This window comes from Psittacula echo (assembly GCF_963264785.1).
Source record: "Psittacula echo genome assembly, chromosome: 2".
Classification (NCBI taxonomy): domain Eukaryota; kingdom Metazoa; phylum Chordata; class Aves; order Psittaciformes; family Psittacidae; genus Psittacula; species Psittacula echo.
Window position 1 is genome coordinate 111,991,110 of NC_137737.1, and position 121,896 is coordinate 112,113,005.

Genomic DNA, 121,896 nt, shown 5'->3' on the forward strand with positions numbered 1-121,896 from the left:
ACCCACATCTCCCCTATTCCTAATTCTTGGCAGGAGATTTAAGATTGCAAGATATTTGAACTGGTTGGGATTTGTTACCTTTTTGGCAGAATTCATCTGCAGGGCAACAGGCTGCATTCCTATTGCCTAATATTTCATCACAGTGATTATTTCAAATGTCCTGAGTCACATTGCTTTGTACAAATCCGAAGGCTACCTAAAACGAATTGCTGGAACAAAGGAAACCAGTGCCTTTAAAAGCCACAGACAAAAGCCTTTAAGTTACAGACAAACCTCCCCTAAGCTAGAACAGCTCAGGCACAGCTATACATGGAGAATTAAAAGAAGTGGCACAAATTTTGAGTTATCCAAAACATTCATTTGGAGATGCCCCATTCCTGGCAGTGTTCAAGGCTTTGAGCAACCTGGTCTAGTGAAAAGTGTGCCTGCCTATGTCAGGGGGCTGGAAATAGATGATCTTTAAGGTCCCTTCTGACCAAAACCGTTCTGTAATTCTATGATCTCAATCCAAACATCTACAAGTACTTATGCAAATACTACATTCATTTCTACTTACTTTTAAAAATAGCAATGGACAAGCAGATACACATTTAGAAATGTCAGCACTTTCTAGAGGTGATATTGGAAACAAATGCATCAACACTATGGACATACAGCCATTCTCTTGCCTTGTAACTCAAAATGCAGACACACACAGCAAAGTCCTCTTTTGAAAGCATCAGCCTAAGGTTTTTCACATTGTTTTTTGTCATCAAGATTCAATATAAGCACATAGTAAGAGAGCAACTCTGAAACTTCTCTTTCCTTGATCTTTGGGTCTTCTAGTTCCTGTCATGAGCAGGAACCCTTTCCACTACACCAGGTTGCACAAAGCCCTATTCAGCCTGGCCTTGAACACTGCCAGGGATGGGGCGGCCACAACTTCTCTGAGCAACCTGTGCCAGTGCCTCACCACCCTCATGGTGAAGAATTTCTTGCTAATATCTAATCTAAATCTACTGTCTTGCAGTTTAAAGCCATATGTTCAGACTCTTTTGAGTGCCTGTGCAGAGAAATATGCTCTAAATAGTGGATGAAATGAATGGTCAGTCTGTCTTTTCCAGAGTTACAGCAAGTCAGTATATCTTCAATCAGTTTACCTTTATGCATTCATTTCATTATAAAACAAACAGAGCAGTCATTTAAGATGTGCCTGATTTTAAATCGTGAAAACAATAGGAAGGCTGTAGCAAGTAAACTTCCAGTTGATGCTGAAATAGTGGGATCTTTCCAGCATATTATTAGTTTTCTAAAATATACTCTATCTTTTGCATCACCTAAAGTCACCACATTTACTAGACTGAGAAGTCTTAAAGTTTGCATAATCATTGTTCTGGTGAGATTTGTGAAAAGCTAAAAATTGAAAACAATGTAGCTAAAGCTTAGCTTCTTATGTCATAAGATCATAATTAACCTATTCCTCTCATTCCCCCCCCAAAAAAGATATAAATCATAAATATCCTGCAGAGAAATTCTTATGATTATGCACTCTTAATTTAATTTTTTCTTGTTCAAGTAAATGCATTTAAATCATCAGCATTAACTTTGCTAAAGCATCCTATAAAACATTTACATTAATCTTTCCCTTGCTGAACTGTAGCATAACCATAGGGGCTGTGTCTTCCTTCTATTGTATTTTTAAAAATATAGGCCTATTTTACTGAAACAAGTGTATAAAGAATGTACTTTGAGCTACTCTTTAATTTGGAAGATGCTCTTAGAAATGAATAGTGATAATAAGAGAAACAGCAAAAGAAACAAATCCTATGAACTTCTGAGGAAGACTGAACCAAATATTTCTGTATCCCATAAACCTTTTAAAAATAGGATGGAGAATATACAAAACTGGACCTGAAAAAGAGAAAGTTTATTTAATAATAGGAACAGTTTACCCAACATGATCCTAACTGTATGCATTCATCCTTCTAGGGAGCTGCTACCTGGAATCTTTCTTTTCACCCTATGGGTCTCTTGCTGAGGCCTCCTATGATACCAAATTTCATATCAAACGTGGTGGTATAAGACAATGTAAGGTACCTAACTGTTAGTGACCATGCGAGATTTATTAACTTCCTTCATGTGGACCTTCAGACTGATGCCTGCGCTTGTGACCTGGGAATCAGAGACAAATTAACATTGCACTGCAATCAGTAGTGCAGAATAATCCCACAAATCACCATGTGGGTGTTTCAATGAATTCACTTTTTTATTTCCTCTTTTCCATTTTTCCCAGAAAATTAATTCTTTTAGCCACAGAGAATGATAGTTCAAGAAAGTCAATGAAAGGACTACAACTACCATCTGAGACCAATTTCCAGTCCAATATAAGCACCAGCATGCCATTGTCACTTTAGTTCAAACACCTTTCAGCCTTCAAAATCTGAACTTAAACATCTCTATGTCAGTATCTGTACATCATGCTTTAAAATTTGTTATCCTTCTCCTCCCAGTCTTGGAATTTTGGTCTCCTAAAGTTTTATTGCTTTAAGGCAGCATGTACAGATTGTAACTGTATATTTTCTTCATCTGTCATTTCCTTTCCCTGCTTGTCCTCTGTATTATGTTGATTTTATGACTCAGTCTGAAGTTAATTGTTTATCTATTTTCCATCTGCTCAGCCAGAGAGAAGCCGGTGAGCCTGCTTTCAGGTACTTTGCGTTTGCAGGCTTTCTAATTCCACTTAACTCCTGGCTGATACCGGTGCAGATAATGAAAATGACCATCTGAGTCCATGAAGAATCTGAACTTGATAGGCAGTGAAGTTCTTGAAATATAAAGGCATATTCAAACAAAATCATATTGTGTCCATTTTTTTCCTGGGCATTGCTTGTATATTATTGTATATAATTCTACTGTGGGAGGTGATGTGGGTCTGAGAACATACATATCATAGGAGTGTGAGAACAATGCGTAATGTATCCCATATGCTACCATGGGTAGGAAAACCAACAGATTATCCAGAGTTTGCTATTTTTTTCCCCACAGAATATAATTGACTCCTATTCTTGTAAGTAGAAGATTTGCACATGATCATTAACGAAGTTAGAAAAAAACTCAGTATAAGAAATTGGGCCAAATTTTAGCTGTCCTTTAAGCCTAAGTAAACAGATTTGTTGAAGGGAAACAAAGTTCATTAGTGCTGCACAAGAACCACAAAACTGCTCTGCGTTAAGCACAGAAGCAGAAGATTCTTGATGTTGCATTCACATGAGACATTCTGATCAGCAGAACTGCATGGGTGATTTCTTCTCTGCTCCAAAAGCCTTGTCCAAGGAAAACAGAAGCCATGGCAGAGCATAACTTTCAGGGTCCAGATGGCTCCCTAGAAACTTACCCTACTTATTAAAACTGATCTGGGAGATTGCCTTCATCCTTACTTGGAGAGAGTCGAGGTCCTCAAAGGAAGGGACTTCGGACCTTCAGCTGAGGGTAAGGGCGACAGGGCATAAGCAGGTTCTATAGGTGTCATCTGTATACATGTGAGACGGAGACTACTTACCTTGCCATGTGCAAAATTTGAGTTACTGGCTACAGCTCAGTCTGTTCAGGTTCTCTGTTATGCCCTGCTGGCAGAAAATCAGTCCTCTAATTGAAAAGAAAGAACTTGGCTAAAGAACATAGGGATATGACTATATGATAAAATACCCAAATGACAAAATAATATTACAGCAGAGCTGAAAAGCTAGCACTATCACGTCTCCTAATGAAGGGTCTGATAATTAACATGGCTAAAACTAATTGTTATTAAAAAATAAAACAACAACCTTCCCCCCCCCCCCCATTTATGAGTTTTAACTCTTATAATTATAAATACCACTTCCATAGAGAATTGTGATTGTGTATTATATCTGTGTTATGGAAATCTGTAATTATACTTAAAAAACCCCAAACATAGCAAAGGTATTCCACATTGAATTTTTTGCACTTTCACAAGGGATTTGTTCTAAATTTACTATCTTCTCCAAGTTCCAAAACTAAAAATAAGTAAATCTTAATCTTCCTGAACTTAGTATGTTTGAATTCTTAGTTATGTTTGCCACCTGCTCCTCAGCTGGAATAAACTGATTTAACACCGGAGTCTCCTCAATTTATACTGCTGAAGGTCTTGCTTCTTAACACATTTAAGCATAAGGTTCTATTTAAAACTTAAGAACTTGATGAGACTATGGGCAGGCTAGAGTTGATGTTGAAGTAAACCTGAGGTGCTTTCTAAATTTGTGACAGTAACATTACCTAAAAATACAAAACCTTTGCTGGGCACAGATACCAGAGATTGATGTTTGACAGCCAGTCATCAGGACTGACCAAAGAGAGCACATGTTTCTTCACAAAGAATCAGCCATTATATGACCAAGACTTGTTTTCTTCTTTTTTGAACTTTAAGTCCATGAGCAACTCTATAAAAAAGTACAGAGAGCCAAGAACAAACAGGGAAACCATTAAGAAGCAAAAAAATAAGGTGGATGGATTTTAATATTGTCCATTAGGAAGTTTCTTCAAGTAGTCAATATGGTGGAAAATCATAGAATCATTTAAGTTGAAAAAAACCTTTAAGGTCATCAAGTCCAACTGTAAACCAAATACTGCCAACTCCACCACTAAACCACGTCCCTAACATCTCAAAATGCTGATCCATGTCTGCCAATGATTTACTAAAGGGACAAAGTAGTATCTGTCATTTATCCACTAACTTGTCCAGGACTGATAGCACGTAAACAGCAGCTGATGACCCAGAAACAAGAATGACTAGGATACCTCAGGCTTCGATGTGCCCCAAACTTTACACAAAGCCTAAAAAAGGTTTTCACTAGGAAAGTAATCTGTTGGTGCCCATGGCAGTGTCACCCGGGTGCCCTGGGAGGCTTGACACCTGAATTCCTACTAGCTGGGGATGACTGCACTGCCAAGTGTAACTTGCTTAAGGAGTCTTAAGGTAGCTATATCTTTAGCTGAATTCCCCAGAGCGCTCCTCTTGACTTACTCATTGGAAATGAATGGCAAAGAAGTTGTCTCACTTCCAGCACTGCCCTAGCCCCTAGGATACTCAGTGGGTAAACATACAAAGATCAAGACTGGAAGGAACTGGCATGACCTCTACACACTGGCTACTGATGAGGACTCATGTTTTTGCCTTGAAACAGCAATTTGCCTTCTCCTGAAAATGTTGTAAATCACCAAACATTCACCTTCCCTCCTCTTTTTGGCTTAGTACTTCTTTTCAACAAGAGGGTCTGAAGTACCAAAGCAGACATTTTTAAGGTTTTTTTCACAATTCTATCAAGTCAGGGGCACTCACAAGTAAGATGTTTGTAGCTAGAACATTTCAAGAGAGACCAAAAGATACAATAAATTGCACTTAACCTGTCATGGACTTGGAAAAGGCTCTAGTATATTTTGTTACCACTTGTGCAAGCATTCTTGAACATTCCATTGTTAAATGAACATCTTTTAAAATAGAAAGCACAAACACAAAAAATGACCTGTAATCACAGCAGTGTAAATGTCTACTAATGTAACGTGACCAGTTTACATCAAAATAATACAGATTCAGAAACATCTTGAATTGCCTACATTTACTCATAAATTGCTTGGCATCCATCAAACAACAATGTCTGCTCCTTCAGACAGGAAGAGGCAAGGAAAGCACACCTTATGAAGGCTGAAGAAAAAATGAGAGAATTTGCTGGGAGGACAAAGGAGCAGGTATCTGGAGAAGAGTGTTTTCCACAGAGAGCCACTGTCTTAAAAATGCTGATTACTGAGAGCTGCCAGCTAATAAAATCTTACCTGTGTTTCTGGAGCCTGTAGTTACAACAAAAGATGACATGAAGGGAAGATGAAGTATCATTCCATGGATTAGGGCTGGATACTGACCTTTCTACAGGATGAAGTTCTACATTAGATAGGGTGGGCAAAAGCTCAACGGAGTCATAAGTGCTTTGCTGTGTGTTCCGCTGGCTTTGGCTTTGGCTTAAAATAGATTAAAAACCAAAGAGATAAGGAGTTTAGAAATGTGGAGAGTTGCATTCAAGAAAAAAATCACACTCCTCCATTCTCCTCACTCTACTCTTCCTTCCTGTGGTCCTAAAACCCTGCGGAAGCTAGGCTAGACTCATGCCTGTGTGTGGTCACACCACAGCCTGCACAGTGCTGTCAGACTGGGATAGCACTGAAAACATTCAGTTTTACGTCTGCTAGTGACAGGCCTTGCTGTTGTTATCATCCTCACGTACACACCTGCTCCTGCCTACTTCCTCACATACATAATTCACTCTGGCTTGACGTAGCTCCAGGGTCCCTACATAAAATTCTCAGTTACTTAGATTTTTGATGCGAATCAAGTTGCTGAGTACCTGTGTTGGGAATGCCACTATAAACATTTTGTCCAACAGTTTGGAGTGAAAGGCAAAAGTTGTCATAAACATTTTCCCTAAAATCTGCCCACATCTTCAGGTATATCTAGGGATTTTTCAACCAAATCTCAAAGCTGGAAATTTTGTCTCCATTTCTAGAAAGCACACTGAACAAAAAAAGCTTGTTTGGCATAAATGTTTAATAAAAGAACAAAAGGGTCACATAGGAGGTCATCAAAATCTTTTTAAATCTAGATACACATTAAGCAAAATGTACATTATTTCATGAGGGAGGGAACAGGAAGATTTCTTCCTTTTTTTTTTTTCTATCTGATGGGCTGATTTTCTGAATGTGTGTGAAGTTTTTAGCTTTTAGGAAACCAGATCCAAGAACATGTCATTATTTTACTAAAGTATTAGGTTCGTGCTCACATAAGCTGTGTTTTCTCATGTGATGCTTCCCAATAAATTCACTGACAGTCCCTGTTTGAGAAAGGACATCTCTTGTGAGCAAGGGCTGCCTTGTGTGCTGTGCAACCTACCAAACAGCTCTCTTCTCTTTATAGTGAGATTGCAAAGGATCTCATGAAGCTGGATTCCTTACTTGAACTACCTTCAGAACTGCTCCAGAAAAAGCTTATCAGGTATTACTGCACACAAGCAGAGTCAAAGAAAATTTGGAGCAGATTCTAGTAGACACAGGATCTCAAATTCTTAGTTTACTGAGCCTTATTTTCTATACGTTCATGATATATTCTGTGAGTTTTGTTGGTTGTTTTTTTTTTAAAAAAAAAAAAAACGTTGTCAGAGGTATTTGGATCACCTGGTTTACGTTCTGCTTATCCTTATTCTAGGCTTACACTTCTCAGAAAATCCTTCCCATTGCGGAAACCAGGGTGAGAGGTGCAGAAGAATTCAAGTCTCAAAACATGGTGCTGCTTACAATCCCCACACATGCAGAGGCAGGGCTCCGTGCAAGAAGTGTGTCCAAGCACACTAAAGGTTATTTCTTTTGCATTTGAAGTATTCATAACAGAAGATGCCTTGTCATTAAAATCAACAATGAGTAGAGTTTGTAGGAATGTACAGGATAACTGGCGTAAATTAATTTCCCCAAATACTGTGCAAGACAATAACTTTCTTGCTGAAGATGAGAAAATCTTTAATGGCATGTTGGAAATAAACAGGAGCAGGAAGAGGTTGCTGACTGAATGTCCAGCTTGGAGATAATCTGATTACTCTTAGAGATATTGAGATGATTTTCTAATATTCATAACTGTAATCTTCATCAGTTTCTCTTAATATTGTACTTTATAATGGACTTCCCTTAAAGTACCCAAGCAGTTCTTTTCTACCAGGAACATGCTTTGCTCAGCTTTTATTCAATTTGATTTAATTCCTCTAACCAAAAAGAGGACAAAGAAACCATTCTGTGATGCTTTGATTCTATGATTTTACACTCAGCAAGCGAACCAATGGCAGGCCTTTGTAAGAGCTTGCTTGCTCTGGACTTAAAAGCTACTTACATCAGGTACTTTGAGATCTCCATTTGTAAAAAATTATATACTCCAGGATATACTTATGATTTTCAAGCAACAGGTTGAAAAGACCAGTGAATATCCTATCTGATAGTATGGCATTTTGTTTAATGGAACATCTGAAGATGGCATTGCTTCTCTGTATTCAGACTTCTCATAGTTAAATGAAGTACAAAGTATTGCAGGAAGCAATATGGTGGACACGGGCAGTAAGACGATTTATTTTCCACAATATCACAATTGGAAAAGGAGAATATTTTTCAGTTGATCTAGAAATTGAAAGCACTTAACGGTTAGAAAAGCCAAATCTGATATATTTGAATTGGCAGCATGGCACATTTATGAAAGCCAAGTATGGAGGACACAAAAATTGTCTCCCACAGATATGTCTCTGTGGTGTGCTAAAGCCATAGTGGCACAAAACCAAGGGTGATGAGATATTCTTGCAGATGAAAATCAATAGTTTGCGGCTGGTGCTTCCTGAAACAGTACACCAGGGATCTCCCTCACTAGTGCTGTGTGCCAGGTAGCAAAGCCCTCATAAAGTTATGAAATACTTTGCTACTCACATGAATCACTATTAAAATATTATAGGTATCTAACCATATCCATGTGCCTGAATCCTGCAAATCATATTGACAGAACTGAACACCTGATGTGCAAGCATATGGTGGGCTGGAAATGTGAATGGGTGTGAAACTTTGGAGAGCAATGCCATTAAGCAGTGCAACTCCTGGTAAGGATGACATAGTTCTTAGGCTTCCTTCTCCCTCCCCAACGTTCCCCCCAGCTTCTGTGTTATTCAAAGCCTATGCCAAATACCTTCACAAAACCAGGAGATTCATTGTCTGCCCTGTGTGAGCAGGAACACCCATCTCACAAGGAGCTGAGGGCAGTGGCTGAGCGTTGCAGCGGGGTGGCGTGGACTGCACGGTTTCCAGCAGCCTCAGAGCACTGAACAAGGTAAAAGGAGTTGCGATTCCTGCAGCACAGCTACGCAGGGTGCCTTTTCAAGGATTTGCTGATAGAAGCAGTGCATATGTACGTTGTGTAGAGATATCCTTGCACGAGGAGAAGGCTGGGAAACCTTAACTTCACTGCTCGTATGTGACATGACAGGATTACGAGGATGGGATGCTCTGAGGTTTCTTCACGGTCTGTCACCAATACGAACCCGCACACTTACCGAGGAAGGGGAGGATCATAAAGGTCCTGCTAAGCCGTGCCGTGACCGTGGGGGGTGTTACCTCTAGGCATGTCCGGGGAGCTGGGAGGCAGGGCACATCCCTGGGGCAACACCGCCGGCCCGGAGACCCTTCCTTTCCCTTCCTTGCCCTCACTCCCCGAGGGAGCGGCCCAGGGGCTGCCTCTCGCTCCGCCCCATCCCGCGCCCCGCAGTCAGGCAGCAGGCGGGGAGGCGCTGGCAGAGCGCGGGCAGCCCCTGCCTCCTCCTGCCGCCTCCCGTCCCGTCCCGTCCCGCCCGCCCACCGCCGCTGTCTGGCCGCCCCGGGGCGGTGGGGCAGCGCCCGGCGCAGGATGGCCGCGCCGCCGGGCTCCCCGCTTCTCTGGGCGCTCCTCCCGCCCCTCCTCGCCCTCTACTCCGCGCAGCCGGAGCCCCTTGGCTCCCGCGGGACGGGGCGCAGCCTCCACCCGCCGTACTTCAACCTGGCCGCCGCAGCCAGCATCTGGGCGACGGCCACCTGCGGAGAGGCGGCGGGCGGCGGCCGCACGGAGCTGTACTGCAAGCTGGTGGGGGGGCCGGCCGCCGCCCCCCTCGGGCAAGCCATCCAGGTAACCGGGCGGGATGGAGAGCGATCGCGGCACCGGGACACCCATTTCCTCGCACCCGGCTCCCCATCCCGACGCTGCGGAGGGGGTGTGTGTCCGGGTGTATGTCTCCTTTTGGGGGTCCTCCAGGGGTGCTGGTGTTACCGTGGGGTGCGTGTCTCGTTTTCTCATAAGGGAGAGGAGGGGAGCATGGGCCAGCGGGATCCCTCGCAGTGGAGCGCTGGGCAGGAATGGAGTCGGGCAGCGGCGCTTCTGCCCCGCATCTGCCCTCAGGTGTCCCGGCGCCCTCTTTTGCCCCTTACATCTCCTGTCCTCACTACTTCCCCTAACCCTTGTATTCCTGCTCCGGCTCCGCTGCTCCGGCCGCTCCCTGGGCTGCGTGAGCCGCTAGTCCCGCCTGGAGAGGAGAGGCTGAAGCCGAACTGTGTTTATGGCCCCAGCGCTTGACCGCAGTGAGCAACGTGATGCCTCTAGGAGTAAAGTAGCGAGCCTACGGGGCTATGGATGGGGACGTCCTGCAGTGGCAGCCTCTCCCTGGAGAGCGGGCATCTTTCCGGGGAGCGGAGGGAGAAGAGCTGCAGTTTTAGCCAGGTGGCTTGGGGGTATTTTGCAAGCACTGAGTGTGAGGTCCATTGCCTGTGCCTTGCACTGCTTGTGGGAGGAAGACAGAGATTCCTTGGGAATCTGACAGGGCATGCAAACACACAGGGCAGCGAGGATGTCAACGTTCTCTCATAGCAGAAGATCATTACGCATGCTTCGTGCCAGTCACAAGAGACAACAATAACCGGTAAAACTCCTGGCAAAGGGTTAATAGAAATACGTTTTTCCTTTGGTAGAAACTTGTATGAACATGTCTGTGAGAGGGTAAGAAGGAGCAACAAATGCACCAAACTCTGTGATGTACTTGATGGATGTTCAGTATCAGTTTGATCAGAACTTTGTTAAAGGGGGGACTTTCCTGAAGCCTCAGACCTTCCAAAATGATTTTATTTGTATTCTTTCTTGGTGGGAGGGGAAGAGAGCCAGAATGAAATGCAAATTGAAAGAGAATTCAAAAGCTTGAAGGTCCACTTTATGACTCATGGCAATACAGAAAGAATGCAAGTAAATTTTTAGCATCTTGCAAGAAGGATTAATCTTTTGAAGTCTTGTGAAGTGTTTGTACATTTTGGTATTGAAATAACCCCTAATATCTGCTTGAAGAAGAGGTTGCTATGGATAACAAAGTCTTCCTTCTCATTTTTTAATGGGGAGAGTTGCTGAAGAGAGGGGGGAGAGGACTAAGAAGGTGCAGCATATGTACTCCTTGTCATGTGCCAGAAGGGAGCATGGACTATCACACAGCCTGTCTTCGCAGTTCGTTAGCCACAGCCAGCAGTGTGCTTTGCCCTGAACTCCCCTCTGCCATGCCTCCATGCCTGACCATGGGATCTCAGTTTACTGTACATCTGTGTAGTGCCCTCCATCATAAAATGCTTGAAGTGGTTTGGAGGTGCTTACAAGCTGAGTAATGCACTGTTTTACTAATAGGAAGACTGGGTCACAGGTATTACAGGCTTAAACTAAAGCTACAAACAAAGGTTGTGATAATCAGAAAACTGCTTGTTTCTCTTTCTAACACACCTCTGAAATTTAGGCATCCATCCCAATTTTTAAAGTTGCCTGAAACAACCTTGCCTATTCAAGCAAGCCTAATGATCTCTCACCAACACACTATAGACCGCTACTGCAGTGAACTCTCATACCAAAGTGCCTTGGAATATCAGAAATCACAGTATAACAAAAATCAGCCGAAGCAAACATCTAATAAATATGTCAGGCAAGCAGAAAGAAGCCTCTTGTGTGATGCACATTGCATCAATGTTTTTTTGTAATTGTTTCGTTTATATTCTAACACTGGAAATTAGAGCTTGTTATATATAGGAAGTGGGTAAAAAGGGATGCGTGTGTTCCTCTTTTTAAATATTTGCCTTACAGGTCCTCGGTTAGAGGGCAGTTATGGTTCATGTCTGATTCAAGTTCCCAGGACTACTGATAGCTTAGCCTTGGCACAAGGAAACATGTTGTGCCTCTTACAGCATTTGTGTAAGCATGGATACAGCAGCATCTCTTTCCAGTTTTAATAAAGCCCCATTGAGATACATAACATGAATACTCCTGTGATTTACCAATAGCTGTTGTGGTTCAAGAAGGGTTGGAAAGGCTTTCAAAAGTTCAGGGAAATCCAGCTACAGAGCATGCGATAACAGCACAATGTAGGCATTCTCAAGCTACACCACCTCACAAGTCCAAAGACACTGTAGATAAAGAGAACTTCTTTCATGGGAAACGGGAGAGAAGTGCATTAAGCACAGAAGCTGAGCTTACATAGAAGGATTTAAAATCGTTGTAAGCATTCACATGTTGTTTCTTATGAGCCTGAGGGAAGGTCAGACACTTACATGAAGTGATAGGTGTAATATCCACTATATCAGGCCCGTTCAAGTTAAAGCAGCGCCATAAGCCTGGGTCAGTCATTTCTGGGGTCTCTACAAGGCTGGACTGTGGCTGTTGCTCTATGAATAAGGAAACTGGAAAGAAGGTGTGAAGGGGGATCATCATTCTGATAAAGGGAGCAGACAGTCCTGTTGCCAGTGCTATCCCAAATACTGAAAATAAGGCAAAGACAGGAAGAGAAGCCCCAGCTTTATTTCCACTGTTCTGCCATTGGCTTGTCTCATCTAACTTGTCATTTGGTGATGTATCTTTTAATGGAGCCTGTAGTACTCAGCAAATTCAGAAAGAGAGCTTAGAGGTCATTTAAAGCTCTTCTGCAAGGTGACCAGTGGGGTGGACAGTCCCTTCATGGGCAGCTCAACCTGTGAGGCTCTTGAGGCAGTGCTGGACATATGCTGTGGGAAGCAGCGTGTTTCCCTTGTTTAGCACATTGGCAGGTGGGACAATAACTTAATAAGAACAGTGTTGAGTGAAGAAATGCATGGCACTGTAGAATATTTCAGCAGCAGATAGATAAATGGCATGCCTGGTTTTGTCTGCCAATCTGTGTGCAGCGGTGTCCGGGTGTGAATTAAAGTTTAACTGCATTCCTGTCCTGCCCTGCCAGTGGGCACAGAACTGCTAGGTATTAAATAGTGAACAAATCCTTCATTGTTGTCATATTCTATAACTTACAGGTGAGATATTTTCATCCCTGGATGTCTCTGGTCTACACCAGCATATTTGAGCAAACTCCTTCATGTAGTTCCAGTTTTCTCCTTCAACTCAGGAGAACCAGGGGAAAGGAAGGTAACAAGGTCACCAGCAAATGCACACCTGCCTGCTGATGAACTGCAGCCAAAATCAAACTAAATCTAGAGGCCCAGTCTCCTGCAATGGAGACGCGTCCTGTAGAAGACGAGCTGAGCGTGGTGTGCTTGAGATACTTCCAGTGGGAAGCAGGAAAGGCTGCTCTGTCCAATAACTTCTTTTCTTTCATTTTTCATTTTGCTGCCTTGTTGGCAGCATTGCTGGAATGTACTTTAAATAACCGAAACTCCAGCTGTTGCAGTGGAATTCTTTGAATTACATACCCCAAAAGAAAAAGATGGTATCTTGAGTTCAGATCAAGTGCTCTGGTATGCTGAAATCACATAGGTGCATGTCAATGTAACCCTTGTATTTAATACGCACCATTGTTTGCTGTTCATTTAGCCTTTCTTTGAGGCTGCTTCCAGATCAGAGCTGAAACTGCTGTAGCAGCAACTGTTTCCTGTGTATTTCCATCCTGATCATTGTGGACGTGAATGTAAATCTAAAGACCGTGTTTCATGCACATTATAAAGCTATCTGGGGAAGCTTGAACTGTTGTAACGTATATATGTCAGAACTCCAAGTACACATTTGTCAGGAAAGATGATTTGATGTGGTGGTAACTGCAGTTACTGGTGCACAGATTGATTTCTCAGTGTATGGATTTTGCAGATAGTGACATAATGTTCTTTATCGTCACTGCAAAAATTGGCAACACTGCCTGTAGCTAGCATGGACTGATGTGGTGTCTGCCGCAGCAAACCGTGTCTGAATCCAGCCGTGTCCTGGCACATTGTAGTTTGCATGAAAGTCAGCCAAACCACGTTCTCTAACAGAGATGGAGGAGAATTGCATTATAACATGACCCCAGACATAGTTAACCAACCTATGTAGTTGAGGATTTAGTAAGTCTCTATACAGCTCTTTGAATTCTCAAGAGTTAGCCCTCAGCCAGGTTGACGCCTGCAGTGCTGGGTCAGTATAGCTAAGGGTAGCCATGTCTTCCTGGAAACATCATATTCCACGCTTTCCAAAAGAGCAGGATGAGGATGGACCACTGCTTGGTGCAGATGCTGAAATTATAACTACTGATGCAGAAATATTTGGTGAACATCTATGTTTTGTATTTGGAAGACACAAGATGGTGTATTTGTATCACATGAGAAGGATGAAGTAGTTTCCAAACTAGTAGTAGCTATGGCATATGTTAAACAAATTCTGCTAGAGATAAACATCTTAGATTCACCAAGCTTGCAAGACTGTACCCGGCAAGAATGTGAGAGCCCTAATGTTACTTCCCTATTAAAAGTGGACAAGTTACTTTCCAGTTACTTTCCAGTTACTTTCCATTGGTTAGTTTGACAGCAGTGACAAACAAAATAATGGCAGTTATATGGGATGCTGTTAATACTTGAAATGTAGGAATACACTTCATGCCAGGCCACATGGGTTGTAGAAACAACAGATTTGTCACATCTCTTTGATGAAAATATGCTTAGTTGATAAAGGGAATGGTGCAAATGTTGCCTTATTTAAAACACAGTCCAACACAGTGTCAGCACCTCACAGGCTGAATGGATTAAGGAACTGAGCAGCTGCAGTAATCATTAAAGGTGTACTGCCATTCAATTAAAATGCCTTTTTTTCCCGTTGGGGTTCTACGAAGATCTGTGCCTGGCGCAATTTAGCATTTTTATTGATCATTTCCACCCAGTGCCTGGATTAAGAAGTAAATGGAACACTAGAAAGATCCCTTAATAACTAGTAATGCTTCAGCACTTATGTTGGTAGACTGTAAAATGCAGTTTCTTGAAGTTAAAAATACTGCTTGTGGGGCAAGCCAGGGTACCAAATTAAAAGACAATTAAGTTTCCTGAGGTTTAGTCATCATAACTGTACAGAAGAGTACAAAAAACTTTACAGGCTACCAAAGAGAGATTATCAGGGCATCTCCAGAGTATGGCTTTGTTTGTGGATTGGAAATTGGGTAGTAACTTCTGCAAATGAAGATACAATGGGATACTTTAAAGGGAAACTTTAAGCGAACAGTCTATAGGGTCCATTGCATTTTCCGTAAGTACATATTACTCAGAAGTCTCTGATTCAGAGTGTATTATAATGGCATGAAAAAAACGAAAGAAGCATTGTAAAATTGTAGCACCAAACTTATAGACAGGTAACAGAGTATTTTGTATGGTTTTATTAATACCAGCCTATGTACATATGTGGATATTTCATGGTCTTTTAGGACAATTGAAGAAAATCTGTTTGATGATCTGAATCCAGTTTTAAGGAGCTTTGTATCATTAATTTCCTGCAGGCACCCCTGCAGATTAAATATAGGTAATTTCACCAAAATATCAATAAATTCATTAATGAAGATTTAGTATAGTTTACTTACAGAATATTCCAAAATTTTGGTTTTTAACATAAAAATCAGTGGGTTTCAGGGTACAAGTGTGTAATTTAATCATCAGGGGAATTGTTTATATATTAAAAATTACTCTATATAATAAGAAAACCAAAATAACTCAGTTTTTAGTCAATGTTCTAGTTCAGAATCTCAATTAACAACAGCATGCACCTGCAGCGCGTAAGTTTTCAGCTGAGACCATCTTTTTAACTTATTGTTTTACAGGGACAGTTTTGTGATTATTGCAATGCTGCTGATCCCAATAAAGCTCACCCTGTAACCAATGCGATTGATGGCACAGAGCGCTGGTGGCAAAGTCCTCCTCTTTCTATGGGCTTGAAGTACAATGAAGTCAATGTCACTTTAGATCTGGGACAGGTAAGTGCATGAGCTGTTGGGTAAGATTTGATCAAATCTTGCATTTATATGCAATTGGGAGAGATGTTTGAATTGATGATTTTAAATTCCAGCACCACAGCTTTTTTTGTCTGGTTTATGTTCTGTATTTTTTTGCTTCTTTAATTTAAGTTAACTTTAAGAAAATGATAATTTTCTTTCAGGGATTTTGATGATGTGGGATCTTGCCACTGGTATCACACAGATTTAGTGACTGTGTGTGTTCTTGCACAGGCACTGTAACTCTTTAACCTGAGGATACAAGAGACTGCTCAAATGATACTGGGGCTCTAGATTCCATTTCATATTCCTCTCTTCCATGGGCACAGAAAGAGCTTTCATGATCTCTTACCATACACACATTTTGAGAATAACGTTTGGAGTCTGCTTTTGCCTTAGGGGTCCTTCTGGTTTTTCTATCATCCAGCAAGATCTTCCAGATACACAGAAAGATACTGATAACATGGTCTAAAAGGAAAGGGACAGCAAAGACAGTGTAACATAGATTAATAATGTGACAGTAACATGAACACCCGTATTTCCTGTGCAGGCAATAGGCAAGTAGCTAACAGTAAATCCTCTGCATCTGTATTTTAAGTCATAGGGACGGATTCTCAGCTGTCATAATCGGGCTCTCATCCAGTGAAATTAGTTATGCTCTTCAGTTCACACCAGCTGAAAACATATGACTATAAATATATGCTGGGGACTGCAAAATATATGTGTACATATGCATATATGTTTTAGACAGCAGTAACTGTTAACTGATTATGTAGGACAGGGGTTTTTGAATAGGCATTCAATTGAGTTGACTGCAGGGGGAGGAATTACTAAAGAAAATGTTTCTCTGTGACACTCAGCTGGCATTATTTTGGGGAATACAGGTGCAAATCATTTTATATCTTCTGTTTTCATGGGATCTTAATGATCCTGTCACTCACATGGCTGGGATGATTCTCAGTTTGAGGATATGTCGTGGTTTAAGCCCAGGCCGTAAATCAGAACCACGCAGTCCACTTCCCCCCTCCCCCCTTAATTCAGAGTTTTTGGATCCAGTAAAGGAGCGGTGCAGAACGACCAGACAATTTGAGATGGAGAATATCAGTAGTTAAACTAAACTGCTGTGATTTTTGAATTTGCGTTTCTACTAATTAAATTAATAACATGCCTGTTTTCTTGGTTCCTTTTCTCCACTGTACCACAAAAGAAGGGAAAGCTATGTAGAAGTTAATGAATTTTTAGGCCACAATGTTCACATTAACTTAGCACAGAGTTTTTGGACCTTTCTCTGAGTTCTGTTGCTCTTTTTGTTACACTGTAGAGTTGAGTCATGTTGTATCCCCTTGTGCTTTGTGCTCCTGTGAAGTTTCTCAGTCATTCTTTCCCAGGAAACTGTAGGGAAGTGTGCTTTTCAGGCTGGACATAGTAGGGACACTGAATGCAGAGCAGGGTGTTATGAATAGACATGGGAAGGCAATCACCTAAGCAGACCTTACTTTCTGAGCTGCTTGCATCAATCACGGCATCTGTAAGATGCAGGATAGGTTGCAGGCTGTAATTTGTCTTGTGGTGTAGTTCAGCATATTTGTGACCAACACTTGTGCATCATCATCCACTTGTGTAGCACATTGCTCCATCCAAAACTTCTATTCCCACTGTGTACTTGTTAGCTACTTTGGAGAACCTACGGACAGACACCTTATCTTTTATATGTTGAGTAAACTTCTGGAAGACCTCCTTACTTCAGAGGAAGGATATGAACTGAGTGCCCTCTTCTCCTGGGGCTCCTTGGAGACCAACCACTATGTGCTAGAATTCTTGTAGTTATTAAATGGTTTCTTAGCGTGAGGCTGTGTGTTTCTCTGTACTCTGATACCACTTGAAAAGGCGACTCTGACCTCCACCTCCCTTACTTGGAAATGAGGGAAACCCAAGACAAAGGACAAAATTACTTAAGGTCCTGATATCAGGAAGGGATTATTTTAGTTGGTGGATGGATGAGAGTGTAGTAGGATTCCTATGTTATTGGTTTGAGTAGTTTTTTCCACTTCACAGACATTATCTCATATCTGTGTTCAGCCAGTTAAAGCTTAATCTTAGGATTTGTTTGAACTTGAGATTTACTTTTGACATTTTGCCTAGTATTTTCAAAGCCCAAATTCATACAGTAGTGTACAATACTAATAATGAAGAAGAAAGTTAAGTGCTGTGGCAGAGTAAGTCTATTCAAGTGAACTGATAAACACGGAGACCCCAATTCACCTTATTTCATTCCAGAGTCATAAAAATGAAGAGCTTAGTGTATGTTAGTCACGCAGACTTTCTCAGTAGTTGACAGAGGCAGACATTTTCAGAATGCAATTCCCCCTCAAGTGAGCTGAAATGGAGGTTTTGGCTTTTAAGGAAGAAGTGTTCTTAGTGTTAGAAGCATGCTTTGCAGAACCACAGGCTGTTATACAGAAAATATAGTAGGGATATAGTTTTCCTCTTCGAGCAGTCATCTTGTTCTTTATTTTGACGTAATGCACCTTCTTTCTGCAAACAAAATACGGAATTATTTTTGCATGTGCAAAACATGACAAAAAGTAAGGTGCATACGTGTGCAGGGAAACAATGAATTGTAAGTTGGTCATCAAATATTCACAATTAGCGGAAGCAGAACTTAGTGCAGTGTCAATAGCTTTTAATTTGCTGCATTCCTGCCATTACATCTTCAAGACTAAGAGCAGAGTCCCAGTGGAGCCTTTGCCATGGTGTGATGACAATATTTAATTGAATAGTTGCACTATGATGGAAGTTTGAGTGCTCACTACCATGGAGTTGGAACAGAACACCCACCTGCTGCTGCTTCTGTTACACAGGAGCTAGGGGTGAATTTGAAAGTCAAAATCCCTTTGGGATGTCAAATTTCTTCTAGAAAAATGCTTATTTTGCTGTACTTTGTAATATGAGAAAAAGAAAAAAACCTTAAAGCAAAAGGCCTGCTTTACTTCCCTGTCTGACTTTCTGTACTATATTTACATTTCTAATCAATCACAGTCCTGAATAATTATAGTGTTGATCCCTGAGGCAGTGCATATCCTATTAACAGACCTGCTTATACAGTGGCTATTCCCAACTTGTTTAAAATATTTGGATCAAATGAAGTCTCATTTATTCCTTTAATTGGTCCTGATTTTCCCAATGTAGTTTTTTAACAGATTTTAAACTTCTGAATGCAGAAGATCTGACTGAAGCTTATTGCCCTTCCCCTGACTCTTTGAATTGCCTAATTTTAGCAGGTGTTCTCTCATCTTTGGCTTGCTTAATGCTCAGCAGGTTTTACAGTAATACTCCCCCAGGTATTTTTCCGAACTCTGTCTTCAGAAGGAGATGAAGTTTCAGGATAGCATGATAGCCTATGATGAAAAAGAACTGTCTAACTGTTACACTTCAAAAAGTGTTGGTTTGTGTTTTTTTGATTGTGCTTTTATGGCAATAATATAGTGCTGAAAGATTCAGGCTCAGTGAAGCCTTGTGCATTAATATGTTGAATAGCTTTTATGTAGTGATATTAATAGTCACTGTTGTAAATTAAAGGGTTACAATGGAATGTAATGTCCAAATGAGTACTTTTATTGGAGAGGGGAGGAGGGAAACTCAACCATAAATCTAACATAAGTGTATTTGCCTGCAACCAGGGAAGGTTTAGATTGGATATTAGGAGAAATTTCTTTAAAGAGAGAATAATGAGGTATTGAGCAGGCTTCCTAGCCTGGTGGAATCGCCATTCCTGTAAGGGTTCAAAAATCATGTAGATGAGGCCCTTAGTGACATGGTTTATTGGTGGTCTTGGTAGTCCTGGGGTAATGGTTGGGCTTGATGATCTTAAAGGTCTTTTTCTTCTATGATTCTATGCCTTCATTTTGGCCACATTTTTCTTCAGATTCTTATCTAAAGCATATAGTCCAGGCTAACAATGGTGTCATTGAGCTTGTCTCATATTCCTTCAGCAGTGTGGAAGCACTGTGGAAATAGAATTCACTGCTACTATTTTGCTCATGCTTATGAGAAGGTATCACCTGTTATGAGAGACTGGACAAAACTGGTTGTGCCAGCACTTTGAGTAGCATCTGTGTAAAAGAACATAATAACTGTATGACAAGTTGAAGCAGATGTCATCTGCTTTTTTGGAGAGTAGGTAGAAGGTCATTGTTGTAGTGATTCCACAACATCACTATAGGCAGTGGGGCCCTGAAGAAGGCAAAGCCTTTTCTATATGCTTCCTTTGTTTCCTTTTGATATTTCTAAACCATTTGTCTTGATTGAATCTGTATCAACCAACACACAGAGTGTTATCTACACTTGTTAACATATATGTAAGGATGGGATTCCCAAAGACCTTAAAACATAGGGGAAGCAAGACTATTAATGGATAGTTGCTTGCCCAGTGCAAGGTTTGAACTGGGCAATACCCCTTGAACGATTCAGCTGTCCAAGAGCAAGAACATAAAGCACTGCCTTTAGGATTTTAGAACTACTATGCTTTCCTGGGAGGATACCAGTCTTCACACTGAATGGCCACACTGGATGACATGTAATGTCTGTATGGCCAATATCCGTACTCCGAAACTTGCCAGTCAAGTAGAGGAAGTTACTTAGAGAAAAAGCATCAGAAAGTCAGTAAAAACAAATCTTGCCACAGCCCGCAGAGTATTCATTTTTTTCTGACAATCAGCGTAGACACTTTCCATTGGTAATTCAAGTGCACTACTCCACCTGTGCAGTCATTGTGCATAGTTCTGGGCTCTGACCTGCTTCTGTCAACAGGATGTCTGCCACTTACTTTGCATGATACTGTTGTGTAGTAAGTTATTTTTCCATGTGTATTTGGCTATTTAGGTGGCTAATTTAGTATCACAAGAGGTGAACTCAGTGCTTGGCAGGCTGTGTTGAGTTGGCAGGGTAAATTCGAGCTACGGTACCCTTAACACACCCAAACAATCGATCATGTGCAAAACAGAGCTGTTCTGAAATGAAAGAGCGACACAGTGTTATTGCAGCTTTCCTAATATATTGGAACATGTTGGCAGATGAGGTAGCCAGCTGAGAATCTGGCCTATTATTTTAATGCAGATGAAACTGCAGAGGATAACCTTCTCATGTACACTAAAGAAAATGTATTTATTTGCCTTAGTTTTAGTATTCTGGAACTTTTATAGAGTTCAAAAAGCTGCTGATAAGATCTGTGTATATTCTGTTACCAGCTCTTCCATGTTGCCTATATCCTGATCAAGTTTGCAAATTCTCCTCGTCCAGATCTCTGGATCTTAGAAAGATCAGTGGACTTTGGAAGAACTTTCACTCCTTGGCAATATTTTGCTCGTGAGTATCAATCCTTGTGTCACTGCTCTTTTGTGGACAGGTTTATTTAATCATTCACCCAGAAGCAGCAAAATAGGACCTTGGGCTCGCTAAAGTTTTCAACTGCAGTGAAGACATGAATGTCAAATACATTTCTGTTGTCTTAGTTATCCACAATGAATTAGTGACAAGAGTGTAACTAAAATTCAATATGATATTTTGAAAGTAACTCAGATCATGAATACTTTTCAGTCTGTTAGGAATTCTTTTGTTTTATTTGTCTTGGGTTTTGGCTATGTCAGAACCTCAGTACCTTCATCCCATGGGACCCTTGAGTTCCTTGCAAAAATCAAAGTGAATTACAAATGCAAAATCTTGGAATACATGGTATAGCTTCTTTTTTGTGACGATATGGGAAAAATTATACCATATCTTGTCAAGCATCACTGAATTGCTTAGGATGAGAAATTATTTGTTTTTAGGAATTTCCATTTTTCTGTGCTGAGTGACACAATCACTGTTATTATTCAGTTATGGGGGAGAATTTGCCTCAATACACAGGGGATACTTCATCATTATTATAAATTAGAACGATAGCGTTTATTTTCACATGTAAAAATAATTTTGTTCTCGCTTGATTAGACTCCAAAGCAGATTGCTTGCAGCACTTCGGAAAGGAAGCCAATCTTCCGGTGAGGAGGGACAGTGACGTCCTTTGTACCACAGAGTACTCTCGCATTCTGCCTCTTGAAAATGGAGAGGTAAGTACTTTTAGGAAAACAATGTGTAATGGTGGAAGCAAACAGCATCGGTTTTAGCAGTTTGCTGTTTAATAAAAACCTAAACCAGAAGGAATGTTTCAGCTATGACAGCTTGAATCTACAGTAATAAGTCCGTAACCAAGCACTGAAGTAGCTGGTGAGATTTTTGGAAGGTGAGCTGGCTGCTCCTAGCTTTCACCATTCCCTGTGGCGGTAGGTGCTGCCGCCTGTATTGATTTTTATCATGATTTACACCTCACTTTAGCCATATGCGTTTGAAGGTGCTGACTGCATTTTCTGAATGTTTCCCATGTACACAGCAGAACTTACTGCACCACAATTGCTCATGGAAATAAAGACTATAGAAACAGATAATTGTCATTTGAGAATAAGTAGCTATTTAAGAAAAAAAATTATAAAATGCTGCATGTTTATAATATAATAGATGTTTAAAAAATGTTCTGATTTTAGCCACTGTTTTTTGAAATGGAGAACTGTGGCTTGTATTATCTAAATGAATTTTAAACTCCTGGCTATGGCTCCTGCTGACATTCTCCTTTTATGCTGACATAGTTAGAATCTAGATCTGAGCTCCTCAGGAGTTAACCAGAGTTTTGAGCAAATAGGACTGAGACTGTAGTTGCCTTTTAAAGTAGAATTTGTTTATTAAAATATCTGTAAATTCTTCCTAATAAAATATTGTAAAGAATAATTTCCGTAGAGGAACACTGCTGTTGCCAATGAAAGTCTCTAACTCAGTGCTGTACATGCATACTGGATTGCTAATTTAATACAGGGCCATGATTGCTAGGTTGCCTGCATCTGTTTCTTTAAAAAATGAAGAAGTACTGTCGCCCTTGTTTTGAGAGTCAGATAAACCTCCTTCCATGTGAGGGGATTTTCTAAAGCAACACTGTGTACTTTCTTCCAAAAGACCATTAATACGCTCCCAGGCACTGGACCTGGTAACAATAATATTTTCCAGGAACGTTTGTGCCTTAACCCAAAAATAAATGTGCTTTGGGAAAGAGCCAAAACCTGATGTTTTTACTCAGGCAAAACTCCCATTGACACTATCCACTGTTAATATAACTGCTTGCGACTATTCCTATTGTTTTTTTCCTATTAAAGCATGTACTTTTTGTGTGTTATACTTGTTTTCAAAACAGATAAAGGCACTTACTTTTTTTCTGACGTGCCATATGGATGATGAGAATTCAGGAGGGTCCAAGATTAACATCACTATTTTTCCCAGTATCCTGGGTTCAGTATGAAATGTGTAGTTGTTACTGCAAATATGTTCAGAAACAATAGTAAGTTTTTGGATTCTTTTATTGATTTTGCTCTGTGCTGCTGCTGACACATGCAGTCGATATATTTTAACAAAAATATGCTTACTTCTGTGTTAGATTGTAGTATCTTTGGTAAATGGCCGCCCTGGAGCAAAAAACTTCACTTATTCCCCTAGTCTTCGAGAATTCACAAAAGCAACAAACATCCGCCTTCATTTCCTCAGAACAAATACACTTCTTGGACACTTGATATCGAAAGCTCAACGAGACCCCACTGTAACCCGTAGAGTAAGTATTGTTTTCACTGAAATACACTCAACAATCATATTCAACAGGTTAGAGACGAAAAAATGACCTGAATGTTTTAAATGTGCAACATCCTAACAATCGAAATTCGCAGTGACCCACCTTTAAATCCCCATATTTTCTCCAGGTTTGTTTGAGACAAGAAGGTAACTGGATCAGCACAGATTTGTGAGGGGAAAGCAATGATTAATGATTTTGTAACAGTCTTCTTTCCCTCTTTTTGGATATGAAAGGAAGTTGGGTGCATTGTGGGAGCTATAAGGAGCCAAAGTGAAAATCTTTTAAACTATCTTATACAGAACTGAGGAACTAAATCTCTTCAGCATTATTTGACACTACTTTCCTTCATTTATTCAAAGAAAAGCTTTCAAGAAGCAGTACCTGAGTTTCCGAAGGAGCAGGAATCAAAGGGTGTGCTCAAAAGTTGCTGTCTTTCCACAAATCTTCCAAGATGTCTAGGTGTTTTCAGTGGCTTTAGGGCTGTCCAAGAGCTTGAAAGCCAAAGTCCCACTCCCATTCACTGGAGAAATTCAAGGAAACTCAGCTCCCTCAAGGGAACGCTGCATAGAAATTCATATACTTGGAGAGATTGCAGACTTTATATTGTATTGTTATTTTTAACCTTTTCATTTAAAATGAAGATTCAGTAACAATTGGAGGAAACCTGGGGTGAGGCACTGCACAAATGTGTGTGAGGGTTTCTGCATCAAAAACCATAAAGCTATTTCAGTTACTTGTTAGCACTCCCATTAAGTACCTTTATTGCTTTAAGTAAATTTTAAGATGTTGCTCACAGGAAGATGTAAATGCAATATTTAGCTTACTTGGCAAGCAGCACAGCTTTAGTGTGAGGAACTTCTGATGTTATCATAGTCATGAGATGTAGGATAGTTGAACAAAAATGTCAAGTGTTTTATTGAATTGTTAAAAAAAAAGTGCAAGGTTTCATTGTAGAGACCTTCCAAGACTAGGAAATAGTAAATACTCTTAAGGAGAATCTTTGTGTTAAACTTACTGTTGAAACTTGTGAAAACCAGTTCTGTTCTGCTATCCCCCACTTCCAAGTGGAAGCCTGTCTTCCCCTGTTACAGGTTTGAGTTCATGACACGCCGAATTACATAGATTACGTTTTATGTCTACACCGTGGCAATTTGGTTTATTAATCCCTTTGGCCTATTGCTGATTTAACTTACTACTGACCAGTGACTGTACAATTACTTTTAGTAGTAAAGTGTAGCTCTGCATAACTGTATGATACTATAAAATGAGTTGTGAAGACTGTTATACAAAAATCCACTGTCAAGTTGGTTGTCAAGAGTCACAGTGGTCATTTCTACCTGTGGTGAAAACACTGAAAGCTTTTACTTTTTACTGCGCATACCATTTTCATACCGTAAGTATATCAGAATAATGTGTTTTCATTATACACACATACACACATTGAGAAGTTCCGCAGTGAATCTTCTCACGCCTGTAAAATTCTGATAAGCAAGATTTAACAATCTGATGTTGATATTTCTGACATAATGCGAGTAAGCAAAAAGACTTATACGTACTTCTTGTGCTTGTTCCATAGTATTACTACAGTATAAAGGACATCAGTATTGGTGGTCGATGTGTTTGCCATGGCCATGCTGAAGTGTGTAATGCAAAGAGTGCTGAAAACCAATACCAGTAAGTAAAGTGAGCAAAGCATTAATTTGAGAAAAACAATACATGAATGTTTTCACATGACCTTTTCTATCATAGAATTATATAGTCTTACAGGGATTTTTCACTGTATTTTAAAAAAATCTAGACTCTGGTATTGATTGACAAGAAAATATGTCAAGAGCAACTGTAGATGAAATACAAGAATAAAAAGTCTTAGTTTTTTTTCTTTTAAATTGAAGTAAGAGTTTGGCAGGTTTGATGATTTCTTAGAAACCCTTAGTTATTTTTTGGAAAACATGGCTTGGTAGCACCTTACAGCAGCAGGAATTAGAAGCTCAACTCGAGATGAAAGTTCGCGAACTTTGTCGAGATATTCAGCATTATTGAATTATTGAGCTCAGTCAAGATCCAATGGCTCTTGATCGTTACTACAAAAAATAAAACCAAACTGAAAGAACTATTCCATTTCTCTGTGAAGTTTATGATCTCCATATTGTTGTCACAAGGAGTTAGATGAGTCTTCTTGTCTCATCTCCTACAGGGAAGTGACCGTGAATAATCAGGCTGTCTAAAACATATTTTAAATATCCATGATGGCATTGAAACAAGCTTTTATCAGGGCAATGCAATATTTTCAGTTGCGTTTTAATGAAGAGTAAGTGGGGAGATCGGTGTCTCTTTTCGAGATGTCTGTGCTAGAGAAAATAAAGTACAAAAAATGTGGAATCTAAGGGAATAGGATGGTTATACTCAAAAATTTTATTGCACTGTGGTCATTAGACCACACAGATAAGAGAGGAATGCTGGAAAAAGCCTCTCCAGTCTCAAGTTCTTTGTTCCTCCTGGGATGCAGTTACTATACATGATAGTAAGACCCAGACTATAATGACAGCCTGCCGTTTAAGTAGGCTATTCAGCTAAATTAAAAAAAACCAAACAACAAAACAAACCCGTACATTTTGTTGATGATTAGTACGGTCTGTTCTAAAAATAACAGTGTGAAGTTATGATCTTGGTTTATTAAAAGCACTAATAAAATCATTGTAAAGAAAGCATAAGCAAAAATGATGAAAACATGCATATAAAAGTGATAAATATTTTGATTTACTCTAGGTCAAAGCTTGAGCCTGAGAATGAATTTTAAAAAGGATACATCCTAAACTGCTATATATCACCTTGATTTAATATGCTAGAATAAAGATTCACAATCCAGTCTATTGAATGTTCTATAAATGTTCTTCATAAGTAATCTGTGCTGATAAACTCATAATCACATGGCTAAAGTAATGAATCATGAAGAATTTTAGGAAAATTCAAAAATGTTCTGGTATTACTGTTTGACCTCTTCACATGTGAGCTTATGTCCTGTCCTTTTCACACTCTGTGTAAGTCTTGGACTGTGATAAAACTAAGAAAAAAAGAAAAAATACAGCTTCAGTAAAATAAGAGCCTTTCCTTTCTGTAGGTTTCAGTGTGAATGTCAGCATAATACTTGTGGGGAAACCTGTGATCACTGCTGCCCTGGATATAACCAGAAACAGTGGCAACCTGCAACAGCTGGGAGCACAAACATATGTGAACGTGAGTAGCCTAAAAGATGCTGAGTTAAAAAGGACATTGACAAGAGGGTATGAGTTAGCTGTAGCACGTGTTCATGGAATGTAATTAGCACATTGCTTGTTTTAATGCCTTTTTTCTTTACTGAGAAAATTCTTTCCATATAGCAATAAGGAATAGGTGATGCAGTGAATATTACTTACGTTCTTCAATCTTATTAAATGGTGAAAATAGTAATTTGTGCGAGAATTACATGACAAAATTTGAAGCCTTCCTGCAGTACAGAGAGTCAGCATCTCTCCCCAGTCATAGCTGTCTGCTGACAGATTGTGTGGATCCCCCCAGCAGAGCAGAGACCATAGGCATCTTATATAACTTCAAAATTTGCCTCCCCATCACCCAGCCTCTTGGTGTTTAAATTGCAGAGAGATGCTCAAGGCTGCCAGTGCATACAGGTGCTTGAGCTGCCCTCCCTTTTCCTGCTGATGGTTGCCCCTTGGTGACCAAGGGGCACAAAGGTGTTCCTGCTGGGGAATTCTGGCAATTCCACACTTGCACTGTTTCCCATGCTTGTAGTTGGGAGTTTGGAGTGCTTTAGACCCACAGACTGAGTAGTCAAGCTGGTGAAGCCTATTATCATTCTCCCACTTCCCCCACGTTTCATACTTCTGTTCAAGAAAATAGTGCACAGACCCTCTTTTGGCGAAGGGATACCTACTGTTATACGTGGGTGTTTTGCATCCTTCTGGCCAGAAACCAGTGAGTGTGATACAGACAGTGTTGCCATCTCTGTGCACATCTTATTCTGAACAAGTATGTTGGCAGCCTGCGCTTTCCTTTGTGTCTGGCCTAATTTATTTCGTTGTCTGCCTTTCCTTAGAGTCGTGTAGCCAGTGGGTACAAACCGTTAAGAGAGGAACCTTATTTGAAAACCAAAGAGATTCACCTATATAATTAGTTCGAGGAATAAAGAGATGGCTTGTTTAATAAAACTGCAGTACTAAAACACTGAGTGCTGGCAGGGGCAGGGGCGGTGATTAAAATGTTCAATAGGAGATAGGCACGTTGGGACACATTTTTTGGACAAGATTTGAAACCTCATTTAAATTCTCCTCTTTGAAATGAAAACATTTTCTGCCAAGAAAGAGATAGACAAAGAGCATAAATAATGTCATGCTTTTAAAAGAATGAATTTATAGAAGATCAGCGACAAGATTTTGAGCCAAAATGACTTCGCTTCTAACTACCTCTGAAAAAATACCATTTTGAGTATGGATTGCTCCTAGCGGTTTGAGATGATTTGTTGAGAGCATTTGCCAGGTGCAGACCTCTTTTCCTGGCAGCCAGTAGTGAAGGAATTAAAGCAACCTTGTTAAGCTTCCCAGAAGCCTCAGGTCCCTTGGGAGAAACTGATTGAAAAAGGTTGGTGGGAGCCTGTAGGGATAAGCCCAACCTTTTGCTATGAGTTGCCCAGTACTGAATGCACCAGCAAATGACCCAAAGCGATGAGAAGATGCTTGATGAGGTAGGAGGGGTTTTTATTCTCCTGTGAGAGTAAATGATAGTACTGTAATCAGAGCAAATAATTTCCTGTCCCTCATAGAAGACATACTTGTGAGCTCACACACGGTTTGGCCCTAGAGGCAAGGAGCTTTTATTTTTTTATTTACCTTGTAAGTATATATTTTTTTTAAAATGTTCTCTTCTCATCTATTTGTGTGATGTTTTGTTTTCTTGAAGAAATACATGAATAAAAACCCCAAAGGTCTTCTTCACGAGCTATCACAACCTGGCCAGGGAACCCACTCTCAACTAGTGTTGCTTCTCTCAGCAGACCATAAGGGAACCTGGTGGGAGGCTACCACCTCAGTTGTGTTGTTGGTAGTTTCTAGGAAAATGTTTCCTTGTCCAAAGCTGTTCAGATATAAAGATGTAGAGGAGATACAGAGAATGATCCAGTTTCCCTTCTCTTGCCTGTCTGATCATGTAGCAAGGCATGGAGAATCAGTTGTCCCTGAGTCATGCTCCCAGTTGTGTCAGGTACTTGGAAGGATTACTTCCCATACATTTCCCTCCTGTGAAGAAAGTAGGGCCAGGGCCCTTCTTTTTTGAGGTGCTTTCAGGAATCCATTACCTTCCAGAGTATCTTCTCCCCTGGTCCAGATGAAGAGAGGATTTCCTTAAACATGAAGACATAGCTTTATGAAGTCAAAACTTCAGTAATTTCCTGGGAAGGTTGCCCTGGAGCAATGGAACAATTGAAAGCTTACTTAGCACCCAGATGCCCGGGGAAGCCTTTCTTGCTTCCTGCATTCTTTCAAAAAAAACCAATAAAAATTCCTCTTGTTTCTTTCCAGCAACAAAATAAGATCAGATCATTAAAAAAAAAATAAGATGTAGGATGAGTTTATGGCAAAACCATGGCTCTGCCCTTTGATTTATTCTGTTTGCTTGCTCCTATGGTTGACTCAGAATTACATTATAGCTCTGGAAGATTTCAGTGAAGACAGGCAGGTTTTTACATGACCAATGGGAAGAGATTCATTTTAACTAAGGTGAGATACACATAACTGATCTATAGAAAATTACATAAATTGTTTTCTGGGTAAATCCATCACCCTTTACTATAACTGTATTTGTAGGAACTAGTTGAAGTGTGGAGCTGTATTTCAGGTTAATTCTCTTCTGTGAGCAAGGCATGAACATTGGGCTGGCTCTGGGATTTATGTTGCTAGGTCATTTTGCCAAAGCTAAAACAGAGTATGAGGCCACTGGTGGATATATCAGTACGTATTTATTTCAGATGTTTTCCATGGATGAAGTTACTAGGCTGAGGCATCTGTGAGACTGATGTGTCTGCAAGCAAAGCCTCACAGTTATCTCTTAATCTCTTCTGAGCACTGCAATATTAACCTCTGTTAGAAAGAATTGTAAGTAGAGCAGAATGTGTATGACGTAGAGATGGATTCAGAGCCACCGTGAATTCAGCTGTAACTTTTATCTGGCTCAATAGAAGGGAAAAGTAAAGGAAAAGAGCTAACCATAAACCACCTAAAGTAAAAATTACCACAGCTGAGACTATAAACAACTATACCCAGGGGAAATGAGTTATCTCAGTCACCTAATTTTATCCTTTTCTAGATTATAATAATATATTATTATTGGTGGTGGTATCACTGTTCTTCATACCATACTTCTTTAAACCATGCTTCTTTCTGAATCCACAATTCTCAGGAAGTAAAATGTACTTAAAACTTCTTCACTCAGAAGACAACAGTTGGGCTAATGTATGGCCAAGGTTGCTGGTGTATCTGTGGCTGAGTGTAAGAGTTCTTTAGTCTAGTATTATTCAAATGTTTATAGCTTGTCTATAATTGTTTATTTAAATGACGATTTAGTGCACACAGCTTCAGCCAGGAATAGTTTTTAGGCATGTAAAAATAGAATAAGCATTTGAACACGTTTTTGATAATTTTTAAAAACTGCTGAGACCATTCTTCTGGAGCTTCCTGGTTCACGTTTATCCATAAACATAGTTGTGAGATGGTACAACTGTTGCCTCCTCTGATAAGCCTAGCAGCGTGTGTTCTGTTTGTGTCTTCATGATCTAACCATGTTTCTGGCATGAAAGTCTAGTTTTTGATAGGTAAATATGTGTGTTTGAACATACTCCAACATACCCGAGTGTATGTATACATAAAAAAATCTAAGCTTTTTAACCTCTGCTGCGTAACTGAATTTTAGCATTATAAAGAAAGCTGACTTGGAATAATACTTTTTCAGCGTGCAATTGCCATGGACATGCCACTGATTGTTACTATGATGCTAGTGTTGATCAGCGCAGAGAAAGCTTAAACATCCATGGGCATTATGAAGGAGGAGGAGTCTGCATTAACTGCCAGGTAATAAGGTCATTTTGGTCACTTTAAATAGATGGCATTTGAATGAGGGCTACTGAAGAGGGACTGTGTCCCCACCAATTGTTTGGAATCTGACCAATCTGGGTAGCTCCATTTCCCTGGTGGCGTTACTTGTATTCAAAGCAGGGAAAAAGTGTTTGAACATAATTTACATTATACAACATTTCTTGCTGATGTGTAAAAGACATATAAATTGTATTTATGCTCAGTCTTGTGTGATTGAAATAATGCAATATTATGCAATGCAAACAATGCAATAATTAAATCAACTACAAAAATTCCCTTTCCTGTGATACAAACTCTGCCATTTCCCTGCGTAACAGAAGGAAGTAAAACTCACCAAATAAAATCCCAGTTCAGGCCATCTGGTTCCTTACTGCAGCAAAACAGAGGGGTCTCCCTGATCCGCAGAACTAAAGGAGGGCATAGGCTATACAAAGAAGGAAGCTTATAGGTATTGAAAAAGCCCAGAATCAAGGTAGGAACCTCTGGAAATCATCTGGACTAGTGGTCCACTCAAACCAAGGCTTGATGCAAAGTTGTATCAGATTGCAATGATCTAGTGTCAGCCTTTCCCAGCAGTAGCTCAGATCTGAAGCTGCTGGAGGAGGCTCCCAGCAAAACTGGAAGCAGAACCCAAAACTGCTGCATGAACTGAGAGCATCAGCGGTGAATGGCAGCCCAAGCAGCATCCTGGGTGCTCATGAACTGCCCACCAGTCCCTCCATCAAATGCTGGGTCCCTGCTCAGCTCTCAATTGCAACATTCCCTAAGGAGGAGCTAAACAGCAAGTGGGAGCTGGGGAAAGCTGCTTTGTTTTGCTCCAGGGCAAAGCTTCTTCCTCCAGTTCTCTGCTCGTGAGAGCTTGCCAGGATGCCTCATGACAGTGATTTACTCGACTGGTGCATGCCATTGCAGCTGCACACTCCTGCCGCCCCATTGAAGGGGACAGCTTTGCTGCACAAGTTGAAATACACTCAGGACTGTGCTTACTGCGGAGTTACATGTTTTTGCTGTAGTTCAAGTTACTTACTTTTCTGTGTGCCTTAATCACATGTTTATGGAGACATATACTTTTCTAATGGAAGGTCCATTTTTTGCTGACCTGATTGATAAGGTTTTGGTTTATTTTGATGTTGCTGATCTTAGACATAAGGTATTCAAAAAAGTAATATATAGTATGAGGATAAAATCATGCTGCAGTTGCCTGAATGATATATATGCTATGATAAGAGAGTAGCATAAAAAGCGGCATCATGTCATAGGGAAAAGAGTTTTTTTCCCCTAGATATTTTTTTAAATAGCTCTTTTTTATAATGCTTCAAAGATAAAATACAGCTGTTTTGTGTAAGAACACCATGATTCAGAAATCTATAAAGAACAGGTGGTTAAATAACACCAAATGATGAATTGCAGCCGTATTCAATTTTCTTTTTTCCTGTGCTGATCCTTTCTTAGTTGTATATAGGAAAAGTGAAAAGGATGTTATTGTTTCTTAATTCTTCCAAGTTCCCTTTTTTATCTCATATTCCCCTTTTGTTTTATTTCACATAGCATAACACAGCTGGTATTAACTGTGAAAAGTGTGCAAAAGGTTACTATCGTCCTTATGGTGTTCCAGTGAGAGCTACTGACGGCTGCATATGTGAGTCCTTCTCTATTCAGTATCTTCTCATGATCATGGCTTGGGGTTTCTTTTGACTATAATCAAGGCATGGGATGCATTTTTTTTTTTGAGAGGAAAAATGAAAAAGTGGCCAAAAGATGTTGGAGAACAACTGCAAATGACTTTCTGTGTTGCTTTAGACCCTTTTAATGATATTCTTCACAACTTATGTGCCATACGAACCTAAAATTTCAGACCAGCAGCAGGACAATAGAAGGAAGTAAGCTAGAAAGGGCTGCTGAGGAGATAGGATCATGTAAGCCTGGGGTACTGCTATATACACCACAGCGAGAAGGCATAACCTCTAGGAAGCCACTCTCATCTCCTGCTCTCGCCACCTTGCTTCTCTTAGCTCTCTGATGTACATGTGAGGTATGCTTTGGCTCTTGGTCACTTGGAAAGTTTATTCTGTATCTCAAAAGGTCACAAGGATCACTACTCCTATTTTATGCAGCGCTGAACCTAATGACTAATATTTGATGCAATAGGATAATCACTAACACATTTCAAAGAGAAGAACTGAGTATAGTTGAGAGCTGAGGGCTGAATTACAAGCAGGCTGAAGGAGCCTTGTGACAGGTAGAAGGAAGTGATGGTTTATCATGTTTGGGTACTGAAATGAATGGGAAGTCAACAGAGCTGTGGTGTGCTGCAATGATGTTGCACGTGGTGTGTAAGGGAAGGCAGATGGAGCACGGTGCTTTGCCTAGACCGTAGAGAGGGATGAGCAGACCCCACAGAAGAGATAGTTGCTGCAGTTCTGTGGAGAAATAACATGCAGCTTTCTGAATTAAAAAAGCCTAATCACTCTAAGAGAATAACTTCTAAGGTGTATCACAAAGGTTGATTGGTGATATAAAGAACTTGGAAAATATGTAATGGCATGCAAATGTTAATTCTTTAGTGAGGCATTCACAACTGCAAATTTACTGTTATACCACCATTGTGCACTGCTGTAAAAGGCAAATTAATCCTTTTCTAGTGTGCCTAATTGCTGATACTTACTTAGCTTGCAGTTGTAACTCGGAGCACGCAGAGGGCTGTGAGGAAGGGTCTGGCCGCTGCTTCTGTAAACAGAACTTCCAGGGAGAAAACTGTGAACGCTGTGCTGATGGATTCTATGGTTATCCATTTTGTGTCCGTAAGTGTACAAATAAAAATGCCTCTTTTCCTGTATTTTACACCCGCATTAAAGAATTAACAGTTTTCATTATACTCGACTTCATTAAAACATCTGACACTTTAGCTTTCCATGTTTACCTGTTCTGATAAATCAACTGTCATAATACTGAAGAGAGTCTGTTTTATTTTACAAAATGATGGTTTCTTGGCAGTCAAATATATTGTACTGCATTCTCACAATTCTGAGTTCATTTAAGACATCATCGTCAGTGCTACAGCCTGCCTCTCAATAAGTCATGAACTCCAGTCCTAAAGCCCTGGACAAACTGTTTAAACATGTCTTTGGGTCTTTAGGTATAAAGACCACTTGGACTGGTATGTGAAACATGACTGTAGAGAGAGAGAGGGAAGAAAATGGTTCTGTGTTCTCCTTGACACCTCCTAGTATTTGAAACTCACATACTTGATAAAAAAGGCATATGGGTTTTTGGAGGACTTGAAATAAATTAAAATAATTCTAAAATGGCAGCTGTGTAATGTTGGAAAGGCTCTCCTGGCAAAGCATAAGGCTCGCAGCCACGGTCTCTTGTTTTTGCTGGACTACAGTTAGCTGCAGTTATATGGTTGAACAAAGGGTTCCAGTTTGTTTCAGATTTCATAAAAAGTGGTTGAAGGAAAGGTGTTTGTAAATCCAAAGTAAAGAAATATATTAGGAAAACAGATTTGACACAGAACTGAGAAGTGCTTCCAGTTAGTGAAAATGGAACTAGAATGCTATCTAATGCATTGAAAATTAGATTTTTACTTTATAATAAGTAGTGTATAGTAAATTAAATTGAAGTGTTGGGAATTCAGAAGATTAAATGCTTTCCCCATAAACAAATGATATATGCAATAACTAAGAAGAAAATGTAACATCAGGATTGTGTTTGCTGCATAAAATCTTGTGGCTCCATGAACAGAATCTAAAAGTGCATGTACCATACATGTCATGAATTCTGTCAGTTCAGGTAGCGAGTGGTAGTGTGACATAACAGGAGACTGGCCTCCAGCTGCAAGTAGAAAATGTGAAATGAATAGGGAGCTCCCTAGATAGCTCTCATAACAGTGTCTAGCATAAGGAAGAAGGAAAGCAAGCTAGTAGCTTTCCAAATGGTGTCTGGCCTTTCATACTGTTATTTCAAGAAGGAATGTTTGTACTTGAACTGAAAATCAGAAGCAAAATGCTTCTTATTCTGTTCCTAACCAAAAGAAAACTAAGCTGAAGTCGTTTACTAGAATCATGTGAGTATCATGCTCTCTGTAGTGGCAGGAGATGACTTCATTGTTTGTCATGATTTTTAATGAAATGAGTGTGTTTGTTTCAAATACATGTCGTTGTTTCTTTTGTTTTTAAGATACGCCTGTATATCCTTTTACTTCTCCAAATCCGAAAGATGCTATGGCTGGTGACATAATAGGCAAGTTCTTGGTGTTTTTCTCCACCCCCATTTCACTGTTTTTCCCAATGTTGCTATTTTCACTGTTTCAGTGGTGCCTGCTTTCATGGAGATTTATGTAGTAATTTCGCCACTGTTGGTATTTATTTGTCAGAGACCCTTTGTTCTTTCCAGAAGTTCATCATGTTGTCATGTTAAATTAAACAGTTTAGTGGGCTAGCTCCAAAAAGAGTTATGGATCAAAACAAATTTGACCAGCCTCAGGCAAACATCTGCAGAAGAGGCTGACCATCTTCTTGGGTGCTCTTCTGAATAGATCCATCAAGGCTTTCCGACACAACAACCACTGCTTTGCAGTGTCAATCTCTTTCTTTAGGCTAACTGGCCTTTGCGTCTAGACTGTTTGTCCTCTCACACCTGGAAAATTGTACATTGCCTTTGGCAGTGAAGACTTTGATTTTTAAGAGAGCTATGTATTTTATTTTAGCCCTCTGCAAAGCTGCCTGAAATCCATATGATGATTCCCTCAGTGGGATTATATTTTTTAGTATATGTTATCATACTGCAGAACAGAGACATCATCCCAGCTTAATCACGTACACACTGGTAATGCACTTCATGGTTAATAACTTTTAAAAACCTTGCAATCTTTTTCATATCCTAAAATCAGCATTCTTCCCCTTTATTTCTGTTAGCTCTAATAGACCTGGAGTTTATGCTGACAAATGAGAAAGTGTTTTCTTCTGTGAATGTAGCAAACACTTTGACATAAGCAGGCAGTATAAATCCATGTACATATTCACAAATCCCAACTGTTTTCTTGAAAGTGTCTGCAGTTGCTGTAAAAGCCCACAAAGCTTCAGTCTCCTGTACTATTTATCTCCTTCATACAGCATCCAGAATAATTGCTGGGGTAAGCCTCTGGGTGTGCTCTGTCATATATCCCCTTCTCTCACATATTTCTAAAAGGAAGAAGGAAAACTCTGATGGAAAAAAGAATAAAGAGGAGAAAACAGGTCTTGATCTATTTACATTTTCAACGAGTAGTATCTAGGTCTGAAGGCGTAAGAAAGGCAGCTGTTTTTAAGGGGAAGCTTCTGTTACTGTGGATGTGTACTGTGGAAGTTGTAAATTTGTGCTGGCAGACTAAATGCGGTTACAGGTTATTATTTTTTTAATGAGATTTACGTGTAAGGGTTGTACAAATAGTTTTGAGAGTTCAAGAGTAATAATTACTAGCACTGGTTTGTTTTTCTCTGCAAAAATACAAAGAGTTGCGTGATTTTATGCACTAACTATGTTCTTTTCTTCCTTTCCCTTTCCTGTTGTAACTAGAAGGTGGCTGCAAACCCGGGTATTTTGGCTCCCAGTGTCTGTGTAAGTGCTGTAGTCTCTTTGATGCTTGGAGCCTTTGCTCCAGTGTAAATGCCAGCCTTTGGCTTCCAAGTGAAATAGGAACTTTAAGATCATAAAGACACAGATGTTTTCTTTACAAATGTGCTCTTCATAGTGCCAGTGCCACGGCACAAGAGTGCTGGGCGGTGACTGTGATGGTGATACCGGACAGTGCAGATGTTGAACTGGACTTGGTTTTTTTCCTGTGGCACCTGTGCAGCTCGGTATTTTCATTACCCCTTCTGCTGGGGAAAGCCAAACGTTCCCTTTTGTTAAGTGTATCCAAAATACAGACACAAGTTTTATACTGAGGGGTGAAGTTCTTTTGCTATGGAGATGTGTTCTTCAGGGGCTCTCCCAAAATTCACAGGAGTCAAAGAAATAAAATGTGACGAGGAGAATTCCATCTAAAAATGCCCCTATTTCCTTGATGGCTGGCTATTGTGTGATGCAGCTGTCAGACTCCCATTTGGAAATGGATTTAGTAACATTGATGAAATTTAAAATACCTTTGAGAACATTTCTTTTACATATCTTTGCTTTTTTTTTGAAAAAAAAAAATTTGTGTTTAATTCGAGTTTGCAACCTCACTTTGATGCACTAAGTTGCTCTTTCTAACCGATACTAGAAAACTGATTGGTTTTAAACTTCATTAGCCATCTCTGTGCCTATTTAGGCATTTTATTAATGCCTTCCACCTGAGCTTGTGAATCCAAGCCTTATTCTTTTCATTTTATTCTTAAAAAGGATGGGACTAGTTTCAATAGTTGGCAGAATGGGCTTGATAAATCAGACTGAGTGGCGACATGTCAAGTGTAGTGCTCCAACGCTGATACTGAACTTAGCAGTTACTGTGAGACAGATTCGATTATTTTGTTCTTTCGTTAATGTCTCCCCTGATGCTGAATTATTATTGATGCAATCAATAAAAGCCATTACGAATCACAATAAATCTGATGGGAAGGTTTTGGCCTGGTTGAGGATCAGGGAGTTGCTTTTTAGTCTTTTTTTCAAGAAAGATAGAAGAAGAGAGCTTGTGCAGAGACTGCCTCTGAAATGTCTTTTTTCATTTGCAGCATGCGAATGTAACCCAGCAGGTACCCAGCCCAGAGTCTGTGATTTCCTTGGGAGGTGTCTTTGTCGCTCAGGGGTAGCTGGACTTCAATGTGATGGCTGTCAGCCTGGCCACCACTCCTTCCCTGCCTGTCAAGGTGAGGCTCCCGATTGCATGTACAGCATCAAACAGGCCTCCTAAAAGGCAGACAGGAGTGCTTTTCAAGTACTGTTTTTGCAGTGGCTGAAGTTCACAGATGTAAACAGGCAAGGCAGTCTAGTGCTCTATCGTAGAATCCTCATATATTCTAATTCTCCATTTAGAGGTGTGTTTCCACAGTAGGGGAGAATTATATAGTCTGTTTTCTCATAGGCTTTTTTTCCTTTTGCATGGTCAGATTGTTTGATAGAGCCTCAGTCAGCACAGCTGTCTTACTAGTAACCAAAGAATTTGGATGGTGTTCTCACATGGAGGCCTACAGCAACAGAGCACAAGTGACTGCTAAGGAACTGGCATAGCAGAGCTGTGAAGCACTCATCTACTTCTGCGAGGGTCTTGTTTGGTAAAATATGTGTTCTGTGAATCTGAAAATTAGAGTCTCCCATTTTGCCCTTCAGCATGATTTCTCATGATGATCATTTTAAGATCGTCTGAGAGACATTGAGCCAATTTCTGCCTTTGTAATCATGAAACATGAAAGATCTCTATGGGGTTTGATCCGTGTAAATGCCACCAAGGAGCAGTCTACTTTTTACAAGAGAGGGAAATCAATGGAGTATAACCTTGAATATCATAATGGTCTTGTGTGTGTATGAGGAATTCATTAAGTCCTATCTGGCCCCTGGATTTTGTCTGCTTTTGTGGTGACTAAAAGAGGCCCTTAATTCTTAGTGAATTTTACACTGAGAAAGAATATAGGATATTGCCGAGTTCTGGTATGTACTTTTCTGTACAGCTTAACAAGATTCATGTAGAGCATTATGATTTACTTTCTTCTATCTCACAATTTTTGGTTGTTGACCATAGCAAACCTTTTCCTTTTAGGCTTATATACTTGCTTGTCTCCTATGAATAGACAGCAAAATTCTTTATGCCCTTGCAAAGCTATATTATGTTGTGTTACCAAACACAGTGGATGGAGTAAAGAGAAGCCACATGACTGTCTCTTTATGGTCTGGAGTAGATTAACATTTTTTAATGAAAAACATAAACCCAGGATTCTGTTTTGGTACATGCTGTTCAGTGGGTTTAAAATATTCTACCCTTGTTTCTTTTCTTAGAGCTGAATGAGGTAGCAATCACAAAGCAAACCAAACCTGACTGAATATGCACCACAAGCTGAAAGAGACATAAAAGCTTGAAAGAGCATTCAAAAGCAAATCGTAAAAGACTGCTAAAAATAGTTGAAAACAGTCAGTGGGATTACTCAAAACTGCTGCCATTCGCAGCTTGTTCTGTAAAATAAGCTGCCATGGGTTTAAATTTAAACTAATGCAGCATGTTGGAAAGTGTGGTGGAAAGTGAGCAGCCCAGCCTGCTACTCCTGTTTGGAGTTATCATTTTCAGAAGGGAGGTAGATCTATAACTTTCTGGCTTCCTAGCAAGCCCTGAATCTTTCCAGGCATCCTTGATGTAAACAAAACAAAGTCAGATGTCCTTGACTGCAGAAGAAAAGAGGAACCAAAAGGGGGAAGCAGGAACATGAACATGGAACAGAAAGTGTTTGTTGTATACTTCTGTCAGTCAGCCATTTCTGTCAGTCATAAAATCCAAGTGATTTACTGCTTGTATGTGGGGCACCTGGGATTCCCGATGGGCTCCCATTCATGCACCCATAAACTCTGTGATGACCCTGTGTAAAGCCCAGCATTGTTCTAAAAAATGTCGGATCTTATCTGTGATAGACCTGTTAGCCTAAAATAGTGGTAACTCCAACAGAAATTTCTTATTATAGCCAGATAACAGCTTTTGTTGTAGTCTGACAATGTGCCTTGTGTATTATAAGCAGATTCCTGCAATGCAGTGCTTGCCAGCTCATAGAATTAAAATGTCAGCAGTTTTTACCTTGTGCATCATTTATTTGTGCATCATGAACTTGTGCTTGTGCCTCATTATTAATAAGCTTCTTGTTGGCCATGAGACAGCCTAGCTTTGTGGATGCCATTTCTCAGAAGTTATTTTTTTAGAGGTTATTTTTTTTTAGTACTTCTGTGATGTTGTTTCCACTGTAAAATGTATTTCTGTCACTTACACGTGTTTCGCAAGGCATCAAACTAAATCTCTAAACTGTACATTATAAAATTGCAGTAAGAGCCTGATTCTTAATAGTTGAGAAGGCAGTTACAGTACAAGCATCTATTTCAGGATATTTATTTTTGTTGGTAAAATTACAGTTCATTTGGTTTCCTCATTATTGCTTTACATTCAAAGGTAACTTCATGGCAAATTCTGCTTTAAATAACTACATAGACGTGTATCTGTAAGGATAATAATTATTCCTTTTCTCTGTGCAGAATGTAACTGTGATGCTGTTGGCTCAGTGGAGAATACATGTGGTCCTGGAGGTCAGTGTCTGTGCCACAGTAACTACGCTGGACTTAGATGTGACCAGTGCGCTCTGGGTTATTACAGCTATCCCAGCTGCTTGCGTGAGTAAAAGCCTTTTCTCCTTTTACTGTGTTTTCCTTTCTTATTTCTGCAATAGAGAAGAGAACAAATTTTTTCAAGTATTTTTCCATCTAAAACTACCTATGTAACCATGATGGTTTTATTCCATCCAAAGCCGGCAACAGCAACACTGAAGATCCAGGCAGTGGCCAGGTTTCTTGGCAGGTACATACTCCTAGCAGGAGTAGATAGTCCTCCCTAGCACATGACTGCTGTTCCTGTGTTGGATTAACGTGAGCCTGGCAGTGTTTGCCTTTGGTGCAGTTGGATCTCTCCTGAAATATTAAATCTAAAGTTTAAGCTGGACAATGGGCATTTACCTTCATGAGATGTCTCACTTGGCTTACAGAACATAAGCTGTGTTTCAACTGTTTTGGGCTTCTAACATTTGATACACTGTGCTGCAAACTCTTAAGTAAGTGCATTAGCATGTGCTCTTGACATGTGCCAACATTTCACAGTAAATCCTAGTCTAGAAGGGCTTGACTTTACAAATCTTACATGATATCAACAGTTTTTCCTGCCCAGTGGATCGGTAGATCAGGTAAAGACTGTGTTTATAGGTTTTTCACATAAAGAAGAGGGGAACCTGCAGGCTCTATCATTAAAATCAGCAAGCTACTTTATCATAATGAACAGGAATGCACTTTCCTAGAAATCAAAAGATTGTTAGTGCTGAAGAAGGGGTGTATCCAGAATTCTGATAAAACTAATCACCACAACCACAGCAAAAAATAATCCATCAGATTTGTTCTCTCTCTTTAGGAGACTGGCTACTACTTTGCTAAAATAATTGTCATTAACTAGTTCTCCTTTAGACTCTATCTGCCCAAAGATGAGTCCCCTGGCTTTAGCAGCATTGTTCTTTTTTGTGGCGTTATTCTTATTTACCCCATGTGTGTAAATGGGGTAGCTGAGACCTTACAGTGAGACCTGAAATGATAAGACTGTTGCATGGTGTATTTCAAAGCTTTTTCTGGCATCCTCTGCTCTCAGATCTAAGGTGTGAGGGCGTAGAATTTTGTATTCTAGATTTTGCCATCATATTTTTAACAGCAAGTCTAATTGCAGAATTTGCTCTGTGCTTTCTGTAAGAAAAGCAGAAATCCAAAGAAAGCAGAAATCCAAAACCAAACCTGCTCTTAGGATGGGACAAAGAATTTAAGGAGGAGACTTTTATTATAGTTCCAGATTATCTTACCTGTTTCAGCTAAGAACAAAGGAAGAGTCAATGTCAATGTGGTACATGTCACCTCAAACTCATAGGTTCCAAGCAGGGATGAGGACCCTGTAAGTTACAGGAGAATCTTGTGAGCTATTTATTGGAAAGAAAAAAGAACAAATAGACAAATAGAATTCAAAACCCCTGCAGTACTAAAGTTTTGGAAGGTTGTTGCTTGGTACCTACAGCGTGAACTTTCCCACCACTGCCTATGTTTGTTGTTCTGTAGCTTGTCAGTGCTCTCCTGACGGTTCCCAGCATGGCATGTGTGAGCCCACATCCGGGCAGTGCGAGTGTCTAATGGGCATCACGGGGCAACAGTGTGACAGATGCCTTTCTGCAGCTGACAGTTTCCCCTACTGTGAAGGTAACACTTCTGAGGGAAAAACTTTACTGCAGGGTTCTCCAGGGCAGTCTGTTGTGTGCAAAAGTTGATGGAAACTTCCTGAAGCATGGGGACGGAAGAAGGGATGCACCAGGAACACACATTAGACGAGCTTATCTGTCATTCTGCATATTATTTCATAAAGTAAATACTATAAGATTTAAGTGGTTTTAGATGATGGCACAGGAACTTTAAGAAAACATCTCTCTGTTCTGTAAGTTAGTGCACTATTTTTCCGAGCCTCTACTTCGCATATCAAACCGAATAGTTTAAACCAGGATAAATACACATCTGAAAAATCATTATTAAAAGTTTCTGTTGGTCTTGAAGCTTAAAGCATTTCAGTCCCTCCAAGGTAGCCATATTAAAAAACCCCTTCAAACTCACGCCTGCTACATTGTGCTTCTGCACTACTACATTTCACAGCTCTGTTTTCAAAAGATCCTTCAATGTGTTTTTTAATTTCATAAAGGTGCCAACAGTGAATGTGATCCTTTGGGCAGCATTGGTTCTCATTCCGTAAGTATTCTCCCATCACAACTAATAGTGTGTGTTGATAATTCATGTGCCTTTGCTGAACACATTCACTTCATTGCTCACGTCCTAAGGAGTGGAAATAGACTTTGTGTTTTGTTCTTTGATGATGGTAGCGCAATCAGCTGTTGAGGGTGGTTTTTTCATCTTTTATATATAGAGTATACGTACTGTGTATGTCCTCTTGGTGTGCTAAAACTCTAATATATACATTGCATGCATGTAAGCCTAGGCATGTGCCACAGACCTTGTAGATTCGGGTTGCAACAGGCTATTTTAGCATCAAATTATTCTTGAGAAAAATTATTATCTCTTTGTAATTGTTATTAATACAGTGATGGTTATTAATAATAGCATATTTAACAGAAATCACAGTCATTGCTAAATGTGTAGCAATGAAGACCTAGATGGTAAGTCTGACTGATGTAAGAGATATCTATGTAGGTTCATGTATATAGCTAAGTGTGTTTTCCACCAAGAAAGGAAGGAGTAAATTTGAAAATGAGTTATTATTTTTAAGTAAATTTGGTTTTTAAACTTTTTGCAAAACAGTTAATACTTTAGAGCAGTCCTAATAAGGCTATAAAAGAATTGGAAAGTACATCTGTTGAAACATTCAGAATAAATTAGATGTGGAAAAAATACAGAGTGTTGAACAATCCTGTGCTGGTAGTATGAGACTGAAAAATCTAAGTCTGAATCAACCTCAATTCCATGCATCTGTAGAAGTCAGTAAAGTGTGTGAGCTGTTAATAATACTAGGATTTTCTTAGCACTAAAGACCAGTATGTTTATGTGAAACAGATGAAGCCATATTAACTCCTTTCTGTCATTAGGGCTATTGTCAATGTCTTCAGCATGTTGAAGGTCCTACCTGTAGTAAATGCAAACCATTATACTGGAACCTGGCCAAAGAAAACCCTGAGGGATGCACAGGTATAACTTCATGACATATTTCTTTGGGCTTATGGAATGTATTGACTTCTTTTGGAAGTCATTGTTATTCATTCATACAGAGAGTTGAACTGGTCTCAGAGTAGCACTGCAAAATAAAACGTGCAAGTCAGGCTGGACACTGATTAGCATCAATTGCCTGAATGTTTCTAAAAAAAAGAAAACAATTTTAAATCCAAACTCAAGACTGTTTTTGTTAAATACAAGTTAAAACATTTTGAACACAGCAGTAAATCGCACATACATTGAAGTCCTCTTTCTTTCCCCTTTTCTTTTTCCTCTCACCTTGTGTGAGTATCTGTCTGCTGTTCTGAACCTTCTAGAGTAAAATCCACCTTGTGGCACTATGACTCAAAATAGCAGATTCAGGGTGGTGGGGATTTTTTCCTGCAAAGTATCTTGGAAAGATGAAATGCAGATTGTCTTTTCTTCGTCCGTGCAGCATGCGAGTGTGATGTGAGTGGAACACAAAGTGGAGTCGGAGAATGTCAGCAGGTAAAGTGAAATTAAAAGAAAGACATTAATGAAATTGATTTTTGTAAAGATAAATTGTTATGACATTTGGTAAGGTAGAAGTCTTGGTAGCAATTATTTCTTTTACACAGAAAGTGGCTAGTTTTGTACAATGGAGAAGCAGTTTTAGACAGAAGTTTTATACATCCTAGGGCTGTATGAAAGGTCTGAAAATTTCTCCTCATCTTGAGTTTGTATATTTTCTAGTCTGTTCTTTGAAGACAATACGTGATATAGGTTATGTACAGATTGTATTTTGTGTGGAGATGAGAATGTTTTTTCTCTTTAGAATTAGAAGGAATTTGGAATATTGAATGTTAAAGTTCCCAAAAAGGTGCAGAAATATTTTTCATTGTTTGGTTTGCTGCTTTTTTTTTCCCCCAGGAAAAAGGGCATTGTTACTGCAAATCTAACGTTTGTGGAGATTCCTGTGACACTTGTGAAGCTGGTTATTATGCTCTCGAAAACAAGAATTATTTTGGCTGCAGAGGTAAAATGAATAAAGGATATTTCCAGTAGCAGATTTGCACTTAGCAGAAAGTCTTTAGAATTCCCTAGGTTGTATTTTTAAAGTGTGAATGTATTTGTTGAATCACTTTTGCACAGCTGAAACTGTTATCTTATCAAACAAGATAATTGACATTCATTCCTCCTCTTGTTCTTTCTCCCAAGTTGTGAAGCCAGGGATGGTTGATTTTCCTCCAAGAGTTACTTGGAAGAGCAGTAGCTGTCTGTTTTGCTTAGCAGTTTTCTAATGTCTGCCTCTACAGTAAGAACTTAAAATGTTACAACAGATGATAGTAGCTTGATGGGTGTTTTTGCAGCTATATTCATGTATTCTCTAGTCCAGGCTGCAGAGCCAGATGTATCTGTGATGTGAAGAAAGTGGTTCTTCTTCTGAAGGATAAATGCTCTGAGTGATGTAGAGCTACTGCATCAGTTCCCTTCTCGCCTTGTCCCCCTGCTGTAGATGTAGGTTTGTTAAAATTATTGAAAGCACTTTTACTGACTTCAGTGTGCTTTGCATCTGTTTGGGGTTGATGCAAAAGATGTGTTTTAATGCATTGAAGTAATTTAACAGTCATTTAATATGTACAAAGTTAGAAATAACAGGTACTGTATCCAACAAAGCTTTTATACCTAATGTCTAACCAAGGAGATAATGAATGGGATCTGGTTTCACAGAGGTGTCAAAGGATTACAAGTACTTATGATGTCTTAGGAAACAGAAGGCTTTTACACTGTGACATAAGTACATGTTTACGAACTGTCAACCTTTCAATTCAGCTTGAAATTTTTAGCCTAGACATAGCTGTTCCTTAGCACAATATATTATACCTCCGTACTAGAGGTGTAATTTAGTTTGTGTCACAATTCCTGTTTACTGTAGAAAATCATTCAGTATTGTTGTCCAGTATTGGTTAAAAATAGGCATATGCTATTATATGAACACATACGTTCCTGTTGTGTCCAATTTTTGTAAGATAAATTAAAGGCTCTGAAAAATCAGCATCTTACGATTTTTTTAAGTTAGGGTTTTGGGTTTGTTTGTTTCGGTGTGGGCGACGTTGCTTGTTTATTTTATGTTTGGAGTTTTTAAAATAGTTATTCATCATGATGTTGTTGTAGAAATTCTGACTTACTAGCAAAACATTTGAATGAGTGCTCTATAGAGCTGTAGTCGTGTGCTTAGTAGTGTGGCATGGCTTATTGCTTGTGATTTGGGTTTTTTTAAGTGGCTTTTGTCACATTCCAAGGTGAAAACAAAGCAAACAACCACAAACTTCGGAAGCCAGAAACAGTTGCAGCTTATGCATGTGTGTTAACACGTTTGAAAGAGTCTGAGGGGAGTCTGAAGGGCTCTGGAAGGAGGAAACGAATCATTAATGGTGTTTAATTAGCAGAAGCGGGGTGTGTTTTCTGATAAGTTCTGTCACTTCTTTTCTGATGGGATATTTGGTTTCTGCTCTTTCCCCAACAGGCTGCCACTGTGATGTTGGAGGATCCCTCAGCCCAGCATGTGCCGAGCCCTCGGGTGGCTGCCAGTGCAGGGCCCATGTCGTGGGGACAGCCTGTCAGGAGTGAGTCTGGCTGTAGCTCCTACTAGCTCCTGCTTAAGCATAGTTCTTTTGAAACTGCCTGCAAGTCACTTGCTTTTGTATTAGTTGTTGATATTAATTTTGCTGGGCAGTTTTCTTATGTTGTTTTATTAAGATGTTTTAAACTTGTTTCCTTAAATAACCAATGCCAGTTGTGCAATAGTATTGCATATGCATCTATATACATATCAAGAGTTATATAGTAAAACGTATGTAAGCTGTAAAAACTTCTGGAAGGAGAACTGTCATTACACCCATCTTTATCAGCTGTCTTGAATTGACTAGCTGCTATCAGGATTCCTCAGTCATCAGTGAAGGTTACTTCCATTCCACTGCTTTGTGCTCTTAGATATAGATCATACAGCAATTGGTGACACTTTGTTCTTTGTTTTTTTCTTTTTAACTTGAAAGGCCTGAAAAAAACTATTTTTTCCCTGATCTGCACCACATGAAGTTTGAGATTGAAGATGCTACTGCTGGCAAGGGAAGGGAAATTCGTTTTGGCTATGATCCTCAGGAGTTCCCTGGCTTCAGCTGGAGGGGATATGCTCAGATGTCATCTATACAAGTAAGCTGGTATTTTGCTCAGGGCTTTGGTGTGAAAACGGGTACGTGGTATGTATGTCTCTATAGTACCGCTATGTGTGTGCAAGGTCATAAAGAAACTGGAAAAAAAAAGGACAGGATATCACTAAGCTGAACCCTTTGGCACTGTATCACTGTTTAGATTAGTGAGCGTTGGTATTATTAGTAAGGTCATTGCTTTTGCCAGTATTTGTTCTTCAGAAATGTTCTTTGAGGTTGGGGTTTTTTTGTTTGTTTGTTTTTTGTGGGAGACACGCATTTTGAGATAGGTGTAAAAAAAAGAACTAACAGCATAAAAGGCTATAATACCAAGTGCAGAAGTTCTTGTCATGTCAAGGACAATGGAAATAGCAGAAGGTTGATGCTTGGCTAAATAATTTGGATTACACAGTTCCATGGCAGTCTGTATCCACAAGGTTTTCAGGTACCATCACAGGGCTGTCACTGAAGCCTTTTACACCTGCAAATTATACTGGGTGAAAAACAGAAAGGTGCCAACTTTTGTTAGCAATGATAACTTCACATTACAGCAAACAGGAAAAGGTGTGATTCAGTAAAGGAAGCTGTGAGCAGGAGCATATTGGCAACATTCATTTTAGTCTCATGACAGTCCACAAATAAACTAAGCAACAGCAGTTTATAAGTAAATCACAGAAAGAAAGTCACCAGTGAGTGTAAGAAGGGAGCTGCCTGACTTTGGACTGAACTGCTGACCAAGTGAACCAGGACTTTAAAACAGTAGATTTGAACAATAAATAGGATTTGCTCACTCTTCTTAAAGGTAGTACTCTGGTGTGGTTGTGTCCAAGGATTAATGGATCACTGTAGACTGAGATGCAAGTACATAATTATTGCAAAAGCATAGTGATTTCCTTTCTGTTCTTCATTTTTCACTCTTTCCTTTTTGTTCTGTTTTTTGTTGGTTTGTTTTATCTTGGAGCTTGTATTTGTTGGATCTTCAGAATTACTCCAGTTTCATAAAGGAATGCAACTGTCCAGTAGCTGTGATCTCTTAACTTCTGCTTTCTAATTCAGCTGCTTTTTGCATTTCATATCCAGTGGCGTTTTGTGAAGAGGTAGAGAAAAGGCTTAGCCTCTAATCTTGCTACAAGTGTGCATTATTTTGCTTACCTGGATAAACCTTTTCAGTCATGTAAGTAATTGTCAGCTCCACGCCCTTCTTATTTAGATCGTTGCATAACTAAGGTGCATTCTCAGTTATGCAAGGTTTTAACTGGAGGAAATTATGGTCTTCATTTCAAGGAACTATCCTACTTTCAATGTAGTGTTTCTGTGTCTTGCAGGACCCTGAAATAATCCTCCTGACATTTATTTTGTAGAAGACAAATGTTACCATATCTACCACACAAAAGGCAATTGTAACAGCTTTGTGTGAAAAGAAACTATTCCAGTACAATGAAAAATTCTTGAGGTGAAATAAATAAGCTGTGTGTGACATCAGTGGAGACTATTGTCAAGCTGCCAACACAGATGTTTCATTATAGACTGAGCAGCTGACAGTCGAGCTTAGATTTTTAAGCGCTGGCCAGAGTTGCCTAAGTTTGTGACAGAGCTCAAAGAATAATTTCTCCCCACTTCTTGCCTTTGCTTGAGGCCAGGGACTGGCATCTCTTCCTCCCTCATTCCTCACGTGTCTTCTTTCTCTCCCTTCACTGTGTCTTCTATATTTTCCATAAAAGCTTAGAAACCATTTTGATAAATTTCCTGAAGCACGCTTTTTTATTTCTTTTGCCTTTTCCTTTTTGTTCATATCTATTTTTCAAGTGTTCCCTTAGTGCCTGTCTTACCCCTGTATTATCTTTCAGAAGTCATCCTTCTCCACTTAAAACAACTCTTGTAAAACCTTTCCCCATTGCCCTTCTGCAATCACCTAGATTTTAGCTATCCAGTCTCTAGATCTCTCGGCCCTGCCATCTGTGGTATGTCTATCTTTGCTTTCTGCTTTGAATTTCTATTAAGAAGGTGAAAGTGTCTGGTGATGACAGAATTGAGGAATATACATTCAGAGCAGCATATGAGAGCTGGCAATTTTGCATTTATTGTAACTTTCAGGAGTAAGGGAAAATGAGGCTTTGTGCTCTGTTCTCAAATGTATGGAACAGAGAAAACTGATGTACATTTATGGACGCAGAATGGACCACAGCGGTGGGGAGGTTACCATACAACAAGAGTCTTGGAAAGGGACAGCAAGTGGATTGTGATGGATGAACTGTTGGGAGCTGGATTACAAGGGGAGTTTTAGGATGGAAAGAAGGAAGCCAACACTTGAGGTTGTACCAATCCTACCTTTTCCTAATCCGCCACCACCATTTGAACATGTCTCTGCTGATTCTGTTGCTCTGAGAACTGAATAATGGGGGCTGAGAGACAGCAGCCTCCTGTGGGGTCAAGAACTGCATGGCTCCAGAGGAGTCAGTTCAGCCCGAGGGCAGAGCCATGCATGGTATCGCATCTCTAAGAAACCCCAGGTTCTGGTGGAGAAGCAGAAGTCTCAGTGACAATCTGAGATGTCTGCATGCTGTGGAGTGTGTTGTGTGATCTCAGAGTAGGACTGTTGATTCTGGCCTGTTCTTTGGGAAGCTAGAAATATGGACAGCCCTTGATGCCATAAGCCTCATTTAGGGCATGGAAAGGGAGAATAACTGTAAAATACTGCTCATATATCAAGCTGCAATATTAACACACATGTTAGTTCAGCCCTTCTGTGTCTTTCTGGATAAGCTAGTATTTAACAAGAGTTTTATTTCACAGGAGGTTTTGTTCTATGTTCTTTTGTAAGCTGTCTGAGCCTTTCTTTTCTGTTACAGAGTTTGTCTTTGCCAAATGGTTTTTCTTTCTCTGGGTGCTGGTAATAAATAATATACTTTCCTTTCCTCCTTTTTCCCTTTCTTTTTATTTTTCGCAGCCAGAGGTGGTTGTGCCTATCACTGTGGCTTCCCCTAAGCTCTTCCATCTAGTCCTCCGCTATGTCAGCCTGGGCTCAAAAAGCTCTAAAGGGAAGATCTCAGTTGCTGAGGGAAAACATTTTGGCACTAATTACACTTGTAAGTGAATTAATTTTCTCACTAGGCTTGCCTGTCTTCCTCTGTCATACACCAGCATTGCCATTCCAGTATATACTTGTCTGCATGTGCATTTTTCTTGTAGGACTTTAGTATGGTGCTTGCATGGCTTCTAACTTCCTCTATTCAGCACTTTATGGCTGTTTTTGTTTATTAACTTCCATTTTTCAGAATGAAGTGAAGATAACTTTGAATGTGGAAAAATCAAACTTGTTTCGCATTATCCTGAGGTATATTAACGCTGGAGGTGAAACATTGTCTGGTCGCTTATCTGCCTGTCAATCTCAGCCTAAAACAGGTAGGTGCAACTCGGTGGTGCAACAGATCAGTATATTAGATTGGAGGAGTCTTTTCAAGGTTTCACTTAAGTCAGATTTGTAATGCTGCTTAAAATGCATCACTTTTAACAGTGGCAGTGCTTTTGCGCTTTCCATAGTATATTTTGCTGTGTAATTAATGTGGCTGTGTTTGCATGCAGTCCCTGCTTACAGTAGTAATCAACATTTGTTTTTTCAAATGTTCGCCAAACTCTTTCAGTTCTTTCAGTTCTGCACTTGGAAGCTCTGAACTGTGTTTAATGAAGCTTTTAAAGAAGGGATAACAGCATTTATATTGGTTTAGTTGCCTTTAATATTTCAGTTTAAAAGTGGCTTCTGCCTTCATTCCATGAATAACATTTATTTAATGGTGAATCCAACCTACCAAATTAGCTCTGATTACAGACCTCAATAGCATATGATGGTTTTGGGCTGTGATAAAAGATAAGTACTCTTTATCCTTTGAATAGGAGGATACCAAGACTATATGGAGAATTGTATCTTATAATGCCTAACCTCAGCATACTTATGGCAGCTAATGGAGCTTGGTCATAGACCTTTTAGTAATTCTAAGGAGACAAAACTGAAGACTTCACAGATATCACTCAGCAGAGTGGCAGCAGTTCATGGTTATTTCTGGCTTTTATTGGATGGGAGACAAGGAACCAGGTTTTGTCTGGGTTTCAGAGAAGAAATCTGTAATATTCATAACAATTGCACCTCACATCTTTTTGATGAAGCGCGCTGCAGCTACATTTAAGTTGTACATCATCTCTGCACGTTGTGCATCGTCTCTGCACGTTGTACATCATCTCTGCACATTGTACATCATCTCTGCCCAGACCTTCAGTTACTATCTGTAACTAAACATTTTAGATGCTGCTGAGAACCTCCAGTATCTGAAATAATTTGGCTGAGAGTCACATGAGAACAGGTCTTATGTCAGCAGAACATACTGTGCGTCAGTGCAAAAACAGGTTGAACAGAAAATAATGGAAAAGTGAAGTAGTGAGCACTTCAGAATATTGTGAAACTGGCCATCACAGGGGCAGAGCTCTGCTTTTCTGAACCAGTTTGCTCAAGACAAATAAAAACAAAGACAACAATCACTGCGTAGCTCTGTAGCTCATTGTGTGGAGAAATGCACATTGATTAATATAATGCCTTAAGAAAAGCATTGATCAGCTCGTGTTAGACTCATTTAAATGGATTGAATCATTAGTTCAGCACACTAAGCAAATAGAGACATTTTCCACAATCCCTTATATTTTTACTTGGTTTTATTTCGCTGGCAGGGGCTGCTCAGAGCAAAGAGTTTGTCTTCCCACCCAGCAAGGAGCCAACTTTTGTCACAATCCCAGGAAAAAGCTCCACTGAGCCTTTCTCACTGGTTCCAGGCACGTGGACTGTCAGTATAATGGCAGAGGAAGTCCTCTTGGTAAGAAAACAATTGAGGAAAACAAGTGCTTGAAGGCTGTCATGATAATATTGCTCCAGAGTTATTTACCGGGAAGAACCCTGTAAGCGACTGAAATTCAGCACTAGTGAAAAGAGCACTGCAGCAGAATATCATTATGAAAATTTACAGTCCCACTGCTTATTTAATTTTTTTCTTCTTCCCTGACTTTCACCAGCTCTAATTTTTCCTGTGCTTATATACTTTCTCTGGAATTTTTACCTTCAAAAGCTAGAGTAATATTAACATGCAGCACAACTAGTTGAGCAGAAATGCTCACAGAAATTAATAGTTCTTGCCTAGCAGATATCATATCTAAAGCTTGCCACAGATGACCAAGGCCTTAGTTTCTTGACAAAGATTCTTCAGAAGATGAAAATAAAATGGGCTGCACGATTAGTAGGTTATTTTCTAAATGCTTTTTGTCCTTCCGTCATGGCTCTTCTTTCTTTCACTGAAAAACTTTCTGACATCAGTTCTGAGAAATTGCTATAAAACCAGAAATTGTTTGAGGTCATAATTTAAGAAAAACCTTAAACATGCATGATAACAAAGGCAGCATAGTGAATTCGTATGTATAATGTATAGGGTTAACAAGTAGTCTGTGTCTTTAGTCATTAAGCCTGGGGCTCTGTTAAATTTATGGGGTACCAAGTAAAATATTACTAAAGAGCTTGCAAACATATTTCTTGCTGAAAGTGACAGTACTTATTGTGTCTGGTTTTTCTACTAATACCTTTGAAAAGGAATTTGTTAATGACCTTAGCCCAGCATGTTCTCACTTTAACAGTTTTTATAAAAACTCTAATATATTAATTTAAGTAGTCAAAACAGAACAAAAATATACCAACTTCTGAAGAACAGCTTAACAGATTACATGGAGCATTTTAATGAAGTCACCTGGGCTACGTGTATCTCCCTTGTTAAGTCGGAGTTCTGTGCATGTGGATTGCACTCAGGGCTGAAAACTGCATGCAGTCGGCTGTGTATTATCCGGCTGCAGAGAAGCTGCTTCATGAGCACTATCATGGGAGTGGCCTCAGAATTTCCTTGCTCACAGGGCAGCTGCCTTTGTCCCATCTCTATGAAGATAGAAATAGAGTTAGAGAGATACATTCTGATGTTACCGGCCCATGTAACAGCAAAAAACTTTCATGTCTTGGGGATATACTCTGTTAAAAATTATTTATGTGGTTGGTTTCTTTCATTGCTACATTGAGAAAGTCTAGAGATGTTCCTTTTTGGTCCTTTAATTTCCTGCATGGTCTTGCATTTGTTGTATTCTTTGTTCTTAGGACTATATGGTGCTGTTACCCAGTGATTACTATGAAGCATCCATCTTGCGGATACAAGTTACAGAGCCTTGCACCTATTCAGGACATGCTTCAACTGAGCAGTCAGTATATGTGCTACAGAGTAAACCGGTGCCTTGGATTATTATGTTATTATCTTGCTGCACTTGAAAACAATAACAATCCTGTGTTTGTTTGTTTTTATGTAAGCTGCTTGCTCTATCAGCATTTGCCATTGGGCAGATTTTCCTGTGTCCTTGGTTCAAAGGCAATGTATTTCAGACATGACGGAGAATACAGAAGAATACCTGTGCGGCAGCCAGCTCCTGATCAACCAGTGATGACCTATATCAGTGGAAGAGAGGTCAGATTCCTGCTGCTAATTGCAGTCCCGTCTGCACTGTTGGCTATAAACTTACTGCACTAAAACACTTGCAGGTTACAGTTTAGGATTTGCAGATATGTAACACATCCCTAAAGCAGATGGTGTGCCAGGTTCTGCATTTTATACAGAACTGTGTAAATGGATCAGTGTAGGCAGATTTGTAACTGTGACCAGAGCACACATTTCACTCTGACACAAGTAATTTGTTAAATAAAGATCCTTCAGCTTTAGGCATACTGGCTTGTTCACAATACTGTTTAATTGCAACGTAAGCGGCATAATGGTTTATCAGCAGAAATGGTATACATACATCACTATAAATTAATCTTATTTTCCCCTTAATTAGCCATACTTACGTAAATATTTGCTTTAATAAGCAAAAAAGCAGAAGCAACTAACCCTATGCTGTAGCTCTATTGAAAGAGAAACATATGTTTTGTGAAATGAAAAGTTATACTGGAAGTGTGTTTGGTAAAAATAAGGCGTTTTGTCAATTACATGATGATTATATGTAAAGTGATTATGCCCGCTACTACTGTGCTTGGATATTGCTTTTAAAAATACCAAGTGCACCAAGAATATTTATATGCCACAGGCCCTGCTGCTTCATGACTGATGCATGTGCAAAGCTGTACTGGTATGAATGATTGCAGCGAAGTCAAGAGGGCGGTTGACAGAATTAATTACATGTTTAAGTGTTTGTAGCTTAAGGAAATATTGAGAAAAAAGAGTTTAAATTTGAAGATAGTTACATAGCCAACTGTAGCAAAAACTGCTGCAACCACAGCACTTTCCATGAAACTACTTTGAACTATTTTGAATCAAATATTGTGTTGAAAGAAAAACTTGATGCTTCAGAAACTGGTATTGGCTGTTGCCTGGAGAAAATGCTTTCATTCTTTGTAAGGAATCTGCAGTAGGAATTGTGTTCCTGGAAATTTTGTTTTCAGTGGAGAAGTAGGCTCAATTTTTATGTTACTAAAGATAGTTTAGAGATGACGGTGACAATTATTTAGGATTGTTAAAGTTTCCTCACTGATACTTTCTCCTGGGGAGAAGAGAAATAATAATAGAATAATTTCCTAGGCTTATTTTGCAGCCTTGCTAGAACTGTTATAGCAGCAGCTGTATCTTGAACTTGGTTGACTCTTACTAGCAGACAAACTGATATTCATAAGCATTGCTTCCATTCTATCGGTTGTCTTTTGCTGAGACATTACAGGACTGGCCCTGGACTGATGCTGGCAGGTTTGCTTAAAAGGCAGGAGAAGGGAGCTTCCTGCAAGAAAGGGAGTGAAAAATCTAACAGCTTTTTTTTTTTCAACGATCTTGACCTAGGTCAATTTACAGATGACCATAAATGTTCCTCAAGTTGGTCGCTATGTTCTTGTTTTTGAATACGCCAATGAAGATGATCAGTTATACACTGCCGAGGTAACAATACATAGTCCTGGACCTGTCACTGAAGGCAGAGTGAGAATATATAGTTGTAAATACAGGTAAGAATTTCTGAAGTAATCAGTAAATGATTGAATAAGCATTTGGAATATAATTATACTTTCTATATGTTGTAATCTATTTTACTATGTAGACTGTTTGAATATTATAGATTGATTTAAAAGCAAGTCCATGATTCTGTGGGTATAAATCTCTTTGTCTAATCAGCTCATTAAATATTGCAACTGCTTCAATGAAATGTTTTCCTTTATAGGGTTTTTTTTTAATTCACATTCATAAACCCTTATAAACTATCATTCTCTGAGTCCAGAGGAAAAGCATCAGTGTTGGCTGCAGAAGCCTGCACTGTTTTTATTTAGTTAAAAGTGTGTCCAAGGGCTTTGGCTATAAAAAATGTATCAGCCAGTTTTACAAGAGGTCTCTGAAATTCTGAGTGTAGCCGTCATCTGGCTGTCAGGCTGTAGGCAAGGTCTTCAGCCAAATACTTCTTTATCCTTGCTGACTACTGAGGTTACTGCGGATGTTTCTGCACAAGAGATTTTGTCTGTCCTGAGCGAGATTGTCTTTAACACCTGAGCATTTCAGTGTATGACTCAGTTTAGGATTGTGATCCTGCAGATGTTTGTGCCCTTGGGAAACACTACCCAGTGCTGTGAGACTACAGTCATGCACCCGTTTTTCCCATGAGCCAAGAGTTTGACAGATTGGAGGCCTGGGCTTAAGTTTGCATTCAGGGTGAAATTCCCCAGTAAGAAAAATCATTTTCATCAGCATGTTTGTGGTGCAGAGCAAAAGTATGAGGAGAGATGACCTTGTGAGGTTATTGCTGGGGAAGGCTCTTATTTTTAGCCTGTTATGTAACACTTAGAGCCCCAAAAGACCTGCTATAAATCTTCCATTTTATTGGCATTTCTCTTCCACTCCCCAAGCACATTTTATGGGCTAATTCTGAGCATTCTTGTTGGTTCATATGATACACTAAGAACTTGCTGATGAAAATACAAGTAAAGCCCTTGCTACTTCAATGCAGCAATGCAGTAAATCCCTTCTGCAGCCATTGTGCTTGAAGTTAATGGTCACATTGCAAGTGAGTTGCTGTGTCATCTCTACAGCAGGAAGCTACAAGTATCTTCTGTTCAAAAATAAATCAAGAAATGACATAGTGAGGTACATGCAGATAAAATTAATTTGTAGAATTAGGAATATATTGTTCCAGGCCTTCTGACAGCTGTACTGTGTAATCCAAATAAAACATCAAAAGAGAATAAAACACTGCAAGCTTCCAGCAAATCACAAATAAAGGACCTGTATTTCTTTGTACTTCAATGTTCTTAGCCCTGAGCTGACCTTATTTTTGAGCTGTCCTCCAAATGAGAGTGAAATTTCCACATTCTCTACTTAATAGAGAAGTGGTTGTATGGTGTTTGCAGCTTCTCACCCATGGCATGCTGGCTGGCCTAGCTGAGCAGAAGTGCAGAAGGAAGAAATTAGATCCTTCTCTTCAGCAAAAGGGAACTATTGCTACTTTTGGCAAGTTGCATGGGTCATTCTCCCTGAACAAGACAGAGCTCAAAGGCTTTAGCAAGACTCTTCCTCTTAGTATGTGTTTGTCTTTAACAAAGAAATGCAGTCAGTCAAAGGTAGTCAGTAAAAGGGAAACCTACTTTTCTTCACTTGTATTGGTGTGTATCCCAGTGTCCAGAATAGCTTCCTAAAATCAAGACTTGGACAGTTGCCATTGTGTGGATGAGAGCTGCTGATCCACATCATAAGTGGCACGTGACTGTAGTGGAAAACAGCAGCTGGTGTGTGCTGGCACCTCAAGGAGCACGGCCCAGTCACAGCGTATTAGTTACATACCATGTTACACAGATAGCATGCATGTGTGTCTGTCCATATCCTACTTAAAGCAGTAGCTCAAATAGATATCTGAGCTGAGGTCTGGATGTTTGGGCTCTGAATAGGTCAGTCCACAAAAGGACAAGCAGTATCTTGTATGTGATGCATCCTTCATCTCACTAGTGAGGATACTGCACATTCACCTCTGGCCAGATAGCTGTTACTCGTGAGGCAGCAGAACAGCTAGGCACCAGTGGTGAGGCTAGCCAAAAACTAGGCAGCTGAGCTAGGCAATAGCTTAAACAACATGGCAAAACCACAGGCTAATTTTCAGTCCTGCTTTCTGTCTCAGTTTCCTTTGTCGCAGCGTTGTAGTTGATGACAGCAATCGCATTGCAGCCTATGACCTACTAGCAGATACAAAGATACACCTTAAGGCATCATCAATTAATTTTCTTCTGGTAAGTTTCCATTTTCTTATCCCTTTTGTAATACTTGTGCCCTGAGTGTAAAGTATTCCCTGAGGGCAGAGAGAGATACTTCTCTTCCTATGTTCACATGCTGTGGGGTAATGTGTGAAATGATGTCTATTACATGCTTGAAGATGTCTCTTTGTATTGAGGCAAACTTGCTCAGTTCCAAGTATAAACAGAAGTTTGCCTTTCTTGGCAAGGGTTTTTCCAGCTCTCTCGTGCTTTGTTTCAGTTCCCCTCTCTCTTCTACACGTGCGCTTTAAATGAAAAACCCTCTGGTAGCTTTTATACTTCATAATTTTTTTCCTTCACTTTTTTAAATCCTCAAAACCCATGTAGGAGTTTCCTGGGTCTCTTACAAAATTCAGGTAATAAATGGATTCATTTCAGGTAATAGATGCATTCATTAGTCATATAACTTTTAAATACTTCAAATAAAAAGCCTTCACTGACCTCTTTTGGCCACACCAGGAATGCGTTTTTCTGGACACAGAATTTTCTTCTATAAAAGTTGTTTCTGTTTTCAATTTTAAAAAGGTGAGTTACACAGTTGGTTGAAATATTAGTTGCAACATAGCTGTAAGCATAGGGTAGTTTCATGAAACTATTAGGATTTATAACTGGTACATGCTTTCTTCATTTCATGAGGCAGTGTTCAGTGTGAACAAATACCATTTAGATTGTATGTTAGCTTGCCTGCAGCTATTGCTATGCTAACAAGATCCACATCCAAAAGATGATATTATTAGTCTGTATCTCCACATGTGGAAGTTTCTAGTGGGAAGTCTTACGGGGGAAAGAGGAGCTTCAGGTATATAGCAAGGTCCTACACCTGGGTCGAAGCAATCCCAGGCACAGCTACAGGTTGGGCAGAGGAGAGATTCAGAGCAGCCCTGCAGAGAAGGACTTGGGGGTGTTGGTTGATGAGAAAATGAACATGAGCCGGCTTCAGTGTGCACTCGCAACCCAGAAAGCCAACCACATCCTGGGCTGCATCAAGAGGAGTGTGACCAGCAGGTCAAAGGAGGTGATCCTGCCCCTCTGCTCTCGTGAGACCTCACTTGGAGTATTGTGTGCAGTTCTGGTGTCCTCAACACAAAAAGGACATGGAACTGTTGGAACAAGTCCAGAGGAGGGCCACGAGGATGATCAGGGGACTGAAGCACCTCCCATATGAAGACAGGCTGAGAAAGTTGCAGCTGTTCAGCCTGGAGAAGAGAAGGCTGCGTGGAGACATCATAGCAGCCTTCCAGTATCTGAAGGGGGCCTACAAGGATGCTGGGGAGGGACTCTTCATTAGGGACTGTAGTGACAGGACAAGGGGTAACGGGTTCAAACTTAAACAGGGGAAGGTTAGATTGGATATAAGGAAGAAATTCTTTACTGAGAGGGTGGTGAGGCACTGGAATGGGTTGCCCAGGGAAGCTGTGAATACCTGGTGGTATTCAAGGCCAGGTTAGACAGAGTCTTGGGTGACATGGTTTAGTTTGTGGTGTCCCTGCCCATGGCAGGGGGGTTGGAACTTGATGATCTTAAGGTCCTTTCCAACCCTAACTATTCTATGATTCTATGAGTCTAAATCTACTGGGAGAAATCCTGGTGTCTCTGAAACTCACTTCTATGGACTTTGAGTGAACAAGTGTTCTTGTCTGCATTTCAGAAGATCTAGGAATTGCCCCAGGGTCCAAAAGTCTCTCACATCAAGATGAAGGCTTTTTGCTTCTACATCTGTCCATCTTGCCTAGCTTTTGACACTGCAAACTGGTCTTCTGTCGTTCCCATTGCCAAACATATACTTAGGTTTTAATTTATTTAAAGTAAGTCCATGACAGAACATGCCTTTGGGCTCAGGTTTCCCCATGGTAAAATTAGACTTCATCATTCCCATTCGGTCCTGGCCCTGTTATTTATTTATTATATTATTATTTAATTGTGCCTTGTCCTTATTTTTTAGCACAAGGTTTGTATTGTATCAGCTGAAAAATTTTCTCCAGAATACGTGGCTCCTAAAGTACAGTGCATAGCTGCTTACAGGAGTACCCATGATGCAAGGTAACATGCTTGGTTTTATCCTTTGTATTTTTTGAATATGACATTGAAAGGCAGACTGAATGGAATTTTGATTCTTTTGAATTGTCCTTTGCTGAGTGACTCATAAGTTATATGTAGGCCACTTTTGCAATGGAGCATTTGTAAAAATGCTGAAACGTTAGTATTAATCTGCTTTGCACAGGATTTTGTTTAGAATAGCCTCTCCCTGGCCCATCTGAACTACTGAGTGCTGACTCATTAGAAAACAATGACACATACACTTTCATACACTGTGCATTTTGATAGGTGTCCAAGCTGGAGAAATATTGCTACTTTGGTGGCCTGAAATGGTTACTGCTCTGCCTGGAGTTTTCATTCTGCACATTACTGCTCCAGCTGTTCTGAAATGGCTTTAATTTGTCATTAGGTAAGGCCTGTGACTGTCCTTTCAGGCACCAACCCACCAGCTCAAACTTGGCAGCAACAAGCTAATCAACATGTAAACCCTGCTTCAGAAACAAGCCATTTCTTTATCCATCTCATTGTGCGGCCCATATGGTAGGTGTCCCCTCAGTGTTCACTGCATACAGCAATGCCAACTGATCCTTCTCCTCCATTATACTTGTATAGGACCCATAATTAAAATGTTCATCTACAGCTTGGTTGACTCAAGCTGATGGCTTTTCTCTTGCTGCCAAGATCTGAACCTGAATTTTCACTTCCCAAGTAGTTGGGTTTGGGTTCTGCAGAGCATTTGGTCTGCCCTGTTGAAGCTCTTCCCCTTTCCACATGTTTTGTTCTTTGAGCCAGAAAGGAATTATCACTGCAGCTTCCAAATTAGGGAGACCCACATTTAATTTCCTGTTGCACTCCACAGGATGTCCCTCGTGATACTGCTCCTACAGCTTTCTTCCTACTGATCTGGCAATGGGAAGTAAATGTCATTTGCAGGACTTCAGAGGCAGAAAGAGTTGGTGACTAGGTCTAATAGTTTTCCAGACAGTAGCTTCTAATATAATGGTTGAATTGAAACAGAAAGCAGAAAAATTTGGGTAGTAAATTAGATAAAAGCATGTGATTGTACTTGGCTTCCAAGCATGCATAGCGTTGATTTGCAGCTTTAATTCTCCTGCTTAGAGTGTTACAACTGAGAGCAGCTTTATAAGACTGGATACTTGTCCTTGCACTAAAGGTATTTTGCATTCCTGGGCATTTATATTCTGAATTGAATGGGGAAAAGGCTGGGCAAAAACCAGCATTTAAAATAAAGCAAATGTGGTAATTTTTTACGTTTTACTTTTGTTTTGCGATGTGGATTGTGTTTGTAATCTCTTGTTATACTTGCATAGTTTACTGTGTCTTTTATGTTCTTAGGACCATTGTGCTGGTTGTCACATTTTTGCTTTCTTGAAGATGTTTTGTATTCACCAAGTCAAAAGATGCAGCACCTTGGCTCAGTTGAACAGTGTTATAAGTGGACGCCGTGTGTGATTTCCCACACAGGCCTGGCAAATACATCTCAGTCCTGGCCCTGAAACATACTTGTCATTCCAGTTCAGGGCCTGTTTTGAGCAAAGATTAGTCATTGTCTGTTGAGGACTTATTAGAAGTGAACAAATACTAGCAGGAAACCACCCCCTCTCCCCCCCAGAAAAAATGTTTTCTCCTGCAGTGCTGGAAAATACTTCTTTCAGTCAAGTTCTTCAGAATCAAATATACCAAGGACGAAATAGTCAAACACAGTAGTGAATGAATAAGGATGCTTTCAAGGATCACTGTTATTTATTTTGGCTCCAATTGTACAAATATTTGAGGGTATACTTCTAAGTACTTAAGTAGTCCCATTGACTTCAGTGGGGAAATTTGCATGTTTAAAAGATACACCTATGTAAATACTTGTAGAACTGAGAATGCAGTATTAGTACAGATTCTGGTGAATGTAACTAACTGGATTAACTGAAATCTATTTCGTTTTTTTTAACACTCTTGGTTCTCGTAGTTTTCATCTTCCTTAGCAAACTCTTTCCATTGAAATTCTTCAGGTTATGGAAATTTTGAGTGAATAAAATCAGTTAATATGTATTTTCATTTTTGAAAGTTAAATCTATACCTCTTGTCTTCATTTACTTTCTGATCATTTACATAGAATCTAAAGAGTAACAGGGGTTGCTAATTGCATTAATTGTAATACAGTCTAATATGTCAACTGCTTTTCCTTTTATGATGCTTAAGAAATTTTCCTGGGTCCTAGAGTAATGACTACAATTCTGTGTTTAGTGCAACATGCATACCCTCAGTGTATGAAACTCCACCAGCAGCTTTGGTTTTGAATGCACTGAAGGATGGGAACATTTCTGAAGTACAGAGATATACCCTCTACAATCCACTGAGTGCCCCTTTACTTTCTGGGTCAATTAATGGAGTCACCTTGACACCGTTACAGGTATCTCATATTTTTAAAGCTTCATTTCCTAAGTCACAAAGCATGTTCTTCATAAGGCTAAGCAGATGAAACACCTTAAGAGAATCAAAACTGAATTATGTGATATGATCAAAATGTAGCGGATTGAGTAAGCCACAAAGACAATACACAGAAAGGGAAACAAAAATGCCAGCTTCTTTCTAAACTGCACAGTAGTTTCACAAACTGCAGAACATTAGGTGTGCTTGGCGTGCAAACAGATAGCAGCATGCAATTGTAATGCCATACTCTTTGAAGATGTTTAAGTTGCTCAGAGACGCTAAGCCTCCCCTCTTTCATTGCAGGTAGGTGGCACAGAGCACAGCTCATAAACCCAGGAATATTTAATGAAACAAATACACTATCAGAGCTGTTTTTGTTTCTGCAGAATCAGATTACCTTGAATGGCAGAGTGCCCCACGTGGGCAGATACGTATTTGTGGTACATTTTTATCAGCCAGCACACCCAGTGTTCTCTGTGCAAGTGCGTGTGGATGTGGGACGTGTGTGGTCAGGTAAGCATCTGAATTTGATCTAACACCTTTCCTTTCTCAGCATTTTGGCACATGGAGCTGTGGCGGGTTGACCCTGGTTGGGTGTCAGGTGCCCACCAAAACTGCTCTATCACTTCCCTCTTCAGCTGGACAGGGGAGAGAAAATACAACAAAAGGCTGTGCGACGTAAGGACAGGAAGAGACTACTCACCAATTACTGTCATGAGTGAAACAGACTTGATGTGGTCTGCCTGGGGGATCTCTGCTCCAGTAGCTGGAGCACCTCCTGCCCTTCTTCCTCACTGACCTGAGTGTCTGCAGGGCTGTTTCTCCCATAGATTCTCACTCCTCTCTTCAGCTGCAGTTGCTGTTGCACAAGTAATGTTTTCCCCCCTTCTTAAATGCTTTATCAGAAAGATGTTACCACCATCGCTGATGGGCCTTGTCCTGCGGGTTTGTCTTGGAGCTGGCTGGCTCTATTAGACATAGAGGAAGCTTCTAGCTGCTTCTCACAGAAGCCACCCCTGTAGCCCCCCCACTACCAAAACCTTGCTAGACAAATCCAGTATGTTTTTTCTTTTAGGTTCCTTCAATGCTTCATTCTGCCCTCACACCTCTGGCTGTCGGGATCAGGTGATTGCAGAAAACCAGATTGAGCTTGACATTTCTGAACCTGAGATCTCTATTACAGTGATGATACCTGACGGAAGAATGCTGGTTCTGGTATGTTTATTACATAAATGTACTTGGAAATGTTGTTCTCAGTCTCACCATTCATTTAGAGATAGATGCAAAGATGAAAGCCAAAAAGAAAGATTATTTTTTTTTAATGCTGTGCTCCAGATTTTTAGGATTTTGTGCACTGTTTCTGTTTTAGTTTAAAACTTTAAGATACTATACATTGTTTTTATTTTACATTGCTTATAGCATCACAACTCTGGGGGGAAGATAAGCATATATTCCTATTTTTTTTTTAAGTTAAAATGTTACGGGTTTTGAGAAAATCCAGAATGCATAATGAAGCAACATTTAAACATATAAATGCCTTAGATTCTGTCTTTTGCTTTTCTCAGAAATGTACAATTTAGCTTTCTTGTTGTTTTAAGGAAAAAGTCTTAGTTGTTCCAGCAGACACCTACAGTTACAAAATTCTTGACAAAAAGACAGTGGACAAGTCATATGATTTTATCAACCAATGTGGAGGAAACAGTTTTTATATTGAGTAAGCACTGCTTTCTAAAAACCTGAACATTGACACCAGCTAGGAATTAATGTTACTTTTACTCTGTATTAAAGACATGTATAAAATCCCAATCACTGTGCTGCATTAAAATGCTTTTCATGGCTTATGCTGGCTCACTAAATTTCCGTGAGTCATTTTTCCATGACTTTCTATTGTAAATGAAATGTAAAGGTAGGGCTTTATTGCTCATGGTACAAAAGACGCAGATGTATGTCATCTTTCTCTCTTTGGTATTTCCATCTTTGGTATTCGGTATTTTGCTTGGCATGTCTGAACTAATTATATGACTAATATGCACTTTCTTTGAAAAAATATCTCTTACCTGCATATTCAAAGCCATTCACCACTAATTTAGTAAGTATATTCTTGCATGTGTACTGATGCCATCCTTATGTTAAAGAACTTTCTGAAGTCAGAACCCTAATTTACTGAACCACTGCAAAGCACCTTCATAACAATTCCCAAGTGCCGGTACTTACATGATTTATATTTCAATTTTAAATAGCCCAGAAGGATCATCGGCCTTCTGTAAGGACTCTGTGAGATCACTAGTGGCTTTCTACAACAATGGAGCCCTGCCATGCAATTGCCATAGTGCAGGTGCTGTGAGCCCTACTTGCAGCCCTGTGGGAGGACAGTGTATTTGCAGACCTAATGTCATCGGTCGTCGGTGCAGCCAATGCCAGACTGGCTACTATGGATTCCCATTCTGCAAGTGTAAGTACAAGCTTGGACTTTTTCAGCACCTGACCCAATTCTCTGATTTGTTCAATTCTCTGATTTTATTGCACTGTATGTCACTTTTCTGTATAGGACTTGATTCCAAGAGAGGCTGGTTGAGCCAGTCTCAGATTTAGCATAGCACAATTTTCACTTTGAGGCAGAAATTAAATTCTCATTCCCTTAAAGCACATTTAGTTCATGATGGGCCGTGCCTTCGTGTCTGTTGTTTGATCAGGGTTTGATTTGTACAGGGTTACAGTTAAACTGGTTAAAATCCATATTGCCACTCTCAGTCACATGGATTTTTCTGCACTGACCACTAAATCATTTCCAAGTTATTCCTGTTGTATCCCAGTTTACACTGTATCTGTTTTCCATAGACAATCAGTGACATAGCATTCCTCATTCCTCATATTCTGATGTCATTTTTATAAACATTAACAGATTTATAGATCAGTCCTCAGCTGCCTTCCCAGATATTACACTTGATGTTTATAAATGTTGTTTTGTAAAAGTGGAGCCCTTAACACCAAAACTGTTTGTCATTTAATCCTTGGCAGTTTGGGGAAGTCATTAATAATGTCTGCAGCGAAGTTAAGCAAACAATCAGTGGAAAAGAGCCAGGCACTAAAGTTAATCTTTACTGTTACAGTCGCATAGTTGGTTTCCATGACTCTGAGCTCAGAACTAGTGAAAGAGAGAAACATAAATGCTGTGCGTGTTTGTTTCATATCCAAGTTCAGTAAAAGTTGATTGTTGTACGTTGAGATGTGATTGATTTGTAGACCATTTTCTCTGACCTAGTATGCAACTGCGGGCAGCATCTTTGTGATGGCATGACTGGTAAATGCATTTGCCCTCCGCAAACTGTGAAACCAAAATGTGAAGCGTGCAAGAAAAATTACTTCAGCTACCACCCTCTTGCTGGCTGTGAGAGCTGCAACTGTTCAGAAAGAGGAATCGTTAATGTGGCAAGCCCAGAATGTGAAAAAAACAACGGGCAGTGCACGTAAGTTTAGGTTATGTGTGTCATAAACAGGGCTCGAGTGGTTTGTTTTATCGTCCTTTTCAGGTATTTTGAGGGGATGTGAGAAACCTTGATACGGTCAGTAAGGATTTAAGCGGTGCTTAGCAATAATGAGGAGTCCTGTTTCAAGGACCTGCAATGTTTTAGTGGAAACTTGGTTATGCAGGTGTCTAATGGTGGGATTTGGAGTTCCTGGGCTTGCATTCTGTTTGCCAGTGACGTGCCATGTCACTCACAGAAGTCACCAAATCTCTGTCCAGCTCATATGACTTACTTGATGTCAGTAGCAGACTTCAGGTCAGAGCTCATGACTTCTGGATGCACATGTCATTTGTAACGGTATACATTAGTTCCCAATTTCTTAAAACTTCACAGTAGACCTTCCACAGTCTGAGGTCTGGGTTTAAGTCTAATAATGCTTTTAAGTACTGTAAAGCTTGAATGTTTGTAACAAATTTTGAGAAACTTTGATGATAGGTGCGATTTGTATGGAATATATGGTTCAGTTTGAGTCATAAGGTGGCAATTCCCCTTAAAATTACACTTTCTGTATGACATATGATTATTTTTCTGTAACTCAGCATGCTGAGATGAGGATAAATTCTTTATTCTCTTATTTACATCTTCTAAAATTGGTATAGCATACAGCCACAACCATAAGGAATGACCTTCAGTTCAAATGCTGTCATATTAGTATAGTTGAACACTTATTTCCTTGGAGGGATTGAGTCCTTCAATAGCAAGTACAAATACTTGATAGCAGGTAGGTTGTGTAAGGCCAGGAGTGCTTCAGTTTTATTGGTTCTGCTATGTTACGCTCCTAATGAAGAGAAATTTGTCCTTTGTACTCTGCCATTAAGCCTGTAATATCATAGAGAATGTATTATATAGAGACATATAGATAGAGAACATTAATTTTCAGAGAATGACTATATTACTTCCCAAATTTAGTTTTTTTCCTAAGTCTGTCCTTTTCATATGAAGGAAATAATGGCCATATCCCAAGAGCAAAACAGGATTCTCTTTTCATATTTAGAAGTTGGGGTTCAGTATTAAAGTGTAGTATATTCTGTGTCTCCTGGTGCACTCTCAATCTGATTAGTTTCTGCTTTGATTTTCCCCATAGAATACAAAATAAAAATCAAAATATATACTATGCAAAAATAAATCAAATAAATAATTCTATCAAATAACTTTATTGAAAGGTCTCAGCACATTTCTACTTGAGTAAAATTGAGGATAATTTTTGCAGAAATAGTCACATTTTTCCATTTCAGTGAAAAGCTGTATCGGCTCATTATAATGGTGATACTTTTCACATGCAGCCTAATTGGAAATGTCAAAGAAATGATAGCAAAATTTGACATTTAGCAAGTACTTTAAGACTGATTGCTGAAAGATATGTCTAACTACTACATTCTGATTAATACTTCTGTGGATTACATGAAGTTTGAAAACCCTATCCAGCACCAGTTATCTGTGCATAGGGGTAATGTATTCAGAGAGACTTTGAGAAACCTCACCCACTTTTGAATTCATGTAATATATGGAAGCAATTACTCAAGTGTAGTCTACTTTGGCCTCATACTTTTAACTGTTTATTTCCATTAAAATCACCGTGTTAGTGAACATACAAATTCGATGCTAAGAGCCAAAGGAGACTCCTTCAACTTGCTGACACTTCTAAAAATTATCACAAGTAATATGTGAAGATGTGGAGGGTGGTGGTGGCATACATTAATAATGGATCCTTACTCTCTTGAAACCTGGTTTCTTGGGGCTGGTACACACAGTTTACCAGCATAAACAGGAGGAAGAGGGATCATCAGATCTACCTTTCATTAGTTTTATCAGACTGTACAAGTTTGTTGTAAAAGTAGGATGAAGTAGCTGCTGCCACAGAAAGATGTCCTCTCTTACCTCAAGCCCTGTTCATAGTTTGGTGTTGGCTTTTACACCCGCTGTACTTCACCTAAACAAATTCAAGGCCTTCAGCCGTCATTGTGAGCAAAGTGGATTTTATTCTTTGTGAACCATTGTAAAGTAACCTGAGCCTTTTGGGAGGTTGAAGCCCCCATAATTATTCATCTACCTGATTAATCACCTTTTTCTTAGCAGGTGAGTGCCTTGAGTAATGCCCAGTCATATCCTCCAGCTATAAATCTTCCAGTTCTGCTTATCCATGTTGAACATCCATGTTTCACACTTTGATGTATAGAGAGTAGTTCTGCATTGAATAGCTGCAGAAGTCTAATTTTATTGTGAGCATTTATAGCCTTCAAAATCAAATCCATTCCTAATCAGTTCCATGTTGTTTTAAAATGTCTCACTATTAAAATCTGAGAACAGTACTAACCTGCTGCTGTTTCTCTGGGGAAATTATGAAGTTGTGTCATAGCCATGCAATCGCTTCAAAGATCCACCAGCCTTTTGTTTTAATCTTCCCACTCTTGCTCTCTGTTCCTGCTTCTCGTGTTTACTCCCTCCTCTGTATCTGTTTGTTGATAAAGGTGCAAACCAGGAATAAAAGGACGGCAGTGTGATCAGTGTGCTCCTGGAACTTACGGTTTCCCAAACTGTGTGCCGTGTAACTGTAACAGGGATGGAACAGAACCAGATGTTTGTGATCCCCAGACAGGAATTTGTCTCTGCAAGGTCAGATAAATCATATTACTTCTGCATTCTCAAGCATCATTTGCACATCAGTGACTATTGTGTATTTAATGGGGTGAATGAAGTGAATTTATCATCAAGTTTTCAGTAAAAATTAAATGCAGCTGTACAAAATTACCACACCTTGCAGTATGTGCAAATTATCATGGTAGCAGTTAAATGCCATTTTTAATGAGTTCAGTATCTGCCAGTTGAATGGGTGGTGTTAGGCTTTGCGGGATGTTACAGAACTGCAGAGTAGGTGTCCATTGCTTCACTGAAGCAAACCGTACTCTGCACAGATCTGCTTTATGCATCTGCATCTCAGCTTTTGGATGTTAACCAGGTCCCATGGTTTTTTTAGCCATAGTATGCCAGTTGACATTTCACCACATCATTATGTCCAGGAAATCCTCTTTTGTTCTGATCTGCATAATTAAATGTGATAAATGTGAACTTTCACAAGTGACCTTTTATACTGTAGGTTTCGAAAAGCCAGCAGGAGGGTTTTGGCAGGGAAGTTACCAGCTGTCTCTGACTAATATTTATTACTCAGTGGTTCACTTTATAAACTGGAAAGCTCCTAAGACAGTCTTCAAGAAGTCAGCTTTATTTGCATTTGGAGCATGGTGTATTCAAGACAATGACACATTTTCATTCATGTTTCCTTATATTTAAATAAGTATTCTTTCAGAAAATTTGGTTTGTGTGCAGAAGGTTTTGGGGCCCTCACCAAAACCAAAAGGAAAGTCCTGAGTTTTTTTTCAATTATGCCTTAACAGGAGAATGTTGAAGGTGCAGAATGTGATACTTGCCGGCCAGGATCCTTTTATCTGGACCCTTCTAACCCCAGGGGATGCACCTCTTGCTTTTGTTTTGGAGCAACCAACAACTGTCGCAGCACAAATCATCGTAGAAGCAAGGTGTATCCAATAGTTTTTTTCTTTGCTACCATGAACCTACATTTATTCTATTGAGGAAATGCCAGATTTCTTCCAAAATTGAAAATATGTTTTATTAGTTTCTAAGGATGAGAAATATTCTGCAATCAATAGCACAGATTTAGTGCAGCCTTCTTAAGACCTTATGTAGTCTGAAAGTGCCTTTCAGCAGAAATGGCCCTTTCCACCTGTTTGCTTACAGCTCACTAGCTGAACTGAAGTTGAGCTGAACTTCTATTGCTGTATCTTCAGGCACTAGCTCTTCATTGAAGTCAATGGTCTCCTTCAAGGATGCTTTGATAAGCACATTTCATTTTAAATGTCTGTATCTTGGATGCATTTTGAAACCTAAGAAATGTTTGACAGATTCTAGAGTTGACAGACCAAATACCTGAATCCCAAGTACCTTTGGCACATCTGTCCCACTTCCATTGTCTTTTGAGTTCTTTGCAACATCTGTTGCTCAAAGACTTTAGGCTGGCTCTGAAGGGGTTGAATTTCATGCTAAGGGAATTATACAGGCTAAAAAATTTTATCTCATTACTTGGTGCTGGTAAAGTTTAATAAAGGATGAAACAAGCTTTTATTTCCTTTATGTATTTTTGTTAGTTTGTGGACATGAGGAACTGGAGCTTGGAGGCAATGGATGAAAATATTGACATTCCAGTCACTTTCAATCCAGTCAGTAATAGTGTAGTGGCTGATGTTCAAGAATTGCCTGCTTCAGTGCATAGTTTGTACTGGAAAGCACCACCATCTTACCTGGGAGAGAAGGTAAATGACACCCAACTTATCTGTTTTTATAACATGTATTCATTTTTGTAGCATCATTGACAGAGTCTCACTGTTTTTCTTAGATACATTTCTCACTCTTCCCTCATGAGATTCTTACCTCTCTTACCTGTCATGCCAGGAATCACAAAGTTTTACTTCTGAATACAAAGTTAAAATTATAACCAGTAATGCAGAATTAATCATCTTGTTTGGTGCCAGGGAGGTCTTTATGTGAATAGCATGTTCAGGAGCTATGGTTCAGAGAGCTAGTACCTTCAGCTGCTTTTCTGAAACCCAGAACATGTAGAGCTTACCAATGTGCCCAAATGTCCTTTACAGTCCCTGAAGTACCTTCTGGGCAGATTTCCAAAAGAATAAAATGGGATTATGTGCTCAGCGTATGCAAAAATCCCAACCTTTTGCTTTTGACATGTCACTTGGGAAGAACACCACCTGGTTTTCTAACCCTTTTGTTCTTGGAACTGCTTGCACCTCTTTCTACTTGTGCATCGGAGCAGTCTTTTGCTCACAGTTAATACCTATCAGCATTTCAGCCTGGGGATCACACTGACAGGGGACTTTGCTAGTGGCGGCTTGCAGGCCCAGAGCCCCAGGTTCTCCCTGTTTGAAACTCTGACAGTGTCAATAGTAGCTAGCCAGTGGCTTTTCAGATGCAACCCTACCGTCACACAGATGAACACAAAGGGAATAGACACCATAGCATTAAATATGGTACAATTTTTGTAGTTCCCCTTGGTGAGCATTTTAAAGACTAGAGCAATATTTTTCATCCTGCTGTCCTGCACTCAGAGGTACATATCTCTCAGTTGCACAGCATGTTTAGTTAAGGTGTTTTCTGTTAATGTAATAGATGTTCTTGTTTCAATGTCCACAAGTCACTTTTCAAAGAAATTTCACGTTAAAGCATATGTTATCTCCCACAGTGTTAAACCAAAAGGATTTTGTTGTTCCCATAACACAATACAAAGCAGGCAAGAACCCTTTTTAAACAAAGCTATTAAGAGCATTGCTGTGAGTTTTATGTTGCATGTCGCAGTATCTAACTAGGCATGCCATGACTTGCTTTTATGTACAGTGACAACACGGTAAATAAAATAGTTCTGGTTTTGTTCCTGCTTTTACTGTACACTGTGTGTAAGTGTATATTATAGCACAGGCAATATTGCAGTAGTGAAAGCGTCCCCCCTCACCCTGAATGCGATCTTGCTGCTAGTTTTACAAGCTCATAAATTTACCAATTAGTCACATTATTACTGTATTCTGAAATGTCAGGTTTTGGTCTACTTCTACTGATAGCACCTCTTTCAGAAAATTAGAACGAGATCAGGCCACATCCTATGATGAGGGTATAAATACTGCTCTCCATTATCTTAAACCTTTTAAGTAGTGCCACTGAGCATTAATATTTAGCAGAGTATAATTTCTTTCCTCTTTCTATCTTTTGTTTACCAGGTTAAAGGGGATTCAAATGTATAATCTGTAGCACTGCAGAATCTAACAGTCACTGAGAAATTCAGATCACATTATCCCCATATTCTGCTCTTTTCTATTTTAACATTCTATTTAATAGAGAACTCTTAATGTTAGTGAATAAATACTGTGCATATAGAAGGTAGTTTATAATGCAAATATTTTCCCATTTAAAAAAATAAATGAAAAAGCAGGAACATAACAGCCTTTCATATGGTGCAGTCCTAAAGTGTGTGTTAAACAGGACATTAAAGTTCTAACCTGAGTTTTCTTATATTTTTGGAAAAAACATAAAATATAAAAATGTATATACCGTTGTTTTCGCAGTTGTTTTGTGTTGGCAAAATATAGTCAACATTCTAAATGATGCTTTTGAAAATGCAATAGGCTGAAGATAATAGGATTAATTATGGCCCTGTGATCCAAAGAACAAGCTTAGTAGTGAGATGCATGTGGTTTGTTTGTAATTCATCAAAGTATATGGAAAGGGGTAGGCTGAAGGCTGATGCTTACCTGTAGAACGCCAAAACCTGACAAAGCAGTTCTTCCTCCCATGTCAAACCAATATTAGTTATAAAGGGCAAACAGCAAGGGTTGCAAAACAAAGTAGTGAATCTGTGGCAAAACACCTGATTTCCCAAAGTGCCCACAAACCTTCTTTCTAGGCTTCTAAGCTGTGTCTGGAGCTTCCTTCCCTTTCAATGTATTTTGAACTGAGTCACTCATACACAACCCAGGGAAGCTGTTTGTCAGATGATTCAAACATACTTAGTCTTTGTTCCGGGCAGCAGTGTATGTATTTGGTTGGGTTTGAGGCTGCCTGTGGTCACCTGTAGTTGAGCCAGAAGTGTGGTTTCAGTTCAACCTACAGCAACGGTCTATTTACAACAACAGATCTGGTACTAGCTGACACAAGAAGAAGACCCATTCTGCAGAAGGTGGAGAAAAGGTTTCCTGGTTAGATTTATGTTTGTAGTAAGGCTAGAAAATGTGGCTTATGAAAGCCACTTCTAAAATGCTTAGTCTGCCTTCTTTTTTATCCATGGCTTTTCATGGGTCTCACTACCACTCCTGTTGTCAGTGTGACATCTTCCTTTGATGAGCCAAATTTTTGTAGGGTCAGGGAAAGAGCAACATTTGTGTGAACATGTGATTTCTCCATGATACAGGTGGTGTGGTCCCAGACATGAAAAAAAAAACCCCGAAGTGATGCTGGTAGCCTTCCAGAGAACAGTACTGCTCAAAAAGTGATGTCAGATACACAAAAGTAAACGAAACAAAGTCATTTCTTCCAAGCAACCCATATTTTCATATTTTGCCTAAGAATAAAGAGTAAAAATATCATGTACAGTGCTGGAAGATGGGGTAAACTTGACTATAAAGTTATGTTAATATCAAGCAATTGTGCAGTAAAATATCTCTGGTCTTGTGTATTTTGTTACAGCTTTCATCATATGGTGGCTTCCTAAGTTACCAAGTGAAATCTTTTGGCTTACCTAGTGAGGGCATGGTTCTTCTGGGTAAGAGACCTGATATACAACTAACAGTAAGTTTTGAAATATTATTTTTTCTTTCAAGCAATACCAGTACCATGATTTTTATGTTACCTGACAACTAAATCAAATTTTGTTCGTATAGCATGCTTTACTTTCATAGTAATTTGCTACATTTCTAGAAAAGTGATTTTATTGCATTTTGCTTAAAGCCATCAACACAGCTATCTCTGTTGCCAAAGTAATATATTATTAAGCATAACTGACTTGAGAGCAAATAAAAAGTTAAGACAGGATTTTCTCTGTAAAATACACCTGTGGAATAAAAATAATTAAAGCCTTGTACACTTGTCAACCAGTATGGCCTCAAATCTGCAAAATATGCCCTGGATTCCATGTGTAATTAATCTCATTTTCTGTAAGAGTTTTCTTTAGCATAAAATTAAACATAGTTCTAATATAGAACTATAGTTCTATAGTTAGAACATAGTTCTAACATAGAACATTCATAGTTGGAATGGAAGGTTACAGGCTCTTTAGAAAAGACAGGCCTGGCAGGCGGGGAGGGGGAGTTGCTTTTTATGTTAGGGATAGGCTGGAGAGTATGGAACTCTGTCTGGGGATGGGTGAGCAGTTGACAGAGAATTTGTGGGTCAAGGTTAAAGGGAGAGCAGCGATGGGGGACATTATTGTGGGGATCTGTTACAGACCGCCTGATCAAGAGGAATCTGTGGATGAAGTGCTCTATAGGCAGATAGGAACAGCCTCATGCTTGCAGGCCCTTGCTCTTATGGGAGACTTCAACCATCCTGATATCTGTTGGAGTGAAGGTACGGCCCGGCACAAGGAATCCAGGAGGTTCCTCGATTGTGTGGAAGACAACTTCCTTCTGCAAGTAATAGAGGAGCCGACAACGAGAGGTGCCATGCTTGACCTTGTGCTCACCAACAGGGAAGGGCTGGTTGGAAATGTGACGCTCCAGGGCAGCCTTGGTTGCAGCAACCACGAGGTGGTCGAATTCAAGATCCTTGGGACAGTGAGAAGAGCGTGCAGCAAGCTCACTGCCCTGGACTTCAAGAGAGCAGACTTTGGCCTCTTCAGGAGCCTGCTTAGTAAGGTTCCATGGGATACAGCCCTAGAGGGCAGGGGGGCCCTAGACTCTTGGTTGTTATTCAAGGATCACCTGCTACAAGCTCAGGACTGTTGCATCCCAACTAGAAGGAAGTGCAGCAGGAGGGCCAGGAGACCTCCTTGGATGGATAAGGAGCTGCTCAGGAAAATTCAAAGGAAAAAAGAGGCTTATAGAAGGTGGAAGCAGGGACAGGCGGCCTGGGAAGAATACAGGGATGTTGTCTGGGAAGCTAGGGACCAGGTGAGGAAGGCTAAGGCCCAGTTAGAATTGAACTTGGCTAGGGATGTTAAGGATAATAGGAAGGGATTCCATAGGTACGTAGCGAGTAAAAGACAGACTAGGGACAACGTAGGCCCCCTCTGGAAGATATCGGGAAAACTGGCTACCCTGGATTTGGAGAAGGCTGAGGTTCTGAATGACTTCTTTGCCTCGGTGTTCACTGACAAAAGCTCTGATCGCACCACCCAAGTCTTGGAAGGCGAACACAGGGACTGTGAGAATGAGGACCCTAAGCCCACTGTAGGAGAGGATCTGGTTCGAGACCATCTTAAGAACCTAAACATACACAAGTCCATGGGACCTGATGAAATCCATCTGCGGGTCCTGAAGGAGCTGGCAAATGAAGTTGCTAAGCCACTGGCCATCATATTTGAAAAATCATGGCAGTCAGGTGAAGTTCCCGACGACTGGAAAAAGGGAAATATAACCCCCATTTTCAAGAAGGGGAAAATGGATGACCCAGGGAATTACAGACCAGTCAGGCTCACCTCTGTGCCTGGCAAAACCTTGGAGCAGACTCTCCTGGAAGACATGCTAAGGCACATGAAAAACAAGGAGGTGCTTGGTGACAGCCAGCATGGCTTCACTAAGGGGAAATCCTGCCTGACCAATTTGGTGGCCTTCTCTGATGGGGCTACGAAACTGATGGACAGGGGCAGAGCAGTTGACGTCATCTATCTGGACTTGTGCAAAACCTTCGACACTGTCCCACACAACATCCTTGTCTCTAAATTGGAGAGACATCAATTTGATGGGTGGACCACTCGGTGGATAAAGAACTGGCTGGATGGCCGCACGCAAAGGGTTGTGGTCAATGGCTCGATGTCCGGCTGGAGACCGGTAACGAGTGGTGTCCCTCAGGGATTGGTGTTGGGACCGGTCTTGTTCAACATCTTTGTCGGTGACATGGACAGTGGGATTGAGTGCGCCCTCAGCAAGTTTGCCAATGACACCAAGCTGTGTGGTTTGGTTGATACACTGGAGGGAAGGGATGCCATCCAGAGGGACCTCGACACGCTTGTGAGGTGGGCTGATGCCAACCTGATGAAGTTTAACCATGCCAAGTGCAAGGTCCTGCACCTGGGTCGGAGCAATCCCAGGAACGGCTACAGGTTGGGCAGAGAAGAGATTCAGAGCAGCCCTGCAGAGAAGGGCTTGGGGGTGTTGGTCAATGAGAAAATGAACATGAGCCGGCAGTGTGCGCTCGCAGCCCAGAAAGCCAACCGTATCCTGGGCTGCATCAAGAGGAGCGTGACCAGCAGGTCGAAGGAGGTGATCCTGCCCCTCTACTCTGCTCTCGTGAGACCTCACTTGGGAGTATTGTGTGCAGTTCTGGTGTCCTCAACATAAAAAGGACATGGAACTGTTGTAGCAAGTCCAGAGGAGGGCCACGAGGATGATCAGGGGACTGGAGCACCTCCCGTATGGAGACAGGCTGAGAAAGTTGGGGCTGTTCAGCCTGGAGAAGAGAAGGCTGTGTGGAGACCTCATAGCAGCCCTCCAGTATCTGAAGGGGGCCTACAAGGATGCTGGGGAGGGACTCTTCATCAGGGACTGTAGTGACAGGACAAGGGGTAATGGGTTAAAACTTAAACAGGAGAAGTATTGATTGGATATAAGGAAGAAATTCTTTCCTGTGAGGGTGGTGAGGCACTGGAATGGGTTGCCCAGGGAGGTTGTGAATGCTCCATCCTTGGCGGTGTTCAAGGCCAGGTTGGATGAGTCCTTGGGTGACATGGTTTAGTGTGGGGTGTCCCTGCCCATGGCAGGGGGGTTGGAACTAGATGATCTTAAGGTCCTTTCCAACCCTAACTATTCTATGATTCTCTGATTCTAAGGCTTCAGGGGACTGAAGTAAAAATGTGGTTTATGTTAACAGTTTTTTAATTTAACCACTGTTGGGCCAGAATTGAAATCTTCTACTGTTTGTTGAAATTCCCAAGAGGGTGTTTTTGTTTCTTCAGATCGTCAGAAATACCAATTCATTATTCTAGGATTCTTAGTGGGAAACATGCCTCGTAAAGTACTACAGTAGTATTCAAAGTCATTTGTGTACCAGGACACAAAGGAGAGTATATGAAAACGCAAAACCATTTTTACTCAAAATTAATAACTCGCTCCAATGGAAATTGGGCAGCATTAATTTAATTCTCTGGGTCTTTTATTTGAAAGCAAGGTTTTTAATAGGCAATCACAGTGAAAAACCTGCTGACACTAGAATACAATGCCTGCTATACCACTTTGCCACCAAAATGACTTACGGTTTTCCTAGTATTACTTAGTTTTTACCCCCTGATGAAAAGGATTAATATGCTTCACGAAATTTTGCTGCATCTGAACACTTAACTATAAAAAGTAGGGAAACAGCAATGTTATATTCTCATTCTCACACAGGGCCAGCAAATGAAAGTTGTTTATATGGATCCCAATGACCCACTGCCTGACCGTCAATATTATGGCCGTGTGCAGCTCATTGAGGTAAAAAATGCGAATGGAATGGACTTTCCTTTCTTCCCAGTGACATATAAAAAATACTCATCTAAAATGTGCAGAAATACCAAATACTTGATAATATTAATGAATATAAGCTGAAATGCTGTAGACTCTCATTATAGACAACATTATTTCTCTCTCTTTACTGCCATGTTGAACCTAGGTTCTGGTTCATGCCACCTAATTTTAGCACCTCTGAATTAGGCATCTTGTCCAATTTAGCCCTTAGCACTCCCTCCAGGGCCAGTGGAGTAATACTGAACTAGTCATCAATGGAAGATGATTCGCTGCAGCTCCAGATCATGCTTAATGATGGAATGAACTGTTATCTGTTTTCCTTTGATGTCTAGCTACCTAGTTAAGAATGGGTGTCTAACACTCAGGCAGGCAAACTTAGCAGGGATTATTCCTACCTTAAACCCGTGCTTGGAATGTCAAACTGGGCTATTTATTTCTATCTCATATGCAGGCAAAAAAAAATGTTTCTTCAAGCCAGATTTCATTTTCAGTAATGTATCTAGTATCAGCAAGTAAGTATGCGAAGGCAGCCCTCAAAGATTGGATTTCTAGGACTTTGCCTATTCTTAAAAATAAAAGCAGTTTCCTCCACCGTTTTATGGTTTGGTGGGTGATACCTCAAAGAAGTTTGGATGACTAAAGAAGAACCTACATGCTTCACTTTTCAATACCTCAGAGCCATATATATGTACCTTGCAAAGTAAATGGTACATTGCTTTTGATGCTCATTATACCATTTTCTACCTATCCTGTGTTTACATTCATTGTATTTCTTTTCCTGACCTCTATTTCACCCCACATCAACTGGCACTATAGGAGTCTGTTCCATGGGGGTCTTCTCCCTTTTTCTGGCATCCTTTCTTCTTTGCAGATACTCTTTTTAAGAAGCTGCAAGGCCATGCTCATTTTGTACCCTTCATGTGCAGGGAAACTTCAGGCATGCCAGCAGCAATAACCTTGTATCCAGAGAAGAGCTGATGATAATCCTGTCTAGACTAGACGGTTTACACATCAGAGGCCTTTACTTCACGGAGACCCAGCGATTAACTCTTGGTGAGGTTGGGCTGGAAGAAGCCACCAGCACAGGAAGCGGCAGCATCGCGTACAGTGTAGAGACATGCTCCTGCCCACCGGAGTACACTGGTGACTCATGTCAGGTAGGAAGCCACCATCGTGTAACCACTCTCTCCTGTCTTGCCTACAGCTATGCATACTGGTTTACTTGAAGGTAACGGGCTGGTTATTAAAGTAATTAAATGTGCTTCTTGTAAGCATGAGCTTGTACAATGGCTCAAATACTTTCACTGTCTGAGAAGCACTGTAGGGTCATTCAACTCATGATTGCTTTTGTGGTGTTGTGGATGTCATTTTATATGTGTAAGGCACTACAATGAGGGGTTCTTCTGTGATGCCTATGAAAGGCTGAATGATCTGCTTTAATGGAGGGAAGCTCAAAATCGATTTGATCAAAGTCTGTGAGGCCCTGCGAAGTGGAGAAGATCCCTGATGTTCCTTATTTTAGCAGGGCTCAAGGGAAGTAGCCTGAATCTAGATAATTCTAGATACTTCCTTATTTTTATAGGAAAATGTTTGAAAGCTGAAGTTAACATATTTGCAAAAAAAAATATGGGAGATATTTTTATGAAAGATAATGTAAACATTGGAAAGTAATACTGTTTCCTGAAAAATAGTGAAATCCTAGCTGCAGTTGTATATGCTGTTCCTGTAGCTGTAATTCTTTTGGATGTCACTTTGCTTAGCTTAGATTGACTGAGAGATTGACTGTTCATATGTGCAGCAGAATAAAGTACTAGAGAGATAAGTGGTGTACAAAGTGCACAAAATGGGAGGAATTATTCTCTCAGAAAATGATTAAGGGTTACAATTGCTATAATAACATTGCAAATATTTTTGAAATGAGAATGAAACAATAATATCTAGACCGGAGCAGAGAGATTAAAGAAAACATTTACGGCTGGCTTATGTTTCATGTGGGCATCCACTTCTCAGGGCAGCTATTCATCATCTATTAAATAACCATTTTGGAAATATTCTAGAAACTGATTTTTTCACACTTTTTATGCTCTGTGTCACGTGCAAATCAGTGAGCGTTGACTGAAATTCCTACTGCCATCCCATTGCTTTCAGCAGACTGTCTTGAAAAACTAAGCTGCTGGGTGTTTTTTGTATAACCCGGTGGAAATACATAGCCAAAGGAAGTGATCAAGACACTCAGCTAGGTAGTTCATAAGCCCCGTATGTTTATGCAGTATTACTCAGGTGGTGATTTACTGCTCTAATCACCTCACTCTGTCTGGCTGCCTTAGGTGGGGAGGAGGTGATGCCTGCCACACCCTGACTTAGGTATATATTGAGCTACAGGAGTTGCGAAGTTACTTGTTAACCTCAGGAACAGTAATACGTGCCGTACAACTTGACTCACGTATAAAGTTTAGAGGTGGGGCCCATCGCAGCACAGAGCCTCATTAATCTGAGTCAGAAGCTGGAGAAGAAGGGAGAGTATAAGAGAACAGGCAAGCACATAAAGGATAGCAGCATCTCTTCAAACTGGAGCTAAAGAAAGATGATGGCCCAAGCACAGAGACCAAGGAATGTACCATGGGTGGTTGTTACGTTAGTAGCCCTGGGGCATTGTTTAGCACAAGGTATGCAGCAGAGGCTATTGTATCCTCACCTTCAGCAGGGGAGTCAGCAGCAACAAGTTCAAAGAGACTTCTACCTGAGACAGGTAATTTGTTCATTTTCCTTTCCTTGCTTGCTTCCTTCTTTCTCTTTGTTTTTAAATGAGCTAATTTGATAACAACTTCTACATTGCTTAATATAAAAGTAATGAGAAGGCTAATCTTGTGTCTCAAAGTACTTTGCTAACAACAGTGTGTAAAGAGAAGTTTCTTGTAAGTTGCTGTTTACTTGAGAACAACCAGCCAGAACTCCTGAGCACTTAAAAGCACATCTTTGTGTGGAATCAGTTTCTCAGTATCACGAACACTGTTTCAAAAGCTAAGTGCCCACGTACTCCAAAGATGTTGTTTTAAAGACAGCATAAATAGAAAAACAAAAAGCTGCATAGATTTTTTCCAAATGCATTTGGATGTATTTTTAAAATGAGTGATTCATTCTGCTCTCCAAAAAGACATTTTCACTAAATAGAATTTATATGCATTAGAACCTATATTTTACTTAGTCATGCTGTTTAGTGTATTTCAGGCACTGTTTCTTCAGAAGCTGTGTATATTGGCTCCCTGTTGTTCAGGGAATATATGCAGCCTTTCAAAAATGTAGTTGAAAAATTTCAAGTGCCTATTGTAAATTCAGTCGTTGCTCTCACTGAAGTCAGTATTAAACTGACTCATGATATTAGTATCCTGCATGTTTTTTTTCTTTTCGTTTTCATCCCACATGTAAAGAAGGCGAAGATGCCACTAGCAACTGTTATTTAAACAGCAATAAATCAGTATTCCTTTGGAGATCTGCTTTGGGAGAGGTGATTTTTTTTTTCCCCCCTCTGGTAGTTACATGATTGATAAATTCACTACTTTCACCTCAAACCACCGGAACACGATTTGAGACATCATCCCACAAACCCTTTGCTCTTCAGATTAGTCCCATCAGTCTTGGTGGTGCAATTGCTAGGAGAAGAGATTTACAGGTTTAAAGTTCAAGTGTCACTTGTTTTCTGAATATCATTGAAGCCAGCCCTTAACTGTGAGGTAGAGGTGAGGTATAAGTACAGTGCAGAAATACATTGCCAGAGGCATGAACCTGGGAGGTGTTGGCTTCGTGGGGAGCACAGTTTCTTCCCTTCTTCTGTACAGCCTCTAATCTTCCTTGCACCCGCACCACACCAGCTTAGTGACTAGTGAAAAGGAATAGAAGAGATAAACTTATATTCATCTGTTTTTGCTGTGGTTGGTGTGCCAGGATGCTGAGCAGAGGAGTGGACACAAATTTTTCAATTGTTCTGTATATGGGAAGGCTTTATGCCCAGGAGGAATTCCTTGTACTTTCCTTACCCTTGTGCTTTCCTTGTCCATACCAAGCAAGGACCTGGTTTTAACAGATTATTACTACCTCCCTGGCATAGGCTAACAAACTTCATGTCTCTTGATTCATTTATAATGTTCATCTGTTTCAGCTCGTGATTTAAATACAACTTTGATCTGACAGGCTGTGCTCCCACGCCTGTGCCAATAGCTGAACATTCTTCTCATGCTTCCTGGGTCTCCGAGGCAAGCCTGTACTCAGAAATGAGACCGCTGTATGTTTTGTTATATCACCTAGCTCTGTTTTAGCATGGCTTTGTATAGCTCTAGGTAGACTTACTGTGGAAGTCATGATGAATTCATATAAAATATATCTCATTAGAAGTAGTTCCAAGGATCATACTGTAGTTAAATTAAGATGTAATATAACCACTAGCTACTATGTGAGATTTCCATATGTTCTTCTTTGAGAACACTGTAGTGTGAATCTATATTCAGATCTTTTTCTGTGGTTTAAAAGTTATATTCTACACCTTTGTACACAGCCACGGGAAATACGTTCTTCTCGGAGGTTAGACTCAAAATGATTAAATCCCCATTACCACAAAGTGTAGAGCACAGGGTTCAGTTGAAATTTCTTCAGCTCCACTCATTTCTATTCACTGCATTAAAGCACTTAAACAACAATATGGGCTTAGAAGAGCTTTCAAGGAAATGTACACCCCCACTTCTCCTTAGAAATCACAAGCAATTTCAAAACACACTTTCCATAACTTGTAAAACTTGCTTTCTGCCAACACTCACTATTGTTTTTTCACTCTGCTTACTGTCTAGGAATGCAGCCTTGGATTTTATCATGAGAATAAAGGATATTTTACTGGACGCTGTGTCCCCTGTAACTGCAATGGAAATTCAAATAGATGTCAAGATGGTACTGGAAAATGCATTGTAAGTAGCTACTAGCATTCAAGAAATTAACTGAGAAAAGAAAAGAAGAAACCTTACTGCAGTATGGACTATACAGTATTGGTAAATTCTAATCAAATAACGATAAATGGTCCTTGCATATCTAGATATAGGTCTAGTTCAAGTCTCTATATCTTGTACTGTTAATGAGCATAAGTAAATTGCATACACTTACATGTACATTAATGTAACTGGGAGATTGGAATAATTCACATCCTTGTTTTTGTTTTCTTCTTTCTCCTGCCACTTTTGTTAGCTCATGGTATAAAAAGTCATCAAATTAGTGCATATGTAAGTGGTTTTGGTTATTTATAGTAAATATGTGCCTTATCCTGGTATATGCCATCTTTAGTTTTATACGTCTATACCAGGGTTTGCCAATGCTGACAACTACCACATTCATGCGTAGCATAGCCTTTGAAAAATCTCATTTAATCAGCATCGGTAAATCTCCACTAATCTTAATCTAGAGCTAGATGGATTAAAAAATATTGCAAGAAATAAGATGAGCTGAAGGGGGTAAAAGTTAGATTAATTAGAAAAATTTCAGCAGTTATAGAAGATAGAGTGGCACAGTTGTGCACATTAAGCCCAAAGCAACCTCATTGGAGTAGATCAGTCCTTGTAGCAATGGAAGTGTGACATTTGTCCGACTGTGCTTCTCCAGCTTATATCCATGCTGCTGCTTTGAACAGTTTGTTCTGAAAAATCCCACTTAAAAACTTTTCACTAATATTTCACTCACTGTGTAAACAAGAACCTTGCCAACATCTTTCATGGTCTGTCTTCTCTGTTATTTCTTCCTTGTTCATGCTGCATCCGTTCTGCCTGCGGTGCATTCCTGTGCGTTATGTCATTCCCCCGACTTTGTCTCAACCAACCCTCTTGCTCCAATAAAAACTATAAACCGATTCAGCACATTCTGAGGGATGACTTACAGGCTGCTGCTTTGGAAAGGCAGGGCAGGCCATGACAGGAAAGTGCTGCAGCAGAGCTATAAAGATGAGGAAGGTTTACTTCAGATAGAAAATTGTAAGGGAAAAGAAAATAAAAATACAAATTTCACTTTTACCTCATGAAGTATGTGATTTAGGTTTCTCTTTATCCCCCGCTTCTCACAGCTGGATTAACTTTCAGATAGATACAGCTATATCAACACTCAACCCTCAGACAAAATTCAGGGCAAGCAAAGTCATCCAGAATAATGTGGTAAAAAGTGACAGCCCAGAGGGCCCGTATTTCCACTATGAGCCTCCACTTCATAACAAGGAAGTTGGTCTGTCTGTAGAAGAGCCATAGGACAAAGACCTATAGTGGTGCAAAGAAAACAAGAAGGCTTGCTTCCCAATGTGGAGTTGTCGAGTTTCACACCCAAAGTGCAACGCCTGCTCCCTCACTTGGCATCCTTCTTCCTGCTCCTTGCCGGGAGCACAGCACTTTCACATGCCAGCTTCTCTCCAGTGATAGCCTCCAGAGAAGACTTTCCTTGTGAGACCTTTTCCTTGTGGCAGCAATGCAATGCTCCAAAGTTCTGGCAATACCTATCCCGTTGTATGCTGATGAGGAATGCGGTGCTGTGCTGCTGAGAGTGGAGGAGAACAGAGTGCAGGAAGAGGTGGAGAAGACAGAACTGCTTCTCATGTGTAGGGAAAAGCTGACCCTTTGCCATTAGTCAGGCTTTGTATCCTTGTGCTCCCTGCCCTTCCTCCTGAAACTCAGGTTCCCTCAGCAGCAGAACAGTGCTGAGGCTTGTCCATCCCATGACATGTCGTTTCATGTCACATAACCCCATGTTCGTAGGTGTTTCTGTTGAGGCCCTAACACACTCTGGCTTTCTTGTACCATATGTGTGCATATGAAATCAGCTGAGAGTCTTCCCTTCAGAGTTTGCAATGCTTCATGGTTTGGAGGTGCCATGACTTCAGAGGTGTCTCTGGCCCTGTGAAACTTGAAGACCCAAGAGCTGCTGCTCTGGTTTAATTCCACTATGCCTTGAGAGTTCCAGTCCTTATATGCCATGTAGCTAGAAGAACAGCATGGCACATTTAGAGTGGCTTACATGTCAAATATCTGAAACTTTCTTTGCAGTTATGGAATTAGTTCAGTTTCTTTAGATAAAGTGAGCAAAACAAAAACCAGCAGATAGACTTAGGGATGGAAGGTTGCTCCAAGATGAAACCAACACAAATATTTTTACTCTTTTTGCAGTTTAATTTTTTCTTCAGGATTACAAATATTGTCAGTAATTATACAAAACCAGCCTGAATTTCCCATGAGATTTTTGCAGGAAAATATGCACCAGCTTTTGGAGAGGCTGCATTTTAAAATGTTTCCCTTTACAAACATAGTATAGTGTCTTCATGTAACTTTAGCTTCCCCAGTTAAATGTCCTATGTGGGAACTGGAGCATTTCCTGTTCTTTCCCAAGTGAGCCACAAATTTAGTTCTTTAACCAAAATAAAAACAAATTAGGGTTACGAAAAATTAGCAAGAGGCTGAGGGAAGCACTGTTGATGTGGTTGAGGGAATGTGAGTGTGAAGTAATGTGGAGGAGAATGGAGTATAAGAAGAGATGGAAGTTTCTCATGTATAGGGAAAAATGCCCACCTGATGCAAGTCATGGTACTAGGGCCTTACCATAGCCCTAAGCCATCAAGGTCCGTGAAATGGAAGTATAATTTGCTTAGTGACTGCTTCCAGGCAATTTCCCACCTTCTCTTTCCACCTTTTCCTTTATTGGTACACCCTCAGTTCTGTGGGACATTGGATCAGTCTGCTGGAAAACAGTTGTAGAACTTGGAAGTGTGAATGTCTCTTGCGTGTGGATCACACAGAATTTTTATGGGTGCCCCAAAATGTATTTGAACTTCTATTTTGAATTAGCATCACTTTAGGTAATGCAAAAGCAACTTGCTTATTCTCTCCCCATAATGTATAAATGTGTAGGACAATTAGCACCAGGAATGTTTCTAAAATAAGATATAATTCTCAACAATTTTATCATTAAAAAAGTTGTTCAGTTGTATCAGTATCAATTGTTTTCTCAGCCTTTTCCATTATTTATTCCAGTTACTCCACATAGATACAAATAACATACACTAGAGAAAGCATATGAAATCAAACTCTGATCTTAATCTACTAAAAGAAACACTTTTTATATTAACTTCGTGGGATTTTTTTAAGGATGTACTTGGGCTCAATTAATTGCATGCTCTTAAATGATACCTGCCTTCTAATTAACATGCAAAATTTGAAGTTCCATTTAAACAATGTGATTTTTAACTGAAATATCAAGACAGATAGAGTGCATTAACGAAATGTTCCTTAACAAACTATGCATCTGATTGAATTTCTTTTAAAATATGTTTAATGCTGCTTATTTATCTATTGCTTTTCCACAATAGCGAGTGAATTGTGATTTCTACAATTAGAGAATGACTGGAACCAATCTATTCTGGCTGGGAAGGCAGTTTGGCGATAAATGCTTGATTATGTGGAAGGGAAAGATCATATCCTCTGAATAGATTAACTATATATTCTTTAATAATAGTAAAGCCATATTGAGTATAAAGCACTGTTAACTGTCTGGCTTGTTTTGAAGAACTGTCAATATAATACTGCTGGGGAGAAATGTGAGCGCTGCAAAGACGGTTATTTTGGAGATGCCACTCAAGGTTCCTGCAGGGTGTGTCCTTGCCCCTATACAAACAGGTACAGTAGAAAATCATAAGAAATCATGCAGGGGAGGGGAAAAAAGAAAAACAAATAAACAAATAACAACCCAAGCCCCAAATGCTGCTACCACAGGAAGATAATGACCCTTTTCTGTACTTTCGTATTGTCCAACATAGTGGGGCATCAGACCCATTTGAGGCACATCAGACCAGCAGTAACTTGGTGGTCTGTCTCATGGCATTATCTTTTTTAATAAGGTAAGTATTCCGATTCAGTTCCTGAGCCATAAAGACATGCTGCTCATCACCTGGGGGAGCCCCAGGCAGTTACAATGGCTTATGTACAAAGTCATTAGTAATTCATTCATAGTGAAAACTATAGGATGGGAGTCTTTATGCTTACTAGGCATATCGAGAATCTTTCTTGTTTGCTGAAATGCAAGGTGTAAGTTAACTTTAGTGTCAGGTTTAACACCATTACTCTGGCTAGGAGATAAATGACAATAACGAAATGAGCCTTTTATATGAATTCAGAAAATCTAGTAAGATGCAAAAATAATATAAAAACATTAAAGCTCTTAAGCACATATCTAATTCCTGAAAGAGTATGGTTGCTGTTCAGGTGGAAGCTCCATTTGAAGTGCAAATATACTGAGCTAAAAAAATTTCCTTGGACCTATTAAGGTTGTCAGGCTTTTAAAATTGGGCAGTAAATTGCCAAATTTTACTGAAACGTGAAATGTGTTAAATAAAAACATATATTAAAAAAAAACCCCAAAACAACAAACTAACGTATAAATTGCTAAAGGCATCACATAAAATTTGCCAGGTGCATTAGCAAACACCAAGTAGCCTTAAGAGATTTACGCTACCAGACAATAGACAGGTTATTCATTTATCAGAGAACTTTAATAGATCTGATTTTGACAGCATTGGCCTCTTCTGCAGGTGCTTGCCTGAGGCTGACTGAACATACTTTTAGTCATCTTTTCTGTTGAGAGTGCTGAAATACCTATAGAGACAGTAAACCTGTGCAGTTTCATAGTTGCAAGTTAGGGTGGTAAATACCATTTCTGACATAGGAAATACACCCCACCTGCCATTATTGGGGTTAACAATTTTCCACCTAGTCAGATTAGATGTAATAATTTGTGCAGACATCTGTCTTTGATACACAGACTTGCTTTATCCAACTTTCATAGATTAACAAATGGAAACAGCAAACATGGCCATCCCTGCTTCACCTCCTGCCTCTCTTTCCCAGATAGTGACCATAAAACTAATTTTTCTCCTAGAGGAATTTAAATCTAGATGAGCCTGCTGGAAAGAGCAGACAAAAATATTCATTGTGTTAGTCAGATATGTGCTCCCCAAAATCATGCGCAGCTATATTTTGCCTTGGTTAAAAAAACCAACCAAAACCAAACCCCAAGCAATATGAGCTACATAAAATATCCTCTAATGTTAGCATCTATGAAAAATAAATTAAAAAGAAAGAAGTTATCCAAACAGGAGGAAATGTTGTCTCGCACAGGCTATTGATTCTTGCCCTAGTAAGATTAAATAGCTACCCAGACGTGTTTTATTTTACAGCATTACTATTAAGGTTTTCTTTAGGCATTCCTTTGGGCGGTGTGCTATTATGCTCAGTCTAGAGGGTCAGGAAACAATTATTTTTTTAGTCTAAGGAAAGAATTTCAATGAAAAATATGAAACATCGAAGAATTAATCACAACAATTTATCTAGAGGCAATTAAATTAGCTGAGAAGTAATTTGGTGATATAAAAACTTTTTAATCTGAAAATCATTTAACTGAGCTTAGCCTCTAAAGAGTAAAATCTATTTGATGACTTGCTCACGATAATATTCTTGCTTATTCTCAAAGATTTGCAACTGGCTGTGTGGCAAATGGTGAAGAAATCCAATGTCTGTGCAAAGAAGGCTATACTGGAGTTCGTTGTGAACGGTAAGTGACTTGTTTCTCAAGACCAAGGTTTCTGAGAACCACCATAAAAGCAGGTATGTTTGCATTGAGTAATATATGGATGTAAACATGCATAGGATGCACGTACTTAAGGATTATCTATTTATATGAACAGCTGCTGTAGTGTAGTGCTATGGTGCAATTCTAGATGTAAACTCAACTTTCTCCAAAGAAACATACAACATTCCAACAGCAACCAGATAACATTCAGCATCATACCTTGAAAGTGTTCTAACCCAGATTGGATGGGGCTTTGAGCAATCTGGTCTAGTGGAAGGTGTCCCTGCCCAAGTCAAGGGAATTGGAACTAGATGATCTTTAAGGTCCTTTCCTGCTCATGATTTTATGATTCTATGACACCCTTCATCTCAACTCATTCTGATGTGCTCCACATGTGGAGCATACAAATACAATTCTGGAACCATCTCTTTTGCTGGAACATTGCAGCAGTTTGACAAAACACAAGTGATACAGCATGGCAGTTTCAGGCAGGCAAAGGAAGCAATTTCACTGAGTTTTAAATCCAGGGGAATTTAGTTGTAATAGAGTAGTGTTGTCTGGTTTGGAAATTTGAGGCCAATAACATCATGATGTCTCTCCTGAAGATAGTACCTCCAGTAACACATTGTCTTATGCTTCAAGACTGTTACCTTTGATATCTAAGCTTCAGGTTATAGACAAGTTTTCTCTTCCAGATCTAGCTTCATGATGTACCTCAGCTGCTCATCATGGCCCTTTGATCCCACATTGCCTATCAATCTTACAACAGAGTGACTTTTAGGATTATTATCTAGCCATCTGAGCAGTATATTTTACCTATAAAATATTTTCTCACACTCAGGCTGCTTTGCTAGCAGGTGGCAGAGGAGGTATCACCCATCACAAGGGTGATAATGTCATTCAGTGCCATTGCTGTTTGAAATCTCAACATGTGCTTGCAGGATGATCCTCCTTAGTATGTGTGTTCTGTTGGGATCACAGACCATAATGGTGTGATTTGCTGGGTGTCGTGGTTTAAGCCCCGGCTGTAAATTAGAACCACGCAGTCTACTTCCCCCCCCACACTCCCCAGAGGGATGGGGAGGAGAATCGAAAGAATGTAACTCCCATGGGTTGAGATAAAAACAGTCCACTAACTAAGGTATAACACAAATCACTACTGCTGCCACCAATAATAATAATGATAAGAGAAATAACAAGGGAAGAGAATACGATACCGCCCGCCGGAAAAGAGAGCCCGACCGAAAAGAGGACGTGCCCTTCCGGGTAGCTCCCAGTTACATCCCCCGGCATGACGTGCTGTGGTATGGAATACCTCTTTGGCTAGTTTGGGTCAGGTGTCCTGTCCCCGCTTCCTGCCGGCCCCTCCTCCTCCCTGGCAGAGTATGAGACTCACAAAGTCCTTGGTCAGTCTAAACATCGGTGTTATCAGCTTTGTTCCTAGGCCAAAAGTCAAAAACACAGTGCTGCAACAGCTACTAAGAAGGAGAAAAACTGACTGCTACTGCTGAACCCAGGACACTGGGTTAAGCCTTGTCAAATTCTCTGTGGATGTATGTATGTGCATTGTGGTTTTTTTTAGACTAAGTGAATTATTCCTATACGAGCATTGTGGGAGTTCTTCTATTTATAGAAAAAAAATCTGCAGTACTTGGAAAGATATTTTTAGCATATTGCAGAGGATACTGTAAACCAAAAATAAACCCTTTTTGTCTAAGACATGAAATCAAAAGTTCTTGAAAGTTTCTTCAGGAGAATAACTGGGGGGGGTTTGTCAAGGGAAAGTATATTTCACAAAAGTAGCTCAACTACTTAATAAAAATTACTTGTATCTCTTTATCTAGCTGTGCTCCAGGATATTTTGGAAATCCACAGAAATATGGAGGCTACTGTCAGAAATGTAATTGTAATAACAATGGACAGCTGGCTAGCTGTGACCACCTGACTGGAGGTATGTGAGAGCTTGTGAAAATGGAAGTGAGTGTTGTTTGCTCTCTGGGAAGCAAAGAAGGAAGGTACTTATCCGAGTTGTACTGAAGGAAAGACCTAGGCTTGTAAGAAATGTGGATCAATTTTAACAAAATTTGAGATTTTCTAAAATGTAACATTGTGGCTTGTTTTGAGTCATGGAATTTACCTTTGTAAGCTATATTATTGTGTATTTCCCTTCATTAATATTACCAATTTTATTTTGGTTTTCTGTTTCATGGATATGTTTTCAAATACATTGTGGTTTTTCTGCTGACATGGTTAAGTCATATCTTGCCAGTCTGCGTTACGGACTTAAACTGAGCAGTCTCAACATGCCTTTTTAAAATGTATTTGAGACAGATTAGTGACATCTTCAGAGTCTCCATCAGTCTCTGCCTTCTTAGATATCCAAGCTAACTGTGTTTACAGTGGAAACTAGAACCTGACTTAGGAGGCTGTTTTATAAATCCTGCTATACACTGTGTTACAGTCTAAGACATCCATGATTTTCCCAAAATCAGTCACACATGTACTCTCCTACTAGTAAGCTCTTATAAGATTATTATGCCACTGGCATATGTTTGCTTATCTGTTACAATTCTAAAGGGGCTGATCCTACATTCTTCAGACTGTCTTTACCTCGATTCATCTCAGTTCCTTGGGATACACATTTCTATTCAGAGGCACATAAGTCACTGCTCCTGAAAAGTACCTTATTCTCCCATATTTCCATTCCCCAATAAAATTACAATTTGCTTTCCCTGTAGACAGCTTTTCCTCCTCAGATGTCAGTGAAATGTCAGACTAATAACTCCTACTATTTCCACGCTCTTCATTTTTCTGCACTGCTGTTCATACTGCATTCAAGTAACTGCAAGGATTACCTTATCTTTCCTTGGTCACAGAAATTAGAAAACCAGCAAGTATATGTGAACCTCTGTTGGCAGCTGGTGCAATTTTTTCAATAGCTAGTTCTCATTTCATATTTCATCATTGATGTAATACATCTTTATTGTATTTATACCTGTGTGGAACAGATCCAAGCAGTGTTTGATCTTTTCTCATTCCTTTCTTCTTGAAGCAAGAGTTTGCTAGGACTAACTAATCTGCAGGGCAAAATTCAACAAGTCTGTTTTCAGTTTGTCTCCAACTATATATTCTGATCAGCCCTCTCTTTCTCTGCATGAGGAATAAAACCCTCTGTGATCATCAGCACAGCATGTTCTAGCAGGTTTCTTGTGCGTGATGTTCGGCACTCGGCCAGACTTTCTCATATCACCATTTCTTGGCTGATGTTGTTTGTGCAGAAGCTGTAGTAATAGTTCTATTTAATTGGTTCTTCACAGTGACAGCTGAAATGTGTCTGGTGTTAGCTGAATTGCACAACAGCCAAACTGGACGGGTATTTGGATTTCAGAACAATTTCCTTCATTCTCTTACAAATATATTCTTTGTGACTTGTCTCCTTTTGGTGGCAGCACTCACTTCCAATCCCATTTAGCTTCCTGATGACTTAATGTGCGAGTGCCAAAGGAAACAGCACAGCTATACAGTTGGTTCCATGCTGTTTCACGCTGCTGCTAAAGTTCAGGTCCGATTTTATCACTGTAACCTCTCACAGTCTCAAGCTGTTGTTGACTCTTGACAGCAGCAGCCTATACCCTGAGTGCATCCTTTTCCGTCAAAGATATGCACATTTCATTTTCAAGAGGAGATGAGAATTTGGCAGTAGGACCAAACCTGTAAAAGAGACTTGGGCATCAAGATGGAGAAGATTCCTGTCCTATACGATGGCATTTTTAGGAGCCACTTTCCATCCTGACTCCAAGAAATTAGGATCCCAGGATGTCACAATCCCACATGCACCTGGAGAGTCTTAAGTTTCTTATAACGGGGTTTGTAAAACAAATAAACTAACTGAATCAGCACACTGGACAGGCAGCCACTTGTGCTAGCTTCCTGGAAAGTCTGATGGCAATGTTTGTTATATACCACTTGTGTCTCTGGTCCAAGCTCCATGCCTTGGGTTACACACAGGGCCTCCTTCCATGCATAACTGTGGATTTCTCTCAAGCTTGATTAATCCCTTAATCTCACAAGCTGTGACAGGTAGTGCATAAATATTTCTCAGTTCCCTGTGGCTAACGCATCCTTTGAGGAATCAGAATCTGTGGTGTGAACATGGATGCTAAAGCAAAGGGATTTATTTGAACCTATGTCCTGAGTAAAATGCCTTAATGCTTGTTATATAGTCCTGGCTCCAGTCCTGGTGGTGTTATTCTAGGCAAATTCTAGCAGTACATTCTGCCCACTTGATGTGAGAGAGCCTTTTGCTGCTACCCAAGTAGTGTATATTGATTGGGGTCAGTTTTCTTTGAGGGATGAAAAAGGTGTGACCTCAGCAAGACATAGGTGGGAGCTGAATGTTTTGGCATGCTCATGCCTTCTGGGAATTTCAGCTTGTTCACAGTGGGTATGGATTTATGAAAGGGCAGCACTGTGTTTTGCATGGCTGCCAACCATGAAAAGTGAGGGCAAAAATGCAATAGTATTATTTCTATAAGAAAACTTTGATTACTAATGAGACTGTTGTGATTTCAGAATGTTTCAATAACGAACCAAAAGATGTGGATCCCAATGAAGATTGTGACCGTAAGTAATAAAGTAGAACTGGACTTGGATTGCCTTCTGCTGGCTTTGGGTACATACCAATGACTCCTTAAGGGGGACACAGTTTAAAAAGGACTGGAGGTGTCCTGTAATGAATCTTTTGAAAACAAATATTCAATGAAACACTTGGAATAAAATATGAAAGAGGTGGTCAATTAGCCAGATGTAAATGAGGCCTCTTCCTTATTTCTGGCTCTGGTCACTCTTCTTAATACTCTGGGCTTTATTGTTGCATTTGTTGTTCAGGCAGGACTAGATGACAAGCATCAAAGTGTTCCCATTGCATCTAATTTATTAATATAATCAGTGAAATGTTCTCTGCACCAAATACTAATAACAAGTATTGCTTTCATTTGCTCATGCACCCTCCAGCTTGCGATAGCTGTGTAATGACACTGCTGAAGGATTTGAGCACAATAGGTGATGAGCTTCAGCTGATTAAGTCTCAGCTGCAAAATGTCCATGCAAGTAGCCACACACTGGAGCAGATGAGACATTTGGAAACACGCATCAAGGACTTAAAGGTAGGTACACATATACAGAAAAGCAGATTTCAGATTAAGCTGATAAGAGCTCAACCTAGGAACTTCATCTTTTTGTCACCTTGCAAGGAAACATACATCAAAGCTTGATTTCAAATACCACATGCTGACAGCACTGGGCTTCACCTGTTAGAGGACAGTTGTTTCCATGTCATTCTCTGAAAGAGAATCAGTCTCCCTGCTTTTTCTGAGGCCTGCTCACCTTGAAAGCTGTATCTCCAAGATTTCCCTATAGCTCTGTCCTTTTCCAGCACTTATACCTCTGCATTACCAAAAATCCTTAACATTCCAATTGCCAATACCAAAATTCATCCTAAAAATAATTTCTTTGGTTGGAATAGCAGTTGCTATGCTCACAGATAAGAAAGCCCAGGGTTTGGACAGCAACTGCTCAGCCTTCACGTCAGTCATGCTGCTTTTATTTACCTTGGATAAAGATCTAACCCAGTGACTTTTTTTTTTGTGTCTCCTGTGTATGAGTAATTCATTGGATTTTTTTTCCTTTCTTTTCAGGGCTTATTGAACAACTACCGTTCTGTTGTACGCAATCAGGGTTCAAAGGCAGATGAATTGGAGACAGAATTCTTTAACCTAAATCATGATGTAAATGCTCTCCAGGAAAAGGTGACTTACCAAATCGATTTAGAAATACACATTTCTTTACTACATATTAGCATGCTGTATCCAGATATTTTTAATCTAATAATGATATTTTTAATCTACTAATGTTTTGCCCTTGCTAGGCTGAAATGAACTACAAAGCAGCCGAGATATTATTCAATAATTTTGGCCAAACTCATCAGAAAGGAAAGGATTTGGTTTCACGAATACAAATAGTTGTCAATAATATACAAGGTAAAACCAATTTTTAACTCCATAACATGTTTTGTTTTATGGAATCTTTTCAAGTTGCTTTACAATATTCTTAATTAAGCGTAGATGTTTTCTTTGAAAACAACTTCATAAATCAGAACTTAGACATAGCTGTGAAATTCACTCTTCCTATTAGAAATATAATACAGAATGTTAGTTATATATTACACTTAGTTACACTTCTCTGTGTAGTGAATAGGGACAGAGAGGATTTAGCACAGGCACATTTAGAGCTATAAATTACTATCCTGACTTAGTCCGACTTCAGTCAGGACTCTCACAGGCTCTTTAAAGTTAGAACCTTAAAATTGTTGCTGTGAAGTTGGTAAGTTAGAACAAATTTCATGCCCAATGCTGTCTTACTAGCTCCCATTGTGTAACATGGGATACTTTTCAGCTTAATACAGTTAGTGCAAAATGGATCTGCTTCATTAAGGAATTACAGAACAGGCATGTCTTTTTCACAAAAGTTTGTCCTTTTTATCTTTTGCATAGGCTTAAGTGCATTCCCTCTTTGACAATATTTGTTTTCAGTGCTCTTGGAACAAGTAGCTGGTACAAATGCAGAAGGTAACAACCTACCCTTGGGAGATGCTGCCAAAGATCTGGCTGAAGCTCAACGCATGATGATGGAGATGCGAAACCGCAACTTTGGCCAACTTCAAGCAGAGGCAGAGAAGGAGCGAACAGAAGCTCAGCTGCGTAAGAGCTTGTTCTCTTAGCTTCTTATTCTCTAGAAAGATCGATCTGAAATCTGAAGTGTTACTGATTGTTTGGGAGGTAGTGCAGGGAAGCGCATTTTGCAGTGTATCCCTGGGATCAGTAGTGGTCATTAGTCAACAGGAAAGTGGTACTTTTGGAGGGGATTTAAAGGCATTTTTAGTTTGTTATGGAAGAAACTGAGTTGAGCTGGGGAAGAGACCCAGTAGACTTCCCTCATGACTAGGTTTATCTCAGTAAAATTAAGACATAGCTGATCCTAATATACTTACGAAGTGCTTCTGTCTATTATAATATATAGACTATGGTACATGCAGGTATTTTAGAGGAACTAGAGGTGTAATTTAACAACAGATTTTCAGAATCTCATGAGACCTCACTTGGAGTACTGTGTACAGTTCTGGTGTCCTCAACATAAAAAGGACATGGAACTGTTGGAACAAGTCCAGAGGAGGGCCACGAGGATGATCAGGGGACTGGAGCACCTCCCGTATGAAGACAGGCTGAGAAAGTTGGAGCTGTTCAGCCTGGAGAAGAGAAGGCTGCGTGGAGACCTCATAGCAGCCTTCCAGTATCTGAAGGGGGCCTACAAGGATGCTGGGGACAGACTATTCATCAGGGACTGTAGTGACAGGACAAGGGGTAACGGGTTAAAACTTAAACAGGGGAAGTTTAGGTTGGATATAAGGAAGAAATTCTTTCCTGTGAGGGTGGTGAGGCACTGGAATGGGTTGCCCAGGGAGGTTGTGAGTGCTCCATCCCTGGCGGTGTTCAAGGCCAGGTTGGATGAGGCCTTGGGTGGCATGGTTTAGTGTGGGGTGTCCCTGCCCACGGCAGGGGGGTTGGAAGTAGATGATCTCAAGGTCCTTTCCAACCCTAACTATTCTATGATTCTATGATTCTATGATTCTAATCTGCTCGAGTGGTCCAAGGGCCAGATCATACAAAGATAAGGAAGTTCGGAAGTTCAGAAGTTCTGGTTGCGCTTGTTGTACGCCCTTATATGTTCTCTGCATGTATTTAACTGGGATATTCAGAAACCTGATTCCAGACGTTAGAGACAGCAAGTACATCAAAGTCTCAGGCTTATCTCCTAAGCAGGGGCATAGTTGAGGAATGTGAAAAACCTTACAAATGGTAGTAATTTCCCCTAATTTTGGAGTTTGATACCTACCTCAGAGAAACTCTTCTGTATCCTGTCTTGTAGGCAGTGAAATAGGCACTCTTAAGAGTGTGGTTCATTTGACCTCTTTTATGTTTCTCACCTCTTTGACATTGAACATACTCATATCTCTCCAGTGGTTACAGAGGAAGCTTTGGTGACTGGCACAGATGTAGCTATCTACATTGTAGATGAAATTGTTGATGAAATTGTTAGTTGCATGTAAATCAAAAACAAGTCAGTTTTTGCAGATTTTCATCCTTAATTTAGAAATTGCCAAATAAATGCAATTATTTCTGCTCTGTGTCTGGAACAGCAAACTAGTGAGCATATTTGACCCAGTGAGATGCTGAATAGCATCTCTGCTACAGTAACACTGAAATTAGCACTGCAAAGGGTGCTTAGTATTTCACAGAACCACAACTTTCTAAGCCTAAATGTCAAGCCCTTTTGAAGGAAGTTTGTTCTGGTTCACTCTCTGAACAAACCTTTTCTTTCTGGTCCTGATACTGCAGTACTGGCACGTATTAAGAATGAACTACAAAAGTACCACCAAGAAAATCATGGGCTTATTAAAATTGTGAGGGATTCATTGAATGAATATGAATCAAAAATCACTGACCTTCGTGAAGCTCTGAATGAGGCAACAGGACAAATCAAGCAGGCTGAAAACTTAAACAGAGATAATGGAGTTCTGCTGGAAGACATTAAGGTAATGTCAGGGCTTGGGAGAAGAAAGTTAAACCTCAGGAGATAAGTGCTTTTAACCTTGCAAAGCTAAGTAGCACTAATTCTTTAGACTTTCTTCAAGGTCTTTTTCCATCTTTTGGTGTATGTATGGAGAGACTATAAATATAGTCTGCTCCCACTTGTGGTCTCTTTAAGTGACTGGGAGAGTGTGACCAAGACTAGCTGTGATGAGTGGGAGAGTCTCTGCCTAGCGCTTCTCTTCAGCTCCCACTAGGCTTTTGGTTTTTTCCTATTCTGGATCAAATTCCTGATGTATTTTTTTATAGGAAGTTACTTAAAGTATTTGGCCTTATCAGTCATGAAAGGTGGGAGCAATAATGTGTACAATACTGTTAAATTATTTGGGATTAGTATTCTACAGAACTTTTTCTGAGGTCTCACCAGAAAGGTGACAAGAAACAGCTGCACTCCTCAGAGTGCTTGATTTTTAGAGCTGGTGAAGTAGTACAAAGAAATAAGGGTGTGCTGCAGGACTTATTCTTTTAAATTAAATGTGGTTTTGCTAAAATATGTCACTGGTTTAGCACACTCATGTCCATCCAGTTTGCTAACACTGCTTGAACAAAAGAATTTCAACAGTCCCTTTTGATATTTAATTGTACCTTCATGTGCATTGACTGTACAATACGATTGGCAAATATGTATGCACAGTTGTGTTCAGTGATGGATGCATCTGTACAAGTGCATCTGCTACTGATACACTTACCTGGCAGAAATTGAACACGTTGCAATGAAAGAAACCCAGCCAAGGAAAGGTAACACGTCCTTACCTGCAACACCGCTTGTCTGGCTGGGTTTGTGATATGCCATTGCCTTGGAGCTACACTGGATTGTCACAGGGCTGCTCAACACCAAAGAGCTTCATTCCTCTCGCAGCTTTCAAGAGGGTAATGTGAGGAGGTTTCTCACCCCCTTTCTGGTAAGGTCCCCAGATGAAAGGTTAGTGGAATCATTTTATTTCTGACTTTGAGAGAACACAGAAGATTAGGATAGTCACCAGGGAGCTGGTTTTGAAGCTTCCAGGTTTGAGAGGTCAGACACTTAGATGGCCTGTCCTGACAGTTCATCTCAGCTGACAGGTAGTACTTTGAGTGCTCATAACTGAACTATTGTAGCCTGGTGCCCAGTGCTATGCTATGCTACTGCAGACTCCTGAGTTTTTTCAGACTTCTAATCAGTAGGATAGCATTAGCCTTTGAACAGGCATCTGATTAACAGAGCGATAGTACCTTTGGTAAATCCTACTGCAAACTAGATTAGGTGGATTCACTTTTCACTGTCTCTCATTTCTAACCCAGTCACATTTTTCCTCAGAAACGGATTGAGGAGACAAGCGTACAACAGAATGGTATCTTGGATATTCTAAGCTCTGCCCGATCTTCCCTGACACAAGCTAACAGCGTACTTGTATTACTGCAAAAGAGCAAAGAGGTATAATTAACCTTCTTATGGTTAGACCCCCCAATGTCTTGCTGTCATATAATGGGTAGCATAGTTCAGCGGCTAGAGAAGCTAGTGTAAGAGAAGCTTGTTGAGGGTTGTGATGTATCTGAGCTGCAGATATTGGAATGTGGGAGAATATCTGTGAGAAATACCATTATGCAATTGTGTTATTCTTGTATTTCTTTCTGGGCAATAGCTTTTAGCCACTGTCAAAGACAGGGTACTGGGCTAGAAGGGCCTGACTCAGGTTTTACCTAATGGGCCTGGAAGCATAATGTAATGACTAGCAGTTGTTTCCAGTAATCTGCAGAATAACTTGTAAGGAAATGTTTTTCCCCTTGGTCTTGTCAAGTGCAAGGTATGTGTAACACTGGAGGAGGCAAAGACAAAATCAAACGTGTATGAATACAAATAAAATTTTGTCTATGTAAACCCGTAGGAATATGAAAGCCTGGCTGCTCAGCTGGATGGAGCAAGGAAGGATATGAATGAAAAGCTGACAAATAGCTCCTTATCAGCAAGCAAAGAACCGTTGGTGGTGAGGGCTGAGGAACATGCCAAATCTTTGCAAGACTTGGCAAAACAGCTGGAAGAGTATGTTGCCATTCCTGTAAATGAGCAATTTTTGTACATAACATCCGTGGTTGCAATGCTCTGTCTGTAACTTCACTTGCTTTAATGACTATTTGCAAAGTTAGAAATTTGATTTCTTTTTCTGCTTCTTCATGAGGTACAGATGATTTCTTTCCTTTTTTCCCCACAAATCAGGTCTTTCTGTATTTTTCCTGATTTTTAGCTTTTCCCAGAAGTGGGGGATTCCCATTATACAGTTTTATATTACTGCACTAACACTTCATTAACTTCTTACTAAAGAGAAAATCCTCATGTATAGAGTGGGAAGATGTTTAGAATATCTTTTTTGTAGTGTTATTTCCTGCACCTGTACTCAGGGATGCTTTTATTATATCAACAAATTGGGGCAAATATTTGGAAGAAATGCTATCTTGTCAGTCTGCAGACACACCTGTTTAGCATTAGTGAGGAAAAGATTTCTTATGGTTTTCACATCCTTCAAGGAATCTTCTAGGAAAGCAAAAAAATTATTAACTTAATGTGAATCAAGTATTTCCCTCTCCATTACTTGCCATTACTTGTACTTTACCTTACAATTATGACTGAGGTTTTGGAGATCTTTTATGGTCAGCAGAACAAAATGGAAAAAGTGATATCCCAATTTATATTTTTTTCCTGTGCAAATTGCTTGCATTTTGTCATTAATCCAAGTAGAAACTCTCAAAAAGTAAAATTCAAAGATACCTAACTCAGCTGGAAAATTCTTGCTCCAAAAAATTAGTTTCCAGTGTGATTTTTTTCAGTTAAGAAGACACTGTTCTCACAAATACAAGGCAGCGAATACAGGGCGATAGCGTAGCTCATGGGGAGTGGGTAGAAGAGATTTTGTCTGTTGTTTCTAATTCCTGAGCCATCATATTGGTTCTTGGGGAAAACACAAGAAGTCTTGCAGTTGCTCCATCTTGTGCTCTGTCTGCCACTCCTGTAGGATGCTGGAACTGCCAGAGACGATCTGGAAGCTGCAGTTCTCTAAAATAAATTGTATTTGGATGGCTGTGATTGAGGTGGCTTATTGACCTTCTGCCTTTGTGAATTCTCCCCATCATTTAAAGACTGCTTTGGAGGCCCACAGTTGTGCTTTTCCACATGCATGAGCTTATAATCTTATACTTATCCTGAAGAATCTTGAAGAATCATATTGGTCTGCCTCCAGGACTGATATTTTTTCAGAATGAAATTACAGATCTAACTGATCTGTATGCAGTGCTTCTGTGTATTATTTTCTGTATTGGCATTACTTTGAAAATACTGAGTTCAGATCTATTCGGAATACTTTTTGAAGCCCACAGTCTTTGCAGAAGACTGAATTTTTCACTCTGTTTCCCACAGAATAAAGAACAGTGCCAGGAAGGACGAGTTGGTAGACTGCGCTGTGGAAGCTTCTACTGCCTATGACAATATTATTAATGCCATCAAAGCGGCAGAGGAAGCAGCCAAAAAAGCTGGGAATGCAGCTGACTCAGCTTTATCAGTAAGTATCCATAAGTGGCCAAATGCTGGTAAACTTGTTGCAACTAGATGTTACTCTTTTTCACTTGATTCAGCACTAAAGATGCTAAAGTGTTAGTTAATGCCTTTCTGACGAGGCTGTCCATATAAATACTAATTGTTCCTTTCAGTGCAAAATAGAGATCTGCATAAGGCAAGCCCTGTAATCACTGAAGGTGATTTCAGGTATTCACTTTTACTTTGCACTAGTAATACCCACAAGCTCTTCAGCAGAGGAGTAGCATTTGACAGCCGTGTGCTATTAATTTCTTCCTAATACTCCAAAATCAGAAGTTTGCCAAAGACCAAGGTTGTATTATGCTTAAATTAATCCTAACAATTGTTGTTAAAGGTGGTGTTCTTCACGTGAAAACTCTACCCTTGCGTAGTTGCTTTTTTAAGATAGATTGGGCTATCTCTTTTACTCTTTAAATGTTCGTATATTTGGTTAAGCAATCTCACAGTACCATGCTTCTCTTTATTATTAGACCGTGAAGAGAGAAGACCTATCAGGAAAAGCTGCAAGGTTAAAAACTGAGAGCACTACACTCTTGAATCAAGCACAGGAGACTGAAAAGACATTGAAAGGTACCAAGAAAGAAGGTGACAGTAAAAGTATTGGCACAACATGAGAAGCTTTCACTGAACTAAAAATTTTCACAGTTCAGAAAAGCTCTGCAGCACATATTGACCCAGAAGAGGCTGATTATGATGAGACATCTTGTTGTGGCAACAACTTTCTTGGCAAAGAGCCAAGAAAGTAGATTCCTACATCTGCTTACGTTATACACCTTTGCAGTAATCCTGTCCAGCAAATCTTTCGCCATATGTTTGCTTAGCAGTGCATTCAATACTCCGTGGCAACAAGCTATGGAAGAGTGCAGGCTGGTGCTGTGGCACCACCTGTCCAACAGAAAGGTGGTATTTTGGTTTAAAATTCATGCAGGATATTCACTGTTTTTCAGCCATTGGTCCAACCCTTGAAGACATAAAGCAAAGACTTGATGTCACTGACGGAAAGAAGAATACACTGCAAGTTGATCTTGTTACTCTTCAAAATAATCTCAATGGGATAAACAGAGGTTAGTCATTTACTGATCACTTCTGTTTGCCTCTTTCATCTATTACTATAAGAGTCTGCATATGCATTTGTGTATGCATTTCAGATGACATCGACAGCATCATCACCGGTGCAAAGAACATGGTAAAAAGTGCCAAGGATGTCACAACCAATGTATTGGATGAACTGCTCCCAATTCAAGAAGATGTGGAAAAAATGAAAAGTACCTATGGAAGCACACAGAGTGCTGGCTTCAATAAAGCATTGATGGAGGCAAACAATTCAGGTACTGCAGGTGCTACCTGAGACCTGCCAAGTCACTGTTAGGTGAACACGATCAGTTTTGCAGCAGAAATGTTAGGCATCCAAAAGTTAAGCAGCTAGCGTAAGCTGGTATTCTAAGCTTTCTTTATTGCCTGTAGAAAGGGACAGGTAGAGCAGAAGGTGATTAAGGCCATTCTGTGGAACGTGTTAAAAGATGGCTGGTCTCTAAAGATTTGGAGGCCAGTGATTAGCAGGGTGTCCCAGACTTTAGTACTAGGTCCAATCCTTTTTAACATCCTAATGATCTGCATGATGGGGCAGAGTGTGCCCTCAGCAAGTTTGCTGGTGACACAAAACTGTGAAGAACGGATGATACATTAGAGGACCATGCTGCCATCCAGACACATTGCCGAAATAGGCTGATAGGAACCTCATGAACAACGAGAAGCCCTGCACCGGAGGAGAAAACCCCCAGTGCGCCAGTATATGCTAGGGGGTGGCTAAGCTGGAAAGCAGCTTTGCAGTAAAGGGCTTGTGAGTGCTGGTGGGCACCAAGTTGAACGTGAGCCAGCAATGTGCCCTTGCTGAAAAGACAAACACAGGAGGTTTCCTCTGAACATCAGAAAATACTCTTTTACTGTGAGGGTGACCTAGCACTGGCACAGGTTGTCTAGGGAGGTTGTAGAGTCTCCATCCTTGGCAATATTCAAGAGCCATCTGAACAAGATTTTGGGCAACTGGCCCTGCTTGAGCAGGGTTGGACAAGATGATCTGCAGGGGTCCCTTCCAACCTCAGCAGCTCTGTGATTCTGTGATTTTTCTACTACACTGACTAGAGAAGCGACCTAGGTAGATCTAGCTTAGGCTAGATGTCTGTTGGCTGAAATTAAGTGAAATGGACTGCATAGAGCCTGTGTTGAATACAAAATAAGTGACAATCACAAACAGCATCTTTTTTCCATCTTTTCAGCAACTTTGTCTGATAAAGTCAAGTGAGAGTAAACATTTTAAATAAGATAAATACAAGAGCTAGGCCTGCATGTTATTGCAGTCATAAGTCATCCCTGCAGTTGCAAGACCAGCTTAGCAGTCGTATTTAGAAAAATAATAGGTCTTGATTTCTTTTTATTTGCCTTCTGCATCACAGGGTTGCAGTCTGCTAACACTTACAGGCTTTCTTTCTTTTTTCCTCAATCAAAGGAGAAGAAAAATTGTTTCCCATTTTAATGAAAGTTTAAGTTCTCATATTAGCTCCTTTTCTCCTGAAATAAACCTGCCCTGATATCATAAGGCTCACTACTGAATTGTGATCACTAGCAACCCTGACACAAGAATATAAGGCGTGCCCTACTCGATCAGGCCAGCAGTCTGCCTATCTGAGTATTCACTCTCCAACAGCTGCAGATGATGTTACTCAGGGAATGCACATAAGCCTGACCCCTGTCTGTTGTCCATTATCCTCATTCTCCCTTAGCATCCGCAGTCACTTGATAATAATGTTAGAGAGAATATCCTGTCTGTTCTATTTAATATTTTTTTCTGGACCTGAATTTATCTAATTTTTTTTTGGAAGTGCTGATTCTGTATGCATCTGCAAATACCTTTGGCCACAAATTCCCCAGAGTACCATAACCTCTGTTTAAACTGCTAATTTCAGTAAGGGCTTCTTAATATTGTAGAACTAATTAAAACAGTTCTGTCATCACCCTGCTCACTGCTATTCTGATAGTTGTGTAGTGCTATCATATTTTTGCATCTGTTTTCCTCCTCCTTTCCATCATCGATGTTTTTTTCTTTCATTGCAGTGAAAAAATTGACAAACAAACTTCCAGATCTGTTCAGCAAGATCGAGAGTATCAACCAACAGCTAACGCCAACAAGCAATATCTCTGAGAATGTAAATCGTATAAGAGAGCTAATTCAGCAGGCAAGAGATGCTGCAAACAAGGTCTGTCCTGAACACTGCAATTGTGCTTGACCTCAGTGGTTTGGACACACAGCAATGCTTTGATCCTCTTTATCTTTCTACATTTTTTTTTTAATGTATGTGAAAGACCAGACATAAATTTAATTCAACAGCACCACCCAGCACTTAAAGTAACTGTGATGATGGGAAGCATAATAATTTGTACATAAAAATGAATGGATGCAGTAGCATTCTGCTTCATTCTCCTCCCCTAGGGTTTTTTCCAGGGCATCTCTGATACTTATTTATACGATAGTCTCTTGTTTTCCAAAGTATTGTGGTGGCTTTGGCAGCAGAGATATAGTCGGCTCTGTAGCTTAATAGCAGGGCTCTCCACCATGCATGGCCAGCTGAACGCTGACACTGCCAAAGAAGTTGTATAGCCCTGTGCTCTCATGTCTCCAGCTGCCCCAAGATGTCGGGAGTTACCTACTAGCATCTTCTTATTAGACTGCCATTTCTCCATTTAAGCAACTGCTGTAGTTGCTGAAGGGATAGCATGGCCTCAGGTCCCTGAGAAACATCCCTAAGGCCATCACAAATAACCTACAGTCACAGTGGATAAGAGAAATCTGTGACTGTGGTGTAAATAGCTGTAATAGGCTGTGTCTTTGTTAACATCAGAAGTGCATTATAATTTCCGACAGCTAGTTCAGTCCGTCTAAGTGAAGCATCAGGATCTGTATGTAGACATCTAAATAATTCATAGGTTTACTCTATAGAGCTGCAGGGCACATTCTTCCCTGATCGTGTATTTAAGGTAACAATTACTTGACAGAGGCATGGTAAGGGTTGATTAATTGATGTCTGTAGTAAAAAAGTACTGTGTTAAGTTATAAGGATTGACAATACAGAATGTTGTATTATCCAGCCTGTTTCCAATTATATTGTTTTGTATGATCAGAGTCCAAATCTGTAGTAATTGATGGCTGTAAAATGACTAGCATATGTAATAGGTTACTTTGCAATTAAATGCAACACTGAACTAAGTAGGAGTAGTAACAGAGAGTTATAGTAGTAGCAACAGATAATTATACTGAATATTTTCTTTCTTAACAGGTTGCTATTCCTATGAGGTTCAATGGCAGCTCTGGTGTGGAAGTTCGACCTCCAAGCAACCTTGAAGATCTGAAAGGCTATACTTCACTTTCTTTCTTCCTCCAAAGACCTCAGACAAGATTAGACAATCCCCAGAGGGCATCAAATAAGTTTATACTGTACCTGGGTAATAAAAATGTAGGTATAATTTGATGCTAAATCTGGTCTTTAGAACAGACAACCTACTTGAGAAACAGATGGGAGATTATTTATTTTGACTGAAGTTCATAGCTACAGTTGGCCCATTTCTTCATGATTGCCATTATGTGGGGGCAGCATTGTGTTGTTCTTTCCTCCACTGACAACGTAACTTGTTGGATGACTGACTGCTTTGCCCTTTGATGCTTTGCTGTTTTGCTGCTTTAGAAGTTACTTCTCTGTCATGGATACCATCACACTGTCTTGTCAGAACTGACAGTTTCTGCAGCAGTCAGCACAAACTCAGCCTAAATCCTGCCTCAACGTTTTGACTCTTTTTGCAATATAAGTCTCTGTGAGTTTCTCTGTTGGTAAATAAAAAGTGATCATTTCCGTTTTAAAATTCTTTCTCTTCTGAATATGCAGAATAAACCAGACCTGCTTGTGCATTCAGGCTTGCTCAAGAAACATCAAACACTTCAAAAATTTCCTACATGCGATTCCTATGTATTTTAAGTCTTGGTATCTGATAGCAGCCACATCTGTAGTGAGTTTTGTGCATACGCAGAAAGCAGCTTAAGGGTAGTTGTTCTACATCAGATTTCATCTTTTTATCCCCTCAATATCTGGCATTTTATCCCAGGATATCTGCTGACAGCATTTTAATTGTCACTTGTAAAATACGGTATGTTGAAGAAATAAAATGTGAATGGTTTGGGGAAATGACTGCTTTCAGTTAACTCCGTAGAAACCATTGTCCTGACTGAGTCTCACTCCAAATGTCTTTTTTATTTCGCAGATGTTGAGCCTAATTTTTAGGAAAGGTGTCACGTTTCCATGGCGCTAGCTGGGAGATGTTACAAATGTGAAAATTATTTAGCTACTATTGTTATAAAAATAAAAAGCCACAGATTACTTTTCAGTTCATTTATAGCTGTATTTGCTGAACCAAAGCAACACATTACTCATTGAATCACTGCAACATATAAGATTACAATTTTTTCTTCACAGAACTGCTAAATTTAATAACAATTCTCATTATTAGGTGGGTGGATGTCTTATGACTCATGCATAGTATGATGATGTTTCTGAGGAAGTGCTGCTGTATTTTACGTTCATTAACATTAATCATTCATTAATTATTATTATTTGCTTTGCTATTCTTAGGCTTCCAAGGACTATATTGGTATGGCTCTGAAAGATGGTCACCTTACTTGTGTCTATAACCTGGGAGATGGTGATGTCGAAGCAGATGTGCAGTCATTTGTGACTCAAAGTGAAACTGAGGAAGCTGTTATGGATCAAGTAAAGTTTGAAAGGTATAAGACTCACAGTTGCACAACAATCGATTCCAAAAACTGCTAAGAACATCTTTTAATAGTGTGATGTGGTATTTTGCCTGTCTCTTTTGGTTTTAGGATTTACCAGTATGTAAAGCTGAATTACATCAAAGCAGCAACATCAGCTTCTCCAGAGTATGAAAGTCCTTTGACTGCAAGCAGTGGAGGCAATGACGTGCTTCTAAATCTTGATCCCAGCACTGTTGTCTTTTATGTTGGAGGATACCCACCAGATTTTAGGGTACAAATTGTTGCTTAATTTTTTAAAGAGATGTCCATGTTAATCATTCTGTTATTCTTACAGGTAAAGATCAGAACTAGCAGCCACTCAAAGGCTCTGTAAAAGTTTATCCATATCAATAGGAATAGACAGGGTGTAGGGAGACACTAGTTGCTACAGAAGGTGGCTGATGTGTTGTATGCTAAAATTCAAAGAAGGGAGCATGATGGTATTTCATTTGGTGAAGAAAGCATGAAACCTGTCCAGCCCTGCTAAGTACAACTCCCAATACATCCATATGACTCCACTTTAAACTGTGCTGCAGTACTCCTGGGGTGGTATCAGATGGTTTGGATATTATATACAAAGAAATAATAATTTTATGATATTTAGAATGTCATCTTTTGTGTCTTACTAATATTTGCACAATATTACTAATAGTCTTAACATTTACATGTCAATGTAAAACACTGCCAGCTAGATGTTGACGGAATGTTTTTGGTGGCACTATTTTGCAGCCGCCACGTAAGCTGGACTATCCTCATTATGAAGGTTGCATTGAATTAGACAACCTAAATGAGCATATTATCAGCCTTTACAACTTCAAGAGGACATTTAATCTCAATACCACTGAAGTGCAACCCTGCAGAAGGTATGGTATAAACGCAGAAGCGTTTCACAGTTCTGTGATTTTATCATTATGAATTCTTGTCTTTTCCCATCCAGAAGAGTAACTACTGCAGCTAAACTGGTGATTTTTTTCTAACTTCTTGTCATTACTGCATTTCTTAGAAAAAATCTTCAGTGTTGGCATGTTCACATGTACGGCAATCTCAGTCCACTGGCCAACAATTTAAATGTTATAATACCCAGACACAACTCATGGACTAATGTATTTACCTCCTTTTAAAGTAAATATTACATTAAGTACAAAAAAGTCCGTCACTATGACTTTCTCTCTGAAGACCATACGCAGATCCAATAGAAGCCAGTGGAAGGTTTTCTTTTTACTTGGGTTAAATCAGAATTTGGCTCTATTTGTGGCCCTGTACCAAATGCTTTAACTTAAGCTTTTTTAAAATTATAATGGCAGTAAGTCCATGTGGTAATAGTTTGTGCTCTCACATCTGTGTCATCGAATCATTACAGGTATAAAGAAGAGACTGACCAAAGCTATTTTGAAGGCACTGGTTATGCAAGTGTCACATTGAAAGAACTAAATACCCACAGCCGAGTACGCTATGAGCAGACAATTGAGACTACTGCAGATGAAGGCATTGTCTTTTTCGCAGCAGATGGGGTAAATCTGTGGAATGCTTCTGTCTGGTTTTGGGTCCAAGAACATTTTTTAAAACTTCACTTGAGAACATGTTAGATTTAGTAGCTACTGTAAGGAAATTTCTTAAAAGCGTTATTTTTGTCTATGTGGCAGATTAGTAGATTCTGCTGTATTTTTACTGTCACACGGTTTAGTTTTAGGTGGTACTGCAAGGAGCAGGGAGATGGACTCAATGATCCTTATGGGTCCCTTCCAACTTGAGATATTCTATGATTCTATTATGGCTGCTGAATACTCACTTTGTCAAGGCTGAGAAAAAAATATCATTCCAAGTAGCTCCTCCATTAGGCCATTCAGAGAATTCAGAACGGGGGGCAGGCAGGGAGGATGTAATTTGAATCAAGCCAATTTTGAAATGCTGAAATCCTCCAAAAGTGGAAGTGCATTCTTCCCAAATCTATATATGAGTGGTAACAGAGGAAGGAAAATCTAGAGTGTGACATGCTGACTTCTACCTGTAAAGGTGCTCAAAACGGTATTGATGCTACTTGTCTAATAATATTATAGACATGTTTGTAATCACTGCAACATCTTCTGGATAATTTCTTAATACTGTAAAAAGTCAGTAGACATCTTGAAATGACAAAAAGTCCTCTAGAGACTTGAAGAATACATCTGGAGCTGACACCAGATCTGTTTATAACAGTTTAAAGTAATTATGATTGGTTATTGTAAGTTTTAATCTGCTTTGTGTTACCTTTTCCACCAAAAGCATTATTGAAGCAACTAGATAGCTTCATTAAAATTATTCACATGACAGTGAAACACAAGAAATGTTGGCAGTTTAATTGTGTTGGTGTTTTGTTGTTTTTTTATTGCAGGATCAGTTCATCAGTGTACTTATTAAAGATGGTCATACAGTTTTTAAATACAAAGTTGGCTCTGAGCCTCCAAAAGAAATAGAAACCAATGCAACTGTAAATGATGGAACATATAAGCAGGTACATCATCTTAAACAATCAAGTGACCATTATTTGCAAAATTACTCATTTAACTGAAACTAAACATCCTGTTGTGAAGTTTAGTTGTGAAGTTTTCCTTTTGTCTTGAGGATATCAAGCTTCTGGGGATTACTTTGGACATGTGAACATTAATCTTTCTACTGTTGTGTTTTCTGGTGAATAAGTTCAGTTTTAACAGAAAAAGCACCAAAGAAGAAAATTTTGACAGAAAAATGCTTTATTTAAATAGACCTGTGTACATTGCTATTATTAACATCAGTTTAATAACTAGATTAGTGTTTTTACCACCTAAGGGTTTATTTCTTCAGGCCAGGCTGATCTTTACAAGGATTCCTCTTTTGTAGTCTTCTTGTTGTTGCTTGTCTGCTTAGCTTCAGTGTTGCCAGAGTAAAATTGTAAAGACGTTGTTGAAACCTTTGATTGCTGTGTTGATGCATTCTCCCTTTCCTCTTACTACCTCTCCAACTAAACAGTATAGGTCGCAGGGTCTGCTGGAAGGAATCTTTGTGCCATACCCAGCCAAGTTACCTCCAGCCAGCTGACTGAGCTAGTCTTTGTATCAGGCAGCAGCTCCTGGATCTTCAACTGCAAACAGAAGGCAGTATCTGAATCTTAGGCAAGGTGTATTTTAGGGCAATCTTCCTGAAGAAGATAAAACCTTACCTTATATTTAAATAACAGAGCATTTGTCGTAGGCGTTTTCTTTGGCTAAATGACCAAATTTTGCGAAGTACCTTTAAACTACTACAGTTATTCTGGATTTAAGTCACTAGTAAACAAGAGAAGGGGGGAAAAAAGCTCACATTGTGTCCTTCTCTGTGGGAATACTTTTAACCTGCTAAATAATTTTTGTTCTGCTAAGTGAAGTAATTCTCCTTATTCACCTATTATTTCAGATTCATTTGGTGCTTGCCCGAAGCAGGAATACTGTTCATGTCAGCCCTGATATTAAAGCCAATATAAATGTCTTCCTTTTCACTAAGTACTACCTAGGTGGAATTCCATCTTCTCTACGGGAGAGGTAAGTAACTATAAAAAGAGTATAATACATAGGCTTTGTATGGAAAATCCATCTAAATTCTTTCCTTAGGCTATTTCTTTCACACTCTGTATTGGGTATCTCATATAATATGAAAATAATAGATTATCATAAACTGTAATTTTTTGGCTAGTGGTGGGATCTTTGTTGCAGTGTATCCTGAAGATTGTGTTTGATCAGCGTGAAGTATGTGTGTGCAAGAAAGATTGCTCTTACTCTGTTTTTCTATTTCTTATATTGTCAACATTTACAGGCTACTATACTGCTGCGTGCTTTGAAATACCAGGCTACTGAATTCTTTTCCTTTCTCTCCCTGAAACCAGCTTTAATATATCCACACCTCCATTCCGAGGCTGCATGAAGAATGTGAAAAACCCTAACACTGCATCTGTTATATTTGATGAGACTGTTGGTGTCAGCAAGAAATGTTCAGATGACTGGAAGGTAACTAACGAAGTTCCTTAAAAACTTCCTGTTGGAGTTTACAGATTCTGGTTTGTCTATAAACCCCAGATCATTATATTTTACTCGGGTCAAAAGTTTTACTTGGTTGACATGTGGTAATATTAAAAGAACCTGGGGTTGGTATGAAGATTTGAAAGCAAGGAGTCTCCACCCTACTGTGGTACCTTGCTCCAGGGAGTAGCCCACCCTTTTACTTAATACTGTGTACAATTAACAATTTATATTTACCATATAAACTTGGCTTCCAGTTGCTGTTATTGATTAGGCCAGAATACTTAGTTACTTAATACTACTCAGGATCTTTCCTCTCACCAAGGTGCTTATGCTTCCTAATTAGAATCATAGAATCAACTAGCATTAATTAAATGGTCTCTCAAACTTTTTTCTTGAAAGAGCTAAGCAGACTCTACTTCCACCAAGGTCTCTCATTGTAAGGATATTGCTCTACCCATCTGTTTGTTTTATAATTATTTTCTGTCCACACTTGAGTTTTGCCATGTTCTTTTTAAAATGGGAAAATGTGACATTTCTGTGTTGGCTTAACCAGTGTTGCATGAAGAGATGAAAACTACCCTTCTGCTTCTACCTACTGATGCTTACATTGTGCATGATCCCATTTGCCTTTCTTAATATGGCATTGCCCTTAATGTTTCTTCTCATTTGATTTCCCTTTGTGGCATATAAACCTTTCACAGAGCAATTTCTTTGCAAGCTGTTTTCCTATGCAGAGGATCTGATTTTCATTCTCTGTCTGTATCTGTATAACTTCTCGTGTATTAAACCACGTTTTGTTCAAAAAGGCCCAGGAATATTCTGTCTTATGACTCACACGATTTCAGTTATGTAGCGCATCTGCAAAGCTCCGTACTTATGAGCTATTCCTTCAGATGCTTACTTTTGCATCACTAAATGTGAAAACTTTCAAAGCCATCATGTCAATGCAAAGAGTAGCTAGAGATGAACAGCTCATTATATGCAGCAAGCCTCATCTCCCTGTAGAGTTTCTCAGATCATAGTTAATGCTGGTGAAACCAATTCAGTCAGTCTCTTCTGCACTGAAATAATGGTACTTGCAGTTTGCCTTGTGCTTCATTTTGACTGGAGTCAGTCACAGTTATGTTGAGTAGGGCAGTTGTTGTCCCATGTTGCCATTTCTTCTGATTAAAAGGAAAATAGCTGAAAGCGTTGCCTCTCTTGCAGCTCGTCAGATCTGCAGCTTTTTCTAAGAAGGGAACACTGAGCCTGAGTGCAGTGGGTTTCCCATTTCCCAAGGATTTTCAAGTTGGCTTTGGATTTCAGACCATGGCATCGACTGGAACACTCTTAAATTACAATCTATGGGTATGAAACATGTTCAACTGAGAATGCATGATTGGTTTTATTTCTGGATCAGTCACGTCTCTGTGACTCTGCCAGTTTGGCATCAGTTTGTGTCAAATCTCATGTAGATTCCTGTATTTTAAGGCAAGAAATGGCTATCATAATCCTTTTTTGAGCATGGCATCTTGCATCTGAGGCCAGAAAAACACATCCTGGCAATTTCTTCACTCAACCAACAAGTAGTTTGATGAGTAACTGGGCTTTGACCCTGAGCCTTCTTCGGAGTAGCTCATACACAATGTATCACCACCATCCCACTAAGATAACTGTTGCATGATAGTTTGCTGAAAAAAAAATGACATTCTGCCTACAGAATGTTACCATTATCAAATATGCAGAGGAAAGCGGTTGGTTTTGCTCTGTTCTCTCAGAAAGCAGGGAGGTTCAAGCAGAACCCCATCCTTGCTGGCTGAAGGAATTAAGAAGTGAGTACACACCAGGCATTTGAGAGGTGGAGAACTGAATCCTCTGCTTTTGTAAAAATACTTTTAAAACACATTTTAAATAACTGGTATTCAGAGTGGAGAGGTATTTTAAAGCAGGAACCATGTTAATCGTGCGGAATTTACTGTAGCATCTAGGAGTAGATGACTGAGAAATGCAGATTTAGTGTAAGAAAATTTCTTTTCCACAAGAGACCACTGAGAACTGTATAAATGGCAATATCAAGGAGAACTAAAGGCACTTGCATTTACCTGATCATTTTGTTGGATTCTTTTATAGCCTAATATTCTTACCATCTTTCTGACACCTGGCTTTGTAATTGCAAAAATGGGAGAGAAAGAAATCAAATTGGAAAAGAAATACGAAGATGGGTCAATGCATTACGTGACAGTCAAAAAAACAAGCAACATGTGAGCTAAGTTCTTTACCTAATTCTTTTATGTTGTGATTGAAGAAAGAAGATTAAAATTTTGTGTGACTTGTTCTTTTTGTACACAGCTAAAAGTGGCCTTTGCTAGCAAAGGATGCTGAAATAATGAAGCAAAAGGAGATTTTTTGGTCTATGAATGTGCATGCTGGTAGCTATGATGTTTCAGCTGTACACTACTATGCATGTGTTTTATAGATGGTGCGAGTTTTGAATGCTTGTCAAGCTGGAGCCTTGGAGCTCTTCCCATTCCTATAGCCTTTACATACATCACTGTAACGCAAGTGGTTAAAAGCCCAGGGAAGAAGCTAATATTGTGTCTGTTTTTTCAATAATTTTCTTTGATGCAGATAGATATAAGGAAAGACAATTTACTGAAAAGCTCCTAAATAATAGGGATTTCTGTAGAATACATAAAATGACATAACTGTTAGTTAAAGTGGAAAATGGCTATAACTTCAGGTAATTATAGCTTAATATTATCAGTACTAGCTGTTAATAACATGTAAAGTGCACCATTTTGACAGAAAGGACGAAATCCTGTCCCATAGCTGTCAAGGAGAGCTTTTTTCATGAATTTCAATGGGACCAGGATTTCACTGTAGGACTAAAGTACTAGTTTCAACTCTTGCTCAATGTCTACTAGCAAAAAGCAGAGCAGATTTATAGCAGTCAATGAGCATGTACTGAAAAAGTCCCAGAAAGAAGCTAATGAAGCTCTAGCATAATTATAATGTAACAAGCAAACACATTTGTCAAATGGTTCTTTTTTAATACATATATTTCATTTAGGTTCATAACTGTCTCTTTAGAATTTGTGCTTATTTTTATTCACTTGATTTCAGAGTACATCTATTGGTTGATGATAAGTCGGAATTGGCATCAGTTGACTCTCCCAGAGCACGGGCATTAATTGAACCTATAAAGTTCGGTGGAGATGATTTTGAAGGTTGCATCTCAAACATCTTTATAAAAAGGTATTTGACATAGAAAGAATTTTTTTTGGAGTAATAGAATCATAGAGTCAACTAGGTTGTAAAATACCTTTAAGATCATCAAGTCCAACCATTATCCCAGGACTGCCAAGACCACCACTAAGTCATATCACTGAGGGCCTCCTCTATACAGTTTTTGAACACTTCCAGGGACAGTGGTTCCATCACTTCCCTGGGAAGCCTGTTCTGATGTTCAAATGTTTCTTACATTTTGGCCTGCTTTCCTTCTTTAATCATATTACAATAACTTTTTGTTAAAGTCACTTTTCTTGTACATACATGAAGCCTTCATGAATGTGTAACTTTGCTGCCCCCAAATATTCTTTCATTCAGGTATATAATACATGGTATCAAGTTGTAATTAATTCTGCTGTTCAGATGTAATGGAATCTTAGTCTGATTCATACTTGTTTAGTAGTGTTTTAATAAAAGACTGACCTCAACTTAGTGAATTGCAAGTGTCCCAGCAAGGAAACCTAGCTAGAAAGGTCTGCTAGATTGCATCATTTTAGCTACACTGGAAGCCAAGTGATGAAATGAGCGAAGCTTACTGATGGAACCAGAACAGTTACACAAAAAGATGAGAGCTTATGTATAGAAATCATGTATGTGATTTATGTTGTCTCTTTTTCATGCGTTTGTCTGATTATTAGAGCATTGTACAGGAAAAATTTAGGACAAAAATTACGCATAAATATTTTCTTTAAAGAAAAGAATTCCTTGAGTCACAAGTGGTGTCCCAGTGGGACTTTTTATTTTAGCTAAGTTTTGATGAATATTTATACATGTATAGAGTTTACAAAACGACATTGTATTTTGATTTTATTATTATAGAACGACAGAATGGTTTGTTGGGAGGGACCTTTAATGACCATCTAGTCCAGCCCCCCTGTCATGGGCAGAGACACCTTCTACTAGACCAGGTTGCTCAAATTATATCTGCATTTAGAGCACTGCAAGGCAATGAAGTAACCTGCGTATTAACCTCCCCATCAGAAAACAAATTTGGAAAATTGCTTGTAGTACAAAAATAGATTAAGAGACTGTAGCTAGTGTGATCAAGTGAACGGTGAACTGGACCGGAATCATAGAAGTTCAGACTCTGCTCCCAATTCTACCACTCTTCTAATAAAAACCCAGGGGCAAGGAACTTTGTTGCTTTTCCTAGTTGTAAAGTGTTTTGTAATTTACTGATTAGAGATGCTCTGTACAACTTACAAAATGATAGTGAATAGCGTTACTATCTTTTTACACACAGGAACTTGGTTTTGACAACCTTTCTGATAATCTGGCTATAATATTAAAGCTATATATCAAGTTGGGATGGGCTTTGCCCCTTGACAAATCTCATTAGAATGTCTTATTTAAGGAGAGAGTGAATCATTGAGTTAGCAGGATCTGTTGTTGCCATTTTCTCTTGATCTGCTGCTGGTTATGCATAATTAACCAGAAAAGTTTTGTAGTCTGATCCAGATATCTTATTCAAACAAGGCTGCTGTCATTTTCCCCTCTTTTTTCAATGGCAATGTTTGTTACAAATATATAGCTTTTAGCAAAAATCAATTTGTTTAGAAGAGATCAGAGCAAAACGTCAGTGTTTCCATAGACAAAAAGAAACAGGCAAACCCAGGACAAATAGGAATACTTTTTAAAGCATTGAACTTACATTTTTCACTGAAAAATGAAAATTGGTACTTTAATATCAGATCACTGGGAAATCTATTTTGTAGAGAGCGCAGTTTTACAATATGTTGTTAATTACACTAAAGCAAAGAAATGCTGTGTCATGGCACCTACTGCTTTCATCACTCTAGGGCGGGTCAGCTCCCTGAGGTTCAGAATCTCGTTAATTATACTGCGAAGACTGGTGTATCCCTTGGAGCTTGCCGCAAATACGAGAACCTTGAACCAATGCTGCTGAAGGAATTTAAAAATCCTCTTAAGTTTAGGATGCTCAAGGTATGCTTATTTTTAACTGTAATCTTTGCTCTATATTGAAGCCAAGGCTTTGTCTGCACAACCATGGTTTATAGAGCTGAGATTCAGTTGTTACTTACTTCCATCTCACATCTGAAGCAAGTTGTTTGTTGTTGAAGTTCCATGCTAAACCCATTCCTGTTCAGAATGACAACAACTTCTCTGCCATTTAGAGAAGGCTGTTGACTGCCTCAGGTGGAAACTTTCAAATATGCAGCTTGAAATGATTGGGTTTTCTTCATGTGCATGCATAATAAACGTTTCAATTCTGCCCTAACAGGTACAGAATGAAAAATACCTTGGGTATTTGAAAGCTGCTAATGTGCAAACCTACACTTTACCAAATCAGTTAAATGTCAGCAGTGAAGCGTATCTCTTTGGAAACATCCCCAGCAGTTTTATATCCTACATGTTTTCTCCACTGTCATCTACAGACAGGTAATACTAATGTTCTCTGTTCTCCTCTTAATATTTGAATTGTCAAAGCTGCTTGAATATTTGGGTGCTAGGAGTTAGGATTTTCTTCTTGAGTATGTCTTGGGGCATAACAGAAGAATGGTTCTAAAGGTTCAGGCATTTTTTTTAGTATGTTAACATTTACCTGGACTAGGTAGATTGACTTGGATGTGGTAGACAATTACAGTGCATATTGATGCCAAGTCCTAAGCCTGAATATATCAACTTTCATTTGCATTCAGAAATGCAGGCAATGCAGAACACCATGATTCAACCCAAAAGCTTTTCTGTGTTTCACAAATGGAGTTTCACTGGCATTTTTCTGGAGAATAGAAAGAATACAGCTAACAAAACAGACCTTTGCTTACTTTCCACTACAGGTTACATTTTTCTGTAGACGTACGGACTCGATCATCAAGAGGATTAATAGTTTTCATGGAGGAAATGTCTGAGGACTCTTATATGGCTCTCCACATTTCAAAAGGACGTTTTGTCTTTTCACTTGGCTCTGGAGGAACACAAATCAAACTCAAAACCAGTATTAAATACAATGATGGACAATGGCACACTGTAAGTATGTCACAGGAACCATGATGAAACCACAACTATTATTCAGCAGGCACAGCCTGTTGAATTTTTAAGGTATCAGAAATTGGATTCTAGTCATCTGAAGGTAAGTCCTATGCCTGAAAGTTCATGTGGTTGTCAGGTCTCTGTTTTGAGAGAGCTTATAGAGACTGATGGTCCCAATGTTACTTTCAGTTTAAATATTTCAACAACATGGTGTTTAAGTTAAAGAAAAAAGTCTTCAGTGGCTTTCATTTGCCTTAGGGTTTCTCACTGTGCTATGCTTGTACCCTGCAAAGGTTGCCTTCAGCACAGATGCGGAGAACATCCGCCTTGTTGTTGATGGTCTAAGGGCCCAGCACAGAAGATTAGCAACAAATTCTGCCATCAGCATTAAGCCACCAATCTATGTGGGAGGACTGCCATCACTAAAAACACAGGTAATTGACATATCCACCTCCACACACACCCCATTCTGCACTAATTACACTTGAAAATGTTAATGTGCAGGATTTCCATGTTGTAAAAGTTTGTGAAATATTTCCAAGCACCCAGTGAGCATCATCTGTGACTGGTGTTTGCAGCCACTTGTCTGTCTTGTCTGCATCTTGCTCGCCTGTCTACCCAGCTCTCAGCTGGACCCATGTTGTCAGTGGTTGTTGCTGAGACACTGATAACAGCCATGTACTGTTTTCATTTCTTTAAAAAACAAAAAGGACCAAAGACACATTTGTAATTCCAGGAATACCCTCTTCCAGCAGAATATTCACCTCAGTGGACTAGGCAATAAGCTGTGGAGGAGCAAAGGAATCATTAAGAAGCATTAAAGAATTATGAATGGAGAACTGGAGTTTAGTCTGAAATATATGTAGTGCCTATCACTTTAAAAATTGGACAATTAATGATGCAGGGCATTTTATAAAATCAAATTTAAATAAACAGCCTATTAGAAAGGGAAGCGTGTATCTGAGATTTCACAGCTCTTGTTGCTTTGTCTTTTTGATACATCATTGGGAAGCACCATTTCTGCAAACAGAAGTTATGTTAACTGAAAAACAACTGTTGCTTTCGGTTTTAAGCTCTTTTTAAAAAAATTTGAATACTTCTTCACTGTATCAGAGATGAGGTTTAGGCGCCTTTAGTGCCAGTTGGCTTTATACAGTCTGACAGGACAAAAGAACTTACGCTATTCTTACTACAAAATTGCCATCATGCTTTAGTATTTATTTTAGTTTGGAAATATGTTTTCAGAATATACCAATGAACAGTTTCAAGGGTTGCCTGAAGAATTTTAAGATGAATGGAGAAGTCATGAATGCACCTCAGCAAAAAAATGGTGTACTTCCATGTCTGGATGTTCCCATGGACACAGGGATTTATTTCTCTAATGAAGGAGGATATATCACCATTGGTAAGATGTATAGATTATGTCTTAAGTGTGTATGTGTAGGGATTTTTTAATTTATTTTAATGTTGTTTTCCAGTTATCTTCTCCTAATATCATTCCTCTACCCACTGTTTAATTGTCCACAGGTAATTTGTTGATGGGCTTGGATTTTACGATTGTATTTACCATTCGACCAAGGAGTTCAACAGGTATACTTCTCCACGCTGGAAGCAAGCAAGACAACTACTTGACTCTTTACATGGAAGAAGGAAAGGTAAATATAGGCTGTGTTTCCACTTCAGCTGTAGAGTCCTTGTTTAGCAGAGGAAATTCTGACCTTGAACTCAGGACTTACGTGTTACAACATTTGTCTATAGGTATAATGTTAAATAACTTCCTTAGTTATTTAAAACCATCACATGGGAAATTGAGCCTGTCTCTGCGCCTCTGTTAGCAGATTCCATTGTGTGCACATCAGTTTGCACGTGCTTTCTCCAAGTGGTCAGCAGTAGGACACAGTCTTAATTTTCTCAGGCTTCTGGACCTTTGCAAAAACCCATTGGGGTTTTGCCCAGAGGCTGCAGAAGTCTGTGGCTTATTCCCACTCCTATGTCAGTCATCATGCGGCTGTACTGATGTAGCTCCATAACCATGTCTGTTATAGAACTTGAGCTGTCTTGCTTTGTGTTAGCATCTTCTTCAGTTTATGGGTTTGTCATGGTTGCGATTATTGTCACTGTCGCTTTTTCATAATGTAACAGCTTCAGAATATGAATCTTGGACTACAACACTATTGTGGTTGCTGCTGGAGAGACATCAAATAGAAAAATATCAGTGCTCCACAGAACCTGCTGTCTCATGACATAGGTTAAGCTAGCATGAGTCTACCTACCTAACTTTAGAAAGCTCAGTTTTCCTCTTCTCTTCCCAGATTAGGGAATCTGGTTTTATTATTTATCATTTTGTCATCAGTTTCCCCAGATCTGTTTCAAGATACAGCTAGCCTATAGGAGCAGGGGCATCAACAGCTAGGGACTCCTTAGAGGCAAGATTGACCACTTTTTTGTCAGCAGTAACTTAGATTAATGCTGTCTGTCAGTGTGGACAGGATGCCACAGGAAGGAATAAAAGGTCAATGGGATACCATCAATCAGCATCATAAAAAGTGGACTCAAGCGTATCAGTTACCTGGCCATTACCAAGTTTGTTGGAACCATCACACTAAAAGAGAGTTTAAGTAGAAGATGTTGAAAAAACATAATGCACTCACACAGAATGAGAAGCAAGACGTGAGAAAGCACAAGCAGCTGCTTGTTCAAAATGTCACAAATAGGCTGCAGAATTCATGAGTAAATTACAAGTAGTCCAAAAGTGTATGAAAGGCCAGAGAAATGTATTGCAGAGATTCTCTCAGGAGATGCCAAGCATGTAGATGACTGCTTTGGGAAAGGAAAGGAAGGCCTAGTAGGAAAGACCTCGTCTCATAGAGTTTATGCCAAAAGAATTAACATAATTTCTAAGATTGAGAGGGAGAGGCAAAGGTATGTATCTGTGCTTGTAAAATTAGTCAGATATCCTCTCCTGGGATTCTATTAGGCAAATTCACTTTCCTCTTGGAGAGGAAAATATACAATGTCTGTGACACTTAAAACTAGGTGAAACCCAGCCATCACAAGTTCAGTGAATAAAGTACTGTGTTTTTCTGTTGCTCTTTGCCACAGTAACTTAAACAATAACTTTTTTACAGGTCATTGCTGCTGGAAATAATGGTGCTGGTGAATTCCAGACATCAGTCACACCTAAGCAACACCTGTTTGATGGACAGTGGCATACTATTGCAGGTACCTTTTACATACCTGAAACTTTGAAAAGACAGTGGGCACAGAGCACTAGATTTTTATTAATCATTTCCCTTCTGTGTATTCTGAGAATACTCTTTAGAACAATGTAAGTGTCATGTGATAATTCAATGCTTTACATAAGGCAGGGGTTTTGGGCTATATTTAGCCCAAGTCTAGCTAGATGTGTCAATCTGACTTTGAATTAAGATAAAATATATTTTCCCTGCGAGTTAAATTTCAACACAGATGCTATTTAAAAATAGTGCCATACGTAGTTGATCCTTCACTAGGGTTGAGGAAGAGCACTCATCTACCTGCTTCTTTGCAGTCTCTCAGGAGGAGAACACAGTGCAGCTAGAGGTGGGCACACAAAGGAACTATAGTACTGGACTTCCACCCTCTCCTCCTAGACGTCTGCATCAGCCACTCTACTTTGGCAAAATTCCAGGTAATATTATTGCTTCTTATTTTTTATATACCTACTGGCTCTTTTTCATTTCCAAAACAAGGCTCCTGTTCATGTGTGTAGTCCTATATCATTCCCCCTCTTTTGAAAGCCTTGCAATAATTAATGTTCTTTAAAATCATTCTCATTTTATTAACTTGCTCTTTCTACCTTATTTTTTGTAGCAAATTTGGACACACCATGGCTTCCAGTTAAAGACCCATTTTTTGGCTGTCTTCGGAATATTAACATCAACGACAAACATGTCTCCATCAGGAGAATTTCAGAGGTTCATGGTGCAGTGAGTTTGCATGGCTGTCCAGTGAAGTAACTTTGCTGTTCCAAAAGTTGTACACACCTCAGGCTGGGTCTGCTGAAGTACTGCATGAATTCATGCAACATGGGTTCCCCTTTTGCTGATCACCATGTCACTGTCACCAGGCTGGTTATTCAGAACAGTTGGTGAGCAAATGCATCCTCTGGATGTGGACTGTGCTAAAACAGATTAAAAGTATTTGCTTTGATAAACTCCCTTTTCAATGTTATCGATTTCCAAAGTAATCCATTGTGCCTTTTGAAATATATGCAGAAAATATAATTGTATATACCCTACTGGGCCAAATTCTGCTCTCACCCACAACAGCATCAACTTGAATAACTCCAGTGTATTAATTTTGGTAATTTGCCTTAATGCTGGTCATCTTGAGAGCAAATTTGATCCACTAATATAAAGAATTTTATAAAAATATACATGTCTTCAGATTGATGTTTATACAGAAATGTACATTAATGTTAAAAGTAATAATAATATAAATGGAGTTTGAAGCACTTTAAGGAGTGAAACTCTGGGAGTTTGTTACAATGCTAGGAATTCTGGGGCCAAATAAATGCTGTATGTTCTCAAAACCATCAATTTTCTTTCCTGGTTATTTTAACCTGCTGTTTCTTTTATGTGTTTTTCACAGGCTGCTAAATCCTGCTTGTTTTATGCAAGCATTTCTGTAGCTTTAAGGAGCTGAACTGCCTGAGTAAGCAAGAGTCCATCATCTCTGCTTGTTAGAATGTGGTTATATAAGAAACTTGGAGAGTAATTTCTCTTGTAATCTTCAGAGCCAGAAAGTCTCCTCCATAAGCTTTTTTTCTTGATTAAATGAAGACAAGTTACATTAGGAACAGTGTTTGTACCTGCTATAGCTCTGTAGCATGAATTGCAGGACTAAACCAGCAAAACTGTTTCCTTTGATATTCAGATCTTTACTTTGTACCTGATCCTGACACATGGTGGAGGACAGGGGGTCCAGTTTGCTTTATTCTGAATATAGAGCTGGACTGAATAGACTTGACATGGCTTGTTCCCACTTTCAACTGCCTTCTTGCTTAAAGTGCAGCAGCATGTCCTCAGTGTGTTTGGAGTAAGGTGCTAGCTGGATCAGCAGAAGATGCTGAATCAATAGTCATTATGGCTTTGGTCATTGATCTCTTATCAAATTTTTGCAGCTTTGCAAACCCTTTGCAGCTTTGCAGGGTGACAAAAGTGCCAGAAAGCTGATCAAACCAAATCTTGCATTCCTTTATCTTTTGTGGCAACTCCGTTAACAGGCAAATCTATGTCCACGCAGAGGTTTCTCAGTTGTAGAGCAAGTTTTGGAGGAAATGTAATGTAGTGAAAGCACGCCAGGGTTCAGGCCTCTGAGGGAGCAAAAGATTAGCATGTAATGGCAGAGCCATCTCTGGAGAGGCTCTGGAGAAACAGCTTCTCCTGTATGGCTGTCTGCCTCATGGGACAGAAACACCCATCGGCCTGGGGGTCATGGGGTTCAGAAATCATCTTTTTGGATAGCAACAACTGAATCCTTTCTATGCATATGGCCACCTGCCTTTGAAGTAGACTGTTAAATATTCAGGTGACGAAAACTGTGGAAATACTGAATTGATTTACTGCCCTTAGTTGGCACTGAAAATTTCCACAAGGAGAAGGGAAGAACAGTTGAACTTTATCATTCAATTCTCTAGCAACATTTTGTATCTCATGCCCACTAGATTGCTCTCTGAAGCAGATTTTCCCTAACCACAAAAAAAGCCTTTTGCTTCTTCCCTTCCCCCCTCAGAAAAAGCAAACATGGCAAAGATTTCTGTGTCACAACCTGGAGCCAGTCCTGGATTTCAGTTCTCTTCCATCTGATTTTATTTTATCAGATGTAGATTCAATGCTGACAAGCAGAAACTAAAGATTTGAGTAACTGTATGTTATAGCAGTTAGGAAATAATAATTCCAGTACAATCCTAATGCATAACAAAAAAAAAAAAAAAAAGTAGGAAAGTCACTCTGATTTTAAGGTTGTTTCCCTACCCTCCCCCAACTTCTTCAGTTGTATTGCTTCAATAAGGTCAGGCTGTCACACATTGTTGGGACAATCAATAAAAGCCAACAAGAATTGGTTTTGTACCTTAACATAGATAAATCTATACCATGCTGATAAGCACCTAGTAAAAAGCTTTTTGATCCTGAAGATCCAGGGGATAATCTTTACATAAGGAAAGAAGTTGTCCTGTTTAGATTAGTCTGATGAAGAATTATTGCTGAAGAAATCAGCGTGGACACTGAACTGTATTTCACACATGGTCCCTTCTGTGCTTAAAATATTCTGAATTTTCGCACATGGGAAACAACTTCTGGCAAACAAGAGCCTGAATTTTCAAGTATTTCAAGCCATGAATAGCAAACATAATTTCAACTGTAAAGGTTTATTTTCTTCAGGTTCACCAGGAAAGATCTTTGTTAAAATCAAAGTAAACAATTTCCCCAGTACATTTTACATCGGACAGGAAGTGACTAAATCATGTAGTAAGATGAAATGTTATGAGAATAAATAGTAATGTTAGCTTTGGGTAAACACCATGTCATGTTTTGGTTTTGAGGGTTTTTTAATTGTTATAAGTAGCAGTCCCAAGGTTTTCATCATCTGAGTGTTGCCATTTGACAATAACTTCCATGGATTATTAACGTCCTTTGAAATTCAGGTGGACTCCCAAATCTATCAGTTCCCACGTTAGAACTGAAGTACCTCCCATAGGAGAGGCATTCCCTGTAGTTTTGTATTGTCTAGTTATCATTACTATTTGCTATTCAAGTCTTCAAGTAATATTAATATTTTCAATGGTAAAATCCTCTCAATTCCAGTCATCCTTTCTGAGCTTGCATTGTTATTATTGCTTGTGTTCAAGGGTACAAAAGTTTTACAGCTTGCATTTTGCTTCATTCACCTTAAAATTAGAAGTAATAACCACAGAAATGCATATGTGAATCTCTGCTGGCAAGATTTTACTATATGGTTTGTACCTCTTGAAATGCAGGCTCCTGAGGA

At 39.6% G+C, this 121,896-nt stretch overlaps 1 protein-coding gene across 1 annotated transcript; it reads left to right on the forward strand.

Annotated features, from left to right (window-relative positions):
* Nucleotides 1-9,466: 9,466 nt before the first annotated feature.
* LAMA3 (laminin subunit alpha 3) lies at nucleotides 9,467-118,862 on the forward strand (the record flags this gene model as incomplete). Its single annotated transcript, XM_080610819.1, is given in 80 exon segments — nucleotides 9,467-9,721; nucleotides 15,648-15,800; nucleotides 21,065-21,182; nucleotides 21,804-21,922; nucleotides 23,332-23,502; nucleotides 25,097-25,194; nucleotides 26,639-26,754; nucleotides 30,514-30,632; nucleotides 32,205-32,295; nucleotides 33,326-33,457; nucleotides 34,836-34,898; nucleotides 36,213-36,252; nucleotide 36,254; nucleotides 36,388-36,451; nucleotides 36,454-36,543; nucleotides 37,349-37,483; nucleotides 39,840-39,974; nucleotides 41,445-41,582; nucleotides 42,073-42,119; nucleotides 42,971-43,070; nucleotides 43,531-43,583; nucleotides 43,986-44,091; nucleotides 45,583-45,682; nucleotides 46,112-46,268; nucleotides 49,212-49,350; nucleotides 50,981-51,123; nucleotides 52,437-52,537; nucleotides 52,644-52,797; nucleotides 54,157-54,317; nucleotides 56,468-56,576; nucleotides 58,543-58,640; nucleotides 60,897-61,062; nucleotides 61,469-61,595; nucleotides 62,158-62,297; nucleotides 62,681-62,796; nucleotides 63,323-63,534; nucleotides 64,345-64,549; nucleotides 67,078-67,222; nucleotides 68,002-68,142; nucleotides 68,770-68,934; nucleotides 71,870-71,971; nucleotides 75,724-75,807; nucleotides 76,767-76,997; nucleotides 80,679-80,792; nucleotides 84,412-84,521; nucleotides 86,371-86,451; nucleotides 88,314-88,420; nucleotides 91,042-91,092; nucleotides 91,483-91,634; nucleotides 92,166-92,276; nucleotides 92,396-92,507; nucleotides 93,060-93,227; nucleotides 94,923-95,119; nucleotides 96,472-96,588; nucleotides 97,040-97,194; nucleotides 98,563-98,704; nucleotides 99,210-99,309; nucleotides 99,687-99,803; nucleotides 99,888-100,067; nucleotides 101,851-101,993; nucleotides 103,071-103,247; nucleotides 104,415-104,566; nucleotides 104,666-104,828; nucleotides 105,326-105,459; nucleotides 105,957-106,107; nucleotides 106,968-107,087; nucleotides 108,005-108,129; nucleotides 108,471-108,591; nucleotides 109,813-109,953; nucleotides 110,716-110,846; nucleotides 111,709-111,840; nucleotides 113,673-113,817; nucleotides 114,122-114,273; nucleotides 114,672-114,861; nucleotides 115,158-115,298; nucleotides 116,110-116,269; nucleotides 116,392-116,519; nucleotides 117,993-118,086; nucleotides 118,415-118,534; nucleotides 118,717-118,862. Coding segments are annotated over 80 exon segments (10,320 nt in total).
* Between the last annotated feature and the right edge of the window lie 3,034 nt (nucleotides 118,863-121,896).